Source organism: Epinephelus fuscoguttatus, linkage group LG10, assembly GCF_011397635.1.
Source record: "Epinephelus fuscoguttatus linkage group LG10, E.fuscoguttatus.final_Chr_v1".
Lineage (NCBI taxonomy): Eukaryota > Metazoa > Chordata > Actinopteri > Perciformes > Serranidae > Epinephelus > Epinephelus fuscoguttatus.
The window spans coordinates 35937934-36066323 of NC_064761.1; the positions used below are offsets into that span (position 1 = coordinate 35937934).

General features: G+C 41.2%; 6 protein-coding genes across 13 annotated transcripts; 4 read left to right on the forward strand and 2 right to left on the reverse strand.

The window, feature by feature from the left end:
* The first annotated feature begins 10508 nt into the window (after window positions 1–10508).
* brdt (bromodomain, testis-specific) lies at window positions 10509–26808 on the forward strand. 4 transcript variants are annotated; one of them, XM_049588792.1, is made up of 20 exons: window positions 10509–10963; window positions 14483–14753; window positions 14966–15103; window positions 15443–15581; window positions 15844–15968; window positions 16350–16691; window positions 16780–16908; window positions 18124–18321; window positions 18422–18600; window positions 18704–18993; window positions 19087–19200; window positions 19302–19457; window positions 21807–21862; window positions 21961–22141; window positions 22880–22950; window positions 24152–24227; window positions 24312–24412; window positions 24690–24883; window positions 25703–25922; window positions 26016–26808. In XM_049588792.1, the coding sequence occupies exons 2-20, from the start codon at window positions 14562–14564 to the stop codon at window positions 26079–26081; spliced, it is 2967 nt and encodes a 988-aa protein (XP_049444749.1). In that variant the 5' UTR covers window positions 10509–10963; window positions 14483–14561; the 3' UTR covers window positions 26082–26808. The 4 variants fall into 4 exon arrangements, with proteins under 4 accessions (XP_049444749.1, XP_049444748.1, XP_049444751.1 ...); XM_049588791.1 differs by having other exon boundaries at window positions 10509–10949; XM_049588794.1 differs by having other exon boundaries at window positions 10561–10594.
* A 1890-nt stretch (window positions 26809–28698) lies between these two features.
* On the forward strand, window positions 28699–46191 carry ephx4 (epoxide hydrolase 4). Its single transcript, XM_049587792.1, has 7 exons — window positions 28699–29391; window positions 31740–31825; window positions 33425–33582; window positions 37399–37527; window positions 37889–37992; window positions 40310–40458; window positions 45313–46191. Exons 1-7 carry the CDS (start codon window positions 29149–29151, stop codon window positions 45551–45553), a joined length of 1110 nt encoding a protein of 369 aa, XP_049443749.1. The 5' UTR covers window positions 28699–29148; the 3' UTR covers window positions 45554–46191.
* Window positions 46192–48249: 2058 nt separating this feature from the next.
* btbd8 (BTB domain containing 8) lies at window positions 48250–85633 on the forward strand. 3 transcript variants are annotated; one of them, XM_049587566.1, is made up of 19 exons: window positions 48250–48382; window positions 50242–50360; window positions 54375–54554; window positions 57517–57641; window positions 57970–58084; window positions 63306–63395; window positions 64108–64188; window positions 64274–64370; window positions 64795–64886; window positions 68508–68610; window positions 69104–69286; window positions 70147–70317; window positions 72395–72524; window positions 73815–73876; window positions 75305–75848; window positions 77499–77586; window positions 79063–79187; window positions 79266–81188; window positions 84574–85633. In XM_049587566.1, exons 2-19 carry the CDS (start codon window positions 50257–50259, stop codon window positions 85071–85073), a joined length of 4713 nt encoding a protein of 1570 aa, XP_049443523.1. In that variant the 5' UTR covers window positions 48250–48382; window positions 50242–50256; the 3' UTR covers window positions 85074–85633. The 3 variants fall into 3 exon arrangements, with proteins under 3 accessions (XP_049443523.1, XP_049443525.1, XP_049443524.1); XM_049587568.1 differs by having other exon boundaries at window positions 64798–64886; XM_049587567.1 differs by having other exon boundaries at window positions 48251–48286.
* Window positions 85634–86690: 1057 nt separating this feature from the next.
* LOC125896142 (protein SPO16 homolog) lies at window positions 86691–89037 on the forward strand. Its single transcript, XM_049588507.1, has 5 exons — window positions 86691–86866; window positions 87097–87190; window positions 88165–88336; window positions 88471–88549; window positions 88669–89037. Exons 1-5 carry the CDS (start codon window positions 86801–86803, stop codon window positions 88774–88776), a joined length of 519 nt encoding a protein of 172 aa, XP_049444464.1. The 5' UTR covers window positions 86691–86800; the 3' UTR covers window positions 88777–89037.
* Window positions 89038–89053: 16 nt separating this feature from the next.
* On the reverse strand, window positions 89054–98757 carry LOC125896135 (glomulin-like). Its single transcript, XM_049588497.1, has 18 exons — window positions 98540–98757; window positions 97163–97288; window positions 96321–96431; window positions 96124–96232; window positions 94521–94770; window positions 94147–94237; window positions 93873–94039; window positions 93721–93774; window positions 93605–93635; window positions 93423–93512; window positions 93252–93293; window positions 93066–93139; window positions 91112–91196; window positions 90880–90989; window positions 89631–89694; window positions 89416–89551; window positions 89234–89328; window positions 89054–89149 (listed from the first exon to the last, which is right to left on the reverse strand). The coding sequence occupies exons 1-18, from the start codon at window positions 98582–98584 to the stop codon at window positions 89054–89056; spliced, it is 1776 nt and encodes a 591-aa protein (XP_049444454.1). The 5' UTR covers window positions 98585–98757.
* A 22229-nt stretch (window positions 98758–120986) lies between these two features.
* gfi1ab (growth factor independent 1A transcription repressor b) lies at window positions 120987–126383 on the reverse strand. 3 transcript variants are annotated; one of them, XM_049588501.1, is made up of 7 exons: window positions 126333–126383; window positions 123696–124619; window positions 122946–123161; window positions 122057–122439; window positions 121648–121785; window positions 121345–121510; window positions 120987–121165 (listed from the first exon to the last, which is right to left on the reverse strand). In XM_049588501.1, the coding sequence occupies exons 2-7, from the start codon at window positions 123805–123807 to the stop codon at window positions 120987–120989; spliced, it is 1194 nt and encodes a 397-aa protein (XP_049444458.1). In that variant the 5' UTR covers window positions 123808–124619; window positions 126333–126383. The 3 variants fall into 3 exon arrangements, with proteins under 3 accessions (XP_049444458.1, XP_049444457.1, XP_049444459.1); XM_049588500.1 differs by lacking the exon at window positions 126333–126383 and adding an exon at window positions 124717–126323; XM_049588502.1 differs by lacking the exon at window positions 126333–126383 and adding an exon at window positions 126246–126264.
* Window positions 126384–128390: the final 2007 nt, after the last annotated feature.

The window sequence follows — 128390 nt, forward strand, 5'->3', positions numbered from 1 at the left end:
GTGACGAGGTCAGGGTGAGAATGTGTTGGTAAAATAAGAAAGGTCAGTAAGTAAAGCACAATCAACCAATCTGAAAGACATGTTTCTACAGTATATAGTTATGGATTATGTCATTTGTCTATTTTACTGTTAAAGAGGAACACCACCTAAATTAAGAATTTAAATATTCTATTTCCATGGCCTGGGAAGTTCAATCAATATTTGTGAACACGAGTGACTCTCTCAAAGCTAGAAACCAGAGAAGTGAGTCTCAAACTTGTGATGTTATAGGGTAGTGGTTTTCAAACTTTGTTTTTTTTAAATGAAATGAAATGAAATGAAAAGGGCCAGTTGATTTTTGCAATAAATTTGAGGAACACTGACATATAGTCGTCTGGAGCTGCTCCATAGACAATGAATGGGAGCCTGTTTTTATGGACCCACAGAATGTTTGTTTTCTTTTTTTATACCCAAATGAGCTTTATTCCATTGTGGTGTTCTCAGATTAAAAACAGCAAATGTATCCATGTACTCATAACACTCCCCTGGGTGCTCTCAGTGTCATCGAGAACGTCTTTCCCAATTCATTGTCAATGGAGCAGTCTCAGACTTCATACAGTATGACATCACAAATTTGAGTTGTAGCTCTCTAGCTTTTTGGATTTGGGAGAGGGTTGTTCATGTCTGTGAACATTTTTGGACTGTGTGACTGTATGAATTTTCAAAAATGGGCGTAGTTCCCCTTTAAAGTAATGTTTGGCTTCGGAGACAGGAAAGCACTTGCCTGGATTATATTACATTCTCTGGCAGAAGGTTTCGCTCAAAACAACTCACAATAAATTCATTTATTCTCCACAATAAGTTCACTCCACCTCCTTTGTGATAAATAAGTGCTATGCATTTCCTTTTCTGCATTATTGTTTCTGATTTTAGGTGATGAGGAGTTGAGAGAGATTAGCACATGTAATCACAACATGAGGCTTCTCCCATATTTACATTTTGGGTGTCTTCTAATATTACGATGTAAGATACCCTTCACAGCTCTCACAAGTCATTTTTGTCACACACTTTAACGTCACCACCCCACAACCCCAATCACAAGCACTAAACTGCATGCAGACTGATTCCTGTGTGTGAAATCTCTTGTACCCTCCTGAACAAACACTGCGTGGCTTCGCTGTGACATCAGACTTCCACTGAAAAGAAGATGCCGCGTGACTGGGTACAACATAAATGTCAGCTTAGTGATTTACCACTAATGAGATGGCACCTGTGACAAGAAGGAAGGAAACTTTTGTTGTGAAAAACACACACACACACACACAAACACAAAAACACACTGATGTGCCGCTTTTGAGAGCTGACAAGGAAACGCTCAAAGGGATCAAATTATTTTACATCTCATACATATGCATGGCTCCGTTAAAGTGTTCCACTTTGTTTATTTACACTGTGTTAGGGCTGTGAATGCAGCTGAGAGGAAGGGGGATAGAAAGCGTAACAGTGCATCAAAGATACGCAAAATCTGAGGCGTCTTCACATTCCATTAATGTAAGAGGAGTTCTTGAGTTTGTATTGACCCAGTTGATTGCACGAGCTGTCATGTCCAACAATGCTCTGTCAGAGGTATCATGCTGCACGCAGTGCAAATGCCAACTGCACATAACAAATGATCTCAGTATCTGGCTGGGTTGTATTGCAGCTCGCAAAGATGCTGCATTTTTAGACAATTTAGGCTTATATAAGTAAGCGTTTGACATCTCATAATGAATGTAAACTTAGAAACTGTAATGTAGTTCCATAAAGACAGCAGCACATTCAGTTATCCTGTATTCGCAGGGTCATTTTATTTGTATAGGACCTTTCAAATGCAGAGCAAGTATTTTACATAGGGCAAAGAAATGCATTAAAACCACACACAAGCCACAATAAAGAGGAGAATAAAATAAAAATAGAATCACATGTTATAATACAACGTTAGAGCATTAAAGGGCTCATTAAAAACAGTCAAAGTGTTTTAGAGTGATAAAACAGTAGAAAGTAAGTTAATATTATTAAACCCAATCACCAGAAAATACGTGATGAGACAATGGGCCCCTGGGTGCAGATATGCAAAGGGCCCCACCACCTCTCCTTTGCAGTGATTTTGCGTCTCTTTGTGGTTGTTTTCTGCATTTTTTATGCGATTTTTTTCCCCCTTTTTTTTTTTTTTGCTGTATTGTGTGTCTTTGTTGTCTCTGTATATCTCCTTGTGGGTATTTGTGTCTCTCTGCAGTCGTTTGGGTCTCTGACATAATTTAGTGTCTTACTGAGGTAATTTTATGTTGCTTTGGGTTAAGTTTGTATCTTTTTTGGCTACTTTGTGCCACTTTATAGTCATTTTGTGTCTCCATGTGATTGTTTTATGTCTCTTTGCTGTCATTTTGTCTCTATGTGGTTATTTTGTGTCTCTTTGCAGTATCTTTGTGGTCATTTTTTGTGTCTCTTTGAGGTATTTTGAGTTGATTTGGGTCCTTTTTTACTGTTCGTGTGTCTTTGTGGTGTTTATATGTCTTTCTGTAATCGTTTGGGTCTCTCTGACGTAATTTAGTGTCTTACTGAGGTAATTTTATACCTGTTTTGGTTGCTTTGTGCTGCTAAGCATCAGTTTGTCTCCCTGTGATTGTTTTATGTCTCTTTGTCATCATTTGTGTCTCTTTGTGGTTGTTGTGCCCATTTTTGTTGTTATTTTGCATTTCTTTGTAGTTTCTGTGCATCTCTCTGTGGTCATTTTTGTCGCCTTGTGGTTGTTTTGTGTCTCTTTGAGGTATGATGTGTGTTTTTGCAGTTTTGTGTGTCTTTGTAGTTATTCTGGGTCTCCTTGAGGTTATTTTGTGTATTACTAGGGTAATTGTATGTCTCTTTCAAGTAATTTTGTCTTTTTTGTGTCATTTTGTGTCTTCTTGTGATTGTTTGCATCTCTTTCATGTTTTTTGTGTCTCCCCATGGTCATTTTGAGCTTCTTCCTTCCATGGTAATTTGAGTGACATTTTGCATGTGAAGGCCAGGGTGGGTGGGTGGGGCTAACACTGGACCCCTGGGCCTGTGCCCGGTCAGCCAGTTCAGTAAACCATCCATGCATTACGAACCACAGATACATTAAATTTGCTATTATTAAATTTGTTGTGCGTTGAAACTTCACATTTACATTTTAATGCTGAGGTTAACGTGGTTAGGTTTAGGTAAAAGATCATCTTTGGTTGATTTGGAGTTTTCGTGGCATGATCTCTGCTAGAAAGCAACAATGTCTCACTGGAAAAACAGCAACAGGATGCTACAAAACACCCATGTTTAGTGCCTAAAAAGCCACTAGAAACCCAGTAATGAATTGCTGAAATGAATGAAAACACCAGTTTTTGTTGTTGTTGTTGGTCTTGAACAATGATCTGCAGTGGTCATGACATGCCATCCACCATCCCTTCCACCTCCCAATGAAGTCAGTTTATACGACGTCACTTTAGAAACGTTGATATGATACATAGAAATGTGCATAATAAAGTATAAAGTAACAGTAGACAAAAAAAAAATAGAAAAAAAATCATGAATAGAATAACTTGTCATCACTGTGAGAATCCCCTGTTCTTTGTCTCTGTTCCAGCATCATCTTAGGGACTCTCTAAATATTTGATTTGGGCAGGGACTGTTATTGGACTGCTGCTGACTCAAGTTACAGGGGAATTATCAGATGGCCAGAGCAAAGAGGGATCTGCTGCCTCATGCTTTCTCAATCACACAACTGCCACAAAAAAAGGCAAATCCAGAGTTAAAACTGTACTCCAGCTGGCTCATGGTACAACACTACGACTCTGAATGGACCAGGACAGTTCCTCACATGTGCTCACTTTGATTTAAAATACCTATCAGTAGCAGGAAAGATGAGATGATTTTGGTTGTTGCAAGTTTTTTCTTCATGTAATAGTGGATTTTATGCCCTAAATCAAAGCAGGAACACATCTGAATTCTATTCAAATGTGGACTGTCCTTTTAATTCATTTAAAAACCAAACCACATGCTACTAGACCACTCCAAACATCTTTAGTTATTTGAACAGACTCCCCATCTTTTACCAACAACATATGGGGCACATTAAGAGTAAACTTAGTGGAGAGAAAGCCAGTTAATAACAGATCCCTATCTGTGTAAAGCATGCTAGCCCTGTCTTTTACAGCTTTTCATTTATATAAAGTCAGTTTTGAATATAGGATTTTCATATGCTTTACCACCTGCTCACTATATAGTATATACTTAGCAAAGTGGGTGAAATGTACCACGTTTTGACTTTTGAGTGTCTTCATGTTACTGTTTAATTCAGCATATTAAACTTAGAATAAACTGAATAATACAACTGGAAAAAAAATCCACGCAACACTTTTTGCTTCCAAAGACTTTTGTATGCACTCAATAGATACATTTCTCTTAAATCTTGGTCACAAATGAGTTAAAAGTTTGGTTATAGTTTGATTACACAACACAATGCCACAGATGTTGCAAGGTTTGAAGGAGCGTGCCATTATCATGCTGACTGCAGGACAGTCCACCAGGGCTGTCGCCCGTCAACTGAATGTTCATTTCACTACCATAAGCCATCTCTACTGTCGTTTCCCTGAATTTGGCAGTACATCCAACCATACATTACAACCACACAAGTAGGTTACGATGACAAACTGCTGTCAGGTAAAAACCCTGGTGAGGACAACAAGCAGGCAGATGACTGTTTGTGCAGAAATTCTTTAGTTGTGCAAATAATTTAACCCTTTGTGGTCAAGGGTATAATTGGCCATTTTCGACTACTTTCAATTGTACCTTTAAATTCCACCTTAAAAACTGTTTGCCTTGCCTTGTTTGGTGTCATTTTTTTCAGCACAACCTCACCTGTGTGACTTTACAGTTATTTTTTTATTTTGACACACTGTATTAACACATTAGACCTATAATCATACAAAAAAAGACCACCAATCGGAAAGGGGGTGTCATGTTTTGTTTTTTGCTTGCAAGCACTTTCTGCTTGCGAGCACTTTCGTTACCGTTTGTTCCTGCACCAAACGCGCATCAAACATGACGACAATATTCAGGAAAAGGCATGGTGTAAAGTGTTTATCGTAAGTCTGGTTTTACTTGGCCTATCAACACAATTTAAAAGAGGTATGTAGTTTGATGTTCGCACTTTCGACACAAGTTGAGGCGGAGGCTCAGTGAGGCTGCATCTACTTGCTACATCATCTTAAATCGGTTATGTGATTTGGACACACCGGCGGACTCCAGAGGGTAAATGCATCAGTTGTTCAGATGGCTGGCTTCAGACAATCTTGCAGGTGAAGATGGTGGATATGGAGGTCCACAGCTGGTGTGGTTACACATGGTCTGTGGTTGTGAGGCTGTTTGGATCTACTGCCAAATTCAGGGAAATGACATTGGAGACAGCATATGGTAGTGAGATGAACATTCAGTTCACTGGCAGCAGTTCTGGTGGACATTTCTGCAGTCAGCATGCCTGTGGCACGCTCCCTCAAAACTCTCGGCATCTGTGGCATTATGATGTGTGATCAAACTGCACATTTTAGAGTGGCCTTTTATCATGACCAGCCCAAGGAACACCTGTGCAGTAATGATGCTGTTTAATCAGCATGTTGATATGCCACACCTGTCAGGTAGATGGATTATCTTGGAAAAGGAGAAGTGCTCAGTAACATGGGTTTTAACTCATTTGTGACCAAGATTTGAGAGAAATATATCGATTGAGTGTATAAATAAGTCTTAGATCTTTAACTTAAACCTGTGAAAAATGGGAGCAAAAACAGAGGTGATGCTTTTGCCTTTTTGTTCAGTGTACAACTGTGAGACATTTGTCCTGAACAAGCAACATGCCATGTAATTATTTGGTAAACATGTGGATTCTGTTGCCCTCTTACGGATGATGTAGTCCAAGGTTATACCCAGACAGTGAGCCCCAATGAGCACAGTTCTTATCAGATAATCTTCACCGAGGGATTCAGACAGTCTACATTTTGTTAACAGGTGTAAGAGGGTAGAGTCAGGGGCAGTTGAGGGCATTAGGTAAAATGGGACGAATATGGTTATACATCTTAGGCCCTTATTAGCAGTCAGTCACCAAACATATTATTGCATTGTTACTAAAGATGTCTTAAATGTTTACATGAAACAATTATTTTAATCGGTCTGAGATAACTAGGAGGGATAGAGCAGTATCCATGTAATGTCAGCCGCAATAGTTCAGAATTAGCCATCATTAGCCTCTTTTACACTGCCTCTTCAAGGTGGAAATTTCGTGCCATTATGACACCTCACCGTTCTGTATAAAAGGTACAATCGCGCAATGGGAGAATAGAGTTGTCTACGCCGACAGCAGAGGTACTAACAGCGCCAAAATGATGTCTATATGAAAGAGACAGCTAGCAGGACAGGACCATGGGCAGGATGGGTGGACATTTTGACGGCGTGTTATGCGTGCGGCCCACCACCTGGAGAGAGGTGGTATCAGTTAGCAGCTAACTCAAAGAAGAAGAGCTGCCAAAAATGTCTGCAGACTGGGAAAACAATGAAGTCCAGGAGCTCCTTACCCTCCAAACAGAGGACAAGATTGTCCAACTTATAACAGGATGATAAATGATTGTTATTGCCATTTTTATTTATAAAGCACTGACCGTCACATGTTATGTATCACACTAGAGGCTGATGCTGTTGTGTTACACATAACCCCACACGCATGTTCATTGTCAATAATTCGTCACCCAATAAAACAGGGAGCAGGAGAACAGGAACAGCGTGGCAGAATTATCTTTTTTAATGAATAGTTAGGTCACTTTAATGATTTAACGACTTAACAAATGAACCAATACATGGATTTAACCATTTAAAAAGCAAACATGACTGTCCCATTTTACCTGAACATGTCATCGGAGTGAATTAGGGACTCTTGATGTGTTCATTTTTTACTTGGCAACATATTTTCTTTATAAAAACTTAGCAGAGATCTGTAATAAGCTCTGAAAGTAACACTCAGTGTAGTCTCCTGAATTTTGGGTGGTTTTCTTGGTAATCTACCAAAAAGTGTCCCGAATTATTTAACTTCACCCGAGCATTAGTAGCAGTGGTGGATGAAGTATTGGAAAGCCACACTTGAGTAATATTACAAATATCTTATCAGAGGTTGACTTTGGTTGAAGTTAAAGACACATACTACAATGTTAACTGAGTCAAACTAACTGGTATTTACTGTACTTACCCTTCAATTTACTGTACCTACATTACACTTGAAGAAAAAATAGGTCTTTTTCACAACTTGAAGGCTTTAAAGAACAAAACCCAGTGTTTTCCTGCCTTCCATTCGTTCGTCTGTCCGTCCTCCTCCCTCCTTCCCTCCTCCCTTCCATCCCTATTTTGTAGTGAGTAACGAAGACACTTAGGGGAAATGTATTGGACTAAGAGTATACATTTTATCTAGGTCTTGTAGTATAAAAAGGGAAAGATGACAGAAATATAAAAACTCAAGTATAGTACAGGTAGTTCCAAAAAATACTTAAGTACCAGAACATAACATTAAACCACTGATAAGTAGCAGCAGTGTTAGAAGAAGTGTGATCCTGAGCTGAAGTCAGCAAAACCACGTTATAAAAATCTGTCATTGCAAGCTGTTGACTGCAAAATGCCTTTAAATATCACACCTAAGTAAAAGTACTTGTTATGCAAGAACATATTGCTGGATGAATAAGTACTGACGTGTTATCACATAAGCAAGCAGTAGCTGTTAAAGGTGTAGTCAGTTATAGCTACTTCATTTCCTGTTGGGTTGCTTAGGCCACCAAATGCATCAGACTTTGAAAGGTCACTGCAGGCTTTGTACGTGCAGTCTTGATATGAAGATTAACTTTTAAATTAAGGTGACGTAAACTGTAGTTATAGAGGTTTAAAGTAAGATAAAATTGAAATACTCAAGTACAATAATACCAGTATCAGTAGTAAAGCATTTCTTGTTTCCCTCACTTGGTTTGAGAAGTTTATATCTTTTCGTTCAAAAACAAATACCTGTTGTTCCTCCTCACATTAGAAACATCGGGGGGCAGAGCCGTTTCCTTTATGACCTCCTCCCTTCTGAACAAGCTTCCTGTCATTGTCAGGAGAACAGACACTGAGTCAGTATTTATGGTCAGAACTCATTTAGGAAATCTGACAATCTGACTAACCACCCATTCCTGTCACTTTCTCAATCTCCTTTCACTTTGTCTTTTATTTATTGTGCTCGTCATAATGGCCTTATCTACTTTCATTTATCTCTACTGCCCTCCACCCCGAGTATGACATGGAAAATGAAGTGCTTCGCCACAATATGACACTAAATGTGGGGCTATCACTGACTGAATTATATACAGCTTACAAATCTTCATGCTATAAAATTGGTGACATGCTTTCCCCTGAATATGCAGAGATATGAAGTTGGTCCTTGGATATGACAGACAGACTAAACCCTTTATGATAGTCTACACCGCTTCCTGTGCTTGCTTTCGGGAGTGAAATAACACAATGTCACGTCACGATGAGATCTGTCTTGTTTATAAAACTGCAGAAAATGCCACATTTGGGAATCAAAAACACAAACCACAACAAGATTCCACAAGCCTCTGCCATCAGACGTCTTCTGCAGGATAGCAGTGGGCCCACAGTTTTGCCCATGGCGCCATCTTGTGGACAAAAAGTGCAAACGATCAAGAGGGTAATATTAATGAGAACACAATATTGGATGTTTCAAAAGTGCAATGTCTTCACAATGTTTTTGTTTTTACAGTAAACAGTATGGAGCAGTCATGTCCTACTGATGGAAATATTAATTCTTGATATTTAAAGCTGAAACTTGCTTTGGTGTCACTGCTTCAAAAAGTAATGATGTATCATTGTTAACACTATTTTTTTTTTGTGTATATTTGGTATAAGTTGGAAAAATGACCAAAATAAATCACTTCTACTACAACATAAAGCAACTAATTTTGAATCTAAATTCTAAAACGTGTTGAACGGTGAAGGGACAGCGCTGCACTGACGTTAAGATGACAACTATCAGTCTAAATGTGTTGCAATTACATTTTCCACGTTTAATTTATGGTAGGGCTACAAGGTCCAAGAAACTGAATATTAAATTGGGATTGAAATTACTTTTCTTGTGGAATTTATCAATGGAGAATTTGGGGAAACAGTGTGTCTTTTCAATACAGCATATTTTTTTTAGTTTACCAATTCTTACATAGAGTATAGATTAATGCATGTAGTACATTTAGTCCACTGTTCACACCATTATGTTTTCCTCATGTTGTATTCCATCATAAGCACAATAAAAGTCCTTAATTTGTACAGATACTAACACTTAGGCTGAGTTTTTCACAATTTATTCTGAATTTCCATCTTACAGGAAGTAAACTCATGCCTAGTTCAAGTTACCTCAGTAAAATCCACACGTCTCACTCATTTTAATGATCACAACTCTTCATCCCATAGGCTACAATAAAAAGTATTCTTCAGACTTCTGTGATTCTACATGTTGGTCATATTTATAAATTCTATTGTTTCAAATTTCCCAGTTTGAAAGTCCTGGAAAACATCTGCTATAAAGGAGGTGATGCGCAAGTTGTTGTCAGAATCTTTTTTCTTTCTTTTTTTTTTTGCTTAGTACATTTTCACATTGACTTGGTATTGTGGTGTGTAGACAGCAAACATAAATGTAGACATAGATGGATAACTGAACGGGTCTACCGGGCAAAGGCTCAGGGGCCCACAGTGTCAGTGAGGGCAACTGGCCTAAAGAAGGTGGAGGATTTTAAGTACTTAGGGTCAACAGTCCAGAGCAACGGAGAGTGTGGAAAAGAAGTGAAGAAACATGTGCAAGCAGGTTGGAACAGGTGGAGAAAAGTGTCAGGTGTGACAGAGGAGTACCAGGAAGATTAAAAGGAAAGGTGTACAAGACAGTGGCACTGAAGAAAGACAGGAGGCAGAGCTGGAGGAAGCAGAGATGAAGATGTTGAGGGTCTCTTTGGGAGCGGCGAGGATGATTAAGATCAGGATTGAGTACATCAGAGGGACAGCTCATGTTAGATGTTTTGTTGCTTAAAAATTATTTTTGGTCAAAAATGGCTCTTTTGATAATTGAGGTTGCTGACCACTGTTTGGGGATGTGCAAACATTCACAGTGGCCTATTAAGAATAAAAAGAACGTGCAATGCAAAGAGATGGTGGCTAAAAAGGATATGCATTAATGCAACACATATATACAGGTGTTAAAGGGTTAATGTGGCGTGTTATTTTCTATAAACTGCAAAAGGGAAACATGATAGTGTCATATCACATAAACAATATAGTAATTCTGGTAGAGAGGGGTTTGTAGCTTTTGTTTTCATTGTAACTGAGATTTCCGCTTCTGGGTCAGCACGTGAACTCACCGCTCCGCCCAGCCTCCAGTTTTCCGCTCCTGCCGCTGCACACACACACAGAGCTCCGCCGCTAGCAGTCACACAGACACTGAGTGCTAGTACGGAGAGACGCAAACTACACTAGTGACATTATTTACAGCAGGGTTGGTGTCTTTGCACCGATCGGTCTGTATTCTCATCAATCGATTACCCTCCGGGATCCTTCCGTGACACCGAGTTGCCATTTTGTTTGGAACAACTCAACCACAAATGTCTAAGTAACGTTAAACCCAGGCAGCTACACATTTGCAGGACACACAGTGGGTTGTGTTTTTTTGCATGAAAGAAAATGTTTCGAGCAACTTTTCTTGTGCAGAAAATCAAAGTGCAACACGTGTAGTTCGAGTTGTGGCCAATCAGTTCTGGAGCCTTGTGCACAGGGGTATAAATTTGAGGCAGTTGCCGTAGAGACGTCTGCCGCTGAAGGGTTGAACGCAAGAGCCCGTGATATCTCGTAAGGTAACGTTAGCACGGTAATGCTCACTGAATGCCTTATTTTAAAAATGCAAACTCACGTCATGGTAGCTTGTGGGACTCGACCGATGGGTGACACATTTGCAAGAAGTGTTACAAGTTGGCAAGGAGCCCGTTATGCTAACATCTTAACGGCTAACGCTAGCTAGACGTTAGCTATTAGCTACGCGGGGCTAGCTATGCTAACGTTAGCTGTACGTCTTTATTCGGGGAAAACGCACTCGGTAAGCTGTAACGTTACCGCCCGTGCTACGGTAGATAAAGCAAAAATAATACAACTGTTGACAAGGTTAAAGAACCTACTTATTGTGGTACCGGCTGTCAGTTAGCTAGCAAGCAGGGTAAAGCATCCGAAGTCGCCTGTTAGCATTCCTTCAGAGACGTTTAGCAGGTTTTATTTCAAATGTTAGCTAGCTAACGTAAATGCGTAGGTCACCGTTGTGTCGTTTAAAGAATTCGCCGGACGAAATTGATTTTACAGAATTTTTTAAAGCGAAATATTAGCTACATTGCCCCCTCGTTTGTCATGTGGACATGCTCTCAGCTAATGTAAGTTGTTTAACTAACCGGTGGGCGTGGTGGTGGCTTCACGTGTTGGCCAGAGATGTCAACAGCCGCAGCATGCAGACATGCTTTGACACAGTCATACTCACGTTCAAACTGATTTTGACATTGTATCACCCCGAATTGCCCGTGAAATACTTGTGAATGCCGTAAATATTATTCTAATGTACATTTTTCTTTTAAATGTATTTGATAGTGACGATGCAATTTAACATAAGGTTAGTCCCAATACAGGGTGTGGGGCAGATGGGTTGCACAGTTTATAGCTTTTGCTAATGTTCCGCTCTTGTCCCAAGGCCTACAATTTTATTGCAATTCTACAGTTTTAAACATCATAAAACCATAATACACTTAAACATGAAAGCCACAATAAAAATACAAATACCACTATCCACATACTACAATACACACACCACAGTACACCAACACACTCACACTAATACCCCTCAGATGTTCAAGTGCAGTTGGCTGAGAGTGGGTACAGCTCTGGTTTGCTTTCAGCCAGCACTTGACCTTTGTGGTGAGGGTTTCTAATTATGTAATCGGTTTGATTGCAGTGGGTAACATGTTCCAGAGCTGACGAAAAAGCTGATTGTCCAAATTTAGATTTACGATACCGTACTTTACAATTCATCAAATCATTCATAATGCTCACACTTGTCTTTGAATAAATCTGTAAGGAGGCTCTGGAGCTAGACTGTCGATACAATTGAAAACTAATTTCAGGAAACAAGATGTGTGTTATGAGCTTATTATACCAGACAATCATACAGTGCAACTTGTCACTTCACCTCAAAACCTTGTCTTTAAATGCTCTTGTATAGTTAATAATTTAATTCTGCTCTACACTAGTTGCAGTTACCTCTGATTTTGTTTTTTGTTTTTTTACTTTATGTATCTGTGCTTGCTGCTGCAACACCTGAGATTCCCTGCTAGTGATCAATAAAGGCTTATCTCATCTTAGATTCAGCCATGCTTGCAACACCTTACACATCTCACTGTAAGATGAATTTAATAATTAGCGAGAAGTTTAAGCTGTAGCCTACTGGTAACACAAATGAACATTTTTTGAGGCAGGTAAAGTGATGCTTCACTTTCAGAATCAGAATCAGAAATACTTTATTGATTCCTGAGTGAATGATGATCTGTTACAGTTATGCTGATGTAAACAATAAACTATTATAAGATGTAAGAATAAAAGTATGTAAATATAAAGCAATAAAATAGAAATTAAATTTACGTTAAAATACAATAAAATGTGCCTTGTGCTTTAGATATCAAAATTAACATTTTAAAAATAAAATATATACCAAAAGAGATGACCTTCATCAATTAGGCTGATCTTTTATTTTATTGTTTTGTTTTATTTTTGAGGCTGCTGAACCTTGACAGCATATTTTTTGCAATCACACCATCTTGGTGTGGTTGAAACAGTTGGTGTGTTGATTCTTCAACTGGAGGTAGAGTCGAACGCTTTATTTACTTAGTTGCATTATGTTACTTTTGAATATTGGATCGTAAGAGTTAAACAGTACTTAAAGGGTAATTTATTTGATCTGGATCCACCTTTGGATAGCTGTTTCTGTCAGACAACAAACAACCTTTTGCATGTCATGCATCGATAGTAGGATGGTGTTACACCTTAAATTTGTTTTAATTTTGTAAGTTCAGCAACATATAATTATTTTCATTATTATTTTAATTAACTGAATTATTATTATTATTATTATCATTATTATTATTATTATTATTATTATTATCATTATTACGTCTATACTCCTTATAATTGTTGTGTCAGCCAATGATTCAGCTGTAGTATGTCCAAAAACATGACTATGCTTTACCAGCATAATGATTTCCTGTGTGAAATGACTATGAATGTGGATTAGCATTTGACCTTCAATCAAGCAATTAAATAAGTATGACATGGCAGACTGTAAAGGAGGTCATTATTTAGTTGCTAGTTGCATCGGTCATATGGTATTGAAATTCACTTTGTGCCTACATATGCACCCAACAAAAGCGCAAAAATGTGCTTGACTTCACGAAAAATATTGTGTTAAAGTATTGTAATTTATCCTTTTAAAACGAAAAAATAAAATGGAAATAAGTAAACAGAACTTGCAATGTGAATTGATATGAGATGGGGTTTGAAATGAAAATAAGTGGTATGTTTGACAAAAAAAAAAACAATTTAAAAACACTCGTGGTCAGTGTGGCATGGAATATTTGTTAATACTTTAGTGCTTTACCATCTAAAATATTCAGTATGCCCGTTAGAATCATGGGTCTTTCATGGTCTTTTTTTTTTTTTTTTTCTGGGCTAAAATGCGGAATGGAAAAGTTTGTGAGAGATGCTGCAGGTGGCAGTATTACCATGTTTAGCAGGCAAGATGCTCCTGAGCATCCACTGCACTCCTATGTACGTGTTGCTGTCCATTTGACTGATATTTTTAGATTTTTCATAGGAAGCAGTTAAACTCACAGACATAGTGAAGGCATATCCCGTAACTAAAACAAAAACCTCATTTCATCAGACATTTTTTAAGACAGCTGGGCACTGTGGTTTTTAGCAAACTTTACATTTAACTTTACATTACATTAAATACTGCATTTTTGGTGGGACTATTTTCTGCTGTGGATTGATACACATTTGACGCTGCAGAAACAACACATGTTATTAGCATGTATTAATGGTTAATAAATGATTTTTGTTTTTATATGGGATTAAGTAAATTAAAACCATTAGCTGCTACTAGCTAACATATGGATGATGAGCTCAACTGTTGGTGGTCAGGTTGTATTATGGGTAATGTAGGCCCCAGGTTTAAGGATGTCAGATGTAAGGCATAAAGACGGAAGACTTTAACTGAATTACTTTTTGTTTTCATAATGTTATCCCCAATTTACTTCTTCACTGAAGCACTGGAAACTGCTCTTTACTCCTTGTTCAGGAAAACGTGTGATGAACACTAAGTCACAGCAAAGCCTACTACAGACTGCTCCCCCCTTCATGGCCTGTTGGACTACACAATGTCTGATGTGAAAGTCTGTCCCACTGTGAGTGGAAACCCCCCTCCGCCGGAGGTCATAAATCCCAAGAACCCTGGACGTGTAACCAATCAGCTACAGTACCTGGAGAAGGTGGTGATCAAAGCTTTACTGAGGCATAACTTTTCGTGGCCCTTTCGCCAGCCAGTTGATGCAGTGGCGCTGCATCTCCCAGTAAGTCATACAGTAGTTTTTGTAGCATCACAGCACAACTCTAACGTGTGTTGCTTTTTTCTCACTCTCATTGTAACAATCGTATTTCAGTGTTTGAACCTCAAATTAGGGGCAGTCAGCAGGCTTTGTCTTGGTGGATAACTTCCATTAGACTGTGATGTGGGAGGGAAAGATTTTGGTGTATTCATGCCAATGTGTTTGTTGTCTTTCAGGATTATTACACCATTATTACAAAGCCTATGGATCTGAGCACTATCAAGAAGCGTCTTCAGAACAACTACTACTGGAAAGCACTTGAATGCATAGAAGACTTCAACACCATGTTCACCAACTGCTACGTGTACAATCGGGTAAGAGGACACTATTTGTAACCCACCAACATGTACATACTGCAAAGGGCATTTCAAACTGCACACCCAGAGATAGCTGACATAGAGAAAATTAGTTGTGAGGAGGTTTTGTAGGGCAGAAGTAGGTCTGTGAACTAACATATCGTTCACAAACCCTTCTTGCTGTTCTGTCATACTGTAATGCAAATGAGGTAGCTACTCTTACCCACCCAAAAAGATGTTTTGTTGGGTCACCACAGAGCTTAAGATCAATTTAAAACATTTCTGTGGTTACCATAAGAGTACATGCTACATTGAATGCTTTTATTTAATTCTAATGTATACATTTTTTTTCCACAGCCTGGAGATGACATTGTTTTTATGGCACAGACCCTGGAGAAGCTTTTTTTGCAAAAAGTGTCCCAAATGCCGAAGGAAGAGTGGGAAGTCACGGCAATCACTGCGAAGGAACCAGTGAAAGGGAAAAAGATGAATGCAGGTATCTCACACAGCATCAGTCTCTTAAGATGTGGGCCAGTTTTACTTTTTAAAAATCTTGGGCTACTCTGTGTAATTGGATTTTTCATGATTTAATGATGGCTGCAGGTGTATTTGACAATGTCCCAGACACCTCCAAATATTGCCATGTTAGAACTTTGCAATGCAGCGATGGCACAAAAGAAGTGTGCTGCCTAATTTTACCAATTTTAAAATGGTATCTGATTCTTGTGCATGTACTCACTTGACCTCATGTCATGCAGGTGCAATACATCAGAGATCCCTTGTGTCAGAAGTTGTTCTCCAGCAGACTGTGACAGTTATTCCACCAGATGTGCCTCAATTCATCCCACCCATCCAGCTCTCTGCACAAATTGATGCAGTAACGGTAAGGTGCACTTACACAGTTGAAATACTGACTTTAAATATTGAAATTGACCGTAAGGGTTTGAGACGTTGCAGGAAAGAGGTTGTTTGGCTCGTTATTTCAGTTATTTCAGTAAGAAAAGAAACCAGAATATGCAGTTGAGAAAATCTAGTTCATAAATAACTTTTTCCCCCCAATTTTTACAAGGTAAAATCAATGATTGAGTCCAATGCACCAGTAGTAGCTCGTTCTGTGGTTTGCATGTCAGTCCTTTGATGTGTGCAATAAATGCTTTATCGTGTTAGACAGAATTTCTCATTTGCATGAAATTAGCAAATTGTGCATTCTTTGTCCCACTGCTTTATCCAACTTAGTAACTGTAACCTTGTTCTAAATATTCAGATTAAAAAAGCTTTCAAGAGGAAAGCAGACCCCACGACCTCCACCACCTCCCTTGTCACCAGTCACGAGGTGTCTGCTTGTGGGGATCATGCAGCACCTTGTACATTATTCTCCAGAAGAAGGCCGATCAAAGCTCCAAAGAAAGACTTGCCTGCCGTAGAGAGCAAGAAGGTCAGACTGTCCGAGCAGCTCCGATACTGTAACGATATCCTGAAGGAGATGCTCTCCAAGAGACACTACCCATACGCATGGCCCTTTTACACCCCCGTTGATGCTGTGGCTTTGGGCTTGCACGACTACCATGACATCATCAAGCAGCCGATGGACCTGAGCACCATCAGGGTAAGATGAATATGATGATGAAAATTATTACACAACATTATTTTGAATATAAGTCAGATGAGTTTTCCATAATGTTTCGTCTCCTCAGAAAAAAATGGATCAACGGGAGTATGCAAATGCAAAGGAATTTGCTGCTGATGTCCGACTGATGTTCTCCAACTGTTACAAATACAATCCACCATCGCATGAGGTTGTCTACATGGCGAGACAGCTGCAGGTATAGATTTTATTTTATTTTTTCCAATCAGTATGGCAATACTAAAAGGTACCAAATGGAGTTTTATTATAAACAAAGCTAGTTTTATAGTTAGTGTGTTTCTGAATATATGCATCATAGAGCTTCTGCTGACACAATTTTTGGGAGAATTTGAAACCTACATTGTGTACGTTCACCTGAGCTCGCTGGCATGCTTTGCCTTTGTTGACACAGGACTCCCTAAAAGTGTTTTTTCTTTTTTTTTCTTTTTTTTAAATCTGCCTCACACTGAGTGTTATGTGCCAGATGCGCATTCTTGTCGGCTACACTTTTTGGATAAGCTAGCAAATTTTTTGATCATCAATTTACAATGACACACTTAGGTTTTTGCTCTTTGGACTGCTGGCATGGTTGCAACTAGACTTGCCTGCCAATTTTCAGATGACTTTTACATGACTCCTGATAAATTCTCAAACTGATCATCATAATGCCATACTGAGAAATATGTCCAGCTAAATGGTGCTGAAACATATTGACATTTAGATTGATTAAATTATGTCCAACAACAAATTTTGGGGGGTGAGTCTGTATTCTAATATTAATTTAGCATCATACATCAATAGACGCCCAAACAGGCTTACAAGGCAGAACAAAACTGGGGCACATACCTAACATGATTGCTCCGTAGCACAACTAGTGGTCAAAAACTCCACATGGTATCATAAGTTATGTTTGTTACCTACTTTATGTGATGTTTTTAATTGTGCTCTTTTGTGTTTTAGCATTGTATCTGTTGAGACACAGTGGTGGCAGGAAGGTTTGAACAGCCTTTTATATCCCCAGAATAAACAAAACGCAGAGGTGTTAATGATGTCGAGGTGTAAATGCTGAGAGGTTGTAAATGCTGTTGACAAGCAACAGTAGCACTTTATAGGTGTGGTGCACTTGTTAAATGTTGCTAAAATAGTGACATTTTTTGTAGGGGAATGTGTCCCTATTCTCTTTGGCAACGTAGACATGCTGTAAATATAGATATCATTAACTGTCACTGTTTATTTGTTTGATTGTTGGCAACACTGTGCAATATGGATTGGTTCCAGTGTTGCATGCCATATTACAGCTGGCATACGTGAACACAAACGGTAACAATACACAAAGGATCAGAAATGGAGTAGGCTTTAGATAATTAATACTGGCAAATGGCAAAAAAAACAAAACAGTTTTTTCTATCAACAGGAAGTTTTTGAGGCCCGATATCTGAAAGTTCCCCAAGAAGCAGAGGGTTGTTCCATACCTTATCATCGAGCTGACAAGGGACAAGGAGACGGAGTTGGAAGTGTGTCAACTTCAGAAAGTTCTGAAACCGAGAGCTCCATAGAGGCGGAGAGTCCATCAGAGGAGGTGGCCGTGCAGCTGGCCAATCTAGAGGAGCGGGTGGGTGTATTCATTCCGGTTACAGTGCAAATGGCTTTTGAGCAGTTATTCGCTTCAGTGCATTTTAACCTAATTGGCTCATTAATGGCTGGCTTTGCAGTTGAAAGCTGTCAGCGACCAGCTGAAGAGACTTGCCCAAGAGCCCCTGCTGAAACCGAAGAAGAAAGACAAGTTGAAAAAGGAAAAGAGAGCCAAAGAGAAGGACATCGCTCGACTAAAACACAAGTCATCAAAGTACAAATCTATTGTAGAAAAAGCCAACCACAAGATCTCTACTTTGTAAGTAAGCTCCACTTAATATGGTTTATATGTCATACTAATGTTAAACTGAGTATTCCCCATGTGCAAACGTTAACATTAGATGTTTCATTTGTACGTCTAGGCATGGCAACAGACACAATATTCATGGGGTACCTTTGAAATGCAAGGACGAGGTCTCATCAGCACCGGTGAGCTACGAGGAGAAAAGGCAGTTGAAAATAGACATCAACAAGCTGCCTGGTGACAAACTGGGCAAGTTGGTGAAGATCATTCATGCCAGGGAGTCCTGTCTGCGAAAATCATCTCTCGAGGATATTGAGGTTGACTTTGAAATACTCAAGCCTTCCACACTGAGAGCCCTGCAGAGGTTTGTTGCAGCATGTCTGAGAAAATGCAACAAGAAAACTAGCCGTAAGTACAGCTCGGTCCTGCTGCTTTGCTTAATCTTCCTGTCAGCAAATGCACCTTTTAAAAATGTAGGGTTATTATTTCTTCTGTCCTCAGAAAAAAAGCAGGTGAAGCCCACAGAAAGACCGCCGCCTGGAAAACTAAAGGATGTCAGGACACCTCAGGTTGCCGCTAAAGAGCAGCACTCAATTAAGAAAAAAAAGCAATCAGGTAAAATCTGAATTTGATTAGCAATGTAATTGTCACAGTTGGGCTTCCACTCGTGAGGCATTAAATGTAAAAATGACACTTTACCTCTCTTTTGTGAACAGCTAAACCCGTGGCGGCTCCTGACCTCGGCTGCCCTTCACGCCTCAGTGACAGCAGCAGCAGCAGCAGCAGCAGCTCTTCGTCCAGCTCTGAAAGCAGCTCCAGCAGCAGCAGCAGCAGTCATTCTAGCACTTCTGATAGCAGTGACTCTGAATCAGGTTAGCTGCTCTCCCGTTTAGCATTATACCCTCACCTGCCTTTGGTTCACCATTCTCCACTCTCCTTCCTTAAAATGAGAAAAAAGCTGTGGGTTATTTATTCACCTGGGTGCCTTACCTCTACCTTTCAAAGCTGTCTCTTGGTTGCACACCAAATATTAAATTGTTTTATATTTTTGCACATTCATCAGGTGTTTGGTCTTTGTTTATTTTACACTAGTCTTGTGTCAGTGCTAGAGAAGGATTTGGAATCATCGATTATCTTTCTGCTATAGCGGGGGAAAAACACACTGGCTTGTTTTTGTTTCTTTAAACCAATCACAGTCATCTTGGGCTGCACTCACCAGGATGCAGCAATGTTGCTCTTGCAAGATAGTGTCAGGGGTGAACTTGTTTTGGTGGAACATTTGCATGTGGGGGAGCTGAGCACTGTCATTAAAATTTCTCTGCAAAAGAAAACGCCACAAAAATATTAACAGTCACATGATTCAACTTTAAGTTGTAGAAAAGAAAAACATGATCTGATGATCGTAACCCTAGAGGTGAAGCCTGACTGTACTTCAGCTCGGGAGGAGCTCAACAGACCAGTTGAAACCACAGATGGCTCTATGTGGCTCGAGCAGAACATTATTACAATGATATCAGAGAAGCTTTAGTAATGTGGAATAGATTGGAACGTCCATGAAATTAGTGTTTAGTGTGTAAGTTGTAAGCTTGGAGGTTGTTGTTGTTTGGAAATGGTAACAGGCATATAGCGGAAGGGAGGGAGAATGCTGGCTGAAATCAGCAGCCCAGTGGCAGGCTTATAGTCTCAGTCTACATCTGGTGAGTCAGACTTAAAGGATAACTTAGGTATTTTTCAACCTGGGCCCTATTTCCCCATGTGTATGTGTGCGTATGATTCATAGGTACAACTCGTTTGTAAATTAGTTTAGCATTGAGGGAGGCGGATGCAGCCGCGAGGTAGATATGGGGGCAAATGCGTCCCGTATAAGTTTGCGCATTAAAAATGCTTTTTTCGCCACTGACCGGTTCAGATCACCAGTGCTATCTCTGTAAATAGCATACTAAGCATTTCCCTTACCCCTCACTTCCTGTGTGCTGTGTGTGATGTCATCTTGCGAGAGCTTTGCTTGTTGCCGGAAGAAAACAGAGGAGCCATGCTGAGCGCCGCACAGAGTGGCGCTGGTTGTCCCGGAGTACAGTTGAGAGTTTTACTGCATCTGTATCATGGCTGCATATTTACCCGATTTCGAGAATGAAGATGAGCCCTTTTATTACGATGGCCGCCCGTACTTATTTGAGCCCGAGGAGAGCAGACGAGGATAGAGAGAGGGCCAACGAGCAGACGAGGGTGAAGCAGCGGCTGCACGAACGTGAATCTCTGAGGACTGGTGGTGCTCCTGTGGTTGCTGTGACTCCATGCCCACAGAGGAAGAATGTCTGTGTTGCAGCGAGTGGGACCTGTTGCCCAATATTCATGGTCTCGATGTGTCCTGGGATGACACAGAAACTACCAAACGCTGTGTAACTACGTTAGAGGACTTCCCCCCTCTGATCAACAGGGCAGTGCTGGATACCTTTTTTCATGTGCCCAAAATAAATTGGAGGAGGCGGCCAAAACCACAGGGACCAAATGGTCAACTATCCATCAAGTAAGTATAACTAATATGTCTTGATGCATGCAATACTGATACCTAGAATTGTTGTTTTCTTCCGGCAACAAGCAAAGCTCTCGCGAGATGACGTCACACACAGCACACAGGAAGTGAAGGGTAAGGGAAACGCTTAGTATGCTATTTACAGAGATAGTACTGGTGATCTGAACCAGTCAGTGGCGAAAAAAGCACTTTTAATGCGCAAACTTATAGGGGACGCATTTGCCCCCATATCTACCTCGCGGCTGCCGGCTGCATCCGCCTCCCTCAATACTGAACCAATTTCAAAATGAGTTGTACCTATGAATCACACACACACATATACATGGGGAAATAGGGCCCAGGTTGAAAAATACTGAAGTTATCCTTTAATTGCACACACAACTTTTAATACTCTGTCCACATGAAACAGGTGCACATGTCATGTTCCCAGTTGCTGGCTGAGTTCTAGTTGCTGCAGATGCTAACTGGGGGTTTGTCTCCGGAACTGCTGCCTACGCTCCTCCCGGCGAGGTGGTCTGTAGTAGCGGACAGCGAGGCATAGGACATAATGTGACTCAAGGCTCTAGCTACATGAATATCAACTTGAATAAGCTGCAGATGTGAGCTTTTGGCTTCAGTTAGCAGAAAGCTGAGCTATTATGACTCCTCACTCTGTAGACTGTGAATTATTAATGTGCATGTCTTTCAGTGCCAAAAACAAAGAAGCCAAAAACTAAAGACTCTTGCCAAAAGGTGAAGAAGAAGGTAAATACATTCAGTATTTGCTCAATGAACTCAAGAGATTCATGATAAGATAATCATGCTGGTTACAATCAAAAGTAAAAATGTCCCTTGTTCTTAAGTCAAAGGTGACTCGCGCTGCCTGTGGCAAGCAGAAAACGGAGACAAAAGATCTGACGAAAGCCTCGGTCAAGACTTGTCAGCCTCCTCTTGCTGTGCAGTCGTCGGCAGCAGAAACCAAAGGCCCCCCAGCACACCGTAGTGAAGACCAGACCTGTGATGGGCTGACTCTATCACCACCAGGTACTGCTCACATTTGTCCTCTTGTCACTACACTAAGGCAGAATCGAAGTTTGGCAGGAAATGCATGTTAAATTTACAGGATGATTTTAAAATAGTGATTTTCATTAAGACAATGGAAGTGTGTAAGCCTTGGGCTCAGAAAAACTGGGTCACCTTTTGCTTCAACTTGATATCACTTCAAATGAATATACGTTTTTGTCTTTCTGATGCTGAGGTGAGACTGTTTACGTTAACCCCATATTTGTTTTTCTTAGTTCTGCATTATCCTCTCGTTTCTTTCCCAGCCTTTTGTGCCAGAGCAGCATTAATACCTCCCAAAAACCCCGTACTCACCCTCACTCACACTCTCAGATCAGCTTTGTCAGCTCTTTTAACAAATACCTCATTGAGATTCCTTATTCCTCCCTCACTGATGCAGCTCCACATCAAGTAAACCTCTTCCAGCGCCTGTGCAGCCCAGGCAGCCTGTTCCCCTTTAATTGCCCCATATGCTCAGTGTCCTTCAGAAACAAAAGTTCAGGAAGTGAAAACTGGCTCACTTGCACTCTGTTCTAATGAAGCTGAACAGGAAGGGACCAGTCAATTACTGCCCCTATTTCACTCCATCTCATGCTGCTTCTTCCTGCCCTCACTTGATTTTACTGTGCACTAGCTCATGCTGTACATTTTTATAAGCGCACAGTAGCTCCTTTCTTTTCACATGGCTCTGATCAATATCTGTCCTTTATTGTTTGGCAGATTTGTCTGCGCTTTTATCCCCCATGGCCTCTCCAGGAGTGTTGCTGGACTGGGCTGCCACCAGATTTGAGGTACTTCTACTGAAACACTTGGACTGTACCTTTTTTAAATAGTCTGAGTGGGCGGAAGTTCGCTGCAGAGATCAGCCTCTCATTGGGCGGAACGAGCCACCCGCTGAAGTCCCGCCCTACCACCTCCAGTTGTGTAGCGGTTTTCAACACGTTCTTTACTAACTTTTGCGGTGTTTGATCTTGCGGGGATGTAGCCATTTTTCTGCCATGGTTCGCGTCCTGTAGGCGATATTTTTGTGGGCGTATTACACCAAAACCTGTTTCCCCCCGACAATATTTTTGCAAGCGCACCGTTGCTGTGGCACCGGCCAGAACGATTGTGATTGGTTGAAAGAAGTACAAGCAGCTGGGGCGTTTTTTTCTCCAATCTTAAAGTGAGAGTCAGCCCAGCCAGACCTTTCTTTTCTTGAGAAAGGTCTGGTGAGCGAGACTACTTTTTAAATGACCTGCATATAAATGAGATCAAACGACGCATGTTTATTTAGTGGAAAAGGCTCTATGTGTAACCCCTTTTACAGTGTGAATACCCTTAAAATCAACACATCACAGCAGCTGTTGAGCTCTTGTCATATCATATCATACACATGGCCCAGTTGCATTTACAGAGCACTCTGAAGGGGCCGCATCCACCAAAGTGTTTTTCTCCCAGCTGGAAATGCCAGGCACTCCTCAGGAAACGGCGAGCTGGGAGCGTTTGAGAGCACTTTGGAAGTGCAGCTTTTTTAGCTGAGATGCTTTGTTTGTGTTTGGTTGCTATGTTTCCAAATATCCTCAGATAGACACTTCAACACAAGGTAGAGTACTTGCTTTGGGTGACGGGAAATTAACCTCCGTTGTTGTTCATCAGCACTTGTACATGTAAGATGTGACGGTTGTCTTTGTGGTATTTGTCCCTCCTCTGCTGTGATTTAACGGCTGAAGTGACAGTGATGGGCACGGTGTTTTTACCTTAAGTTAGACATTATCACATTCTCAGCGCTCCAGGAAAAAAAGGCCAAACTGGCAGCACTAGGCGCAGAATTCACACCCAGTGCCTTATCACGCTGCTGCCGTTAGGGTTAGCGGAGTGTACACGCGGCGCTCTCATTGCAGAGTATTAAAAAAATACGACAGCCCAGAAAAATGTCTAAAAATATATCTACAAATGACATGAAGAAGGACATGAAGATTTTAAATGTTAAAACTAAATGTCAACTTTCAGCCAGGCCCTGTGCTGTCCCCTTTGAGAGACAGTCCACTGCAGTCCAAAGATGAGACCACGTCCAGTAAGTCGCTAGGTGAGCGCCTACTTTTACGTCAGCATTTATTTTGAAATAACTAATACTTAAGCAGAACACTTATTTTGAAAGTAATTCTGCCAGATTCCGGGTACCCTGAGGATCTTCCCGACAGTCAGCCAACTAATGTGCCTTACACTAATGAAGCAAGTAAATCTGCTGAAGAGGAAAAACATCCCAAAAAGGTTAGCATTGTTTAACTGAGTTTATAATTACAAACAAGTGTTGACATCATTTTTCTGGAATGTTGAATGATTTTGGTGATCAGGATGTCGAGGGAGGGTTGCACCAATGAGGATTAATTACAGCAGATGGACACAGTTGATAAGACAATGTTTTTCTGTCCTTTTTATTGGAGAGAAATCAGTTAACGCAGCTTTAAAGATGATCCTAGTTGGTGCCACCAATTCCCACCGCACTGGAAATGGATTATAAGTAAACATGGTGATTTATCTTGTATAGGACATCGTTCTAAAAAATGCTGATTCTTGGGCCAAACTGGTGAGACAGTCAGTCACTGCAACTGCAATCAAGTCCTCAAAGGAGAGTTTTCAGCAGTTTCGTAAGGCCGCCATAGAAAAGGAAGAGCGTGAAAAAGCACTGAAGAAAAAACAGATGGAGGACAACAAGGAGAAGGAGGCTTCTGAAAAGAGCAGGTATTCAGCAAATACATCAGATTTACTTCTGAATTTAATTTCTTTATTGAAAAGTGGGTCCATAATGTATTATTTATGAGGGTTTTAAATCATTTTCTTTATGTATTTAAATCCAAACATTCAAATTTTGGTTTAAGTACATATATTTTAGTGTCAAAATCCTATTTTCCCAAGACCTTACTAAAACAACTCCCACCCGACCAGACATAGGTTTCTGCATGTTGATGTTGCTTCATATAAAACCCCCCTAATGTGCCTCTTCGTGACTGAACCAAGCCTTCTTTGGCTTTTGTGTTAATTGTGTTAATGCTGCATTCAGACTAAGCGTGACACAGCAACAGACTACAATTTCTTTTCAAGAATGCCGCGTTAGTTCACATCCAAAAGTCACGTAGTAACCAAACAAGGCAGCAGGAGACAAGCGACTTTCATGGTTTGGAAGGTTTACTGTAGGATCTACTGTAGGTCATACACTGATTATGGATTGAAAACCTGAAACAATCCCATTTCAAAAAATTTGAACAAATCCTTTTGGTTATTATTATTATTATTATCAGCAACCTAACCTATGTCACTGCTTTTTGCCCACAGCTGAGTGGGTGTATCCATTTGAAAAACCAGGACAGGTGGAGTCGAGCTTAAAAATGCTGCCCTTAGACAAGGTTTAAAAGATGCCACTACATTTTTCAGCATAATTTAGACTATCCAAATCCCAGTTTTTTGAAAAAGTGCCTATAAACCAAAGGAGCATTTCTCTGTTAAAGCCTGGTGGATGATTTTAAGAATTAATTTTAGTTAATACAGTCATTTTCCTTCTAGCTTACCGGCCACATGTAAAGCAGAAACAAATTCACAACCTATGAAGGAGGATCCTGATTCACCTGACTGTACAGAAGCTGTCCTCGACGTGCCTAAAGACATTGAGACACATAAGCCAAAGTCTCCCACAGAAACCCAACCTCTAACCACGCAGTCCTCAGTCGATAGGCAAAGAGAGATGGCCCGCAAGAAGGAGCAAGAACGTCGCAGGCGAGAGGCTGTGAGTACCCTCATCCATGCTTTAGGGCTAATTTGTTTTTTGTAGTAAAATGAGGTTTAAACAACCAATCTGTGGTTTGTTTTCTCTTTACAGATGTCTGGCATTGACATGACTATGCAGCGGGACATAATGACCACATTTGAGCTGAACCTGGACTGAACAGAAACTGGGATTTACTTGGAAAAAAAAGTACTTCTGTGTTGTTTGTGTGAATAACTGGAGCTCTTGGTTCTTTCTCGGGCACAAAAGACAACTTCACCAACCTCATGTATGTTCTTGAGATTAGAAAATAAATGTTAATTGAGGGGGAAAAAACAGTCAGTAAAAAATAAACGGGTGTTGCCCTTCATTTGTATCTGAAATGGATGGTAAATGTTTGCACTGACGCACTGTTGAATTTGAGATGATTGGGGTGACACACTGTCAAAAATTGGAACCTGAAACAAATACTGTGTGCGTCTTTTTCTGTTCTTTTCACATTTGGATGACTCCTATAGCTGACAGTTATGTACGACAAGCTAATGAATGTATCCATACACTGTAAATGCCACCATGTCTTGTTTGCTGAAATGTGCAGTGTTGTTCAGGTCTGCTGTTACGTTATCTTATTGATAAACCAGCATGTTTCAGGTGATCCTGACTCAAAAATATACTAAATGTAGGCAAAGCACTGGTTTATATGTTGATGTTGCACACACACACACACACACACACACACACACACACACACACACACACACACGACTTCTTCTTTTGTTTTTCATTTTTTTTATTAGATATCATTCTGTACTGCACATGCACTGCACTTTGTTGTTTATACAGTTCTGGCTGTTCCAAAGTTGCTTTTGGAGACTATCAACATGTTCTGTATGTTACAGTTTGTATATGCTGAATAAATAAGCATTTATTTCCTCTTCTTTCTTTCTTTCTTTTTTTTTCTCAGAATAATAAAGCTATTTTCACTAAGTGATCTGCATCACTTTATGAGGCACGAGGCCAGCAACATATATGGATGGAATGATGGATATTAAAAAAAATAAAGAAAGGGGGCACCAGCATGCAGAAAGTTTTGTAGCCTGTAGGGCAGCATACATGGCACTGCATCCTGTCTTCTCCATTAAGGCCACCATAAAGGGCATTTCATTTTGTTTTCTCCACTGGAGGGGCACCCCAGAGGGCTCTTTATCATGTCTTTTCCATTTAGAGCCACCCCAGAGGGCACACTTTGTCATGTTTCATCTACCATAAGGCCACTACAGATGCGGTATCCAAGGGCACTTTAGCTTATTTTCTAACATGGGTATATATAGGAACACGAGAAGCTCGAGAATCCCAAGGGCTGACAGAGGAGCTGGAAAAGATGTGGGGAGTAAAGGTAACAGTGGTGATCCGAGCAGGGCTGTGAGAGTGGCTCGAACAGATTCCAGGTACAACATCTGAGGTCTCTGTCCAGAAGAGTGCAGTCCAAGGCACAGCTAAGATACTGCGCAGAACCCTCCAACTCCCAGGCCTGAGGAGGACCTGACCTTGAGGAAGACACACCACCACCACCACCACCGCCCATGGAGGGGTGGTGAAGTGATTAACATTGATCATCTTGTTACATCTCATTACAGTGCAAGTTCCTGCTGGGAAACCTTGGGTCCCGGCATTCACGTGGATGCCAGTTGACAAACACCGTACACCTAAACACTATTGCAGACCAAGTATCCCCCTCATGGCAACGGCACTCCCTGATGGCAGTGGCCCCCTTAGCAGGAGACTGCACCATGCCACACTGCAGGAACTGCTCAGGAACGTGACAAAGAGCTCAAGGTGCCAGCCTGGCCTTCAAATTCCCCTCATCCCAATCCGATCAATCATTCATAGGACGTGCAGGTACCCCAGAGATCCTGTGTCTATGCCTCGGCAACTCAGAGCTGAGTCTGATCCACAGTGGCGCTTGTGACCTGTTGAGGCCTCTGGGACCTCTAGGGGTGTCCTGTGGTGTCTGGCACCAGACCGTCAGCAGTGTATCCTTTGAATCCTGTGGGTTGCAAGGTAGGGTAGCGGCACATCCCACAGATGCTCAATCGTAATGGGATTTTTGATTTTTGTTACGTCCCTCAGGCCATTTCTAAACAGCCTGGTTGGTTTGGTGATAGCGTTTTCGGTGCTGACTTGGTCAAACAAAAAGGATTTTACCTTATTTTACCTACAAAAAGGTCTATCTCTGTTTGGATCCTTTCCATAATGTTGTCAGACATTTAGAATAATAGTCTGAGCCTGTCAGTAGCAAAAAAAAAGCACTTTTAATGGACATAAATTGACTTTGCGAACATGCCCCACCGGCTGCTGTTGATCAATACTGGACCAATTTAAAACATCTTTGTTCCTGTTGGTCACTTAGACACAAAAACACAGAAAAATAGGGTCCAGGTTGAAAAAACACTGAGGTTTCCCTTTAATTTAACCAGACTGAATTATTTAGGCTTATTAGTTATTAATGAATTCAGTTTGTGCTTCATTTGGTCAGCTCCTGGGCTCCATATGTCAGCTCTGAACTCAGATCCTAATCCGTTACATATCCAGCCACGTGAGGGATTAGGCTAATCTGAAATTGGTTAACAGTCTTTATTATGTGTGGCTGTTATCTTGTGCCTGATAAAGGCGCACCTGTGACCGCATTACAGCTGATTAACATATTAATGCGCTGCCCAAAACAGCACCAGCCATACCTGCTTATTAAGTCGTGTTGCAGCATATTGTCCAAGAGCTGGTTGGTGAGAGGATTGATAATATAACAGGAATATTTCAGTGGACTAATGAGCACGTGCATGCTGCCTTCTAAATACAGTGTTGTTGCCATAACAGCGGCGTGCAGCCTCCGGTGCTTTGCAGTGATTTTCAGCCTTTCTCCCTGCGCCTCTCAGCTGTGCTCAAATCGCTGTAAAGGAGCCGCATCGAGTGGCTCGTTGCTTGATTTCGGACTTGCCTTGTATAGTCAACAACACCGTCTCCTGCTAAACAACCGCTGCTGTCACACGCAAGCGTGAAATCTGACGTGATGCTCTTGCCACCGTCCCATTCAACCGTTTGTTGGGATCCTCCCTTCAGACAGTCGTGCGTATGCGCTGGTAACGACACAACGGCATTGTCGGAGCTGTGTTTAAACCGAAACGAGCGATTGACAGAGAGAGATCAATAGGTAACTTGATCCGGATTGATTTCCTGCGGCAATGTAAAGATGGCGAGAGTGCTCCACAACTTGCTGATATTTCTAATCAGACTTGCGCTGAAAATCAGAGTTTTGGGGTACTGGTCATTGATATACGGTTATTGTGCTCTTTGCACCATCGTAGCCCTGCTGAAACTTTGGTGGAGCATCATCTTAAGGCCGACAACAACCTTCCAATGGGTGATTCGTGAAACTCCCCCGGCTTGTCTGAATGACACGTCCTTGGGAACCCACTGTTATGTTAGGATCAAGGTAAGGCACACATGCACTTGGACATGGAAGGTGTCTGAAAGCCCATTGTGTGTGTGTGTGTGTGTGTGTGTGTGTGTGTGTATGCTTCTTTTGCATGCTAAAAAATGTTGACATGTAAAATGCTCCAACACCTTCACTTGTCGTGTCGCGTCGTGCACAAACACAAACAGGCCTGATCTTTGAGCGGATCATGAGGCGTCTGTTTATTGTGGAGACGTCTCTTTTTCTCGGTGGGATCGCGGTTTGCAGGCGCTGCGCTCAGGTGGTGCTGAAAGGACAGCTCCTCCGCCTCACGTCTCTCTGTGCCGGCCTCCAACAACCTATCTGCTCAACATTATGTAATTAAATACAGAGGCATGTCTGTCATGAAAAAAACCTTCCCAAACCATGCAGGAATCACTCACATCGTTTATGTAGGTGAGGAAAGTAAAGATGCTGCAACATTAACATTTAAAGTAAAGGCTAAAGTGAAAGTACAGGAGTGCTGTAAGAAAAAAATACTGCATATGATATTATTGGACTGATTATTGATGCATTTTCATGTAAGATGTATTTTAATTAATGCTATAGCTAGTCCAGGGTGAGCTTATTTTAATTGCTGTGTACTCTGTTGGACAGTTATCCCAGTGGTTCCCAACTGGTCCAGTCACAGGGTCCAGATTTCTCCTTAGTCATTAGTTCAAGTAGGTGTCCATTATTCACTCACTTTACAGCACTTCAAAATAAAAGCTATATGCCAGAAATTCACTGTACTTAAAATAAAGTGTGTTGTTTTTTTTTTACAAACTTGAGGCACTTGCGGCCCATTTAGAAAAGACCCACGACCCACTTTTGGACCGCGACCCACTGGTTTAACCCCTTTAACAGCTAATCATGTGCAAAAAATCTTAAAGCAGGGATACTTGCTTTGTCTGGGGGCCCCTTTTGCAAAACAACAAGAGGTCAGGGGCCCTGCACATGTGCGCAGGGGCGCTTCTAGGATTTTAGGACATCAGGGGTCCAGCCCAGACCTGTCAGGGGGGTCCAGGGAATCTTTTCCCAGCACTTTTTTTTTTTTTTTATAAACAAGCTCTATTTTAATGCTTTGTTATGCACTCTTGCACCTTACGCAGCTTTCAAAATGCTTCGCAGCAGGGGAAGCAGTTTTGAACGTGCACAGATCTTGCTCTGCTGTGCACACTTCCTTGTGTTGAACTTGACTTTGATCAGTCAGTCAGATGGAAGGGGGCGGGCATCATGGAAGCAGAAAGAAGACAAGATGGAGCTGATAAAGTTGGTGTCAGAATACCTGGAGATGTAGAACATAGCGCTAGCAAGTTATAAGGCCAGTGATAACATTTCCACCAAACTTCAGATGACTGGTAAACTGTCCAAGTATGTAGAAATCTATGCAGTTATTTACACAGCACCATCTATGCCACAAACCAGTGGGTGGTGTCACAGTGGCTATGTCCATTATTTTCACAGTCTATGGGCGCTATCTAGCTTGCGCTTCCAATACTCACCGAAATACCTGCCCATCATCACAGCCCTAGACCGTAGTGACAGCATTCAAAGGCGCTTTGTTTTTTTGGGAATGCACCTACAGGTAGGCAGTTGTCAGTGTGGTTGCCAATTCCTGCCAATAGATGCCCCTAGAGCCTCCACACTGGACCTTTAAACAATTCAAATAAACTGGTGGTGCAGCCGCTCTCAGAGCACAGGCCCATAAATTAACATATACAGCTGAGTCTGTATGCTTTATGATATTACCACACCCTCAACCTTAATAAATTTACAGTATGAGTCAGACGTGTCGTTAATCCACTTAGAGAATGTTTATTTTAATCCTCTCAGAGTAACCCCAGAATAAGCACATTTTCCAGCCCAGTCGCAATAAAAAATGTTGCATTGTGCGTTGCTGCAGACCACTGATGTGTTACATTTGTATATTATTTTTCAGCAGATACACTGACATGTCGAGTTCAAGTTCAAGAAGTGGATAGATTTAGGATGAGTTTCGTGGGGTTTTTTGTGTGTAAAGATTATATCAGACACACGTTATCCTTCAAAGTGGGGTATTTTAAATGTGTCAGCAACCATTTTTTGAAAGGGGTCTTTACTGGAACTCTGCAGCAACGTTCACAGGAGTGACTCGTCCAATATGGACAGTATTACAAGGTTGTGATTCACTGTTGTGTGTTCAGTCAGAAGTAAATAAGTTATTCCTGTATTGCTTTCCTCATAATTAAATTATTACCCACTTGTTTCCATGCAGCTGGTAATCATTTAAAACGTTGTGTTGTTTCCGCTAAGTGACTTTGGATAAGACCGTCTGCATGATGTTTTTGTGTCTTCTTCCCCCTCAGGAGTCCGGCCTTAGGTTTCACTATGTTGCCGCTGGGGAGAGAGGAAAGCCGCTCATGCTGTTTTTACACGGCTTCCCTGAGTTCTGGTAAGTCTGAAGAAATCACGATGGTGGGTGAGTTGTGGTTGCGGCAACAGTCGCAGCTCCTCTTCACTACAGCAGCAGACTGAGATTCTGTTTGCTCAGTCGCTTGGTGTTTGTTACATCGGTCACCTCTCTGAAATTTCCCCTGACTATGAGAAGACCCTGGCTCTAATGTTTCAGCTGCACTGGTAAATCTCTGCAGAGACAAATCCACACCATGCAGTGGAGAGTCCTCATTCACAGACATGATTTGCCATCGGGGGAAAAGGGTCCAAAGCATTTAAGATCTCTTCCTCCTGATATGGAATGAAAAACGGTGTTGAGCGTGGCTCCTGGATTGGGGCCAAAGAGGTTGTCAAGAGCTGTAAGCCTGGTCCATATCTCTAACATACTATCTAAGCTGCTGACAGGACAGGGATTAATTAACGGAAGAGGGGAGCTCTTTCTGCTTCACTTCCCGCATTCTTCGCGGGAATGATGAACTGTGCTGAGAGTGACATGGTTGCAAAGAACACTTAACACGTTCTGAAAATGTGCTAATTCCTGCTCAGAAATGAGAAAGAGGAGAGTGCCTGTGTGTGTCAGAGGGAGGGTGGAGGGGTCCGAGGGGCTTACTTTGCTTTAAACCTCATCTATATTCAAAGATCTGAGAGTTCAGTGTCGGGATCTTACACTGACTCATCAAAATCACAGTCAGAGCTCTGCATCTTGCTTTCCCTGGTTCGATGGAGGAGGAGGAGGAGGAGGTGGAGAAGGAGGTGGAGGGGGAGGAGGCGGAGGAGGAGGGGGATTTCAGTCCTGATGAGGAGCCTTTACAGCAGACAAGATCTTCAATTAGGAAGTCATCCCAGTCCACATGATCAGTGGGTGGATTAGAATCTAAAACAGCTTCTATTATACTGAAGTGACCTTCACTCAGCTGGAAAACAAGCTGAGTGCTAGCTTTAAAAAAGTTTGTAAAGTTAGTTTGTAACTATCTCACCAATTTTGCACATCGAGTTCAGTTTAATCATCATGCGAAACACAACTCAGCCTGAGAAAACAGCTGTATAGATAATGCACTGTGTGGCTCTGAAGGGAGATTTCTAAAGTCTGAAAAGTACTGCTAATGATGTCATCAGGCAGCCCAGTCTCCAGGAGAAAATGTTGGCATTGTACATTTTTGCAAAACTGAAGTTTTTTTGTTGCCAAACATAACCACACGTTAACGTAGCATTGTTGAAATGGTGAAATTTCAACATATCTGCTTAAGTATCCAAGGTTTGCAGCAATGTACAATGCCAACATTTATTCTGGGGACTGGGTTGTATCAGAGTTATCTGCAGACACTACTGAATTCCATTATGGGGAATGTAGGAACCAGTGTTTCGGGACTAAAACTCAAGATATCTGCACTGCTGCCACATGGCTTTTGACCTTTTTTTTCCCAACTAGTTTCTTGCAGGTTCCCCAACTCTATGATACTGTGCCATATTAAATTGCTGTAGTACCCCTTTAAAAGGGTACGCTGCTGTGGAAGAAACAAACTGTCTCTTTGAGTTTGCAAAATATTTAAAGAAATGAAGGACATAAGTCATCTTTGCATCTGTTTGTGTGCCTCAGGTTCTCCTGGCGTTACCAGCTGCGCGAGTTCAAGAGCGAATTCCGTGTGGTGGCCATCGACATGCGGGGCTACGGGGAGTCCGACCTGCCACTGTCCACTGAAAGTTATCGCTTCGACTACCTGGTCACCGACGTCAAGGACATTGTGGAGTACTTAGGTGAGGGAACGCAGGGGAACAGTGTGGTGTGTAATCTTCAATGAACTCAAAGCAGTGCACACTGTTGTGACAGTGTCTTGAGTCAAAAATAAACTTGTTTATCAGTCTTAAGCTGTGGACAGCCCTCAGGCCTGCAGCATGGCATGACAAATGTCCTGTGACTCATTCTGACTGAACATGGGATGTTGTGCAGATACAGAGCCCACAGACTGCATGCTAACACTAGCAGGAAGCCAGCCTGAGGCTGTCTGAACACACCAGCATCCCCTAATGATTATCCGGCCAGGGTGACTTTTTTTGCTCTTTTACTGGCCAGTGTGTGACAGTTTTTAATTTTTCATTTAGCCCTGCAACATACTGTACAAGATAACCTGCCTGAGCATTGAAATGTTAGTTTCTAATTTCTCTGACAGAACAGTAGATCGTGTCTTGAGGCTCTATCTTTGTTTTCTCCTTCACACCTGCCACCTCATATCCAAGTGTGTCACAGCTACTGTTGTAGTGTTAATTACTAGGGGTGGGCGATACCACAAAATTTGATTTCGATCTGATACCAAGTAATACACAGCTGGAAATGCCGATATATCGAAACTGATGCTATACTTTTTATCATTAAAAGTGACTCATATACTTTCATGTAGGAGAAAGCAGTGTGTCAGGATTTATGAGGTGAATTATCAAACAGCTATTGATGACCAGTTGAGTTCCAAAAGTTGAACTCAGTTTACCTCAGGACGCAGCCGTCACGCCCTGAAAATTAGGTGCTCAGGAGTGTGTGCGCACCGCAATAGCATCACTCTCCTTTCCTTTTAGCTCTGTTTTTGGTCTCCACCAGCTCCTGTTTACGGCTAAATGCTCCTCTGTGTTCACCAGCCAGCTGCTGGCTTTGTCTTTCTCCCGTTTGTTAGTGGACCATCTTCATGCTGCATCTGAAAACACAGCTGAGTTTGTTGAAAACCTGAATCGATGAGCTGAACGATGCTAAAATGCTCTCTAGAGCCCAGGAGTGACCTTTCTCTGTGGGCTCATCACCACAAGTAACACCTGTTATTACATTACACACAGTCATTAGGTCAATTGTTACCAAAAAAATGCAGCTTTAAATGGTCCCACAACTGGTCCATGTCCAGCCCAAAGGAACCATCATGTCTGTAAATACACTCAAGCAGTTTTTGAACACATTCCTTATTAAATATTTACATTCTCTGGGAGTGTGCTTTTGGAAGAGGTCTAGTTAATGTTTTGCAGCTCCTTTGATCGTTCTAGCTGTCATAGTTAATTTCTTAATAGGCTTTCAGGAGCTAAGTACTCAATAATGCATATTGCTGTGCAAAGATTCACTCAATGTGGCTGGCTTGCATTGATCACATGATAACTGCTGTACTCTGATCTGTGACTGGACCACAGAGCTTTTTTCGCACCAGCAGTTAAAGCCCACATAGGCCACATTATAAACAATATTCACAGTCAGCTAATGGTGCTACACCAATCTGAGATTTGGCCTTTAGTGACACTGACCTTTCCATTGATAAAAGCTGGAACAGCCATGGCCTTTTTTCAAAATAAATGCTGGCATTGTACATTTCTGCAAACCCCAGATACATAACATTTGTACATGATTATGTAGTGGATATGTTGGAACATTATGTTTCATCAGTGCTGTGGTTAACATGTATAGGATTACACACAAAATCCACTCGGTTATGGGTAGGAAAAGATTACGTAGTGATGCCACTTTTCATGGCACAGGAAATGCAGCAATGGCTCAGTAAAAAAAACAAAGCAGTTCTCATGGCACTATCCCCGCTAGAAAAGCAGCGTCAGGTCACTAAAAGCCATCCATGTTTGGAGCCTAAAAAGCTGCTTGTAAAACAGTGACGGGTCACTATAAAGTACCCTGAATTGGTGCCTGAAAAGCTGCAGGAAAAACAGTGATGGCTCACTAAAAACCACCCATGGTTGGTGCCTAAAAGGCCTTTTGTAAAACAGCAACTGGTCACTAAAAGAGACCCCAAATTTGTGCATTAAAAGCTGAGGTAAAAACTGTGATCAGTCACTAATAACCAGCCATGTTTCGTGCCTGAAAAGCTGCTTGTAAAACTGCAGGAAAAAAAGTGATGCATCACTAAAATCCACCCATGTTCGGTGCCTAAAAAGCTGCTTGTAAGACAGCAATCGGTTGCTAAAAAAACACCCCAAACTGGTGCCTGAAAAGCTACAGAAAAACAGTGGCAGGTCACTAAAAACCAGCCATGTTTGGTGCCTGAAAAGCTGCTTATGAAACAGCAACAAGTTGCTAAAAAACACCCTAAATTGGTGCCTGAAAAGTTGCTGGAAAAAAGCGATAGGTTGCTGAAAACCATGAATGTTTGGTACCTAAATAGCCACTTTTAAAACAGCAAAGGGTTCCTAAAAAACACCCTCACTTTGTGTCTGAAAAGCTGCAGGAAAAACAGTGATAGCTCACTAAAAACCATCCATGTTTGGTGCCTAAAAAGCCGCTTGTGAAACAGAAACCAGCTGCTGAAAAAACACCCTAAATAGGTGCTTGAAAAGTTGCAGGAAAATAGAGATAGGTTGCTGAAAACCATTAATGTTTGGTACCTAAATAGTCACTTTTAAAACAGCAAAGGATCGCTAAAAACACCCACGTTTAGTGCCTGAAAAGCTGCTGGAAAAACAGTGACATCTCACTAAAAACCACCCATGGTTGGTGCCTAAAAAGATGCTTGTAAAACAGCAACCAGTTGCTGAAAAAACACCCTAAATTGGTGCCTGAAAAGCTACAGGAAAAACAGTGATGATCACTAAAAACCACCCATGGTTGATCCCTAAATAGTTGCATTTATAACTGCAAAGGGTCACTAAAAAACCCATGGCTGGTGCCTAAAAAGCTGCTTGTAAGACAGCAATCGGTTGCTAATAAACACCCTAAATTGCTGCCTGAAAAATTGCAGGAAAATAGCGATAGGTTGCTGAAAACCACAAATGTTTGGTACCTAAATAGCCACTTTTAAAACAGCAAAGGTTCACTAAAAAGCACCCATGTTTGGTTCCTGAAAAGCTGCAGGAAAAACAGTGATGGGACACTAAAAACCACCATGGTTGGTCCCTAAAAACTTGCTTTTAAAACAACAAAGGGTTGCTAAAAAAACACCCACATTTGGTTCCTGAAAAGCTGCAGGAAAAACAGTGATAGCTCACTAAAAAACATCCGTTTGGTGCCTAAAAAGCCGCTTGAAAAACAGCTAGGGTCACCAAAACACAACCAGTTTTGTTGTTTGTTGGTCTTGAACAATGGTCTGCAGCTTGGCAGGCTTCTGCTCCAGCTTCTAGGTGTCATCCAGTCACGTTGTCACTTCAGAAACGTTAAAGTAATACATATGAAAGCTACAAATGCAACATATTTGTGGTTTGCAGAAATGTACAATGCCAACATTTTCTCCTGGCGACTGCCTGAATGTTAATATGAGGCTAGCTGCTGTGATGAATACCAGTGGGTGTTGATGGTGCGAGCAAAGGTAAGGGGATTTGTTCGAAGGGAACTGTAATGTGATCAGAATCCTTCAAACGAATGCCCTGACCTTGATCTGAATTTGGCTGTATGTCATGAAATACATCCATTTGATGGGTGTAAATGTCCTCTGAGGGATGCAGCCAGCAATAAAGAAGTGAGAACAGTATTGATTTCCTGGCACTGACATGCTTTAATAAACAGGCAGCATGAGCATCCAGCCTCTATTCAAAACAACACAGTGCTGTCTTCTGCTGCAACAACAAAACACTGTCTCATGTCCACTTGTTTTTTTTTTCAAGGATACAACAGATGTTGCCTTGTTGGCCACGACTGGGGTGGGACCATAGCGTGGCTGTTCGCCATTCACTACCCTGAGATGGTGACGAAACTCATCGTCCTAAACAGCCCCCATCCTTCTGTGTTCACAGGTATGATTTCACTATGTGCAGACGACTGGCTCTCCACGTATATTTCTTTATGTAATGACAGAAAACCAATTTTCTTCATACTAATTAGAGAGACTCTGGTTTGGCCCTTGGATTATTAGCATAATTATTATTATCATTAATTAGGAAGTATTATTACTTCAATTCCTCTTCTGCCTTAAGGGAAAGATGATGAGAAGCTAATTACAGGAGGCTAATGTGAAGCTGGAACAGCTGGTTTAACTGGTGCAAACATAGAGGCAAAGTCATTGAGAGTCATCACGTCCACGACCCCGCAGCGCGTGCAAACTTGGCCTTTAATTACTATCGAACAACTGAACTTGTCTCCTCTCCTCTCCTCCAGATTACGCTCTGCGTCACCCGAGCCAGCTGCTGAAGTCCAGCCATTTCTTCTTCTTCCAGCTGCCCCGCTTCCCGGAGCTCATGCTCTCCATCAATGATTTCAAGGTGGTCTGTTGTGTGTGGGCATAAGCGGTTTCAAGGTCAAGGTTGTGTGTGCTTGCGTCTCTGTGTGTGGGTCGTATGCATGTGTGTTCATGTGCATTGGTGTGTGTTGCATGTTGTTACAGTGTCAGGCTATTTTTAGGGTTTGCATCAGTGTGACTAAAACCTCCTGCTGTGAGAGAGGCTGTAGTAAACAAAGGGATCAAACTATAGCTTATTACCAAATCATCAAAGGGCATTTTGTCGCAAATGAGGCATTAACCTTTTTTTTATTTTTGTATATATTAAAATGTGGTTTTCAAAATCAATAATATTCATGATGTTGAAACAGGCAGGTTTACTTACAGTTTTAATGCAGAGTTTACAATTTAATGGGCAATATGCTAATTTTCTTTCGTGTTGAGGGTCAGGTGAGAATATTGATACCACTGTCATGTCTGTCATGCACAACAAAATGCAAGCTCCTTTACGCTACGTGTAAATAATCCAAAACAAGTACTACTGAGGAGGAGCTGAAGAGTCTTGCAGCTGCTCTGTAGTGCGGTGGTACAGCAGTAGATACTTGTGTATTGCTTGCCAGACGTCAGCAGGGTGAGGAGGTTGTTGCTGGGTGGGTTATTGTCTTTGAATATTCCTTGGGCTCTGTGCAGGCACCCCACCTCACCGATCTCACTGTTGCTTGGTGGATGATGTTCTGGGCAGAATTATTCGCCTGCTGCAGAGCCCTCCTGTCCTGGGTACTTTCTGTTGCTCCTCTGGAGAGGTTACCAAGAACTTGGCATGGAAATTTCTTTAAGAAATACAGCTGTTTCTGTTGTTTCAGATGCAAGATGACCCTAACAGGTTCTCTGTGGTGCTGATTCCACTGAACCTGAAACTATTTATTTGCTCCACCTCAGCACCACTGATGTAGACACTGGTGTGAGTCTTTGCCTCCTTTTTTCTAAAATCAAGGATCAGCTACTTGGTTTTGCTGACATTGAACAGTAGGTTGTTCCTTGTGCACCACTCTCCTGATACTAAATCTCATCATTATTTGTTCTCTTGTATGTATTGCGCAGTGTCTTCTGTGCTGTATTTGCTGCTGCTGTTGTTTTGATATCTACACACCCAGGGACAACGGATGCAATCTTGCCACCAGCTAACTCTGGTGCAGTTACTTTTAATTGTGCGCTGTCACTGCAAAAACAAACAATTATATAAATAAAATAATCTGGTCGATGGTGCTGGTGTCGTCTACAAACTTCACAACAGAGTTCTCTCCAAGTCAGGGGTTGCAGCTGTGGGTGTAAAGTGAGAACGGGAGAGGGCTGAGCACACAGCCCTGGGGGGCCCCAGTGTTCAAAACTACAGTTGGGCAGCTGTGGCCACCAATTTGAACTAACTGGGGTTTGTTTGTGAGGAAGTCCAATATCCAGCTAAAATAAGCTTAACTAAGCTAAGCTAAGCCAACTGGCTCCTGGCAATAGTTTCATATTTATAGTTTAATAATTGAGCAAATAAACATATTTCCCGAAATGTTCAGCTTTAATTTCCCCAAAGAGCTGCACACGTCATTCAGAGCATAGATTCAGAGTCTGAGCTGAGATTGCCTGCACATGGCTCTCAACATGGAGGTGGCTGAGCCAGTGGCTAGAAGCTAACAATGCTAACAGCACTAATAGCACAGACAGTGCTAACAATGGCAACAGTGCTGACAGAGCTAATGATATTAACCTGATGGGGAGGGTGGCCGTTTCGCTTAGGCTGTGTGATGATGCTTACTGTTTTCAGCAGTAACTGCCATATGAGCACAGTGCAGAGTGGCGGCGATTAGCTAGCCAATACGATGCACACGCAGGGACTCACATGCAATAACATGCACACGTGGCTGGACCATCTACCACAACAAAGAACATAACGGCTCAGAGACTGCCATTACTACACTACAAAGCAAATTGTGATTTGCTGTTATGTTAATGCTTTGAATGTTTTATACAGAACCTTTAACTCTAAGTAACTTACAATTTGAGTTTTCAGAATTGTTAACTTGATGAAGGTCTAGCTATTGAAATGTCACAATGCATTTCTTTTGCAAGTTAGACAGAGTGCGGGAGTTTGTCTGCAAATGGAGTTTTCAAAAGTAAAAGCACAGAATGTCACGTTGTCTAGCCAGCAGTAAGTCAGGGTGCCAGAGCTGTGACTGAAGGTCATGAGAGCTGAAGTACCTTTACTGACTCACAGCACAGTGACCACAGACATCCTTGTGTAAATGTTTCCTACAGCAAATTGTACCAGACACATAAATTCACCCCAGTGTCTGCTTCTGTCTCTGCCGCAGGCTCTGAAGGCCTTGTTCACCAGCCGCAACACGGGGATTGGAAGGAAAGGCCGATGGCTCACTGCAGAGGACCTGGAGGCCTATCTGTATGCACTCTCACAGCCGGGAGCTCTGACTGGAGCGCTCAACTATTACAGAAATGTTTTCAGGTGGGGAGCAGTTCACTGACCAAAAGATGGATTGTGTCAAAGATTTTTCTGAAGTTTTGTAAAGATTTAGAAATAGCAGCAGTGGAAGAAGTACGTGTCAGCAAGGGCATGTTCAGTCTGAATGAGGTACGCCCTGTTTCTGTAGATAGATAGATAGATAGATAGATAGATAGATAGATAGATAGATAGATACTCTATTGTCATTGCATATTAAAACACAATGAAATTTGGTTGGCAGCAGTCCACTCAGTTTAGTGGCATGAATAAATCAGTGATCATATTTCGTAACACTTTCCAGTTTGAACATGTTTCCTCAAAACGGTGTGAAACAATGTGCAACTGGCTTTGAGATATATTTTCTCTCGTTTGGTGGGTGAGTTAGAGGTGTACGGAAACATGTATGAACCGATCTTTACTTGACATGACATTAAAAACCTTACAGATAACACTAAGTTACACTTTTTGTGCTCGAACACAACAGGCTCTTCCTGGCACTCCTCTATCTGACACTGAGTCACCTCTCGTGAAATTTTAGAACGAGACTTCTCCTTGAGCAAGTAGTGAAAGGTAAAACTGCTTTCATACCCCCATGCACTATGCCCTGACAGCCGCCTACCCCAAAAGTTAAAGTGGCTGCTACCACCACAGTCCGCAGCTGTGATGCCAGGCAGGTGAACAATGGCAGAAGTGCAAGCTAGCTTTTAGTTTACCAATCATGTGAAGTTAGGTAGAAATGTTATTCCGGGCCCAGTTTTTTTTCTGAATGTCCTTATAGCTACATCACTGGCGCCATAAATCCAGGTACTCAGACACCAATATATTCAGCTCCTTCATCTTGTCTTCTTTCTAATTCCGTGATGCCCGCGATTTGATGGGCTAAAACCAGGCAGCAAGCATCACAAGTTCAATACGGTGACCTCAGTGCAGCAGAGCAAAATCTGTGTGCGTGCTCATGGGCGGCAACCGCTTTATACCCTAACCACCTTGCTCGAAACCGCTTCCCCTCTGTTGCCTTCCCCTCGTTGAAATGACTAGAGGTGGCAAATTACTGCACGGCGGTGTGAAAGCCCCTTTCGTTTCTCTGTAGGGTCCTTCCTGTTGTGTTGTCAGATACTTACAGCAACAATCTGAGGCTGACGATGGCCAAAGCAAACACTTTTGTTGACATAAATCAATGGTGCACCGTTTACCTGCCAAAAATGGAAAAACAACATGCACATCTTACCCAGTTTAGGGTTGGGTGCTGGACCAAAAAACGCAAAAACAAGTAAAGTCTGCACACCAAAATAGCTCCAGTGAAGTATAATTTATTTAAAGCATGACGTCATGAAACATCATGCTTTAAATAAATTACACTTGACTGGAGCTATTTTGGTGTGCGAACTTTTCTTGTTTTTGCATGGTTTACCTGCACCTTGTTTCGCCACTGCAGCTGCAGTGCTCTTTGTGACCAGTTTCAAAAATTGTTGTTCCCATTAGTTACTTACACACAAAAACATGGGGAACTAGGGTCCAGATGGAATACCGCAGTTTCCCTTTAAGTTAGAAAATACTCTATTGTACTGTTCTGCTCTTGAGTGTGTGACCAGGCAGAACATGTTTCTTTTATATTTCATGGGATTCAGATTAAATTGTAAGACTAGAATAGAATAGAATAGAATAGTATAATCATTTAAAAACATAGCATCAGCGAAATACTGAGATGTCTATACCCTTAATTCTTAATAGTGTGTATTGCCCCTCTTAAGCATTAATGATGGCTCGTAGTCTTTGCAGAAGTTGTGTACAATGCCCTTTATTCTCAAAGGTGGTAAAGCTACCCAGTTTCCTTGGCAAAAAGCCTCCAGGCCCTGTAAATTCTTGGGTTGTCGTGCATGAACTGCACGTTTGAGATCTTCCCAAAGTAGCTCAATGCTACTGAGGTCAGGAGAATCATCCAGAACCTTCAGTTATTGTTGTTGTAGCCACTGTATCATTGTCATGTTGGAAGGTCCAAGTGCGTCCCATGTGCAGCTTCCAGAATGAAGAATACAAATTGTCCTCTAGTATTTTGTGATAACAAGCTTCATTCATTCTGCTATCAATTTTGACTGAATTCCCTGGGACACTGTAGGCACAGGGAACCAAAAACATCAGTGACCCACCTCCATGCGTCACAGTGGGGATGGTGTACTTTTCGTCATAGGCCTCGTTGACTCCAAACATAGCATTTATGGGTGTGACCAAGAAGTTTGACATATTAAAAGTGGCCTGCATGATCAGGTGTATAAATTTATGAGCACAACTGTAAGAAAAATCCTGCATTGAAAGTGTCTTTAGTGACTTAAGTCAAAGTAATTAAGAAGTAAAAGTAAAAGTGCTCATAATGGAGAGAAACGTCCCCTGTTAGTAATATTATGTATATTTATAATGGAATTATGATCACTGATACATTTATGTGTAGGTACCATTTTTACTGTTATAGTTGGAGCTAATTTTAATTTTTACATACTGCTGTGTAGTTTAATCTATAGCAGTGAATCATATCTGACCTGCGTTAGTGACAGGAGCAGGTATGCTGTTGCCATAGGAAACCATTTCACTGTTACTGCAGCTCTTACTTTGTAGTCAGTATCAGAGTTTGATCACGGTTGGTTATTCTATACTGTGATCACACAGCCACGTATAAGTCTAAATGATGTGTAGTTCTCAAAAACTTTATGTTATATATTGCGTGTTGTGCAAATGGAGAGCTTATATAATGTTCTTATTCAATGCAAATTTAGCAGCACCATCTACTGTCAGAGCTCTGAAGGACAGGAAGCTGAATCTCTCCCTCAAGGCCACAGTGCTGTCAAATATTTACCTTCACATACACCTTTATTCTGACACGTGAGACGGACAAGCAGAGCGATAGGCACAAATCAGATCAAAGAAAATATCAGTGCATGTATTTTTGACATGTGAGCTGTACATGCATGGCTGAGCGCGCCATCTGCTCCCTTCTCAAGCAATGAGTTCTCTCAGAATAGCTTTTATATGCTTACGTAAAAGAAATATCACTGACCCATGCCCAATTAGTCTCTCCACAAGCGCATACTGTACCTAAGCACCAGGGACACAAATACATAAACACACAGAAACATCCATCCACCCATCTTTTTATATTTATATCTCCACTCATCCTGTCTAGAGTGGTGGTGCATGGCTGCAGCCGGCTCTGGAACATTTTGGGTGAGACAGAAAGTAACATGAAATTCATTGTTCTTTATTTACTTTTTCTCCATTTCTGTTTTTGTTTGTTTTTCTTTTTAAGGTGAGGTCCGTGTGGCCTCATGGCCTCTTCTGACATTTTTTTTTTACTATTCATATTTTTATTGCAGTTATATGTGTGTGCAAAAATAAATAAAAACAAAGTAAATACAATAAAATGAAATGAAATAAGATAGAATAAATAAAGATAAATTAAAATAAATTAAAATAAATTAAAATAGTTATAAAAAATAATAATGTATTTTACCCATTTAAATGGGAGTTCTGAATATAAAATTTCAGAAAGGAGGCCTTTTTAATGAATCTATCTAGAGCCATGTTTGGTTTGTCCATTTTGGGCTACTGTAGAAACAGGCAGGCTCCTTGGATGGGGGCCCATTCATTATGAAGATATGAAAACACAACACTTCTTTGTTTCAGGTGATTGAACAATGATGAAAACATAATTGTGAATGCTGTATTCCATTTCTGCCAATAGATACCGCTAAATTGCACACACTGCACTTTTAGAGGGACAGTTGACCTCAAAATCACAAGTGCATATTTTCCTCCTGTCAGTTGTGTTATCAGTTTAGATTGTTTGGGTCATCAGTGTAGGAAGTTTTTTTTGTTTTTTTTTTTGGTGACAGCGCAATTGCTGTATAACTTGTCCATTTTACATGTGCATCATTTTGCCCAATGGAAGGAGCCGTGTTTTTATTGGCTGACAAAACATTCTCACTCCGACCTCGTCACATATCTCCACTTGGTCATGGACTTACTGTGTCTACAAATGACGTGCAAGGTAGACTGGTTGTCTGTTGTTGATGCTCCGGTACACTGTGTCAAGTTCAGCCTGTTACATACACCTTGTCTTTTCAAAATACACTTCTGTTTTCACAGGAAATGTACAGTTTGCATACAGTCTCTTTCAAAATAAACGTACATTGGTACAACATTTTAAAAATAACAGGGTTTGGCTTTACATTCAAACAGGAAGCAAACACCAGCCTCCAGGTTAAAAGTCCTGTCCCGACTTTTCACCCCCTTAACTTACATTGTTCTCCAACCAGGTTTCCCCTTGACGTCATCAGGTGCCGTTACACACTGACAGTGCCTGGCTGCGCATCATGCAAACATGAGAGGATAGTTTTTTGTCAGTGTCTGACGCGGCAGTATCTGCCCCAGCACCGGGTTGGCTGACAGTGGTATCTCCAGCTGCGACGACACACTGGTTGGCATGAGTGTGGCTGTAATATCTGTGCACTGGACCTTTTGATCTTCTAGCATAAGTAATCTCAGCAGTAGTCAGCTGGAGCTGGAGACGCATGATAGACAGAGGTGTGAATGGCAGTGTGTCTCAGCTGTCCACTTGTGTTTGGATCAAGGATATATATGCTAACATCAGGGGCAAACAGGCCCAGAGTGAGAGAAGGTAGACATCTCTACAGCCGATACCTCCAACAACTGGCACTTTAAACTAAAACTATGTAGACTGATAAATAGCACTACAGGTAGAAGAAATATGTGCTTTTGATTTCGGGGTGAACTGTCCCTTTAAAGTACATTTTCCCCTTAAAATCTTTCATACATTATCTTTTTTTTTTTCCTCTGTCTCCTTAGCTCCCTCCCTCTGAGCCACAACCACGTCAGGTCTCCAGTGCTGCTGCTGTGGGGTGAGCGGGATGCCTTCCTGGAGCAGGAAATGGCCGAAGCCTGCCGCCTCTACATCCGGAACCATTTCCGTCTCAACATCATCTCTGGAGCCAGTCACTGGCTGCAGCAGGACCAGCCTGACATTGTGAACACCCTCATATGGACCTTTCTCAAGGAGGGAGAGGGACGCAAAAGCTACAGGAACTAAACCCACAGCGGGGGCCTCCTCCGTCCCCTCCACTGTCCCCCTCTCGCTTGCCACACCTGGAAGCCTGGAATATGCCTGTGATACCAAGCAACATAGTGATAATGCAATCATTCTTTAAATCTTTCACATTTCAACTATTTTTTAAAGAAGTCAGTGGTAAAGGAAAGAATCAAAGCACACTTCACCTGGAGAGGACACTGAGCAGAACGTGTGATACATATTCAAGATGTTTTTGCACATGACATCCGCCTTAAAGTTTGTCAGTTACAGCATTACAAATGTGTGGCAAAAATCTCCTCGTGACTTGTATTGTGTGGTGCCTTTTAACTATGGAGTTGTCGCGGTGTAAAGCTGTCCTGAGAGACTGGGATGTGGCGTCGTCTGCTTGTGTGTTTCACCAGGTCGCTCCACTCTTCTTTGGGCACAGTCCTTTGGGGAGCCATGACTCTCCCAACTCCCTTTATCAGGTAGTGCTGTCTAAAGGAGGTTTCTTTTTTTTGTATTTTTTCCTCAGAGATACTTGCTCAAACGTAGAGAATGTTGTTATTTTGATCTTCCTGTATAGAAATGTCAGTGATGGTTGACTATTGTACTATTTTGTATCTATTCCTACACACTGCATTTTGAAGATTCACTGAGCCAAGTCTACACCATTTGATTTTATAAATAAATTGAGTGTCAATCTGTTGGACTACACTTCTCTTTATCATTCCTGACCTGTTTTAAGACAATGATAACAACAGTGTTGGAAGCTGTGCACTGTCTCCGAACAGTCACTTCAAGCTTTCACGCAGGAGAGATGAAAAACACCAGAAATAGCAATGATGTTCTGTTAAATATAGCACAGAGCCACAGAGTGACACAGCAGTTGACGTTGGTTATTTTTGGTCTCCTCTGTAGAAGAAACATTTTGATGTTTTTTATTTTAGAGTCATATTTATAACTTTCCAACAAGGGTTATATGCCAACAGAAATGTAGATGTGGAATTACACTGATGTGTGTTTTCATCAGTCTTACATAAACAGGTTTTAGTGCTGTGCCAGCACACACACACACACACACACACACACACACTGCAAAGCTATTTAGAGAAGACATCATTCAGGCAATGCACGAGTGTGTCTGTTTGAAACCAGCAAAAACTGATTATTTATACATCTTTAACAAAGTCTTTATTAGCCATTAAAACCCATTAGTTTCAGTTTAACCCCTTTAAATTATGCATTATCATAAAGTTGTGCCACTATTGCACCAAATCACTCTGCCGTGGATCTCACTACCCTGCAGGATTTGACAGCTTCTGTGTTTCTGCTTCTGTAATGCTGATCCAAACAGTTACAGTCCCGTTTGCACTGACATCATAGGTTAGGAGTAATGGTGTAGGAGAGGACGATGACATCAACGCCAGTTCGTGGCAAGCCATTTGCTGCCTTCAGGTACAGTCGGAAATATGATGAGTTTCACATATTTTGGTTGGTATTTGTTATGACTCTTAAAAAAATTGATAAAAAGAAAGTCAGAATTAGAACAAGGTTTATTACCGAGTAGGTTTTCACTACATTCACTTAAAAAAATGATCTGTTTTAAAATAAAAAAAGCTGCACATTTGTGCAGAGTGTGTGACAAATAGAATAGAATATTACAAAGATTGATACAAGGATGATTATAATTGTTAGCTATTTTTGATAAAGTCTTTATTTTGATTTGTCCAAAATAGAGGAATGAGACTGAAACATAATTTTATGTAACACTGTGTAAATTAACAGATGGTAAATGGTGCCTTTCTAGTCTTCTGACCACTCAAAGTGCTTTTACACAACCCGCCACATTCATCCATTCACATAGAACAGCCACTGGGAGCAATTTTGGGTTCAGTATCTTGCCCAAGGATTCTTTGACATGAAAAGTAGAGGAACCGGGGACCACTCAGTGGACACCTTGCTCTACCTCTGAGCCACAAATGCCACAGATTAAGCTTTTTAGTTGTCTATTCTCAGTGTAGCTTTCACACAACAATAGAATGATTAAAATAAAAGGCACCTTTGAGCAGTGCACACACTTTTTATACATTCTTTGGACCATATTTTGCAAGTTTATGCACACAGCTACCACTTCTAAAAAATTGCACAGCTCTTTAATTTATACAGCTTTGTCATTTATAGTCAGCACATTATACATATTTATATATTCTTTTTAGATATTCAAATACTTGTGTCAACATTGCAGCACATTGCACATATTTTTTTTTTATATATTTTTACATGCCTTGTACTCGTATTTACTTCTTATTTCTGCTTCTTAGGATGCTTTTATAGTATTTTTTCATATTTTTATTGTAATTTTCTTCTATTAAATGTCCCCTGATTATTTATATATGTACATATATTTATAATAATTATATAATACACTTATATTCATTTATTGAATTGTTTATTTTATCTTTTTAATTTATATCCTATTTTCGTATTTATTTATTTTATCATCTAATTTATTTTTGTTGTGGTTCATGTCATTTTTTAATTAATGTAATTTATTATCGAAGTTTGTTAGAATTTCGAGATCAGGCGCAGCACCTGAAAGCATCACTTGAGAGGGCACGGCGCCTTCCTTGTTCGCAATGCGCATGTCCCGCTGCTTCCGGGCTGTGACGACATGTCCACTCCTTCTCCGTTAGGCTAACCGTGTCATAGTGGGGCGGCGAACAGCGTGCAGCGGTGATGTCAACAACATCGGTCAGTGGGTCAGCCCGTTAACGAAGATAGTGTAATTATGCCCGGTACCGAACCTCACACTAACAGACAGTTAACGGCTGCGGTTCTTTTCTCCAGGTTTGTTTTCATCGCCGGTTATTAACGGTTCAAGGTTCATTCAGAGAACTAACTAGTAACGGTCGCCAGCGTTAGCTAGCGTTAGCATGCTAGCCACGAGAGGAAAATGAGAGTAATGTTATTTAGCTTGTAGCTAAAACTGTGTCCGACAGAGACACAGCAAATACACGCGTAAACATAGATATGTGTGTGTGAGTATACCTGAGTGTGTTTTATTTTAGGATACGTTAAACTTCTATTAAAATAGAGATAAACTGGTTCTTCTTGGTGGCAGTATCAGTAGTGTTTTCCCCTGGAGGCTAAAGGAAGCCGGGTTTCTATCATTGAAGCTGTTTTAATTATAACATTATGGTTAAATATTTTTTGGTCACATAAGAGTGACTGGATTTGAGTCGTGCCCGTGTCTTCCCGTTTTAATTGATTTACATCATACTGGTAAGCAGCGCCTCCCCGGGTTACAATGGTGGTAAATGTGAGTGAGTGTGTGGTGAAAGGTGGTGGTTGCTGATTTAATCATGTCACCTCACCCAGGGGAGTCAGGTGAAGCTAGCAACATGGCAGTCAAGAATATTAAAGCATAAAAACGGAATCAGATGTGGCTAACTGTATCTATAATGTGATGGTACAAGCTGGTAGATTTAGGGACTGTTCTTTACTTATCAGAGGGAGGTGGCTGTGGTGTGACTTTTTTTTTTTTTTACCCTCCCTAAAGCTACAAATATTTTTCCTTGAACCTCCATGAGTGCCTGCTGGAAAATGCATGACCCTCTCTCCACCATAAATTAGTTACTAGATATTAAAATTTACCCTTTGATGTTTGAAAATTAAAAATTTAGGATGACGTCCTGGAGTTGAGAAACGTTTTTTCACTTGTCCTGCATGCTGGTTAGTTTGTGTTTGAACAGTTTATTTTTGGCCAAATTTTAAATAAAATGTAGAATAAAATGATTTTGATGAAATATAATTATTTTAATCTCAGATTTGTGTGTTTTTTTTAATTCTGAGGTAAGCATTTGTCACATATGATGTGTCCCAGGACTGTTGGGAATTTGAAAATACAGTGATAATTTCTGTCATACTGTTTTTGGCTGTGATAAATGAGAATGTGGATATAAGCAGCTGAAATGAGATGACATCCGGAGCGAGCTTGGAGTAGAGCCACTGCTCCTTGGTGTCAAAGAGGTCAGTCGAGGTGGTTCAGGCACCTCCTGTTAGAGGTGTTCCGGGCACGTCCCACTGGTAGGAGGCCCAAGGGCAGACACAGAACACACTGGAGGGATTACATATCTCATCTGGCGTGGGAACGCCTTGGGGTCCCCCAGGAGGACCTGGAAAGCATTGCTGGGGAGAGGGATGTCTGAGGTGCTTTACTTGGCCTGCTGCTTCTGCGACCTGGCCCTAGATAAGCGGATGAAAATGGGTGGATGGATGGATAGATGGCCCTATGCTGCATGTCATCTTCTCTTTCTCCTCCTTTCACGCCAAAGCTGTCCTTTTGAATAAAGGCACATCCAAAACCAACAAATTCTGCATTAAAAATAATAAAAAATACAACCTGTAAAATGCGTGCACCCCTCCCCGAACATAAAAAACAAAAGTCCTTTTCCAGTGCCTAAAAAAATAGTTGACATGCCTACCCTTTTTAGCACTTAAGCACTGTACTTAAGCACTATGTAACTGTAGGTGTACTGTCTGTAAAGCGGTACAAGCATATTTATCACATTTTGTTCCTTTTGCAGTTTTATAGACGACCTGTCTGATTTATTTTGCGTCCTCAAAATGATCAAACAACACACCACTGGGTTTTATCTAGCCCTCCTCTTCTCGAGGCTGAGCTCTCTGTCTTGTCTCTGTCTTAGGAAACCTAATGAGCCATGATCACCACGGAGGCTGCGAGGGAGTTCCAGGCCAAAGAGCGCAAATACAAAGAGCAGCTGAGGAGATGTTTATCATCTGCTTTATCTGCAGACCTTAACAGGTAAGGCATGTGACTGCGTGCACTGAACTTCAGAGGCCGGGGTTAAACGTTCAGGGTTCCTGCAGAAGATCCTTTAAAGGTCTTTAAAGGCATCAAATTTATTAATCTAAAACAAAGGCCTGAAATGGTGTTAAGATGTTTTAAATCAATCTTTCAAAAGTCTTAAAAATGCTAAGACATGGGAAGCAGGTTTTTGGGAAGTTCACGTTCAACAAAAAATTGCCTATTTAACCAAGATTTTTACGGCAGGGCTGAAACCAGTTCGTGGCAGTGCATATGAGACTTGGTGTATTTTACGCAAAAAGTTTTTGAAACTCAGGATGGGGATCAAGGCAGTGGAATCCCACATGCAGAGTGAGAAACGCGAAGTCGCCAAGCATTGCCAACTTGCCAGCAAACGGCAGGTATTACCAAGTTGTTTTCTGCCCTTGTCTCGGCTATTCCCACATTTGGGAAAACATTTTTCTAACCCTACCCTGTGAATAACAAAGACCTGTGTCTTAAAGTTTTCCCTTTGAGGTCAAAGATATACAGGGCTGTCAAAGACTTTGTGATCTCTGTGTGCAGCTTCTTTTAAAGGCACGTGAATGGTCTGTCATCATCCAGTCAGTAACACTGAACCAGTATAAAGAACCCTTTGGTAGATCTAGTTTATCAGGATTGTTGCTGTCATCTCACCAAAACACACACACACACAGTCCTCCAGCAGTCGTTCATAGCACAAGTGTGAAAATTGCCCAGACCTGCAAATACTTGGGAACCGTGTTTGATGACAGATTGAGATTTGGTAAAAATACAGATGTCTCTGTGAAAAAGGCTCAGCAGCATCTCTACTGCCCACATAAACCAGACTAGATCAGTAGTAGCATCTAGCAGTGAAGATTGCAGATTTCAACCAGCTAACAAACAAACCAAGTGATTTAAACCGGTAAAAACACTGAATAAAGCAGTTGCATGACACGTCAGTGTTTCTGTGACACTGTTGGGCAAGTTACAGATGACCCGCTTGCCCAGCACCTGAAAATGATAACGTCATATGCGCTCACTGTATTTCTCATCTAGATGTTTAGGATGTTTTTATCATGAGCTAAATTATTTGCAGAGGTCTCCTTCACTCCAAAACAAACAGAGTGACTGTTTCACATTACATATCATTGTCTCTTTGATGTTGTTTGGCATGTTGGAGACAGGCCACTAGCCCAGCACTTGATAACGTAAGGATGCACTCACACTGGCGCTATTTGGTCCGCTTGAAATGAACCATGGTCTGCTTCCATGGATAGTGCGGTTTGTTTGGAGTGGTGTGAATGCTCATTTGAACTCTGGTGCGGACCAAATGAGCAAACCCTGATCCGCTTGAAAACCAGGGTCTCAGTTCACTTGCAAGTTAAACCTGGTGCGGTTCGCTTACAGTGGGAAATGCAAATGGACTATCCGGCGAACCAAAGAGAGGAAGTGAACCCAGCCAGCTGAAGGGGATGGATTTATGTTTTCAGTCCTGGCCAATGGAATTATCTGCAGACGTCTGTTACTCTCCAAAACAAATGGACCTGGTGATTTAAACTGGTAAAAACACTGAGTAAAGCAGTTTGACGTTAAAAAAAACAGTGTTTTTCTGACAATTTTGCCATGGAGTGGCTGCTAACTAGGGTGGCCAACGCAATAATACGAATTGCCCTATCTAGAGCCAGCGTTTTGTTTGTCCGTTTTCGGGCTTCTGTTGAAGCCTGAGCTTCTGTTAAATCCTACACACTGGACCTTTAAGTTGCCTCCATCAGAATTACATTTAAGTAAATTAAATTAAGTTTACTTACTTGTCACAAAGAGTAGTACTCAGCTTTTCTATTGTGGATCTGGAGGAGCTTTCCAGAGTTTGAAAATATCGAGGGTGTCATCTGGGTTTATCGCAGTCTTTACCTGACACATAAAATTCTTAAAAGCAAACCTACATTAGAAACTGGAGCTGTGGGTTTTGAAAAACTATTTTTATAGTGTCCAGTGTTTCAAGAGCATGAGCTTTTGTTTGTCCGCTGGCTTCTGTTGAAGCCTGAGCTTCTGTTAAATCCTACACACTGGACCTTTAAGTTGCCTCCATCAGAGTTACATTTAAGTAAATTAAATTAAGTTTACTTACTTGTCACAAAGAGTAGTACTCAGTTTTTCTATTGTGGATCTGGAGGAGCTTTCCAGAGTTTGAAAATATCGAGGGTGTCATCTGGGTTTATCGCAGTCTTTACCTGACACATAAAATTCTTAAAAGCAAACCTACATTAGAAACTGGAGCTGTGGGTTTTGAAAAACTATTTTTATAGTTGACCAGGAAGTCAGTCTCTATGACCCAAGGCATTTTGGGCAATCAGATCACATGCAAACAGTGATTAATGCAAGTGTTAACTATCACCACGACACACTGTGATCCAATTACTTAAACTACATGCCAACATGGTCTGAGACTTATTGGACACATATCTTTTGTAGTGTAAAGGACGCCCAAAACTTGCAAAAATCAAATCAAATTTCAACAGTTGGAATATCTTGTACGTGTATATTAGTTCTTAAAACATGTTTGGTATTTTAGCTGGCCCACACATATCTGTGTGCAAGGCTCTTTGACCTGCTAGGGTAAGGGTCTAGCTGCAGAGCTCCAGGCTCAGGCCCATGTCCTCCTTCAAACCCTTTGTGGTCCCGAGCTTGGAGAAGGAAGTGAATTTTGTACGTCAGGTTATGATAGCATGAGTTAATTAGTTTCAATCAGCCACAGGACCTCCACCATTGACACCAAGGTAAACAATACAACCTTAATATTTCAACATAACTAACTTACAAAGTCAGGTGGCGTAATGTGAAGCAGCAAATAACTTTCGAATTAACCCCATGAGTTTGCTAACATTAGCTAGCTATGCTAATGTTCTCAACCTCGCAGTCAGAATTCTATAGTTGTCAACTACAGTTGGCCGGATAACTGTGGAGAAAATGAAACCTATGACTCTCACTCACTTTGGACTCATTTCGTAGTGAATTAAAAAGTGTAAATTAACCCAGATTGGGATCCACTGGGACTCCCCCGAGGACCCTGGGGGTCCCCGGATCCCTGGTTGAGAACCTCTAGTGTACAGTAACATAAGCTTACATCAGCATCACATAAGGTTAGTACATAAGCTATTTGCTGCCTAATGTTACCTTACCATACCTAACATCATGAGTTTCAGTTATATCAATATATTAAGGTTGTATTGTTTACCCTGGTGTTAGTGGTGGAGGTCATGTGGTATCTATGTTAACCCTTTGTGTTCTGTAGCCTATAATACATCATCATTAATGATTAGCATAACAAAAGCTCAACAAACAATCCAGTGAAACTAAATGTGATCAGTGAACTCATGAAAGGCCCTGTATGCTACTTATAAAGTGGCATGGACGTGATACAGTGTATAAAATATACGCTGAGTTGGCTGCTTTATTTATTACTGATCCTGCCTGGAGATGGGTCCCAGTGTCCCTGAGCCTGGAGCCCTGCAGGGGGACACTATGTCCTTCCAGTGAAAGTGATGCAGGCAGTAACAAAATCTGAAGTTCAGCTGGATCACTAAACAGAGTCCTTTGTGCACTAGTGCTTCACCAGTTTGGGCACTTTTCATCAGAGTTACGGACATAGTACCATCACGTGAACTCATACCGCCCTATTGGTCTTTAGTGGACTGATTTCTGGGTCACCCAGATCAGTCGTTGAGGCGGGACGAGAGATAATGATGGGGGAGAAGAAATGGACTTGCTGCCTCAGGACTGTGCTCATGGAAAAATAGGCCATCAGATTAATCTTTGAACCTCAGAGATGTTAGAGGTTGGTTTTGGTTTATTGTCTTTTCTCTATGTTGGCTTTTAAATGTACGTTTAATTCGCCAACTTTGCTCCAACCTTAGTTTGTTTTGTATTGTTTTTCTCTTGTCTGGTTATTATTAATTCACACTGATGGCATATATGTGCATTGTTTTCTTTAAAAATCTATTTTTCAAGGTTGCTGCAGGAGGAACTGGAGGCAGATGTTTCCCTCTATGCTGGCTCAGGCTCGCTCCAGGCACACAGAGCCATACTGTTGGCCAGAGCTCCTCATGTCCTTCAAGGACAGACGCACAAAGATCCTGCCATCATTCATCTGTCTGGCTACGAGCTGTCCGGGTTAAAAGATTTCCTCAGGTAGGCAGCGGATTCAAGTGATTCCTATTTTGCTCATTGCAGCTTATATTTGTTGTTTATTTTTCCATGTTGGGGGATTTACACAACCTCTATTTGCCCCTGTAGAAGAAAGCTTTACTGGCTTTCTGAAGCCTTAACTCATGCATCTGCTTTCTTGTAGTGGATGTTAGGAGACAACATGGTGTTACAGTTTCACAGACTATCAGACAGAGGGCGCCTAGCACACCATCTTTCATCTGCAGGATTTGCTGGTGTTTGCATGTTTGTTGCAGGGAGCAATGCATCTGCTGCAGCTATTAAACAATACATGGCACATCACATTTTCATGTCAGTGTTGAGACACAAATCCAAAAATGTATATAAGTGTTTTTAATAATCTCGAAGTTTTAAGTGTAGCAGTTCTCATTAAGGCTTTGCAGTTTGGGCTCTTAGAGATCCACTGATCTTCGTTTGCTTCATTGGCAGTTTATAATTAGGGCTAGAAGAAAGAGTCGTCCTTATTAAGTTACACCACCGTGGAGACTAAAAGTTACTTTGAAGCTTTTTTTTACATATGGGCACTGCTGCTTTGCTGAGTTCAGGTATCCAGGTGAAATAGATTTTTTTGCTAGTTATGGGGATCCTATTAAAAATGAATTCATGCTGAATTTGTTACCACCGAGTGACACTGCTGGTGGGAGGCTGCCGTGTCTTAAGCAATCCACTTACGCCCTGGAAAAGTGTCTACATGTTACGATTGATAGATTTATTGTGGAAAAAAAATCAACAGATTGAAATAAACTTTAGTCACAGCCCCAATGAGGTGCTCAGCATTTCAGGAAGACAAGAAAGCTGGTTGTAAGCACATCAAACACACCCCGCACTGGTCAGTAGAACAGGTCAACAGCCTCAAATATCTTGGACTATTAACTCAGTTTTAACACGTCACTGACATTTGTAAATGATCCCAGCAAAGACTCCATGTCATACGCAAACTCAGAGCACTGTCTGTTGGCCTCTTCACCTCCTGTTGTTGCTTTACCAAAGCCTGATTAAACCCATCCTGCTATACCGTTCCCCCTGCTTCTTCACTAGTTAACCATCTCCAACAAAAACACACTGAACAGCATCACACACACTACCTCCAAAAACCAGCCATCAGATGTCTATCACTTACCAAAGCAAATAACCTTGATCACCCCCTCAATGAACACCTCACACTACTCCCATCTGGGTGGATATACAGAAGACTTAAATAGGGCGCTATCATTTCTAGGGCTGTACCGGATCAACAGCGGGACGTCCAGGGTGATAGCAGCATTCACGTAATGTAGCAAACAAGCTAACTGCACTAATGACGGGTCAGAAATGTGCAACAACATTTTTTGCACCATCATAGGCCAGACTTTGTGGTAATTAGTTGCTGTAAGCTGTAAATTCACCAATTCTCAGCAGAAGAGTGAAGTTAATATTGTCTCAGAGCCTGCCTAGGCTGACTTCAGCAAACACTGACTAGGCTGACTTCAGCAAAAAAAACAAAAACAAAAAACGACTGCTTGATTTGAAGCAATCTCAGTCAGCTGACGGGTCTGCGACTGATGATTCGAATATCCGACTTTCTGGGGACAGCCTAAATGATTTCCACGTTGCAGAAAACATGGAAGCAATTGCAGAATTTGACAGTAAATTGGAATCTGCAGTAAAACACAGAATACTGTGGAATTAGCCAAAATGTGATCACAGTTTATAAAAGTCAAGGTTTTTCATACCATCATCAGTTTCACAGTGCTTCAGCCAAAGGGCCAGAAAAACCTATGCTCCTGATTATTTTGTTGTCATTTACGAGCACATTGCTTCTGTCCTCAGCACAGAATACAGTGGGGTCAGTGTCTTCACACACACCGCAGCCAGTAGTAAGTTACATCTGGGCAGTAAATACTGTCAGCCAGCTGACTGAGCTCATCTGCTCTTAAACCTCAGCTGTGGAGATTTGAGTGACAGCCAGTGTTAACTTGTCTGCGGTCTTTTTCTTGGTCAGCCAAGCTGGATCAAATCCTGTCTGCCGGTGCTTCTGCGGTGGTCGAGAGGCAGCGTCTGATGTTGCAGCTAGTGTCACTCGAGTCTCCAATACCTCCTATAAATGCATTGAAATAGCCCAGGATACACACATGACTACACCTACTTCTCAAAATAAGGTGTTAAAAGGGTAAAAATGCATGTATGAAAATAAGATTAATTTATATTATATTTATACAGTATATTTATATTCACAGGAAATATGAAGTCAACGGTGTCTGAAAAGGAGTAGGTAGAAGTAAAACTTATGTCCCTACCCCTTTCTTACATTTCTTCTTAACTCATATATTATTTCAACAAATTCCCAAACGTATTTATAACTTATATAAATTAATGCCCAGTCTGTTTACCCCACGGTTCAATAAATAAGTAATAAATCCAGTTTATTTACAGTCCAAGTACCACCCAGTGTTACAAAATAAATATGCACTACCCTAACACAACCTTTCCTCGTCTATATACCTGCCAAAAGCACTTTCTTTGATAAAGAATAATGCAGAAATTTAGAAAAATTAAAGCAGAAAACATAGAATTTGAGAAGAAATAAAATGGAATATGGAAAAAATTTCTCTCAATGAACAATCTCCCTCGTTGACACTGTTGTGAGCTGTGATGAATGAGTACATACACAAAGATTTTGAGCACTGTGTATATCAGTGTGTATGTGTGCTGGCTTTGTAAACAAATATCCCTCTGGGACTGTTAATTTTTTATTTAAATCTAAGTAACATTATAAGGTTTCCAGTGACTATAAAATGCTTCACTGAGGAGAAACAGAATATTCTGTGCAGTTCAGCTTGTGGCTGGCGTTCTGTATCTTTGAAGTCACAGTGCATCAGATGAGATTGTAATTTAAATAAGTGTGAACGGCCTAGTTTTAATTAACCTTTAGAGTTTCCCCCTGCAGGCGAGTGTACACAGCAGACCAGAGCATGCGCACGGCTGAAATGATCCCAGACGTTGAAGGCTCAGCGCCAGAAAGTACTCCGTCTGCTCCCGACCCGGCAGACCTTCATAGTTCCACTGACTCAGGTAAACAGATGAACACGTTTTTCCAAGGAGGGTTTATTCCAGGTTATGTTGCTGCTCAGCTGCCCCCCCTCCCTCCTCTTTTTTCACATCTTGTTATCTCAGCCATAATCCACTTAAGACCTAATCTCATTTGGATCCCTGTTATTGTTACTGCTAATTGCAGCGAGGCCATGCTACAGATACCTTTTAAGTTTTGTTTTTTTTTCAATATTTGGAATATTTTTAGTTGAACACTTTAATCATAGCTACCTCTGCTATTTCAAATACTGGTGTTATGTGTCTCACACTCACAGCCTTTCCCTCATTATCCCTCTCAACTTCACTCCAGATGCTGCTCTCGAGCCAGCCTCGGGCCTCGGAGCTGACTTGCTGGATCTGTACCAGAGGGGGGAGCAGTGTGACATCACCATCCAAGTAGCAGAGCAGGTCTTCTCCTGCCACAGGTAGAGCCTCTCGCCATCTTATTCAAACAGCTGGAATCCAAAAGCACAGGCAGTTTTTTGTTTTATTCAAGTGGCAACCTCCAGGGCTAAAACACAAAGCCAGAAACTGCAGTTCCTCTAATGACCACTTGAGGCTGGCTCCCAAAAGTGAATCAATCCCCATAGACCCCCATGTTAAAATGCTCAAACTTTATAGCAGAAATAAACATGTTTACCACCTGGTACAAGTCGGATACTGTCGAAACCCCTGCACCTCCAAGTCCATACAATTCAGTACATTTATACTTCGAAGTTCATATTTTTCCAACCATCCCCTCTGGCATTTTTCCTAATAGTTCCTAACTATGGATGTTCCTGGCGACTATTTTCCCTGTCGACTAAACAAAAACTTTGAGACTAGTCAACGAATCTAAAAAAGGGAAAACACTCAGAAAACAGTGAACATTTAACACAGTTTATTGTTAAGTATTTTAAACATTGTCCCAATAAATGTTGTGTGCATTAAGAGCCCTTTGAAGCCTTTAATCACGATCTTCAACAACCATGTTGGATTTTAAATGCTGCTGAAGTACGAGACACTTTGTGCCTTGCGGTATGAATGTGAACATGACGGCAACGCAGTCAGAAGTTAACCACTAAAATAACATCTAAAATAAATAAACTGCCTGTTTTTTTGATGTTTTTAGATGGGGTTGTATGAGGTACTTATCTATAGTCAGTGCATTACCTACAGTTAGACGGTGGTTGACACGCCCCCAGTTTGGAGAAGCAGGTGGGAGTAATGCCACATAAGCTAAGCAATGTGGCATAAACACGTTTTGCTGCTGCTCCCGTCCATAGCAGTACACTGTTAAGCTTGCCTGCCTGCTTCTCTAAACTGAGGGTGTGCCGACTATGAATAAGTACCTCGTACAAACCCGCTTAAAAAATCTGAACTGTCCCTTTAAGAATTCCGTCATAGCTGCCATCTATGGCGAGAGCATGTTCAATTCAATATATCACAGTCACATTTACCAGATGTGAAACACCACAGAGGTCGCACATCTGCTGTTGACTCGTACCACTGTGGGGCAGCGGTGGGTGGTCATTCACTGATGCAGAGGTAGTAGTAGCCGCTGGTAACCATGGAGACAGGTTTCTCCCAGCTCATGCTCAAGGGAGCAGCCAGCCAGTGATAGCTTGTCAGAGAGAGGAAGCTGGGCTATTTTTCGGTTGCTCTGCAGCAGTGATCTCTGTAGCAGCACCGTGTTAGCTGCTGCAGCTCCCACCCAGAGGCTGAACGAGGGCTTCTCCAACCTGACGCCCTTACTTCCCTCTGCACTATGAATATATTAAAGTCTATTGAGATACATCATCCCTTTTACAACAGAGACATTTATGTTCTTTATATGTGGCACAATGACAAAGGACCTTAGAGGCATAAAGCAGAGACCTTGACTATTTCTAACAGAAACAAACAAAGCATGTTTTGAATGTGGGTTTGAATGTGTGATGGTAGTGTTCACACATTTTTATGAATGGTCCCTGCCCACAAACAGAGCAGAACAGGCAGCCTGTTACAGCAGTTTAGGGGAGTTGCTGGCAATCAAATTACACAAGCTTGCACCTCCATGAACAAGTTACACTGTTCTGGCTGTAACTCAAGATGACAGGTTTGTTCAGTTAATAGCATTTGGTAAATCTGACTTCAGACACTTGTGCGAGTAAACTGCACAGAAAAAAAAAGCTAGAATAATATGAGAATGTTCTGACATAAGGCCCACTGCCTCTTTTAATTGCTCCCCAGAAAGTTTATCAAGAATGACTGTTAAGATGGACAGATACATGTGAATCTGTCTCCATGTCTTCAGTTAGGTCCATCCAGTTAGTAATCCAACATCTGAAATTAAACATAGAGATGAATGATTCACTCAAAGTTTGATGCACGCACATACAGAAAGTCACCATAATCCAGGATGGATGAAAATGCAGTCAAAATTTTCCTGCTGCTCCGAAGGGAAATCATTTCTGATAATGAAAATAGAAACCTCATGTGGGTTTTTGGAAGACTCCCCTCTTTCCAAGGTTGTCGCTCACAACTTTGACTAGTCATTTTACTCAGAAAGGAATAGGTTGGCTGAACATCATAGGGTGCAGACTGAGCTTGGCAATGAATTGAATATGATATAAATACATTTATTATCAGAAATCGAATCTAAGAGCGAGATCAGATATGTCAAGCATCCCCCCCGACCCGCAGTGCATAACAAATGATTAAGACGATCTTTCTAATAGCACTGATAGTGATCCCCAGACGATATTCTTCTCTACTGATATCAAGTTCTTCGTCTAAAGATAAGATCACATTATGTGAGTTTTTCATTATTGCCTCGGGCTGATTCACCATGTTGTTATTCATCTATAAATGGCTTCTCAGTTTAATTTCTGGGAAGTATATCACTCTACCATGATATATATTTATAGCACGTATCATAATGTAAAAATACTGTGATAAAGGATTTTATACGTAGGAAACTCCCTGTAAGAAAACACGCACACTTGAAGTCTGATTAAAGATTTATGTTCCCCTTCAATTATAGATGCACAGACTTATTTGCCATATCACCAGAAATTCCCTGTTTACCGCCATCAGCCTGTCGGCAAATAAGACCAATGGCAGTGGCCGATGTTTATCTGTTGTGTCACATCAGTTTTGCTCAGGCTAATTGTTGTGTTGGTTATTTTTGGTCAGACTCAGACAACAGTAACTGCTGATTCAGAAAAGAAACCACTGGCTGGACTGACTCTGACGTGACTCAAGAGGGAAACAGTGCCTTATGCATATGTGATTTGTTTTCAAGTTCTCTGTCAGTGAGCAGCTGATCAGCTCTGTGTCTCACATGTTGGATAAGAAGAGAAATAGACTGAGCTGCAACAAGGCAGATATGCTTATCTATGTGAAGAAAAATATATATAAATATGCATCTTATTAAGAAGTAGGTGTCGTTGGTGATAACTGTGGCCAGAGGCATTATGTTTTTGGGAAGTACTTGCATCCGTCCCGTTCTTGTGAATGTAATATCTTAAGAACACCTTGAGGATTTTTTTTCAAATTTGGGACAAATGTCCTCTTGGATTCAACGATTAACTGATTAGAATTTGGTGGTCAAAGGTCAAGGTCACTGTGACCTCACAAAACATGTTTTTGTTTTTGTTTTTGTTTTTGTGCAAAAAATGGAAGAATTCTTTACTAATTATTACAAATTTTCACGGAAATGTCTAATGATGAAGCTATCACAATTTATATCCAAAGAGTCAAAAGTCAACTTCACCGTGACATCGTAATGTTCTGCAAAAGCACTTTTCTGCACATTATTCAGCGTCATATCTCAGGAACAGAAGGGGAGACATGAAGACAGAATTGGTGACTCTAATCTTGGGTGTCCACCTGGAAACTGTGTCGATTGTATAGATCGTCCATGTTGCCGGGGGGAAGATGTGTGTGAAGCATCTGTGTTTTCAGAGACGTGAATGTAAACTGTAAGTGATAAACTGGTGTGCAGACGCACACAACTGCAATAATTTTTTTCTGGCTAAGGCTGTGCAATTAATCGTCTGGTGATCGCGATTACGATTTTGAGGTCAAACGATTTCAAAATTAATGAAATCGAGGGTAAACGATTTTTGCCTGGAGATGTTATTTTGTCTTCTACGGAAGCCACGCATGCGCAATACCGCCCCTCCTCTCCTCTCCTCTCCTCTCCTAACTCCACAAGCCAGTCAAGTAGGTGACTACAAATAATGCGAGGGGCAGGTGATCGCAGAAGATTTCAAAAACAGTGTGCCGAAAATGGCAGAGGGAGAGCGAGAGAGGTTGGTCTGTGTATGTGTGTGCATCGGGGCCGAACTCCGCCATGCGCGATACAAAGAGCAGAGAATTGTAAATGTGTGACCATGTAGACAGAAATGACATGCCGTCGTGTAAACAATATAAGTCATCACATGCGCTGCATAATCATTTGCATAATCGTGATTTCAATTTTGACCAAAATAATCGTTATTGTGATTTTTTTTTCATAATCAAGCAGCCCTAATTCTGGTTTTCTTTTTATTATAAATATTCGGAAGAGGAGGCGCGCTGAATGATTAATAAAGCAGAATCTCTGCTTCCAGTTCAAGGGTGAAAGAGAGGCGTCCAATCCCCAGTGTAAGGCAGGGCAGAGGGAAACCGCGTCACAAAGTTGATACTACAGGCTTATTGTGACTGACTTTCAACTCACTGAAGTATATTCAAAGATAAAGCTGGCATTATAATGTATTTTATACATAAAAATATCAATATATTCCACTAAAACAAAACAAATACTTTTCTTTTTGTTACTTTCAGTGTGTGGCCTAAAGCCAGATGGTTCCTACTGAACCCTTAAATCTTTATTTGAACAGGGGGAAATAGTACATTTGTCAAAAAATATTATCAGCTGCAGGTTAAAACACATTTGGCATGCTGCTCAGTATTTCTGGCAGCAAGTTAGTGGATGTGTGATTGACTCAAAATAAACTACAGTGTTGTATTTATTTTTTGCGACCAGTTTTTATTGGTATTTAAACGTGACTATAAAGGGGCTACAAATAAAGTAACCACCCCTGAACCCCTCTCTTTGGTCCCCTCCCACCCTGGACCTTATGGACATGTAAAACAGTTATATTAAGAATTGTATTATTGTAATTGCTTGCCTCCAGTGTGAAATATTTTCTGTTTTTGCTTGGTGCGTGTTGCCAGTCCAGTGTACCATGCTTGATAAGTCCATGAAGCCATGTTTTATTTATGTCACCCCATGCGTCTGTGAAGCTCATTGATGTTTGTTTAAAAGTTTTTGGACAACAGCGGAGCTCTTTGGCACAGAAGAAGAACATCAGACACACATAATACTCATTAGAGGGATCAGTTTATTGTTGGTTTTGGTCTTTTTTGGGATTTTGAATATCACCAGTCCTTTATTAGAGCTAATTAAGTACTATAAACACTTCAGAGGAGGTGTATTTCCATATCTGTGACAGTACAGTCTTCAGAGGCCAGGGAGAATAAAAACACTGTCTCCAGAGACTGTTTCTACTTCTTTTGTCCTCCTGCTTGTCACTTCAAAGTCACTTAAGCACACATAAGCCCGCCAGATGACGTGTGAAATATTAAAATGCTGTGTGTGTCTCTGACATGCAACTGCCTGCTTTATTGGGTTTCTAGGGCAATCCTGTGTGCACGGTCGCAGTACTTCCGAGCTATGCTGAGTGGGAGCTGGATGGAGAGCTCCAGACAGTGCATCACTCTGCAAGGGTAAGACTGGTGCATCAGCATCATCATCGTCATCATCTTGCAGCAGGTCACATGGATCAATAACGCACCACTCCTGCTCTAACAATGCTAACATTTCATTCCTGAGCAGTACAGCTGATTTACTGCGTCTGCTGCGTTAATTATTCAGGTTTCTGTACAGTGTGGAGTTTCACTCGCAATGCCATATTTTACACAAACACACACACAGCCCGCGGAATCTCAAATGGCTTGCTTGGATTTCTACCAAGTAAGGCTGCAGCGTTTCCTCTCTGAGGCACATGAATGTCTTCTCATCCACTGTCTGCTGAGGAGTCCCCCACCACCCCCAGCCCTTCACCACCACCCGCAGATCCTTTTCAGAGCGGGTAAAGGCAAATGAAGCCCATGTTTTCCTCCAGGGAGATGTGACACTCGCCTCAGCATTACTGATCTGAGGGTAACAGGGGAAGACACGGCTGTCAGAATGTAGAGCTGCTGCGTTGACGTGCAGGGGGGAAACCTGTGAAGTGGCCCTCGGGCTGCAGTCACGTGGATTGAGTGGTGCATGATATATGGATTTTGTCTACAGCATTCTCAGTTGTGTTTGCAGTATAGACACAAACAAATACATCTACACTGTGTGCCTGGATTCACGGAGATAATATTAGGTTGTGCTTGGAGACAATTCTGTATGTTATGGCTTGTAAACAGATTCTTTTGTTAACCGTTCCAGCTTAGGGCCAGATGAGATGGAGATCCTGCTCCAGTTCATGTATGGGGCCATTCTGGATCTGCCACCTGGAGCCAGTGCAAGGTACTATATGTGAACAGACTGACCAAAATTAGAGGACAGGCTCTGAAAGCAAATTGACATGTATTTGATGTCTCCTGTTCCACAGTCAGGTGGTGCTGGCAGCAGACATGTTGGGTTTAGAGGGGCTGAAAGACGTGGTGGAGATGGTTCTGACCCGAGACTACTGTCGCTTCTTCCCAAAGGTCAGCCATACATAAGGAAAACTAGTAAATACTTTCATTTTTCAACATAGGGTGCTTGCTTGCACTTTGAATGCAATCAAATATTACAGGTTGTTAATTATAGTGCAGATTTTTCTACTAATAATTTCATGTTCGTATTTAGGGCATGTCATATCTTCAGTGCAGTGATCCCTCGTAGTCCTAAACAGCAGTGATATAGCAGTATGTGTAGCGTCACAGCTGAAAACACCAAGAACAAATCCCGTCTTTATTCCTTTGGCTTTACACTTGTTGATTTTGTACGGTGCCTGCATGCTCAGTGTCAATAATGAAGTCGTTTCACTTATCTGAACACCTTTTGAGTTTGTGCCAGTCTGTGTCTCAGAGCATCACAAATCACTGTGTGAGTATAAATGCCCCCTTTTCTTTTTTCCTTCTGTTTTAGCAGCCGATTGATGGGGTTCAAAGAACAGTTCTCGAGTGTCTGTCCCTCACACACGCCTTAGGCCTTCAAAACCTCCACATGCTGTGTAAGAGGTGAGTGTTTCTTTTCTATAAACGTGTTACAGCTTCGTAATATAAACTACATTATGTACATAAACATTCGGAAAAGTGATGACATTTGTATTGACTAGTGCAGTGCCTGTGCAAAAAGTGCCTGTTTGGAAATTAACCCTATGGGCCCGAACGACACATAGTGCGTCCAAATTCACACCTGTTCTTCTCTATGGATTTTCTCCATGGCCGTTCGTCATAGCGAGAAGCCACGTGAAAACGTTGGACTACCGACAAGACCAAGCACTTGTCGGTAGTCCAATGTTTTCACAAAAAAAAAACAAAAAAACGAAGTTACACTAAAATTATGTATGACAGAGCTTTCATACAGCTTTGCACACACATTACTCTTGGATGGATTACTCGCGAATGCAGGCTCGCACAGGAATGCCGTGCATATCACATGAAAGCGCAGGAGCAGAGCTTTCCAGTGATACCGCACACATCATTGTGCTGTCATCCCATCATGGTATAAATACAGACCAGTTGTCTACAAAATAAAAACCTGACAAATTTCTTTACAACCCATTATACAGATCTTGTTGTCAGTCACTTCATATAGTGAGGAATATCATATCTTACCATGTCTTAGGCTTGCGTGTGTTTCTCTCTGTCTATCCACATTTGTAGTCCGGCTTTCAAGATGCAAATATCTCCATATTGTCCAGTTGACACTTCATCAAACTTTGTATGACAAGACCAGGCACTTCACCTTTGCTCACCCAGACAACTGTAGCCTAATGCATGCTGACAGGGCCGTAGTCACCATATACATTGAGGGGACACGCCCTCCCACCCCCACCCCTAACTGAAACTGAAAAACAACATCAAAAAAACTGCAAACAAAGTGGCAAATATTATCTTGGAGGACGTCATTGCACTTGGTTGACTATTTTTCTATTATCTTAGATGTAAATATTGCATGTTTCTTTCAGATAAAACACATTTTTGACTTGTGAATGAGTCAGTGGAATTTCTTGCAATAATGAAAAAATACTGGCAATCATGTCCGCCTGGCCATCATGGTTCTTATATTGCCAGATTCCAGATAGTCTCCCCTCTTTATATATGGCAGAATATGTCAACTTCCAACTTGCTATGGTGAGATACATGTAAAAATGTAAGAATTTAGTAACACAGATTTGTTTTTTTTTAATTGATATAAAAATTATAAAATACAGGCACTTGGAAGGACATGAAACGATGGCAAATCTGGATAGCCCAGATTGTCCTGAAAAAAAGTGTCCTTAAAAAGATATAGCATGTGTAGCCTTTATAATGTCTGTGATATGAGCTTTAAAGTAAAGGCAGTAAAAATACCCCAAAAAAGGCCTAGGGCTCATAGGGTTAAATAACACAATGTCTTTTGACCAAATACCACAATGGTGATATTGGATTGATAATGTAGGGTTGACTACTGGTGCTTTAACAAATCATTTGCACAGTGAGATTTCTGATCATCAATAGTGTGGATATAATGACTAAGTGGGTAAAGGCATAATAGAACAGCTGGAACAGCCTGGTAAGTTAAGAAAATTACATCACATTACTGTCATGCAGCCTTTAAAACCAGGACGAGACACAACCTACAACTTTACAATATTTAGTCTCATATCAAGATATAGATGTAATGCCTAGCTCTGGCCATTGGTATTGCTGCTTGCAGCTTCAGAGGGGCCACTCATCCAAACAACTTCACGCTCGACACTAGCCAAGTGCCGTGAAATAGCTGCATACCCTAGCAGCGCGAGAGCATATGTGTCATTTGCCAACAGCTAGCTATTTGGGACCAAGCTAATTTCTGAAACAAAAGGGTGCATTCTGAGAGTTACATAGCTGACGCTTGAATTGTTTGAGTTTGCTGAAATGTAACATATCCAGTCTCTCTTGCGTCATCTGCTCTTGAATGTACTGCTCTGGCCAATTTGACATAGTGGCGAAACTGTGTAACTACAACTTCCTGTTCCACTATGACTTTTTCCCAAAGACTTAAATTGGGAAAGAGATGCCTGTAAATCAGTGGATACATTTTTTGAGGGTCACAACCTGAAATGACTTGTTTCACCATTAGAGTATGACCCATTTGGGGTGATAACATTTCAAAAGTCTAGAAGATTAAATCAGTTTATATCCATTTAAGTCAGCAGAGGGCTAAACAGAAAGTTAGCCACTCAGCTGGCAGAAGTCTCTAGTGTGCCTGCTCTATGGGCCCAGTGATGCGAAAGAACTTGGTAATTTTACATGGGACCTCACCTCCAACTTTGTATCCAGTTCTCTTTTCATCTATGTCTGTAGCGAGCGACAGAGAGTGGGCTGTACCCAACATGCTGTCCAGCGGTGTAACAGTTAACAGGGTTCCCCTCTCAAAACACGACACAGTGTGTGCTTCTGGCAGTAGTAACGCACTACTAATAAATATATCCCATAGATCTCAAGAGCTTGCACTTGACGCTGCACATCCTTCATTTCTCAGAGATACACCCGCCAAGTGTGAAGTCGATGGGATGAACAGCTGTCAAGGAAATTAAAGAACATGCAGACAGAGACTCTTTCATTTTAGTTAGATGGTCTCCAAATTAGAATTTTCGTCAAACTTGACCTTAAAAGTTGCTTGTGTAATGTAATTTGGAGAAAAAAGTGCCACCACACATTCCAACCTGTCACCATTCTTGCCACTGCAAGTTACATCAGCATCTTGTTGCTAGGTAACCAACATGTGGGCTGATGCTTCAGTGTTATTAAGTAGCCTAGGGTTGTGGTTAGTTGTGTAACGCAGTTTGCTTTAATGTGGTCCAATGCACCACTCCGTCGATTGAAATGTAAAAGATCTTCCAGATCCTTTAAATGAACTATTCTTGAGGCGCCATAGGAAAAAGTTTAATCTACTTATTAAAAAAAGATGTACTTAAATGAAGTGACTCACTCTTCAAGGTTGAGGCGTTTTAAAAGATTTAGTAACAGACACCAGTATATTTCACTGCATCGAGAGGCTTGCCTGTACCCTGTCACGTCTTTATATTTCAGGTTGCTGCACAGCTTTTATCACTTTCCTTCCTATTCACGTGTGTGTGCACAAAGTCACAGTATTTCACTTTGGAGTTCTCCTGTAGCTGATTCCTCTGCATGCTTCGCACACTGCAGTGAGCAAGCAAGAAGTGTGTGAATGTAGGTCAGGAGGATAGGATGTGGCTGAGGCTGTGAGCTGGTTCTGATTTGAAGGTGTGTGTGTGTGTGTGTGTGTGTGTGTGTGTGTGTGTGTGTGTGTGTGTGTGCGCGCGCACGCGCCATGTTGTCTCTGCTGAGTCTGATGAGTCACGCGAGTATGACGGTGAATCGAGCTGCGTTGCTCTGTGCAGCAGTGCGTTACTGACCTTCTCATCCTCACTCACTCTGCTGTTCCCTCAAGCAAAGCTCAGCCGACCGCTGCTTCGAGCCTCAGAGCCTCAGAGCTGAGACTCCTCAGGCTTACGCTGCAGAATCGTAGACAAGAGTTTGTCTGACTGATTAGAGGGGAAATGGTCAAATTACCCATAAACTGAACTGTTCTGCTATTATGACCCAAAAGCAAGTTAGATACAGATACAATACAATGTGTATTTTCAGGTGGGTTGCTGATCATTATGTGAAGACCTGGTGTGAGAGAAACTTTTCCCTCTTGTCCCCTGAGCTTCACGCCGCTTGTCTAACGGCTGTAACTGAAACCATGGTAAGTTCCTCCCTCCCACAGTCATCAGCTGTACTGTATTCATGTAATTGCACAAATATCATCATCCCGTTCTCCAGTGTTTTTCCACAGGAAGGAAATCCAAACGTAACTTAATCAAAGATGACCTTTATTAAATTCTCAGTTATTAAAGACAGACTAATTGAGGAATATGATGTGGATGCAGACAGATGGTGAGTGATCCAGCCTTGTAATTGATAATTGAATCTTGAGTCTGTCTTTCATCACTATCAAAGAGGTGGAGTGCATTATGTGAGCACAGCAAGACAAATGTACTGTTGTTCACTCTTGGCAAGTATTGAGATTCAGAGCCGGCCAAGAACCGTTACACAATCCTGGGACTCCCTCCATTGATCGATAGGTCCTGGGCAGGGATAACAGACTGCTTTTATATAGAACTGTGTTCATTCCACTTTATTTTGTCTTTTCACCTCGAGAGAAAGAGTCTCTTTAGCTGATAGATGTTTCCATTCAGACTGTGCAGAACGCTGTAACAATGCTCTGTGGCACCGAGCAGCTGATTGGCAGCCTCCCAGAAGTCAAGTGGGCCCAACAGGTGAGGAGTCTTGCCACAGAGCTGCAGGAGGCGAGCCTGCACGTCATTGTCCAGCATCTCCCTAAAGTTGTCCACACTCAGGCCTTCCGGGACCTTCGCAGGGTAAGGGGCTGGTGTAGCCATGCTAATGCATGACCTTTGCACAGATTCAGCTTAGGTGTCTATGGTTTTCTGATGGGTGAATTTACCGAAGGATTGCACGCTGTTTATGGACGCTAAACCTGCACCAATCAGACCAAAAGACACCGTGTAACTCTTAAAGCACCTGCAGTTGGTGAAATGGACCCCTGTCTGCGCTGCTAAGCAAATAGCGCTGGGGTGCTCCTGTGCTATTTGCATGTAAATGAGGTAATATGCATTCATTTGGTTCAAAATTGGACCCTTTCCATGCAATTTTCCATCCAGTTCACAAAGAACAGTGCTAACAGACACAGTTACAGTAAAATTTTTTAATGTCTTCATGGTATTGGTGATAAATGAAACCCATTAAAACCCCCCAGACTTTCCACTAATCATGACAGCAGTGATTGTAACCAGATGATATCATCGTCATGCCACGCGTTATTGTGAGCGTATATTTTGAACGAGACTATCTCTTTTTGATTTAACACAGAGCAAAATTAATCACAGATACAGTTTCTTTCAATAACGGTGGCCACCATCTCATTCTTGTGACTGTGATATCGCAACAACACCTTGAGGGAATTTCTTCAAATTTGGCACAAACATCCTCCCTGAGTCAGGGATGAACTGATTAGAATTTAGTGGTCAAAGCATCCATGGTTTCACAGACAGGTTTGCGGAGTCTCACAACTGCGAGATACTCATATATACTAGTTGTCTGTATTCTTAGTGCAAAGGCAAGATTTATACTATGGCATATGAAAAATTGTGAAGTGTGAAGTGCAGTTCATGGTGTTGGTGTGAATTTGCCCTTCCGTGTCCGTGTCATGCTGTTACAGAGGGAAGAGTTTACCCGTGAGCCCACGTTGTTGAAGAAGCTGTGTTCAGCCATCAGAGAAGGTGTGACTGTGGACAACTGCTGTGATCTTTTCGCTGCTGTGTACTGTCTGTGTGGAGAGGACGCAGAAGAGGACTCTCTCCTGGAGCGGGGAGGGCAAAAACAAGAGGAGGTAAATGATGCAGATTCTTTGTCTTTGTCTTTTCAAAGAACAGACATCATACTGTGACCGTTAGCTTGTGCTCACACCTGCAGTCTTTCATTTAGTCCTGATCATTGACCTCAGTTGGAACGATGCCATTTGGTCTGCGTCTAAGCAAACTGGCTGCAAAATCACAAAATCAAAATCAACCAACAAATCAGTGTCCACTTGCTAGCTGTTGCCAGAACTTTCAACTGCTGCTCCTGATCTTCCTCAGTGGATGAAATTTGGACTGACTAACTCCAACTATCTAACCTCAGTCAGAGATCAGAGCATTGGGTCAGCAGTGGTGGGTTTCCCAAAGAAAATAACTTCTGACTATTTAACTCCTGCAGAGAAGACTTTGACATGCAGTTGAAACCTCTGTAGAAAAGCTAGTAAGTGGACCTTGAGCTATGTATGCGAGCAAGTTGTTTTGCAGTGTCACAACCCCCACAGAATGACTTGTTTTGTTGTCAGAATTTGATAAATTCGGTCCGATCTCGTTTTGAAAGTCTATAAGAACAAGACAAGTTGATTATTTTACCCCCATTCAAGTTGTCATTGAAGGATGTCCAATCCTATGTGTTTTGAGTCTCTTTATTCTAAGTTATTCTTGCAGTTACTATCTCCAGTAGCAAAAATGGCAGACGTTGGAACAACCGAAGTAACTGTGGAAAACAAAATGTTGTTGTTGGTATTTGGCTCTGAGGAAAACAGGAAGCGATCTGGTTGTCTTTGCAACAGCAGCGCTAACAATAATACCACTTGGAAATGCTATGTCATCTTTTTTAACTCTATACAGACTAGTATTATTTAATAGCAAAGGGAACCAAACTTCAGGTGTGAACATAGCTTTACTTTTTTGTCAGAAATATTTGCTCTCTGTCTTTCCTTTCCTTGAAAACCCTTTCTAACAACCATTGTATGCTGTCATATTCTGTATCATCCTATGCTTCACTTCATTCTGGATGCAGGGTAGCATACAGCTGCGGGAGAGCAAACTTCACATTTACTTGGCATTTCAGAGCAAAGCATAGGCCTTGGGGTAAATATGTGTTTAGGGTTGGTCTGAATGGGTCAGCATGTGTCGTCCAACGTGGCTTTGTGGGAAGCGAGATGTGACATGGGGGTGATGCTGCTTGGCTTTGGTATGAAAAGGTAGACAAGAGTTACTATAACATATATTAGTCAGTCATCACATGGTGGTGACCTCTTGGACTTTCAGTCATTACAGGCTTCTTCCCAAAGACCAAAGACAGGCAGGTTAAGTGGTGACTCAAAATTGCCCGTAGGTGTTATTGTGAGTATGAATGGTTGTCTGTCTCTATGTGTCAGCCCTGTGATAGTCTGGCGACCTGTCCAAGGTGTACCCTGCCTCTCACCCAGTGTCAGCTGGGATAGGCTACAGAAATGACTGTAATGAATGTTGACTGTGTTGTGATCACAAGTTGATGCATCAACAAGTATTGAAATGTTGGCATTTCAAGTATAACATTTGAACCTTGCAGTTAAAGTCCCCAGCAAACTGTAAGCTCTGTTCATGTTTGTTGAAGAGAATTTTAAATCATACAAACAGATTACAGCCAGCAGCTTGTGAGATGACTTCCAGGGAAAGTGACCTGGCTGCACGAGTTAAAGCGCATAACCCCTGTAAATACCGTACAGTATGGCAGAATGGATTAGGCCGAGGGAGACTGTGACGTGTGCCAGTGGCCTTCACTAATCTGGCTGTGCTATCTGTTGGCGAGGGGTGTGTGGTCAGTGCAGCGGAGGAGGTAGAGATGGCTCCGCCCCACCTTCCAGCCCTGTTTTTATAATCAGGCGTGGAAACAGGAGTATGGGCAGCGGCCGCTGACATCACCGATTTCGCTCAAGGGAGCTCAAGTAGATTCTGCAACGGAGACAGAGGGGGAGGGAGGGACAGAGAAAGGGAGGGAGGGAGGAGGGAGGGGTATTTGTTGCCATGGTGAAAGGTTCGTCAAGCAGCTGCTGATTCGCTTGTGCTGTAGCGCACCCCTTTCCATTCTTCTCCCCTCTCTCTCCCTCTCTCCTCTGTTACCGCCAGCCATTCAGGCAAGAGATTTGTACGCTGCGTGCTCGGCTGTGGACCTTTCTGCTTCAGACCTTTTACGCGGTCCGCCACACGCAGGGATGGGAGACCCTGTCCTCCAAACACAGAGAGAGAATACTGGCAGGTAAGGAAGGAAATCCTTGTTCCCTCTTTCTAGTCCCACACAGGATATTCATGCTGCAGTTGTGTGGATGTGTTTTTTTTCCCTCCCTAACCCAGCCTAGTGCTGAGGCAGTGGCTCTGCATCATTAGAGATGAACCAAAGCCCTTGGAGCATATGCTGTTGGCTGATTTAACACTTTCCTCCTACACAGCTACGTGTCCACTACTAACCCATTTATTGTGTAGCCAGTGCTGTTCTTACACATTTCTGCTGTATGTGAGCACCTTTTTTTAACAGTCCTGTGCAGTTGAGTGCATGCTAACATGGTAAATGCACCAGACGCGCCATGCTTGATTTAAAGGGTGGGAATGAAAGGCTGGATTCCTGTCTTTAAGGATCTGCACATGATTACAAGCCTCCACAATTGCAAATAATATGCTGTTTCCCCACTGTTGAGCGAGTAATGTGTTGAAATGCATTGCATGAATAATTTATGTGGCTGGTATCAGTGTGTGCCCATTACTGGTACATTTCTTGCAGTCTTGAAATTGGATTCTGGGTCTCACATGCAAACACAACAAATGTTCTTCACTGAACAGAGTAGAGCTGCTACGATTAGCCGATTTATTGATAGGCAGAAAATAAATTGGCAACTATTTTGATAGTAATAATAATTGTTTTAGTAACGTTTTAAGTAGAAAGGCCAGGCGTTTGCAGGTTTCATGCTTCTTAAATGTGAGAATTTGATGCTTTTCTCTGTCATACATGATAATAAACTGATTAACTTTGGATTTTTGGACTGATGGTCAGATAACACGTATCATTTGAAGATGTCACCTTGGACGTCACAGGGCATGTTTCACTGTTATCTGACGTTTTATTAACAAAACAATTGATCGAGACAACAACAGGCAGATGAATAGATGTTAGTTGCAGCCCTATAATTGATAAAACTTCACCTCATTTGCTTTTGATTAAACAAGATAAATCATTAGGTTCTGTAACTGCTCTTGTATAAGGTATAGAAATGGTCGTGCTATATATGGAAAAGTCTTTGTTAGACATGCCTGATGGATCGAACCATTGATTCAGTGTTTGTTTCCTAATGGTCAGAGGGTAAACAGAGGGTGTGGGAATGAGAATTTGTGAATGAAAATTATGGCTCCTCTCACTCGCATAAAGAAGGACCGAGGCAGCGTCTTGAAAATCGTTGCAGCCCTTTTCATCTGTGTTATTCTTGGATTTTTTGTGTTTTGCAGGCAAAATACTGACTGGCTAATTGATGATCTTCCTTTTATGCTGTTTTGACAGATGCTATTGATAAAGGGGACAACCGGAGACTTGGTAAAAAGCCTGTATTCACTAGCTCACAGGTAATATCATCATAATCAACCATGCATTAACATTCGTTCTCTTATTTAAAGTTTTATTTTTGTTTCAGAAACAAAACCTCATTGAAGCATTTGTAAATCACATCTCTGACTTTAGCTGATGTTGTGAACTTATGAGGCTTTTTATAGCTCAGAGAAATCCATGTGAGTTTGTATAATCCCTGACAGTGATTACAGTGTGTGGCCATCAGATGCCATATGTCATAAATGCCCCACCCTGACCGTATAAAATGAGCAGCAGGGCCTCTCTAAACGGATGTATGGTGAAGATAAGCCCGGCTGAGGTGATCCAGAGAGGGATTGCCAAGATGTTAGGCATGAGTGGTTGAGAGCTCCAGCAGACCTCTCGGGAAGTAGTTTGATGCAGTCAAAACAAGGACTGTGCCTGTCTTCAGGCTTTTTTTGTGCTGATTCTCTGAACCGGCAAGACACAGTTCACTGCTGTGATTGTTCCACTGACACTAAACGGCACTTATGAGTTTCCAGTTTGTTTAGTTCATTTGCAGAAGTTTACAAAATAACACACTTAAAAACTAGAAAAAATGAGGACCCATTTCTTTCTATTAACTTATGCAAAAAAAACCTTCAAAGTTAGAAATCAACTGTTCCTCTGTCCACTGTCGGAGGCCATGTCCATGTTAATATGTTTTAATTTTAAAATGCATAACTATTGCTACGTTTGCACCAAGCGTCCACACTTCTCTGGCGGTTTGAAATCCCAGAATCTCTAAAACTGTGACAGTTGAAATGCTGCTGACCCTGTTTTAGTTTGAAAACTCCGGGGTTGCATTTTAGTCTCGACGAGTGGAAACAGAGACTTCTGAAAATGATGACACAGACGCCCACGTTCACTTCCTAATTGAGTCTTATCAGCTGTGGCTTGTCAAGCAAAGACATATATATATATTCATTCATTCATTCATCTTCTAACCGCTTCATCCTCTTGAGGGTTGCAGGGGGGCTGGAGCCTATCCCAGCTGACATCGGGCGAGAGGCAGGGTTCACCCTTGACAGGTCGCCAGACTATCGCAGGGCTGACACATAGAGACAGACAACCATTCACGCTCACATTCACACCTACGGACAATTTAGAGTTATCAGTTAATCTAGTCCCCAATCTGCATGTCTTTGGACTGTGGGAGGAAGCCGGAGTGCCCGGAGAGAACCCACGCTGACACGGGGAGAACTTGCAACCCTTTTAAAATAAAAACATGTTAGTGTGGACTTGGCTTTATTAGCACAGACTGTAGAGATCTCAGAGGACTGTGTAGATTTTCATGTGATGTTAGTCAGCGTTTTTTCTAGGAGTTTGCTCCAGTTGCTTGTGGTAATCTGCACTAGTATTATTTAATTTCATGTGACTGCACTTTGGTTATTTGCTAATGAATCCATTGTTTTTTTCCTCTGCAGTCAAGGGCTGTAAAATGCCCTTCATCTGCCCCTGAGAGTCCTCCTGTGCACAGGACCCAGCGGGTGTCTGAAAACACAGCTTCCTCCTACCGTAGCGCTGCATCAGCCATGAAGTCTGATGGACTGGGGACAGCTAACAAACCAGGAGACGGTCACTCATCCAAAGCAAAGAATGTGAAGAAGCCAGGAGACCGGAGTGTAACAGCAAAAGCAAAAACGGCATCAGCTGGCACACCAGTTGTCAATGGCACAGGAGCTGCAGGGGCCAGGCGGGATGTAGCCAGCGCCAACGGCCCCAGAAGCTCTCATGGAGCTAGAGAGCAAGAGAAGAAGCCAAACCCAGGTGCACGGCCTAAAACATCTCCGCCGAGCTGCACGTCTGCGAGCCAGACGGGGGTAATGAAGGCTCAGAAGAGCTCAACAGGAAAGGCTGACAGCACTGTTGGCACCGCCCAGGCTCAGCCCAGCGCTACATCCACATCGGGCAGCGCCTCGCCAGAGAATGGTGCCAGCAGCCCTCGCAATGACACCCACTCTGTTCCAGGTTTACTCTCTTTATCGACTTTTTTACATTTCATCATTGTGACTGACACCAATTACATCGTAGGGCATCACTGTAGCCAAGCTGAAGTGTCGGGGAGTCAGCTCCAGGCATAGTGCTGTAGCTGAGGTATGAAAGGACCTGCAGACTAATTAGTATGATGAATGTTGTTTCATGGCCAGGAGGGATTTTTGGAAGACAAGGGCAGTGTCATGTATGAATATTGATTTATCAGGAAACAAAGCACATCAACTGTCCTCGGCAGCCTGCTGGTATCAGTGTACAAACTCTCAGCAGAACAGCAGAGGTCAAAGCCTATGCAGCTGTCACACAGGGGGTGTGACTGATCACTTTGAGCTCTTGTTGGGAAGATGGAGGTGGGGTAATCCCGACTGATATTAGAACAGATTCTCACTGCGTGGTTTAGTTTGACTTGAATTCTGATTCCCTCAATACGGGCAGGATTCTTGTGCCATGTTCACACTGGACATGGAAATGCCCCGATATGTCAGTTGTTGTGCGAGTAGTCTGGAGCAGTCGCCTGGCTGTTCACACCAGAAACACATTTCGTGCCGGTCTGTGAGTGCTTCTGCTCCTCTGCTCTGTTTTTTATCACACGTAGGGCTCCGTCTCTGTCTGCTTGTGTGAGTGTGTGTCTATCTCACTCTCTGTTTCGACACAGCCGACAAATATGTGGAATAATTAAGCATGGGATGCATATTCTGTAATTTATTAGAATTAAGACAATCTTTGTCATATAAAACATACTTTTATAATGTTCGTATCACATTATCAGTGTGTTTTCTGGCCAGATTCACTCGTGGCTTGTGGAAAAAATAGCCCGGACACTGAAACTATCAGTGCAGAGTAAGAGATGGTGGTGCGTAGGGCTACGGAGCGTCCTGTGTGAACAGCCCAATTGGGTGCCGAAAGGAAGCGGGCAGTGCTCCGTGGAAAATTGTGTGGTGTGCTTTGTAGAACTTCCGCGTCCACTGTGAACAAGCCCTAGCTGATCATGATCACGAACCCACGTGAAACTGTTGTGACATCATCCTCAACATGACACATACACAGTGTATTCTCTTGCTGGATCCTTTCATCAGCAACCAAACAGATAACGTGTGTATTTTGTCAGTTGTTCTCTGTGAAGTTTTGGAAGCTGCCTTTTTTAAAAGATCTGGGTCAAGTGATTAAAAACATTGTGATCGCTAACGGCGGTAGCTTGGTTGTTTAAAATGGCGGGTTTGTGCAGGATGTCCCGTGTCGCTCTAGTGATTAACTCCACCTTGTAGTATCTTACTTGGAAACTCGACTGAGGTGGTACCAAAAAAAGATCCAGGTACTATCCAAAACGTTTGCCCAGGGAAAACCAAAAATAGAACGGTTTCAAGCGAGTGGAGTCAAGCTGTGTTGTACTGTGCAGTGGAAATCCAGCATAGTTTTCATGGCTAAACTGGGCCTCAGCACAGCATATGTCCCTGTACCCCACCCTGAAAGTGGCTTACTATACATCTGCGATGTGAGCTCACACAATAACAGCACATATTACTCTAACCTACATGTATCCCACTATGTATTTGCTTTATCCTTGTGTAAACTGTGTGCCCTGACAAATGTCTGTTCTGTGCATGTGACTCATTTTCTGTGTTTTAGGTGCAAAGCCCAAACACCAGGCTAAGGCGGTGACCAAATCCCCATTGACAAAACCTCCTCAGAAATCAGATGCAACAAAGATCAGCAGGTGAGTTTCTTCGTTCTCATCACTTCTTGCGCATTCAGTGAATTGCAAGTGATGTCCTTGTCAACGTTCCCTTGAATATTCCTGTCGGGTGGAGCCATTCTGCTGCATTTTGAAAAATGTAACCCAAGTGAAGTTTTGGGTGATCGTCTTCAAGAGTTTAAGGAGCAAGTCAGCAATCCAGTGCGTATTTTGGTTGTTAATAACTTCCCTGACACAAGCCCAAATAATTTAAGAGCATTGTATAGTTACGTATAGATAATACTTGGACAATAAATCACCCACAGGAGACTGAAAATGTGGCCTACAAGAACATCTAGGATGGTTAAGGTGACTTGAACTTGACTTGCACCTTTCAAAATACAGAATATATATCAGAAGGGCAAAAACATTTTAGTAACCCAAAGAGAGCTCATGAGAATCCAATCCATCCTTTTAACATGACCAGGCCAAGATGCAATATGAGCTCAGTGCCGATATGCCCAGCTCCATTAGCTTTAGGCATTCAGGGCCAAGGAGGCAAAACATACACACCTTAGACCGCATCTTCAGTGATGTAAATGTAGGGCAATTAAGATGAGTGTGGCAGCACAGCATCACTGGCTTGTTTTTTTAGGCCACATGTGGCTGTCAGGAGGTTAAAAGCAGCTGTGTAGCGTTTCCTGACAAGCCTCTTATCTGTCCTTCAAAGACGTTAAAAATATCCGTTTTACAATCTGCATCATCCAAACTCCATCTGTCGTGGGAGCACATCAATATTTAACAGTCTCCCTGGAAAGCAACCATGTAAGTGAGCCAATAAATAGCTGCTAGCCTAACAAAACACATCTCAGCTGAATCTCTGGAAAGCCTTCTTTTGTAAAGAAGCAGATGGTTCAGTTAACAGATTATATATATATATATATGTATATGTATATGCATAGTATCAAAATTTAATTTTTCAGGATTTGTATTAGCTCTTGGCTGTGTACATGAAGATGCTCTGGGAGAACAGGTAACATTGAACTACCCTCTAACCTAAATATAGGTAGCCAGACCAATCGTTTGTATGTCAGGTATTAAATAAACTATCATCATAATCTAAGGTTGATCCTGCACTGGATAAATTCAAGATGTCAGGTAATAAAAAAAAATCCATCAACTTTGGGCACACAGCATATCTCAAACTGTAAGAAAACGTGCTCTCTGTTCTCTTGTTCCTCTGGTATATTTTGTTAAAAACCAGGGTAGAACATCCTTCTCAAGGACACAAGTAACAACTTGAAATTCTTTGATAATCAGCTCATGTCTCAGAGGCTTGTCCTTGACAAAATGGGAGAAGAAACTTTGCTGCCCCCCGCTGGTGCTAAATATTAATTCATGATTTACGTTCCCTGCAACACTCTCCCAGAGGTATTAATTATTGGGGATATTGTGGTGAAAGCATCTGTGGTCACTTTGTTGTTTCATGGTGTCTCCTGTGTGTTTCGTCAACCACAGTCCTACCAATAAGTCAAGTGTGAGAGACAGTGGCAAAAGCAAGTCTGGTGCAGCAGAGAAAGTATCTACTGGAGGTGCAGCAGCGAGAGCAGACACCAAGGGAAGAGGCACACCAGAACACCATGGTGAGATGTTCAGCGTCTGCAAACGTCTGTCAGTATACGGAGGCAGTGTATTAACGTTTTGTTCTGTCTTTGCTTTAGCCTCAAAGCCTGGATCCTCTATGAAGAAGCCAGCTTCCCCCAGGAAAGAAGACAGCAAGGATGGGTCGAAATCCTCAGCACCAGACAAAGCAGCCAGTGAAGCTCCTAAAAAGAAGATCACAAAGCCCGTTCCGGGGACTGGAGCCTCGGCTAAATCCAGTGCTAAACCACCAAAAGCCTCTTCTGCCCCCGCCAAGCAATCTTGCGTAGGAGCTGCCAAGTCTGGACCAAAGCCCAAAAGTACTACTGAATTATCTGCGGAGAGAGCTTCTCCAAAATCGGGAGGAGCTTCCAAAACCTCAGCAGCCTCCAAGAAATCAGGAACTAAAGGAAAAGAGGTAGCGAATGGTAAAAATACAGACAGTAAAACTGAAGTTGCTCCAACTGAAAGCACTGGTGATGTTGAAGTTTGTAAAGATAGTACAGAGGTAGCGCTCTCTGACCAGCCTGCAGCACAACCACCAAGTCAGGGCGAAGGGGATTCACACAGCCTTCAGGTAGAATCGAGCCCGAAGAAGAGTCTCCAGACGACTGAAGTACAGTCAGAAAACACTAACAGTGCACCAGCAGCTAACAGCATCCCCCTTGTCAAAGCTGCCAATGCAGACACTCGCAAAGAGACTGAAGGGAGTAAAGTGAAACAGTCTCAGAGCAATGTCATCCCTGCTCACATCAGTGGAGGGCAGGTTCAGGAGGTCAGCTCCCCAAATTCTCCAAAAGACACCGAACACCCCATAGACACCCCCTGCAGCATGGGAAGCACTGACACTCCCATAGAAGACTCTTGGAGCGGTATTCACCATCAGGTCAGCCCGGAGTCCGAGACTGGCAGCACACACACCACTTCCTCTGATGACATCAAGCCCCGCTCGGAGGACTATGACGCGGGAGGCTCGCAAGATGACGACTGCTCCAACGACAGAGGCGTTTCCAAGTGCGGCACCATGCGCTGCCACGACTTCTTGGGCCGCAGCAGCAGCGACACAAGCACCCCAGAGGAGTTGAAGATGTACGAAAGCGGCGCAGGGTTGAGAGTGGAGGTGCGGCTGCGTGGGCGAGACGCTGAGACCACCAGCGAGGAGGAGGGAGTTAGGCAGCGTCCTCGTTCCTGGTTGCACAGAGACGAGATCCCTGTGGAGGAGGAGCACTCAGAGGTGGAGGCCACTGTGACTGTAAAAAGCGTCCCCGACCACCAGCTCTTCTCCTCTGAGGAGGAAGAGGAAGACGAAGATGAAGAGGCAACGGAAGATGAGAGGTCTGAAGTTGAGGTGATTCCAGGTCAGGCTTCAGTGCCGCCAACTGAGCCCTCGCCACACTTTCAGGGGATCGTCAATCTTGCTTTTGATGACGACGGTGTGGACCAGGAGAACGACCAGCCCGACTACCAGTCGAGTTCCAACTTCCGTCGCTCAGTGTTGCTCTCTGTTGACGAGTGTGAGGAGCTGGGTTCAGAAGAGGGCGGCATCCAAACTCCACCTCAGCAGCCTGACGACGCTGTGACTCCTTGTGATGTTTTCGAGTCTGACTCTGCAGCTCCTCAGTCCAATTGTGCCCCTTCAGGTGACCAACAGAACCATCTACCATGCCATCAGGAAAGCGCAGACACAAAGCACGATGAGGAACAGGAAGAAAAATCCTCCATCTTCCTCACAGAGATCAAGGAGCCCATGCCAGAGGAGAGTAATCACATCCAGGCCGATGGCGTGAAGTCCAGTGGTCCTCTCCTGGATGCTGACACTAGAGACCTCCCTCCCCAGGAGCGCCCGTGCCACCTGGATCTGCGGCACACTGAACAATACAACGGAGCGCCGCGCAAAAATCACCCCAATCCCTCTGAAAGCAAGAAAGCTGATTTACATCTAGACTTAAATGAGCCTCAGCTGACAGGGGACTCTCCTGTACATGCTGCACAATCTCCAGCAGGTAATGTATGATCTACGGACCCTTCCTAGACCCCAAAGCCATCTCTTACCCCCAAACTCCATCAGTGAAGGTATAGCTTGTCCCTGCAAGATTCATTCTCCTCTGCTCTGGTTCCTAGACCTTACCTACATCCAACATAAACCTATCCCTCTTTCAGAAAAAAGGATATAGTGCAGTAACTAATTAAAAATACAAGTTCAAATTCAAATGAAATCATCATATTTTCATAGCTGAAGCTTCCTCTCATTTTAACCCATCGATTGTGTAGCTGTTGTAAATTTGAATTTGCAACATCCATATCCTTTTAAAGATGGCGATTGGTCTCATCATAACAAATAACCTAAAGTGTACATTTAAAACAACTGAACTACCTTTAGTCAGAGGCGTTTAGGCCACGGTAACTCAGTTTACACAAAAAAAAAAAAAGGGGAAAGCAGTGTACATTTCACTAAGACTGATCATAGAATTGTATTTGTCAAAAAGAAATCTGCCTTGTGACAAGGCCTGTGACATAGATATACCAATGCACTTTTATGTACATAAAAATAAGATTTTTTGATTATTTTTGTCATTTCTTTTATGCAGTGGAACAGTCTTTGGCCCTTTTAAGCCATAGATAATTTGACATAGTTAGAGGTGCTTTACATATAATTTTAACATCAATATATCATCGCCAAATTAAATGTGGTTCGTCCGTATAATTACTTTAACAGTGACCATCGTTGAGATCACTTTATGTCTCATAGTGTTGTGATGAAGCTTGTGTTTCTTGAAATTCAGACAAAATTTTCAGCCCTGTTGCAAGAAGAAAATATGTTACATTTGTATGTTTTATATCATATCAACATTTTTAAAGTATGTAGTATGTGGGCAAACTGCAGACTAAAGTTCAAGACCAACAAACAAAACCCGTAGCTGTGTTTCCACAGGGAATGTGTCACAGAAAGCAGTTGTTTTTTACTTAGACGTCACTGTGTTTCAGGCTGTAATAGTGGCACGATAAGTGGTTGTTTTAACAGAGACATCACTGTATTTCCAGCAGCTTTTTAGGCACCACACAAGTTTTTTTTGAGGGACCTCTGGCTGTGTTTTTCTGGCCAGGATAGTGTCATGAAAAGCGGTTGTTTTTTACAGAGACATTGCTGCATTTCCAGCCAGAATAGTGGCAGGAAAATCTTTTTTTTTTTTATAGAGACATCACTCGTTTCCTGCCGGGATAATGCCACCAAAAGAGGTTGTACTTTAGCTTAAGTTATCACTGCATCTTCAGCAGCTTTTTAGGCATTAAACATGGCTTTTTTAAGCGATCCATAGCTGTGTTTCCACCAAGAATAGTGTCATTAAAAGCGGTTATTTTTTAATAAGACATAGCTGCGTTTCTGGCTGGCATTACAGAGACATTGCTGCATTTCCTGCCAGCATAATGCCATACAAGTGGTTGTTTTTGACCGACGTATCGCTGCATTTCCAGCTGGGGTAGTGCTACAAAAAGCGGTCTTTATTTACACGCACAGTGCTGTTTTCAGCCTGAATATTGCCACAAAAAGCGGTTGTATTTTACAAAGACAACACTGCATTTCTGGCTGGGATAGTGCCACAAAATGTGGCTGCTTTTACCAACTCATCGCTGGGTTTTCAGCTGGAATAGTGTGTCGAAAAATGGTTGTTTTTTACCGAGTCATTGCAGCATTTCCAGTGTGGATTGTGCTACCACCACTTGGTATTTCAAGCCAAAACATGATATTTCCCTTACCATAACCAAGTGGTTTTTGTGCCTAAACAAAATCACACATTAAAATTAAGTTAAAAATAAAGTTTCAACGTATCCGGCACCTAATGTACAAATGTAAGGAACCTGTGGTTTGCAGAAACATACAGCGCCAACATTATTCTAGCAACTGGGTTTTCCATAAACCCCATTGCTCAGAAAATGTTGCTACAACTGTTGCTTTTCCTTTTGCTTTATTTTAAAGGATAAATCTGTTTGGCTTTTCATTCATTAAACCATATCGAAAAACAAACATGGTAAGAAACACAAGCTGGACCTTGTGTCAGTTGTCAGGTGGCGTCACTTGATGCTGCTCGACCTCTCAGCGATGGTCCTTTAGTTTACGGTAATTATATCAACATGTCAAAATAAATGTTAAAAGATGTGTTGATGTTAAAATGTATATGTAGCACCTTTTTAAATTTGTGTTCAGGTAAATTACAAGCTAGTGATTTCTTTGAGATTTCTGTTACCTGACATCAAGGTAAAATACATGGTACAACACAGATGACACTAAACTGCCACTGCTTCTCAGAAAAGTGTGTTATACTGGGGAACTTTTCCCTTGCATCTCCTTGCTGTTTAGTTTTATTTCTACTGGAGAATGTACTTGTTCCTGAGTTTTTTTTGTTTGTTGTTATTTTTGCACTGCACACATGCATGCTGTTTAAGTTATTTTGTCATTCCCCTCTTTCATTTTTGTTTATTTTTTCCATTATCCATCACCTTTTGTCATACCCAGTAGACTTATGTCTAGATGCATAGACATCCACTCTTAAAGAGAACCGTGTTTTGTTGTCTACAAGCTTTTGTTCAGTAGGTTTGTGTAGTGTCAGTAGCCTCCTCTGTAAAGTGTGTGATGTGTCTCTAGAGCAGCTTTCATAGTCCTGCCATGTCTCTCTTTTTTCACTGTCATATTCAGAAAAAGAAATCCTGCTGCACCATTACTGAGGGTCTATCCCCATGCAGACGTGTAAATTATTTTGTTTTCAATATCAAACAGTGATCAGTTACTTCATCTTTTGCCTTTTTTGAAATTGTTAAAAATAGAAAAACACAAAGAATGTCAAAAGAAACATGGTGGTGTGCCATCGTTTGTGCTACTAAGTAAAAGCACTGTTGCTTGCATTTTTTAGGTTTCTGTGACAGTATGTCAGTCTGTTCATTAGGTCTGCCCGCTCAAAGACCTGCACGTAAATCTCGAAACATATCACTGTTACTTGCTGACAAAATGCAACGTTCACTGGTGCTGGCAATGCATGGCTTACTTTGTTTGAACAGGTGGATAAAGAGATGCATTCCTCTGTGCACATTTGCCTTTAAGGCAACTGTATACCCTTGATATCCATATTTGAAGTGATTGGTGAATTTCAAACTGGTGAATTTAAAATTGGCATCGCCATTTAACCAATCATAACATCACTGCTTTCACACTGCTGTCCTCACCTAACTTCACTATGGAATATCTTTTAAGGGACACAGTTGCATTAAGGGTAAACATTCAGTAATCAGTGTTTTATTGTAGTAGGCAGCGACTAGTCTCTGAAATGAAAAAGAAAAAGAACTGTGGAGGAATGAATCCGTTTGTCATTTTGCAGTATTGTCAATTGTTTTTAGGGGACAATGGTTGTGACAGATTGGATCAAACCTGCAAACATGACCGCCGGCCATCCAAAGCCCTCTCTCCCATTTACGAGATGGATGTGGGAGAAGCCTTCGAGCACTGCTCGGACAAGGACAAGAATGTAAAACTGAAGGCAGAGGAAGAAAAGCAGAGAGAGGACGATGACAAAAGCAATGAGTTTGCAGAGCGGGACTGGAGCCTGCTCAGGCAGCTCCTCTCGGACCACGAGTCCAATCTGGGCGTCATAAACCCCGTGCCTGAGGAGCTCAACTTGGCCCAGTATCTCATCAAGCAAACACTGTCGCTGTCACGTGACTGCCTGGACTCGCAGGCCTTCCTGTCCCCAGAGAAGGAGACCTTCAAACGCTGGGCGGAGCTCATCTCGCCCATGGAGGACTCCTCCACCAGCATCACAGTAACCAGCTTCTCCCCAGAAGACGCTGCATCTCCACAGGGGGAGTGGACCATCGTGGAACTGGAAACACATCACTGACTGCACAGAGGAGAGCCTGCCGGACAGTTGACACCTTCTCTGGGAACTTTGAACGTATTTACATCAACTTTGTCTTAATTTATTATAATTTATAACCATATTCTGTCCTGACGTGTCTCTTTTTCTGGACTCTGCAAAAACTCTGGACTTTGCAGCAGCTTATTTGCATTCCTCATGATGCCCTCAGTGGACTGTTTCCTGACACAAGTGGGCTGTTATGCATGCTGATATTTTTGTATGTCTGACTGTTTAATTGATGTTGCTTCGAAGCTCTAGAAAAGAATAGAGTAAGAGAAAAATCATTTCTTTCTCATGGCAGTCTTCTGATAATATGGTGGACTGACGTTTCTTAAAGAAAAAACAATATCAGCCGACTGGCTTGCATTTAGTGTCATATTGGAAATAAAGGTTTGTGTTTCTTGAAAAAATGAAACGTGGTCCTCACTGTCAAGTCATAGAGGAGTTGTCAGACATTCTGCACTGATATAGGTTTCATTTCAACATGGACCTTTTTCACAGCAGACACTTTGACATGTCATAGTAGCCCATCAATTTATGCTGTAAATGTCTGCAATTTTGTCAAAATAAAAGTCCCCTGCTACTTTTGCATAGACAGATACACATTTTAAATACTGAGAAAGACATGTCCCCTGCATCCCCCCCCACAATCTACATCTATGAAAGAAAGATCTGTATTTTAGTCCGTCACAGTTTCATTTAATCTGTCAACACAACAGTGAGGAGAAATTGCTGCATGTATTTATTGAGAATGGGATGTCTGCATGACTGAGTCAGTGGCCTTCACAGGGTGTTGCGTGTGTATTGTAATGCCTATTCTGAACTGCTTAAATTTTGCCTCCGACAAATACCTCCTATATTATAATAATAAGAAAATTCAATACATAAAACTAATACTGAAACTAATGAAAACTAAAGTACAACTAAATATTTAAAAATGTTAGAAATAAACTGAAACTGAAGGGCATTGAACAAAATTGAAAACAAAAATTAAAAACATATTGACCCTTTGTTATTTAAATATAAATAAATAAAAATGAAATAAAACTAGTACTTTAAGTATTAAAACTAAACTAACTAAACTAAAACCAATATTTTTAAACAACAAAATTTAAACTGAAACGAGCAAACCCAATCTGGAACACTAAATTGAAACTAGAACAAAAATAAAAAACAAAATAATAAAAAAAGAAACTATAATTACTCCATAACATAATAACTATGAATGAACTCGGTCTGTTTAAAAAATAAATAAATGAATAAAATAACAATTACAGCAATAACGTATTTGTTCATGCCAGTAAAGCTATTTGAACTGAATAGGTAGGTAGACAGATAGATACATATTTAATATTTTTATTTGTATTTAATTACTTATTTTTATTATTTTTTTATTTCATCTTAATTGAAATTTTTACGACATACTTTGGCAAAAACATATTTGTTCGTGCTAATAAAGCTATTTGAATTGAATTATTTGATAGATAGATAGATAGATAGATAGATAGATAGATAGATAGATAGACATTGTTGGATTAAACCGCAGCGACCTCTAGTGGATTTCTAACAAAACAGGCGCTCGTGCTACGTACACAGGTGTCTCGTGCGAATGATGCAGCGCGAGCTCAGAGCCAAATACAGTTTGTTGAGTTTGACGCTGTCATTATCAGAACTGCGCCATTAATTTCCCTTCCAGTGAGCACTTGGTGATGGAAACACACAAAGAAACGACTCCTCAGTGGAAAACAACGGTTATAGTCAGCACCTCTCTCCAGGTACGTTACAGGGCTAACGTCTCAAACACTCTGTTCGATCCAATAAGTAACGTGAACAATGTTTGCTAGCTACCTGACGTTAGCTAGCTTAACGCACAACCACCATAAACACAACGTCAGTACAGGTAATGACAGCTGGTGAAATGTTAACGTTACTCATTCAGCGTTTTCTGGCTTTTATCTGAATTTAGAATCCACGTTAGTAAAATGATCTGTATTCGTTTTACCAGAGCCATGACACGGGCAGGATGCTAAGCGCGCAGCAGCACCGAATCAGGTTCTCAGACAGTGTTGAGTCCGGAGCCTTCATTTTCCCTCTGTCAGGTAAACCTGCTGTAGATCACTCATGGTGAGACTATAAGGCAAGGGGCCCCTGGGCACAGGCGTTTAAGGGGCCCCCAGCACACCTATGTAGGACACCCAGTCTGGAGGAGACACAAAACTGCGTCGTTTATGGTTATCTTGTATATCCTAGTGGTTGTTTGATGTGTCTTGTGGTCGTTTTGTGTGTCTTTGCATGTCTTGTAGTCATTTCGTGTGTCTTTGTGGTTGTTTTGTGTGTCTTGTAGTCATTTTGTGTGTTTGTGGTCGTTAGGTGTGTCCTTGTGTGTCTTGTAGTTGTTTGGTGTGTCTTTGTTGTTGTTTTTGTGTGTCTTGTAGTCATTTTGTGTGTTTGTGGTCATTAGGTGTGTCCTTGTGTGTCTTGTAGTTTGGTGTGTCTTTGTGGTTGTTTTGTGTGTCCTGTAGTCATTTGGTGTGTCTTGTAGTGTGTCTTGTAGTCATTTGGTGTATCTTTGTGGTCGTTTAGTGTGTTCTTGTGTGTCTTGTAGTTGTTTTGTCTGTCTTTGTGGTTGTTTTGTGTGTCTTGTAGTCATTTGGTGTGTCCTTGTTAGTCGTTTTATGTCTCTTTGTGGTGGTTTTATGTTTCTGTGTGTTTCATTTGTCTTTGTGGTTGTTTTGAGTCTCCTGCTGTCTGTGTTGTTGTTATGTCTCTTTCTAGTTTCTTTTTCTCTTTCAATGTACTTACAATAAAGTGTGTTTTTTACAGACCCCACAAGTGAGTCACTTGTGGTCTATTAAGGGTGAACCCCTGACCCACCAGCTGGGAACCACTGCCCTATAGAACCCTCTCCAATACACTTGCCTCACATGATTAAACCCAGTATATAACATACAGTAATACTTCGATAGGCTGCCCTTGCATCCTTCTCAAAACTTAGATGGTACATATTCTTTATGATCCGTTTGAGCTGTAATTTGCATTTTTAATTTAAGATATTTATTAATTACTTGCCTAGGTACGGCATTTCTGTTGGTTGACCCTCAAGACCTCCTGGAGAATTTTGAGGAACCTGGACTCATTGAGAGGATCAAGACTTTTGTGCAAGTACACCGGAACAGCTTTCTACTTCTGTACGCCCCCTTTAATGGGAAAAAGGAGTTGGAAATCTTGTCAGTGATTCAGCACAGGTAGATAAATGGCTGTGCTGTGTCTTTACAAATACGCTTCCTCCAGTTGTCACCCTTGTTTTGCTTGATGTACAGAAACATTACATAGTCATAGTGATTCTTAGATTTATAATATTTGTCTTTTTCTCTTTCAGATTCTTTGGCAGCAATCTCAGGATCCTGCCTGTGCGAAACAATGCTGAGATTGTCAAAGGAATGTTGACAATCGCCAAGGTAAAGATAGCAGCAGCAGGCAGTGCACACAAGTTACTTGGGAACTCTGGATAACAAATTAGGCATGCTGTTGTTAGTTGGTGACACTCTGAAGTAAGCCAAGGCTCATTTATCTGCAGGCCACCAGTAAGCCCCATGTGGACAGTATCCGTGACCGGATGTCTCTGGCTCGGGCTCACATCATTGAAAGCAGTCCTGTGTGGGAGATGCTAAGAGACATTCTTTAAAGCTAAGCATATGATCCAGCATTTATTCCACACACTTAACACTTGTGTTGTTTTATTTGATGCTAACCAGTACAAGCTTTACTTGGAAAATATACAAAAGCAGGTTTAAAAGATGTGTTTCAATATGTTAGCACAGTTTAATCTATTTTTTATATTCTTACAAAAACTTTGGTGTAGAAAAAAGAATTCAACAAGTGTTTTTTGTAACAGCAAATATATTAAAACACCATTTCTGAAAATAGCCCAGCAGTCTGAAGTGACACTTGAGCACCTCGATTTAGTTTAGGATCTTCAGCTTTTCCTCTGCGATCTCTTCGATGCGGACTATAAGACTCTCCATCAGGTCAAATGTCACCAAAGCACTCTGCAACACCTGCAAGGCATGAGAATAGTCAGTGTGCTGGTTCTACAAAGGCCAGAATTAAAATATAAATTATAGGAGAGAACGTTTCCGTACCTGGTTCTGGACCTCTGGGGACATATTGGACACTTTCTCATGTTTCACTGTTATGCTTTTGACTAATCTGGTGGATCTGGCAGCATCTCTGGCTTCTGAGGAGGGAAATAGAGATAGTTCCACCATTTGTGCAAGGTTACTCCAAAGTCATTTTGTTACACAGATTAGAAGATAAAGCCTACCTCTTGCTTTTAGCTTTTGATCCTCCCTCAGTGCCTTCAGTTCAGCCGAATGATATCCTCTTGATATGCTGATACACACACGCAGCATTTTTAGGTATTCGTCTTTGATCCTGCACAGCTCTTCCCACACAGCTGTCTGTAGGTAGGAGGAGTAGATCATCAGCTCTCTGCATTAACCAGGCTGGCAGTGAAAGTACTGAATTAGGCTGACTTACATTGCTCCTCAGTTCTTTGTCTCTGATGACGAGGTAGCGTAGAAGATTCAGACTCTCCATTATCCTGGATGAACAAAGACAGGGCATTGCTTCATGGCTCAGTCTGGATGAAGTGTCCCAGCTGTCACAATGTCAGACCTTTGTCTTTAAGTCTCAGTAAGTGAAATCGCTAGAAAGTCGAGATTGTTTTGCAAATGGTAAAAGTAGCCACGGAGGTCTGTAACTTAAAGTGTAGGTCCATTATTTTTTATTTATTTCTTATGAGGTTTTAATGCCATTCTGTTTCTCCTCAGCAGTGTTCCTTATGTATTCAAATCTGAACAATCAAGTGGTTGAAGTACTTGTTTTAGCGTCTTTGTCACTAAGCCAAGTCTTCTTTAAGAGTTGTGTGTTATCAGTCTTCCAAATTAGCTATATTCCTCCGACCCCGTAACTGGCACGAAAGCTGTTGATGCCAAGTTTGAATCCGAAAGTAATACAATAACACAAACAAACTAATTAAGTGAGGCAGTGGCAGACCAGCAACTCCCATGTTCTGTGAGTTAAAATTACTGTTTCTGTCAAAGGAGTCTGGCGGTTTTAAAGACAGCAATATAACTGCCTCAGTTCTTTCCACCTTTCCAAACTGGGAACATTTGGACTGCCATTTCCTCAAAGTAATACACTGACAATGGATAAGAACCTCAGAGAACCCCATTTCAAATAATCTGAACTAACCTTTCAATTACCATAATTATCAGCACTCTAACTTATATAGCTGCTTGTCGTTAATGGCTGAGTGGGTGTTTCCATTAGAAAAACCCACAAAGGAACGCAGATGGAGTTGACCTTTAAGTAATGCTGAAATGGATAGTGCCACATACGTTTCTACATCCAAATCTACATTAATTTAGCTCCATATGACATGAAATGTAGCCTTTATCTTAGCTGTACATTTGATTTTCCATATCTCTAACATAGGACGAAGCATATTGGAGATGCATATTTAGAGCTGGCATCATTTTCATGTATGTGGTTTGTGATTTGACTAAATAAAGATACTTATGTGTAGGATTTGAAGAACGTCTGACTTTGGTGGCTGTCCTCAATTTGTGTCTCAGGTAGCCAGAAGGCCTCCAAAATTTGCGGCATTCTTTGGAAAATGGTAACTCTATGTTTTCTGTAGTTAATGGATTATGCCTGGTGTAGACTTAAAAGTAACAAATGTGCAGGCATGTGTGAATGTTAAGCTGTTGTACATGTTCCTTACCTGTCCATATTGTTAAGTAAATCAGTCTCGGCACCTTGCGGCAAACAGAAAACCAGTCCCAGCAACGAGAGAAACTCCTTCCCCAGGAACCATTTATTGGCATTACCTGGCTGGAGGAGCAAATGAAGATTGAACACCTCCAAATAAAATCATCAAATACAAAGGCAGGGTCTTCTTAATTCTTACAGAATATAGCCATGTGACATTTGTAAGCCCAAGTCTTTCACCTCACCTCCATAGAAAATTCAACTTGACTCCTGATGTTCTTCACTATGTAACTCTCTACTCCCGCATGGTTGCTGGTTTTTAACATGCACCTGCAACGGAAAATATGTGTTTCCTTAATAGTTTTCAAATCAGTGTAAGATAAGATGTAGGTACAGAAAAAGAACACAGCAAATAAAGATAGAATATAAATTAGAAATGTACATATAGGTAAATCTGTCAAATTATGTTAAAACATGCCCAACAGTTTAACACTGGAGCATAATCAAGGGTAACTTCAGTGTATTTCAGCTTGGACCCTATTTTACAGTTTTTTTGTTTTTAAGTGACTAATTGTAACAACAGTTATTAAAATTTGTCCAGTAGTAAGCGAGACCACTGCAGTAGCAGTATCGAAACAGGCTGCAGTGTCACAACTCGGGGCATTTACATCCACTGAAAGTGCTTGATTTTGTCACTGACAAATCAAATTGGTATTCTAAGTGTCCAACAACATTATGGACTTATCTCTACAGAGACTATTGAAATAAACAGTGATTTTATCATCATAAAACACACTTCATTCAAAGTCGACAGATGCGAAATGAAACTCTTGAAAGCTGTCTTGATTTGTCTCTGCACTGTTCCAGCAGTCACCAACTGTGGTTTGGTTGAAATAAACCAATAATGCACCCAGTTAGAGGTGATAATATGCTGGCTCTCAACACTAAAATGACTGAAACAAAAAGGATCTTACTCTAACAGAAAGATCTATTTCTGTAGGAATCCCTTCCGTACTGATTTCGGACACTTACAACAACAATCCGAGCCCGTCAGTGGCAAAAACAAGCACTTGTAGTAGATGTTAATTGATGGTGCTCAATATCCTCAGAGATTGCAGCCTATTTTATAGGTGCTGACTGCAGCTGTCTCACTCAGTACTAGACCAGTTTAAAAAACTGTTGTTCCCATTAAGCCCTATTCAGACGGGATTAGTTTAACGTGGAGACATGGGGTAAAGTAATTATTACCAGGGATTTTAGTCCTGTCCGAACGCGCCATGTAATGTCAGTAAAAATTACGGTGACTTTTACCTTCTGTAAAACGGTCTGGAGAAAATACCTCGGGTAATATTAATCCTGTGCGAACACAATCCTCTGTAAAAATGTATGTAAATATTTTGTCGCGTCCTGTTTACAACCATTTTTCCGTGTTTACAACTAGTTTTCCGCGTTTTTTTGATGATGGAGGCACTTGAAGAAGCATTCAGTGTTGACGACAGTCGTGATTGTGGACATTCTTCTAATGATCTCATAGCCCTACATGGGAGACGAATCAAAAAGGTCGAGAAGAAAGCACTTTTCAGAGCCACGAGACTTCTGGTTGTGTTAGGTAGGCCTAATATAAATACATATTGCTAATCGTTGTGTACACACGATCCTGATCATGGGCAATATTTCACATTGGGCTAATCATTAATTATTATTACCGTAAACGTAACACATACAGGAAGCAACATAGCACGCACATGCCGACAGGGAGGTGATGCGACACAGCTACCACTCCCATCTCTGGTAGAATTATGGAGATTTCTTGTCCCGTGCAAATAAGACATTTATATCACAGACATCCTGTGGTAAACTGACATTAGTCCACATCCATATGTAAAACTAATCCTGTCCAAATAGTACTTTAGTCACTTTGACAGAGGAACATGGGAAAATAGGGTCCAGGTTGGAAAAAGTCACCCTTTAAATGTGATGTATTGCTGAAAAGTTGGAAAATAGGTTGTATCATGATAAAAAAAAACAGCTGCAGTATAAACTAGGAAGAATGTATTAAAAATACAATATAAAACAGATACCAAAAAGTATTCTGTATAAGTTTGATAACCTATAAAGATCAAAATATAGTAGATTTTAAATGTGAAGTGGAACATGTAGTCTTATTCATATGCATGAATGTTAGGTTTGGTCTCTCACCTGAAGAACTTGTGCTTTGCTTCGAGATCTAATTTATTGATGAAGAGCTGGAGAACTTGTAGTCCAGATTCTCTCTGGGGGAGCAGTGATCATACCAAAAAAAAAAAAGAAAAAACTCAACGAGTTGTTGTGTTTCACAGATGTAGAGTACATCCCTCTCATCAAGCATAATTGCCCTCTACTCACCAAATGCTGCATTGGGCAGTCAGTAAGAAGTTGCCGCAGGTTCTGTGAATTCAAGCACACCACAAGCCACAGATAGGTCAAAATTACTCATAAAGTTTATGAATTCGTACCATCTCCACCTGTACATCAGTGTGCCAGCTGGCCCACATTGCATTGGTGTGCTTGTCTTACCTGTGGTACACTGTAGAAGCTCTTCAGTTCCTGTAGACTCACTGGAAGGCTGTTGTCCTGCACGCTCTCCAGGCTTTTTGAATACAGCGCCTGAGTGAAAATACACAATGAAGCCCAAGTAAGCCCTCAGTTTTCTGCTTTCATTCATCTCTAAAACTTTCTGCACATTGATGTGGCCTTACCAGTCCTTTGAGCAAATGTGATTCCTTTTTGCTGTTAAAGAAACAAGAATACACGATGAAATCAGTCATTTTGAAACAGGAATTTATATTCAGTTCATATTGTACTGACAGCATACATGCTGAGGAGTTGATTGATGTATTCCATGTTGCACTGAAGAACAAATACAGGACTGGAACAGAAAGAAACAGTGTCATGTAAATAGTTTGTCACAGGACAACAAAATGAATATCAGTCTGACCACATTTATGGCTTTTTTTAGTATTTCACCTGAATACTGCCGGAAAGCTGTCGATGGTAATAAGCTGGACAAACAGTAGATAAGCCAGACAAGCTCTAGACTCTTTTGACTGACTGTCGTCCATCTGGGGGCTTTTCTTTAGAGGGCTGAAGAACAGGAGCTCTGACAGAGACTCTTGGATTGCAGGTAGTGTGGCCTGTAGTGATGCACAGTGAAAATAAGTGCCAAAATCCTGTTGAAACACGACCTACTGTTCAGTTGCTTTCTGCCCTTTGATAGAAAATAGGAAAAACTCGCTTATACCATTATCTCTGTTGCAAAGAGCCACAGTGACGATTTTCTGTTTCGGTTCAGTTCAGCCTCGAGCAGAGGGTCCCTCAAACTCCTCATGCAGCTGCAGATAATCATAACCATAGCCTTTTCTAATTATTTTGTCATTGACACTTCTGCTGTAACATTAATATTTTAACTTCATATGAAAAGTGGTCAAGTTCGTTTAGCTTTTCCTTACTATAACTGGAAGAAAAAATAAAAAAATAAACTAAAACATTGCTAAAAATGAACAACGATTGACACATAGATAGAAAAACTACAAACAAATGAAATTTCTCCAATAATAATTTAATAGCATCCCATTACTCTGCCTTTAACCCCAAAAAACAGAGGTAAAAACCTACAACTTGAGCAGCTCAATCCTTAGCTCCTCATTCTCAGAGGTGGCAACATAGCTTCCATTTTTCCTCTTCACCTCCTCGACGAATGGCTTCGTAAACGCAGCCAAGGCATTGCAACAGCGACACAGACCGTGCTCATCAGCCTCCGCCTGCCGATGGGTGTAAGGCACAGGCAGGCGAGTCAGCTGCTTCTGCAGGGCGGCCAGAACCAAACCCACACTTTCTGCCTTTCTGTCATCCAGCTGAAGCAACACTTTACAAAACACAAGGCTGTTGTTAGCGTCAGTGTGCAGCAGGGGGAGCCAACCCCCATATTTTAAACAACTGTGTTCTCTTGATTGGCAGTAAACTGTCAATGAACACATATAGATGTTTAATAAGCTTATACTCAGTTGCCAGTTTATTAGGTACACTCCTCCCCTCATGAATGTCGTAATGTTTAGTTTTTGTTGAAAGGTATTGATTCAACTGAATGGTCATGTTGGAAGCTGCAGTTTGTGCTGCTGGTGAGTTGTATTGCATTATACTGACAGGTGTGTCTATTATTTTGTTCACCACATTTAACTACCAGAAACACATCTCCTCTACCTAATAAACTGGCAACTGACTACTACAACTACAGTGCATCCATTGAGCTGCATGATTAATAATGTTCCTAGATATATTTGTTGCAGAAATAAATTAGTAAATCACTTGATAAATAGAGTAATATGACATTATTTTCCCCCAAAAAATGGAAGAATTTGTCAGTCAATCAACTGGGGAAAAGTTGCCCTTCGAAGAAAACATTGCTGTCAGTTGACCAAACTTTGAATGACCAAGAAATGCAAAAAGAATTGTATAAATAAAATGATAAGTTTTAGGAACATGATAGGTGGTAAATGCAAGAAAAATAAATACAATTATAGATAAAATAATAATAATAATAATGATAATAATAATAATAATGATGATGATGATGATGATGATAAATAATACATTTTAAATTAGATAAAAAAAAGAATGTAAAATAAATGAACAATTAAAATAGGAAAGTACACCAATAGGGGATTAATACGGTAAATAAATAAAGACGCAAATTAAAACATAATCAATTTATGTTACATTTCATCAATGCTTACATTTATTTTTAATACTATTTTTGGGACATGTATTGGCATATACATTTTTTTCATTGAGTCATTTATTTTTGATTTTGGCAGCTAGTATCAAGGAATATAAATATATGTGTGTGTGTGTGTGTGTGTGTATATATATATATATATATATATATATATATATTTTATTTATTTATTTTTTTAAAGCAGTATTAGCAGTGAGGTTTATAAGCACTTGCAGTATGCGTTATAAGTTGCTATAGGCCCTCGTACATGTCTTTATGTCTCTCTGTCTTCAGAAATTACGAGTGTGATAGTTTTTGCATGATGGTCCTTTACATATCATAGAGATTATGAGCAAATGTAATATTTCACTTTGTAAAGTATTTAAATTGTTGGTATAATACACAGTATTGACATACTCTTTTCATGCATTATTCAAGAGTTTCAGGTGTCATAGAAAGCGCGACTATGAGTAAGTAATAGCATTGAATCAAGAGCTCTGTCACCTGTTTGAAGATGTGGAACAAGGGCTAAAATGGTCTCAGAAATGGTGCCTGGATCAATGTCTTCAACAAGTGCCAGCAAGCTATGCAGGAGTTCATCTGGTCTACATGTCTAGACGACAGAACAGACATTAAACATTATGTACCTGATGTATAGAAAGGATCATGTCACATTGTATAGGTGAATTTTTGGTATGTACCTTGGTCAGATGTGTGATGGCAGCCTGGCAGTGATCGAGACTCTTCTCTTTTTGAACCACTTCATTTACAAGAGGTGCAATGAGCACACAGCCCATAGACTTCACAATCCCCTAAGTACAAAAGAGTAAACAATAAAAGTCTCCGCACGTTACAAGAGCAGAATTTATTGATTTGAAATGTACCAACAGAACACTATATTTATTTCTGACTTTACATTTTGAGAGTCTCCGATGCTTTTCTGAAAAGAAAAGTTAGAACCACATACACACACGATGGGTTGTGCAGTTTACTGGTTGTGCTCTGGCTTTTAAAAGTATCTCCCCCAATGTCCAAGGTTTATTCTCTACGTTCAAAGCCAGGGATTTCTCATTTGATAATCAATCATTCGAACCTCTTGAGATTGCTTTGGCCTCAAAAAGAAGGTGGTGTATGAAATGACGCATACTTCTAAAAGTACGTTGCACACGACTACGTGAAGCGTGGAGAGATGGGACAACCAAGGGCACTTAGAGGAGTGCCATATTGAAGAGGGTTATCAGTGGAGCGAGAAATCTGACTGAATATCTGCCTGTTTCCTCCCCACACCTTCGGGTCAAGAGGCACAGAGTGGTGGCTGCATTTTAATGTTTAGCATAGTTTGGTAGTGGGGAAGTGGCTGCTGCTGTTCGCTTCGGTAGATACAGTATGTGGCTGTTGTTGCTCAGGAGGCTGCAGTGTGACTGTGTATGTGCTTTAAGTGCTGTATGACAGATTAACACTGTCACTGTCACTTCATATGTGTAAGGTGTGAGCTCTATGAGTCGAGGTGGAGAATAGAGCAGATCTGGCAGAGGAGAAATACCTGGTTTTTCTCGTCGTGAAGGAATTTCAGTAGTCGAGCGCTGTCACCCTGGGTGAGACAGGCAGATCCCAAATTCTTGAACTGCTGGTAGTCCTCGGGCTTCAATTTGTCCTCTGGAGTATTTCGCTAAATATGAGATGGAGGCAGGACACCTGTTATTTATCACGCAGATTTTCATTCTGAGCATAAACCATATGAAACAAAATTTGAAAGCTGGGGTAGAAAGTGTTTTGGGCATCATTGGGTAAAAACTCCATAATAAACTTGGAGCATATTGTAGGTCTGAGAAAAAAACTTCTGCATGCTGTCTTAGCTTGTCTTTTTTAGGCTTTAGAAAATCTAGCCCCTGATGGGAGACTTTGGCCAATCACTGGTCATTTCAGAAAGATTGCGCACCCACTGGCTGTTCTACAAATGCAGATGCATGTGCGTGTCCCTTCAGATGGTGAAAGTCTGATTCAGTTCAAACTAAAAATGATCTAAAAGAGACTCTGACATTGAACTTAATGAAACCATCAACTGAATGAAAGAAAATGTCATCGCCACTGTTATGTCACCAATTAGTTTGTGGACTCCTGTTTTAAAGCCTCGATATGCCTTCACCATTTTGGATTTTTGGAGTCAGAAGTAAACATATTTGGACAACAGGGTGGAGCTGTGGCGGAGTGAGGGATGGATTTGACTTAGAGCCCAAGATGATGTCACTCACAGTGGCCACACCCTTAATATGACATGGGGTTTATGGGGATTGACTGGCTTCCGGAGGCAAATTTGCAGTTCCTAGGATACTGAAAGAAAATTTGCCTTCTGGAGCCAGCCTCAAGTTGCCATTTGAGAAACTACAGTTTTTGGCACTTTGCCGTTGGCTTTGTTGCTCAGACCCTGGGGTTGACGCTTAAATAAAACACGTATCGGTATCAACAAAGTGTTTCAGAGATGGAGAGACTATTGCTAATAGCTTAGCCTTCTACTAACCGAAGCCAAAGGCTTGTGACTGCAGCTAATTCAAGTTCATGTTTATGTAGCTAGCAAGAGACTCAATCACAATGTGTTCTCTGAAAGATCTTTACAGGCCCTCAAGTTTGCAAGGAAAACAGCACGGTATCTCTTATAGCATTGCCACCTTAGAACGGCAAACGATTGAAATGAATGACAAGTACTCGTGCAGGTCACCATTTAAAGTACTTGTACAGTTTTTTTTTTATACGTATACCAGTTCTTGTTGAGTGTGACACCATCAACTCATTTATCGAAATGGGTGATGGATTTCTTAGAAGTGCACCCTTCAAAAGTTCCCCTCACGTGAAGTTCACACTCTGAGGTATCATTATGACAGGTGATAAATTGCACTACAGTGGTAGAATATTGTTTACTTACCCATCTCTGGATCATGTCATTCACCTGATCTTCGTTCATCATCATCAGTGTTTCCCCACCACACGCAGGCAATCCTATTATCAGTATGTCTTTCTTCTCAACGCTCCACAACAGACGCTGTGGCAGCTGTAAGAACTAGTGTCAACGGCAGTATCAAAATGACCAAATGTGAAGCTCTCGGTGTCCCGAGGGAGAGAGACAGATTCGGTCTGTATGGAACCCCAACATAAACCTCTTATCTCCCTTTGTGCTTGACATGTAATAGGATTAAACCAGAGCGCTTCTGTGTGGTCACAGAAAAACGTGGAAGTGTCTGGAAGGATCCAGTCCAATAGTGCTTTCAGTTCTGTAGAATAAATAGCGCAGAGGTGGTCACGCTTTGGAAACACCCCAAATATATTGCACCAGGGACCCGTCTCTAAATAGTTGAGTAATCCATTGAAAGTGCACTAAATGTGTTTGTATCTAGCACGCTCTGCTACCCACTAACACATCCACTCACCGAAATATGTGACTGATTTCCTGCGCTGTAGGTGGGGATATGCCACTTATTTTACTGGGGTATTTAAATTCTGTTACTGTGACGGATTACATGTAGCCAGGATCACGTAATGAGATGACAAATAATAAGTATTTATAATCAACCCGGATAACATTTGAAATGTGTAATTGGATTATAATTACATTATTAAGGTTTACTTGATTATATTTTTGATTACGTCTTTAAAATATGGCCATTTCAAAATTATTAAACTTTTTTTCCACGATAACAAGTGCTCGATTAATTCGTGAAAAGTGCATCTGACATCCAGGGTTTCTCAGGCAAGTGCTCCAGTTTGTACAGTAATTAATAAGGGTAATTTTATTTGACCAACTGTAAATACTGAATATGCAAAATGCATTTTATTTGCATTGAAAATATTCTAAGATGTTTAAAGAGAAAAAGAATATTTGTGGAACTCAAATTTTTGTGGCTGCGTCACTTTTTATTTAGTATAGGGAGTAATATTTCAATGCTTGATCTTGAACTAATCCAAAGTTATTCGGATAAGATAACTTTTTTGGTGATTCAATAGAGTATATTAGTAATTGCAATTGAAATCTGGGGAAAGGTCAACAATAATGTGTCGTATGGCTTGAAGTGGTCGGGTTAAAACGACTGCCATGTTCCTCTGAATTTGATTTTATGAGAGATAATGATTTATTTAGGCTCTGTAACATAAGCAGCTCTGCTCTGACCTTCACTGTGATTTGTGAGTATATGTAAGGCAAATAAATCCACCTGTGACGCATGCTGACTCCCCTTTATAATTAAATGGAAGAGACTGTTGTACAGAGAAGCACAAGGATTAAGAGTGCCTTTCCATGATTGTCTAATGACAACATATTGCTCCTCTGTGTAAACACAAAGGCTTCAAAGGCTCGGATCATCTTTTCCCTCCCAGCGTTCGGGTGTGTGTGCGTAATATAATAGAAGTACAATCACTGACTTCCTGCTCCAGTCAAACAGACTCAGTAAGGGAGCAGCTCAAGTCCTGATTTTAGATGAATAGGGAGAGAAGCGTGTTTGAACGGTCGGATTTAGCCAACATCTGCTGCATCAGGTTTGCTCTCTGTATTGCTGTGTGATGAAAGCCTTACACAAAAGCCACAAAGCAAACACAGCACACACTGCTTCTCACTCCATGTTTGCCCCTGATTTTGTCATTCTTAATTACTGGCTGATGAGGTTTTGCTTTGACAGTGGATCCTGTATGGAGGAAATACCAAAGTAAATAGGATCAGTATGTGTTTATGATATTATTTATGTCTGCTTGTAATTTCACTTGCTTTATACACGGCAGATTATCTGATACATCAAATTAGACAAGTTATTTTGTAATTGTGTTGATGAAATTAAAATACAAGTTACTTTCATTTCATTAGATTTTGCTCATTGAATTTACTGAGCAGATGAAGACCTTTTAGAGCCCAGAAAAAAGCTAGTAAGTAGGCTTTGACTTAAAAAAAAGAAGAAAAAAGCAAACTAATCTGTTAATCGTTTTGAGTATTTTTTTTTTTTTTTTTTTAAAGAAAAAAAGCCGAAATTCTTTGATTTCAGCTTCTTCAATATGCAAATATTTTCAGGTTTCTTTGCTCTGTTATGACAGTAAAATAAATATGTTTGAGTCATGGACAAATCAAGACATTTAAGAATGTCATCTATGGATTTGGGAAACACTGAGTGACATTTTTTCACCATTTTCTGACATTTCATAGACCCAACAACTAATTAGTTATTCAAGAAAATAATGGACAGATTATTTGACAATATAAATTTAAAAAAAAAAAAGGCAAAAATGTATTGTATTTTATCATTATCAGAATCATTTTCATTGAAATCTAACTCCTGCTGCTCTTGTAGTGGTGGTTACAAAATACTGAAAACAAGCCAGAAAAAGTGACAGTTCAGCTTTACATTAAAATCACTGTGTCATCTTAGCAAAGGTATTGGCTCCCTGATAGGCTTATTTTTATTTTTCAGTACAAGGAATCCAAGTGCCTGAATGAATGAGTAAAAGCAATGACCAATGTCCAACTCAGGAGGGCACTGTTTGTCAGGAGGGCCTGGGAATCTGTGGGTTCATCATCTAATGGACACACAGACAGTAGAAAAGGAAGTGTTAAGATTTTATGCTTCAGTAAAAGTTGGCACACCACTATGTAAAGATACTTCATAATAAGTAAAAGTCTTGCACTCAAGATTTTACTTCAGTACAAGAACTATTTGCACATGTAGGGGTAAAAGTTCAGACCCACCTAGCGACAACTGCAAAAAATAAAATATTACATGGCCATAAATAAATAGTGTGTGAAAATGAGATCCTATTCCATGGCCACGATTTTCTCAATGCATGGGAACGAGATAATTGAAGTTCCAGATGTGGTTGTCAGTTTTGGACTTTAAACAGAGCTCTGGTCACATCTTTAAAGACAGCCCACATCCCAGAAAACAAAAACATGAGTGACATCAAAGTTAGAATGAATTTACAATACATATATATTTTTTGCAATGTCTTACATCTATGATGTTTGGGTTGCTGCTCATCAAGCATTCAGTCATGTGTCAAGAAAAACAATCTATGCAGTCATGAGGGCAGATCCCATATGGTTAAGATAAGATAAGACACAACATTATTTATCTAGAGGGAAATTGCTGTGCAGCAGTTGCAACACAAAGATAGAGGAGTGCAGATACAAAGCATGCATTATACAAGGACTGAAGCAAAGTAGGAAAGGCAACGTACAGCAAATATTAATCTAAATATAAACTACATAACAGTAAGGTGCAAAATATAAAAACTTGCTCACAGTAAGGATCAAAATAAAAATAGAATATAAAAACCTAGCTTTTTTTTGTAAGAATCTACAGTAAGAGTAAAATACTGCCTACATTCAGTCGTCTGAAATGACCCATGGGTGAGGTGTTGGGGTCCAGAACATAGACTGTATATAAAGATGGACCAACTGTATAGAAGTGAAGCTAAAATATCCTGGATATGGCCGCTGCCATCTTGATTTGGTGACGTCACTTGGAGCCAGAAGGCGTTTCTCAATACCAAGTACACCAAGTTCGGATTTGCACATTTGGGAGTTCGGACTTGGCAAGTTCGACTCAGGAATACAAACTCCCAAGGACGGCTGCCAATCCCACTGGTCTGTGAGACATGCATTCTGGGATAACTGGCTGCCAAAAGTCCACACAAGTCACCTCCTGATGCATCCCCGATGGAGTGGGCAGAGCAAGTTCACATCCGGGCATTTGGACTGTACTTGGCTGGATGCGGACTTTGAATTGGAACAGTACTCGGGCTGCGACTGATGACGTTTCACAAGTCCGCAAGAACACAAGTACAGGCAAGAACACATATTGAGAAACGCCTAGAGTCTGCACAGTAGTGATCTCCACGGTGTCAAATTTCCCGCCCATACACCTGTCTGCCCAATCGTGAGCAGTGCCACTGAATGTGAGCCCACTGATTGGCTCACACAGTTGTTAGTTGTGTTGTGAAGTCCCTGTTTAACACAACAAACACTTAAACAAACAGCAACACAACAGTGGCTAATGGCATACATACAGCGAGACTGTTAATCTATATTGCTACCTGTATGATTGTGTCAGGAGATGAAATGTTCCAGTGTGAAATCTGACTCACTATCTGCTGCTTTACACCTGTAATTCATCTTAAGAGTAGCAGGTAAATTTATTTGGAGGCTCTGGCTGAAGTATCGATTTCCATGAATGAATATCCTGAGCAATCTTCAGGGCAGGTGAAGATACTGTATGACAGTCTGTAGGCATGTGGGGAGCGGTCGGCAGTGTTCAGAGGCATACGTGTATCTCAGGTCACTGATATCACATTTCCATTTATATTTAATTTGCTGGACGACAACAACACAGTGTAACAAGGTGTGTGGAGGACAGTCTTGCATTAGTTCCAGCTCGAGTAGATGAAGTAAGGGTCATAGTTTAAATTGTTTTTAATGTACGTCTCTCTAATGAAATTTGAAGGTAGAGGTTTATCTTCAGGTTTATTACGTGGTGACGTCCTTATAGAACACATGATACATTCGTTTGTTCTTTGATTGAAAGAAAAAGCAGGAATGAACAAGGCTGACTGTATCATTTCAGTCGTGCAGCAGATAGTGCAGTATTTATTTATGGAGCAGTCTAGTATACAAACAAGCAGCAATCCTATGAGAGCGAGATAAAGCCTCTCCATTTTCCCCTTTCCATCCCATATTTCCTTGGTGACCTCTTAGAGAGCAAGAGGTTCTAAGTGAACTATTTATCCAGCCGGCTTCCCCCCGAGGCCTCTGCAGACTGCTGCAAGCTCTCCTGTCTGCCCAAAAACCTCCCCAGGCCCCGCTGTGCTTGTCAAGAAAAACTGCCATGTTTAGGGCCTCTCCCTCGGGTCCTGCTTCAGCTTCACTGCTGCTTTCTGAGCCGGGCATGAATTTGATTTCAAGATATTTTTTTATATGGTCCAGATTTGCTTTGTGATTGCTGCTTTACGATTTGCTCTAAAGGATCTTGAATGGATTTGAATGTTCAGTTCAGCCAAATAACACAGAATACATATTTACCCCAGGTGTTATGTAGCCACAAAGAGCTTTCTATTAAATGCTAAAAACCCATACACTTATGGCTAAAGTAGCTATAAATGGATGTAACTGGTAAATTACAAGTCAAAAACATAAAACTATAGTTGCGTGCAGTACTCGAGTGATTTCCATAACCGGCCTTGGTATTGTCTGTTTCGTGTAAGTCTTTCTTTCTTTATATTCTCATGTTGATACTTTAAGTTATAGTATGATCTATTGATAAGAAAACTATACATTGTCTACATATCCTACATGCTGTATGATGTGTTTCCATGAATGATTTGGTACTTTTAGTGTACCTTCCTCTTCGCTCAAGCAGAAAATGTGAATTTGTTGCTAAGCAAATATGTGATTGCCATACTACGCGCAATGCTAATCCCCTTAAATGAGTTCACCTGTGTTTTTGTTAGTTAAGTGGCCTCTGTTCTGCACATAGTTATGACACTGAAGATAATGTAAGATAACTCTCTTCACTCAACTCTGACTTAATTACATTCATACAGAATTTCTCCCATATATAATAATAATTGCAAAACCTCCGCAGATAAAACTGAATCTGTGTGGCTAGATACCACAGCAGTAAGTGGAAAGTCTGTGTCCTAGTGACATGGATGTGTTTACATCAGGCATTTGTCTTCTTTTTCTTTTTTTCTCACTGATGGTGCGAGTCTGGAAGTGTCTTAGAGGTAGAATATCTTAATATCTTCAGGGGGAAAGAGATACCCCAGTGAACTGAGAGCTAATGGAGATGGGGGTCTCACAAGGGAAAATCTTGACCTTGGCCCCTTTTTGTAAAAGCTTTGCCCCTGTAGCAAACAATTGCAGGGAGGGGCTGTGCGGGTGCAGTCTGAGTGTGTGAGCGTGTTTAGTGAACATTTTGTTTGTGTTCTGGGAAAGGCTGTAGTGGTAATGTAGTGCAGTCTTTTTCACATCTTTCAACATGGCTTAAAGCTGCTTTATGTACCAGTGTGCTGTGAGGTGAAAGCTCCCAAGGTGAGACAAAGGCCCAGGCCGGACGCCTTAGTCTGTCCTGAGCTGCAGCATCTGTCTGGCATTGAGCACCGCTGGGGTTAACTGCAGCAACAAATCCATATTGCCTGGACCATGCAGACTTCACCGCCGCCTGCTCAGCCTTTTGTAAATCGGCATTTTGATGACAATTCCCAGTGTCGAGTTGTTCCCAATCAATACACACAAAGCGGACGCCTTAATAGACACAGATAACTACTGCTTGCCTGCTGTATCTCTGTGCTGTGGAGACTGACACCCTGTCTGACTCTGATCAATAAGCAGCGCGTGGTGCGGCACACAAGCTCAGCCCTGCCCACTCTGCTATCACACACGGGGCTTGGTTTCCCCCGGCAGCGGGGTAAAACTGCCCAGCAACTCCCCAAGGTGGATGAATCGGAGATGTTACATGTGAACTGGCTGTCAAAACGATTTTGTCATCCCCCCTTCTCTCCGGTGTTTAAAGATGCTGACACACTGTGTTTGGGGTACCAATGTCTTGTTTGGACGTGATGGAAGCTTTTAGCCTTTTTTTAAAAACTCCCTTTATCCGTTTAAGTGTTCACTCAAGTGTTAGAACTTCTATTTCACCTGCCACAGATGTCTCCTGGCACATTCTGCCCCCTCACAGTTTCCTTTCAGGTCATCTGATCTGGACCCTTCTTTGAATTTACAGACTTTACAACTTCATGTGGAATCTTTTCTTTCACTACTAGTTATGAATGTCTTTGAGACACTATATTATTTATTTGTCTTTCATTTTAAACCTACCGTAATTTCAATTTTGGTAAATATCCTAAAAATTGACCTGACGTTTACAAGCACACCCATTCATATCAACACACAAATTTGAATTCTGGGGTGAAATATTTTTTTTAAAGGATTAGTTTATATGAAATAAATCTTTTTAAAATATTTTGACCTGCTTTCATTTTTAACGTCTAAGCTTATCAGTGCCTGTGTCAGAAAATACTCTTGTACCAGATAAAAAATCACAATTTCATTGCTATAATCATCTTTGTTTCTTTAATTAACATTTTGGCCCTTTGAAGATGTGTCCCAGATTTTTGTCAACTCCGTTAGACTTCTATAAAAACATAATTTGATCAGGAATAATAAAAAAAAAGTTAGCTATGTCACTCCTGTCCTTAGACTTTTGTCTCACTGGTTTCCAAAAAGGCGCGAATGCTGGTCAGATTTCTTTTTAATGATAAATTAATTAAATAATATTGCTATGGAGTATGTCTCAACCATAACACGTCAACTCTCAATCGAAACCAATAAGAATTATGGTTTAAAAAATAAGTATTTTAATAAGCATTGAGAGAACTCTTAGCAACTTTGAAAAATAAAATGACTGCCGTGAAATCAGTAAATAATATATAAATGTATAACTCTGTAAAACGTCAGCTCCATCAGATCTTACCTCTGACATTTATTAGATATGCTATGTAAGAAAACAGTAAATCAGTGGGAGGTTTGCCCATCACAAGTTTGATCTTTTAAAATATATTTTCCCAGGCTAATTGAAGAATGAAAATAAAAAAAATCCCCAAAAATAAGGTTTTATCCCAATTCTCAAGAATTGTTCATCTTTTTTTGATGCAACTGATTAAACGTTTCCTTATTTTTATTTTCAGTTGATGTTAGGTGAATGTTATTGGTGGACAGACAGTTCTGAGTAAAGATAAAACACTGAGTAAAGAGGCCAGATCAGATTCAGCTTGGGGTCATTAATGTTTCAGAGGATGCCAGAGGGAGAATGGGAGAGTCACTGCACTGCCGGGATCCATTTCCTTTGACTATGGCTTTGTCATTTTGGATCAATCCCACCGAATGCAGACGTATTGTAAAGCTGCTTGGTCTAATGGAGTGATTGGCAACGTACTGGCACGTGATAAAAAGATTTAGAGATACTGGGTTAACATTATGCTTTAAAGATATGTGGGCTATAGTGTGTTTAATTAATGGGAAAAAATGAGGTAATCAACTAAAAGTGTTGATAAAAACACTTTTTCTCCTGCAGGATTTTCCAGCAAAGACAACATATTAATCTAGTATTTATTCCCCCCTTCCTCGCTTCATCTTCCTCAGCCGTGGCCCAGTGTAGACCTCTGGGGCTGTGGAAGTACTTACCATCCTACTCCTCTATGCTGTGATCCCCACAATGTCATTACTCTGCTTTGATCCTGCTGCAGTCTGACACATGACCACACAGACCCCTGAATGGGCATTAGCGCAGGCTTCAGCAAACCCAACATCTGTGCCTCCCAGCACCGCCACTGCTCAAATCATTCATTAAATCAGAACACAAAAAGTAACTTTACTTGAATGCCTCAGCATAAATATTTGATCATGGCTGAGAATAAATCTTTGTCATTTTGTACTCCTTCCTCTGGCTGCGGGGCTCCTCTTATAGATCTTCCTCGCCTCGCTCTCTCTTTGCTATTTGGATACAGGCACATGCTTGGCTTGGTCATTTGTGAAATGGATCTTATGAATTTTTTAGGAAGATTCATAGCTGCAATCAGGCCTGGTTAAGGGGATAACTGTATCACAAAGTAACATGCCATGCTGCCATGCTCACTCACAAATCATATGCTGTTTGCAAAGATAATATAGGCCGCAATGTTTATTTGATAGAGGCACTAAATATCCCTCTGTTCTAACACATCTTACTACTTCATTAACATTTTGGCTACACAACAGTAGGTTGTTCTGTACATGATTTGTTTATTTATTTATGCACAGAGTCCCTTTTAAGGTATTCATTCATTTGGAAGTGTTCATATTGTTTTACAACACTGAATCAAAGAAATACCACAAAATTATCATTTTACCATACAACTTCAATTAAAAGCCTAGTCCCAATTAAACGCCCAGTCCCTTTTATTAGCCCGGTGTAGCTACACATTTTGACAAATTAACACCTGTCTCAATTAGACACCTGTTCTGGTTGTCTGGTTGGTTAACTTCTGTGGAAGTTCTTTGTGAAAGTTACTCACCCCACGTTATGTTGAATTTGTGAAAAAAACTTTACAGCATACGACATCCCTCTGTCCTTGGACCCACAGTGGATAAGGAAAAACTCCCCAAAAAACCCTTTACTGTGATAAAAAATTATAGAACAAGCACAAAATTATATTAAAACATCCATTTACGAACTCTTACACAACCTGCGCAGTATGATCCAAGTCTCATTTATCCAGATATACGCTCAGAACGTCCCCAATACATGCATTTTTGGTATAACCTTGTCATTTAAAATGCTTTTAAATAATCTCACACATGGACAAATAGCACGCCAGGGCAAGCGTGTGTTTTTGAACTCTACCGGAAAACTGATCCCCACAAAGTGATCCAAATTCATTACAAATACAAAATACATGTTGGCATAAGTTTTTACACACTCCGAGTCAGTATTCAGTAGATACAGGTTTGGCAGCAATTACAGCCTTAAGTCTGTGTGAATATGTTTCTATCAACTTTATGCATCTGGACACTGGGTTTTTCCTCTTTGCAAAAGTGCTCAACCTTTGTCACTTTGAATGGGGATCAGAAGTGAACGGCCTTTTCAAGTCCAGTCACAAATCATCGATTGAGTTGAGGCCTGGACTCTGAACTGATCCGGCCAACAAGACATCAACATTGCTTTTTTTTTTTTTTTTAAGCCATTCCTGTGTAGTTTTTGAGAACGGGCTGTTCTTGGCAGATTTACAGCTGTCATCCTCTGTCCATTTCTCAGTGATTGATTTAAAGGTCGACTCCATCTGCGTTCTTCAAAATAACTGATTCTAATAACTGATCCTAAAAAAAAAAAAATCAATATCAGTTTACATGTACATGGTCATTTAAACATTTGAGTGGTAGGATAAGAGTAACCAGCACTACTGAGAGCTCCATATTGGGTGTGTAGTAAGTAAGTAGTTTTTCCTGAATTTCACAGTGTATTCAGGGCTTGTTGTCATTTGTTCATTTTCCATATTGTAGATATAGAACCTCACTTCTAGTACTGATACTAAAATGTTACTTTTCTACCTGCCCAAAATCCTTTTTCATGTCATTAAAGAAGACACACTTCTCAGAGGTTTGTTTTCTGAACACAAGCAGTAGTGGTACAAGTACTTCCCTTAAAAAATGCTATCTAAAATCAGCAAAATTATTAATTAAATCAAAACCTCTCTGATGAAAGAATAAGGAAAAAAATGAAAATCTGAGCAGGATTTTTTTGTTTTGTTTTGTTTAAATACTAAGTGCTATGGTTGGTAATCTGTCAGAAAATGGTGAAAAACGTTTGATTACTGTTTCCTTAAAGTCCAAGATGACATCCTCAAGTGTCTTGTTTTGTCGGAAATCCAAAGATATTCAGTTTACTGTCATAGAGGAGTAAGAAAACTAGAAAATACCCAAACGGATTATCTTATTAGTTTGCAGTTAGTTGAGTAGTTTGCTGCTCTACAGTGACACACAGTTATATGCTCACATTAACTGTATAGCATGCAAAGATTTGTGCATAGATCTCACTGCTTTTTATTCCACGCATCAAATTCCCAGCGATGAAAAACCTTTTATGAGCAAACAAGAATATCAACTGCTCACTAAAAGGTTACAAAGCTCTCTTCCTTGTCACTGAAGATTCCCTTTTCATGTGTTTTCTTTCCCCTGAAGAGAAGAGAATCTTTTGTTATCGAGCCTTTTAGCAAGAGTGGATCCTTTTAATGTCACCTTCAGGATTCATATGTTATTAGACATCGCTTCAGATAAAAGATGAAACCAGGCCAGCAAGGCGAGAGCGCGGTTTAGGAGCAGAGGCAGTAAAAGGATTGAACACAGGTTCTTTTTGTTCAGCTACAGAATATAAAATGATATGTGTAAAACCTCCCAGAGAGCAGGAGGGAGTGACACAGACACAAGTTCTGACTGAGTGTCTGCAAAGCAGTCTCTTCGTTCCTGAGTGGCAGCTCACATCCAAATTGTCTAGTGATATGTAATGCTTAATGAACCAGATAAACATGTCTTTAAATGAGCGGACAGCCTTACCAACCCCCCCTCTTTCATCAAACTGGTGGGTCCCCATCCCAGCCAGCCCCCACACACACCACCACCCGTCCCCCATGGACTCATGCTGTTCAGGGCCCCAGACCATCAGAACAGAGCCTGGCTAATGGAAAGCTTTCAAGGCAGCCAGAGAAAAATGTCGGCTCTCATTTGGCCTTCACCATTTTCTGATGTCACTGGTCTGTGTGTGTGTGTGTGTGTGTGTGTGTGTGTGTGTGTGTGTGTGTGTGTGTGTGTGTGTGGTCATAGAATCACACACACGCACACCTTGGGACATGCCATTATAAACAGGCCTGAAAACTGAAAACATCAACAGTGTCCATCCCCTCCACACACAGACTCACATCTGCATTAGCCTACATGTATGTGTCATTTGGGCTGAGAACATTATTATTATTATTGATGATGATGGTTATTATCATTATTATAAGCAATAGTAGTTATTATGATCAACTTAAGTTTTTAAGCGCTTTTCTAAACAACAATTACCTACAACATAGAGTCTAAACAAACAAATACAAAACAAAAATACAAAATAGAAATATAATTTCAAAGACAATGGGGGATGGAATCGGTAAAATCAAAGGAAGCTGTATGAAAAAGCTGTGATTTGAGAAGCAATTTAAGAGAGTATATAGAGTGGTAAGTTGCCTGGACGTGTGATGCTTTACAAGTCCTAGGGGTCCCACAGTCATGGAAAAACTGGAAAAGTCATCGAAATTCTAAATCTCATTGTACAGACCTGGAAAAGTCATTCGTAAAAATTCTTGAAATTTTTGGATAAGGATCGTTGTGGTTTCGTTACGTTAGAATTAGCTGCTTATATCTACAAAGGAAGCAGGTCCTTGTCCACGGGGATCGCCATGTTTCACAGCCATGTTTCTATAGTAGCCCAGAACAGACAAAACAAACAATGGTTTAGACAGTGCCATTTACGTTTTCACAGCCCAGTCTCATTCCAAAGTTTGTCGCATACCAGGGCTTTGGCAGTGACTTCCAGCATCAGACACTGACGACAAAAGGCGTCCTTTCACATCTGCATGACAAGCAGCCTGTCGCCGTTGTTGTGTAACTGTACGTTCAAACCAGAAGCTTCCAAAGAGGCAAAGTCTCACGCGGACGCCCAAGAAGCACGACTGTCAAAAATATTTGTGCAGCTTTGGTTGCTCTAGTCGCTCATCACGTGAATCATTGAACGTTCGATCGTGCTTGTCAATTTGAAGGAGCCACAAAGCGCACTAATGGCTTGAAAGCAGCGTAGTTGCTGCTTGCGGTTGTCCAGTCAAAAAGCTCATAGTTGGCCTACAGAAAGTTATGTTTGGTCAATGAGAACAGAAAACAGAAATAGAACACCTCATAGTTAAACAATAAAGCCTACAATTCTCTCCTCTGTTACTAACATTACACACTTTAAAACTCACCAGACCAACCAACTACCTCCGCGATGCAGCCCCAAGCCTCATTCTTTTTATTTTGGTCTCTGCAACCGAACAGCGACACATTATAAAGGACTAAGTGGGCACGAACGCAAGTAATAAACTTCTCGATATTGTGTGCTGTAGGAACCAAAGTTCTATGGCTTGTTCTCTGGGACCCGCTTCATCGAAGCACGTCAGCATTCCGACTGGTTGTCGCCGAACCGCAGCAGAGCTCGTTACCATAAAGTTAAACTAGTTTTTATTCTCCTCTGGACCGCTCCGGTTGCTTTGGTTGCCCAAGACAAGCGGCTGACGACCAGGTCCCCCAAGTCGCCGGGCTGTCATTGAAAATTAATAACTTCCATTGTTTTGGAAGCTCTGGTTGCTGTTGGTTTGAACGTACAGTAATGGGGGCTTAAGTCCGAGCAGGGTGGCTGAGAGGGATGGTGGATGCGTCCAATAACCACTGACTTTCACCCAGGAGGCCTGTGTTCGCTTCCTGTATGATTGTAAAGCCATACCCTGTTTTTCTTTCTAAAGCCAACCACATGCGACAACAGGTTGTTTCCCCTCATGCTTGAAAGCCAATGCCAGACTGAAATAAATGCTTTTAAAGTTTTTTTTTTTTAAATATGTATTGACTATGCCTGTAGTTAAAGCAAATAAGAACATAACCAACTATTAGACATTTAAAACGATTTTTTTTTTTAAATTTTCACATGACATTTGGAGTTTAGTACACTGTGCAGTTTGGTTAATGTACATATATGTTGTCAGAGGTCATGGGAGTTTTATCATAGATCCTTGAAAATTAATGGAAAGGTTCTGAAATTTTGTCAGTGCAAATATGCTAAAAACCCTGAAGTTCACATCACACTTTTAAATTCCTTATTTTCCTTCTATAATTTGGCAGCCAGGGCAGAGAAGCTGAAACAGGTGTAATAAGCCCGTCTCTTAGCTCTACTTAAAAGCCCGAGGTCTGTACAGTATGTAGGCTGTCGAAGGCTTTCTGATTAAGGCAGGTGATAATTCTGTTGCAAAACTCAAGATAAAAATTTGACGATGTGTATGAGTGTTTCTGTGTCCTCAAAACTAAGTGTAGATTGACATCTTTGCCTTGTTGCTCATTTGATAAAAACATGACTGAACTAGTTTAGAAACTTGGTGATGATAAAGTTTAGCCTGGGATCACATGTTGTACCACATTTTGTAGCTATAGTGCCTGATCAGATGTGGTGAGGGTTAATAAGAATGTCTGTCTTGTCCTGCCAGGGCAGTCAGCAGAATAAATGTTGGCATTATACGTTTCTGGAAACCACGGATATGTTACATTAGTACTTTGAGTTTCTCATTAGGAGGAGGAGATGCTGGAAGGCGTTGCACCTCGGCATGTTGTTTGTGGACTCCCTTTTTGAAGCCTCGAGTTCAGCATTACGGTCATCACCAGCCAGAGGTGACCATATTTAGGGCGAGATGCTGGCACTGTGAAGGAGTGAGGGGTGGATCTGAGGTCACTATGAGCAGACAGCCTGTCACTCAAAGCAGCCCACCCTTAATTATGCGTAACTTTAAACCTTGATAAAATGTTATGGGGAAAGTTATACAAGATTTCACCCCCTCTACAGCTGTCATTAAGAGGGAAATTAGCTGCAGAGACCAAAACCATTTTTGTATGAATTTTAACGTGGAGTTCTTTGAGGATTGACCCACTTCTGGAGCCAGCTTCAATTGGCCATTCAAAGAACTGCAGTTTTTTGGCACTTTTGTCTGAGCTTCATACTTTCAGCCCTTGAGATTCCCACTTGTTTGAGACCGACAAAAGTGGGTATTTTTTAACAGTTTGACCAGTTTAGGACATGTCCAGCCATGTTTGTAGCGACCAAAGCGAGTATTTCAAGCTTAAACACACATTAACCACAAGTTTGTCACAAGACAAAATTAAAAATTTAAATGTAAAGAAATGTTAACTTTCAACATATCCATCACATGTAACACATACAAATGTAACTTATCTATGATTTGCAGAAATGTACTCCGACAGCATTTATTCTGGCGACTGTATTGGTCTTGTCCAAATTTAACTGGAGAAAAATGGTTGTTAGCCAGTTTTTGATTGCAGCGAAACAGTTCTGTAATGAGTGCCACATATCAAGCTCAGTGAAGGGGACAGCTACATCTGCATGAAAATTAAATCAGCCATCTCAGCTTGTGGTATTACCAAGAGGGAGTAAACTATCCACAGATGTTTCTTCCTCTCTGAAACAAACAGGTGAATGAAACGGTGAAAACACTGAACAAAGCAGTTTCACATTACAAATCAGTGTTTATCCTGCGCCGTTCGACACCTTACAGACAGGCTGCTACCCAAGCACCTGCTAATGGGTGCCCACCTTTATTCTCTTGTAACTTAATGTGTGTTCACCTGTATTCTCCTCTATACATTCAGGAGGTTTTTACTGAGAGCCAGATTATCCACAGAGGTCTCTTTCTCTCCATAACAATCAGTGAAAACAGTTGAGTAGTTTCACCTTTTTTTGACTCCACTCATTGCGGAGAGGCTGCTACCTGTGGTGGCTGATATATAGTTAACATGGCAGTCTCCATAGATGAGGACCCACTCCCTATGTAGATATAAAAGACACATTCAAAGGGGGAAAAAAAAGCACAATGATTTTTATTTTCAGGTGATTATACACAAGAAAACAACTTATGTTGTATTCCATTTCTTCCAATATATCCCCCCAATTCCGACACACTGGACTTTTAATCACCTCTCTGAACCGCTTATCCTGTTCACATTCACGGAGGGATTGTACATGGTGTTGTACAGTTCTGCAAACCATAGCTATGCTACATATGCAGGGGTACAGGGGTGTGGTTTCTCATTATTTGACCTGTTCATTCACTGGCATAGCGGCTCTTAGACAAAAAGGGGGAGTTTTTGGCTCTGATATATTCTGTTGACCGTAATCACACATGTAATATTTCGTGTCAAAGTTCATTTATTTGTCTCCTTGGGAGAAATTTGGTTTAGAGACAGGGTACTGCTGCATAAACAACAAGAAACATACAAACAAAAATACGTAAAAGACAGTCAAACATTCAACATTAAAAATATACTGGTAACCAGATAGGGACCAATGTGCAAAAAGATATTTGCTCATCTGAGCTGTGCAATTTGCCATGCCTGCTAGATGAAATTAAAGTGCTGGTACATATTAAAGTGCTGGTACATATTTAAAGCAGCTATGCGGAACTCTCCGTTTTCGTTGATTATAGTGCCCCTTTTGGTTGAAGCGGTATGACACCCACAGCCTGGTGTCATAAAATCTCGACTGCAACCGGCAGTTACCGCATGCATTTGTTTTGGAGAGTGAGAGGAAAATTATAAATGTTCTGGTGTAGCTCTGAATTTCTTATCAACTGAGGACACCTGCCTGCTGTATATTTGTGTTCATGGTCACAGTCACAGATAATTTTGTGGCATTTGTTGTAACGTTACTAGACAAAAGCGGTTCACATCAGCTAACGTTACATTTAGCTTGCTCATAACTTCCATGTCGTCATATATTGAAGTGAAACAACGTCTAACAAGTTGTGGTATATTCTCTAAATAAAAACAGAAATTACATACCTGTCGATTAGGAAAAGGGCCGACCTGGGATCAGTTTTAAAACCTTTCAAATCTCACAGCTCTCTCCACTTGGTGAATGCCCGACCGAGGTTTACATGCGTTTGGGCTCAAGCCCTATCACTGTCCCGTTTAGCCTTCTTCGGTTCTTCTGTTCTTTTTCTTTTAGATGGTTCTTCTTCTTTATCCGCCATAAAATCGAAAGTACAACCAAGTCCTTATAGACACATCTGGTAAAACTGTTATGTGTTCAGCAATGCCTGTTGCGTACCACTCACTCGAAGAACACTCTCTGTAAACATGGCTCTTCTCTCAATATATTGGCGGATTGCAAACAACTTCCAGGTGCATACCACCACCTACTGTACAAGAGTGTGCAATGTGTCCAAAATCATTCACTACTCCCTACTACATGTTATTTAGCCTGTTTCTTAAATCCTACTCGTAAACACGGCTCCTTCTTCTTCTGTGGTTTAATGGCTGTGGGCCGCTGCAGGCGTGCAGACCACCTCCAGGTGCCATATTCTGGTTTGCTGACTTCCGCTGTGTCCGACCCGACCGAGGCTACGCTAAATAGCCATATAGAGAAAGGCTTTTTTGTCCCTGTTGGGTTCAAATAAATATGCGGATCTTCAAGGGGGGGGTGATACAAACTAGGGACAGTTTTATAAATGGTAAAAAGTTCCGCACAGTTGCTTTAAAGTGCTGGTTCACTTCAAGGTGCTAGTACACATAAAGGTGCTAATACACCATACACAAAAAATAGTACACATTAAGGTGCTAATACACCGTATACAGTACACAATACCTCCTTACATTTGCTCATTAATGAGCTTGACTGACAACTGTCATCTTGTTTTGCTTTAGTTATCTCAGTTGTTTTTTTTCCATAAACACCATAAAACACATCTCTGGACTTCAGTATGGATTTCCAGCCTACTCAGCCTCTTAGCAGCTTATTTCATTGATAGTAGTCGCTACACTTGCTAAATCAAAACTTTGTTGGTGTTGAACAGTGGTCTGCAGCTTGGCAGGAATCTCGCCAAGGTGTCAGGGCATCCACCACCTCCTCCACCTCCTAATGACAAAGTCAGCTCACTCACCAAGTCGCTTTTAAAAGACGATTCATATGAAGCAAGTGCAACATATTTGTGGTTTGCAGAAACACCCAATCCCAACATTATCTTCTGGCGACTGTGCTGAGACAGGCTGCTGCAACATCACAAGATACTAAACTAAGTCACTTAAGCCCATTTTTAAAATAAAATGCTTCTTGTTGTGAAAAATCTCTAAAACAATACAAAAGTCATGAGCAAACATGCCACCCTGTAAAAGTCCACAGGGCGTGTGGAAGCGGTCCGGGGGAAGTGTGGTGTAGCAGTGGCTGGCACTTCAGGAGGAAGCTTGTCAGCTCTCCCCAGCCTGTCAGCTGCCTCGCTGATGTCTCTTGTTATTATTTTCCTCTCATTCTGCTGCCTTTTCTTTGCAGAGTCATGAATAATTTGTGTCTACGCCTTGTTGCTTGATGACAGCTGTGCAGTTGGTTTGCAGTCTGTTTTTCAGATCAGGTGAATAATGAATAAGCCTCTGCAACAAAAGAGCTATGTCCTATATGTGCCCTGCCTCCCTTCATCTGTCCCAGCTCTTAGTTGGCGTGTGAGCCACTGGGGAGTGGACAGGTGAGCAGTAAAGTCTCTCTGATGCAGAAAGTTTTCTGTCTATACAGAGTATCTGAAAACTGTTTTCTTGTATATCTCTTTATCTTCCAGTAAGTTCTTAGAATCATTTCCTGTATCTGAGCCTATTAATCAGTGCTTTTTCTCCGGAAGCTTCGTGTTAGAAATCCTGTTATCTCTCTCAGGGTATCTCTCTTTGTAACTCGTCAGACCTGTGCGAAATCTGCTGATCAGAGCGTGACAGCAAATACCACATTATTATTACAATATACACAAGAGGTCTGTTCACCCTCAGGGGAACAATCACACTTACTCTCTCTTCATGGTGTCTTCCTTATCTGCTCTGATGAAAGAACATACACATCTAACCGTTTACCAGATGCTTCTGATTCTAGATGTTTACTCTTCTTGAATGTGTGGGTGTGATCTTGATCTTTTTTTTTTTTTATCTGTGAGGTATTGCATGTTATGTTTTGATCAGATTCTCTCCTTTAGTGCGTCAATTTGAGTTTCACTGTTTATAAATCAGATGGGGTGTGGTTTCAAAAGCTGTTGTAGCATCTTCCGTGCAAATTTTGAGTCTCATTTCAAGAGTTTTGTTTCTTTCGGGGAAAAAACTCATTTGTAAAACTCTTTCTGTCAGACAGTAAAACCCATCATATATAGATATGCTGTTTAAATCCAGACTGTGAATTCATTCTTCTTGTTTAAACAGTAGAAGATGCAAAAAGAAAATCAAAATCAAACAGCAGAGTGTGTCTCTAAAATCTCTCCTTTATTATTCATGTTTAATTTTACATCAATTATGAATCACCCAAAACCACGAAACCCAGACGCTGAACTTTCTAATTGCACAACTATGTCTGTCAAGAGCAGTTAATCCACTCATACCTCTGGGTGGATGCATGTGTGGTCGTGTGCACAGATGTGTTTGTTTTTTGCACTTATGGGCCGAGATGCAGGCCTAGATTTGAGCCTCAGACTGCAATGCTCTGATTACTCGCCCACTCGAATCGATTGAGCCGTTTTCTATTCATATTTGATATGCCTCGGGGCAGTGGGGTAATGCTTTAAAAAAATCCACCCGTGCCCTTGGAGGAAATCTGGTCAGCCTAATGGCTCGTTTGAAGGTTTTTGCTTGAAGAGCTTCTCTCTGTGATTGCGCTTGAGGAGCGTCTCTCAGAGGGAGTCATACAGTACCTTCTGAAACATCACAAATGATTCGGTTTCTGAATAAACTGCTGTTGAGTTGCTTCAAAGAGTTATTAGAGGAGTTTGATGTTGATGTCTGATGTCACACCTAAAGTTACCCACTTGCCAGTTACCTCAAAGAGTCGTGGTCAGGCTGATGGCTTGAGTCTGCCTTACCTGCAATGCTATATCTCAATCTAGTTTTTTTGGTATGAGTTGCCAATTGGGGGAGATATCAGCTGTGTTTGTCGATGTCTGCCTTCTCTTTGATATAATGGAACTAGATAGCATTTAAATACATTTGAAAAACTCCACAGCAATATGTCTTTTCAGAAATCATGCCCGGTTACTTAAGATAATTGCAGCAGGGAGCGTGCATCTACTCATAGACAAGAGACTGGTGCTCATGACAGCACGAGACGTAGACGTTGATGGAGTTCTCCTTGGCCAAGCTGTAACATTAGCTACCTCAGCGCTGCTAGGTGAGCTAGCAGCAGATGCCAACCTGTTCTAATTCTGAAGTTTTCAAATACTGCCGCTTGGTCAAAGATTTTCGCAAAAGACATCCTTCCGCAGAGCTATGATACGTCACCAGTATATGGACAGCGTCAGTTTGAAACACTGCTAGAAAACAGCAAGGAGCTGGAAATTCCCCACCGGGCAGGCAGGAGGGAGGGTAGGTTCGGCAAACACCTGACTTTCCCCCTGAAGCTCTGTGTTCACTTTCCGTGGCTAGGTTTTATTTCCTAAACCTTGCCACATGCTTTTGTTGCACAAGGAAATAAACGTAAATATGAGGTGTTTTACCAGTGTAGCATACAACAGGCGTAAATTGACCCGCCGTCCCAGACCATCAAGAATAGATGCACCCAGGATACCAATGTGGACGTCAAAAGTCCACTGAACAAGCGGCGATATGTGACAGGTTGTTGTAGATGCACTCTTCCTTCTGCACAGTGATACAGTTGGTGGGTGTGGCCCAGTAGAGAGAAAATAGTTCCTACATGAAACTGCTCACAACAAGGTCTGCGGTTTATCTTGAGTAACCGGGTCATGGTTTTCAGAAAGACACATTGCTGTTGAGTTTTTCAAATGATGTTTTTTGGCGCTTTGAGCACCACAAGCTGAGTGCCATCTGGTTCCATTATATTAGAGAGAAGGCAGACACCTCTACATTTGATAACATCAACACTCTGCAACACACACCAAAACAATCCAGATTGATAAATAACACCACAGACAAGAAGAAAATATGTATTTTTGAGTGAACTGCACTGGTAAATTCAGCATCATTCTAACTAGAGGATATTTGCCTGTGACCAGAACTCAGTGTGCCCTTTTCAGACAGCAAACATTTGTCTTAGTGATTTATCTGTTATACACTTGATCATTTCCTTTATAGCCTGCACATTTCCTGTAAAGTGAGTCACTCTATTTTTAAACTGCACTGTTAACATTAATGTCATGTTGTCGCACATGAAGTGTGTTTTTATTTAACAGATAATAAAGAATGTGGCTCACTCTGTGCTCCACAAGGTGCACAGCTCCATTAAGTCTCGCTTTAAATGAGCTTGCCTTTTTTTCCCCTCCTGTTCTCCTTCAGTCTGTTCATCTTGGGGTTTAAAATATTCAGTATTTTCGCAGGCCTGGATGTTGTACGATTTGGGGGGAAGTGAGGCATAGAAAATCCTTGTGAGTCAGTGATTTCAATCAATGTTGAAGGAAGGCGACTGATTGTTCCTCTTTTTTTTATGTCTCTTTTGCCTTGTTAAAGATGAGAGAGTGAAATAATCAAATGGTGACCATGTGACAGTTAAAGCATTAGTGCAAAACAAGATGGAGGCTATAAAAATAATGGTATCTTCGGGTGAAATGCTTTTCTGAAGTTGATTAATTTGTTTCAGATGTATGATGATGACTAAATTAAAGTTATTCCTATCCCCTAACTCAATGTCAATGTCCCTTTAAAACCACTTTAATTTGTTGCAAATTAACTTCACTGTCGTTTCTTACAGGGATTTGTTGATTTCAAACTGATGTCCTGCTTATACAGAATCCTGATAAACTATCTCAAACCCCATCCCTCAGAGGATCACAGCTGCTGCCTTGTCAACCAGCTTCCTACCAAAACTCGTTTCCCCCCCTTTTTCTTATTTCTAAAAAACAGTCATGAGGGTAAATAGCATCTGGTTAACGGTCAAATCTGCTCTGACTGTTTGGGGTTCAAACACATGTGGTCAAAACAAACAGGAGCCGCGGTTGCCTCTGGGCAATCACAATCACAGCAGCAACACGGTTAAACGTCATGGCCCCTTTTTTTGTCGGGCAATAGCTTTAATTCACCTCAACACTTAAAGTGGAAGGTTGGAATAAAATAAAGATAAATTACTGCCAAAGCGAAATTGATGCTATAGCCTAAATCATATGGTTATTATATAAAATAGCGCATTATAAATGACACATTTTTGAATTTAGACTCATTTTATTCTGCCTTTGGAGATTTTTTTTTCATTTGTAGAAGTTTTACCACTTTTATAATTTTTTTTTTTTTTAAAACAATAAAGGCGTTTTAAATTCCAAAAAACAACAACTAGAAAATAAAAATAGCCTGGAAAACAAATTATATTTATTTGTAAACGGCAAAAAAAAAAACCTGTTCATTCTGAAAATAAAATGTGCAAAATGTAAAATCAGCAGATCACAGCTCCGTGAGTAAGGCAGTAACCCTCCTGTTTATTAAATCACACAGTTTGAGGAGGCTGTTTTGCCAGCATGTCTCCACACTGACAACAAAAAAAGCCTCGGCTCTTTGGAGAAGCGCAGATTTTCATCTCTGTTGGCTTTATTGTCGATCCGGTTCTTAAACTCTGAGTACAAACATTTTGAGCTTAATGCCCACTGAATCTGATTCATGACACATGTACTTGGATCACACTTCATCATATCTGCATGTCTCACAGTTAACAGCTTATCTCTGGTGTTCTGGACCCAATCTGCAGTAGGATGGAAGAATTAGTGTTGTTGTCTTCACTCTGCAAAATAAGTCGTTTTTTAAGTCTTATTCTTGAGACTATAGGTTTTCTATATTAAAATAAATAAATAATCTGCCTATCGGCTGACATAATTACATATATTTCCAATTTTAAATTTTTTCAGAGCTAAATGTGGATCAAATTGTGATCCAAGAAATGTCCTCAAGCAGAGCGACTGGAAAAACATGTCCTCGGTCTTTGCGTCAGGTGTCCGCGGTCGTTTCAAGACCAATGATTTAAAGACTCAAGTCAGATTACATGACACGATGTGTGCAGTCAGTGTTCGCCTCATTTCAGTCCGTGCTGCGTCTCTTTGTGTCTCCTCAGATCCACTTTCCTCTGGAAACCTTTGCCGCACAGGTCGCAGCCGAAAGGTTTGTATCCGGTGTGTTTCCTGCTGTGTGTGATGAGGTTGGAGCTCTGGCTGAAGGCTTTACCACACACCTGGCATTTGTGTGGCTTCTCACCTACAAATAAAACAAATTTAGAGAACATATAAGTTATGGTTAGGGTTATTTTATTGAATATTAGCTAAATATCGTGGACATCTGGAAGATTTTTGACTTTTACGCACGGATTTTAAGTATAATACAAATGTAATTTCGGCCAGATATTTTGCAATATAATCCGCCCTTTCTCGACTTACCTGTGTGGATAAAAGTGTGTTTCTTCATGTCCGACTTCTGGTGGAACCTCTTCCCGCAGTACTGGCAGGGGTACGGCCGAGTGTCGGAGTGGATGAGCAGATGCGTAGACAGAGTCGACGACCTCTTGAAACTTTTACCGCATATTTTGCAGTCGAAACTTCTTTCCTGGAACGTGAGCAGAGGCTGCTTTAAGTCATGATTTCAAGTTAGCACACCAACCTGACGTTAACAATAACAACATGCAGGCCCGGAGAAGGTGCGAAATGCAGGATGCGGTTTAAAGGCGTGTGAAGTTACAACACCTGAGAGTGCACGGCTTTGTGTTGCTCCAGGCTGACTGCGTGTCCGAAGGTTTTGCCGCAGATATCACATGCAAATGGCCTCGTGCCACTGTGCGATCTGCGGACGTGGACTTCCAAACCGTGCGGAGTAGAAAACACCTGCAGGAGAGAGAAAATTTCGTCATGGAAGCGTCGGGAAAAATATCTTTATCCAAAAATAGAAATATGTTTTGTTAATTTAATAACTAGGTCCAGTTGGGAAATCTCCTAAAGATAACCCTGTTTTACAGAGGTCAGAGGTCAGCCAGTGTGTGCTGTCCTAAAGTCAAATTAACCACTTAGATTATTTGCTTTACAGGCAGCAACCTGTTTTTATTTTAGATGCGATCTTGGGCAGTTACAGAGTATGCACATCCACCTCCATCCTCACCTTACTGCACTTGATACACTTGTAAGCGCCATTGAGGATCAGACTGGAGCACAGCAGGTCAGACTGGGCTTTCACACTCTGGCTTTTTCCATGCAGGCCTCCGTCAGGAAACAGCAGAGCAGCAGCGTGCCTCCTGTAGTCACCATACGCCTCCTCGCCCAGAGCACGCTCTGCGTACAGGGCTGGGTGGCTGCTCCGGTCCCCGTAGAAGGCCAGCGCCGCCGGGCTCCTGTCCACCTCCATGCCGGGGTGGAGGCTCGGCGGCACCAGCGGCCTCAGCCCAGGCCCTGGCCCCGGGTAGCTGCTCCAGGCATATGGCCGGAAGGGGACGGTGAAGGGCTGCGTCTCATCCACCAGAGGAGACAGGGATTTCTCAGAATCAACTGGAGAGGGGAGCAGAGGCCAGATGAAATTTTAATGATTGAAGCGGGCGATTGCAGGACCCCACAGGACCCGACGGGGCTCAAGGAGTCATGCAATGTTCTTTTAGAGAATTCCCAGATGATGATGGGGAAACCAGAAATAATAGATCTAAGAGGTCAGAGTGCACACTAGAATAATCAATGAATATGGGGAAAATTGTCTTATAAAGTTGACGGCCCAACACACTTTTATATACACATCAACAATTAAAGTCATAGCTTAAAACTGACCAGATTAGTTATCGTATGATATACAATGTGGCATCATCTAAAAGATCCATAAAATGTGATCATTTTAATCCACTAAACAGATCTTGTGTTTTCAGAAAAGTGCGAAAAATTAGACAAAATTAGACAAAATCCAAAAATAAAATTATATTCCTTCCCACAGAGACTTAAAATGTGTCTGCGGTGTAAACAGTAATGCATCCTAAGTGATGTGTCTTTGTTGTTGTGTGTGTAGCTACCCGGGGATGCAGAGGGGGACGGAGGCCTCCATAAGTCCTCGTAGTCTGGGGAGCGACCGCACAGACTGTCGGCGCAGCTCAGCGGGGACTTCGGGGAGAAATCAGCAGCGTCGGCCAGGTGGGAGTCCGGTGAGAGACCGTACCTGTCCACCGACATGTCGGTATCATCTTGGAGCTTATCTGAGTCTGAGAGGACGCACGGGGGACACTCAGCATCTAAACGGAAGGGAAGTAAGGAGGTTTTAATGTTTTTAAACGTGCAGCACAACTATTATCTCCTGCACAATTAGGTCTATTATTGGAGATGTAAAAACTACCAATACTAAATTTAAAAAATGTTTGGCATGTGTATTGCTGTTAGGGAACTACAGAAGAATTATTTTAGTAATAATCTATTTTGTAATATAATAAAAAACAATAGTGACGCAATATCTAATAAAAAACATCACTAATAAATATGTAAAAAAAATATTTAGATAAATTGAATTCTACTTTGATTTTTGTTTCAGCATTTCCTGAAAATAATTTTAAAATAATTTTTCCCATAAACCAAAGCTTTGCAGTCATTTAAACTGCAAAATCATGATAGCCTACTTTTTAAATATGCCTTGAACCAAAATAATTATCCTGTAACATCTGCAATAATTGCGGTCAAAATGTGTTTTACAAAAACGGTGAGAAATGGGATAAAAAAATATAACATTTAAAGACACATTTAACGCAGTAAAGAATATTTTTAAACGGACTCACCTGAGCATATGTGCGCCAGTATAGTGTCCAGCCTGCTGTAGTCATCCTCCAGACTCCGGGGCTGGTGGTAACTGTGCGCCCTCTTACTCTTCACCATGAAGGAGCGAGGCATCTCTGATCTGAGAGCGGACAAATCAGTGAGAGTATTCCAGCTGCGGAGAGAGGAGTCCTCAGGTGGACGCTGCTGCTCCGTCTCTTCTCCACTGGTGGCGAGGTGCGAGTCCGAGTGCTTTAAGAGATTTCAACCTGACCACGGAGCATGCGCACAGCGTCCGTCCCGTCTGCCAGGTGTTGCGCGGACAGGTGTCACTGCATAGACTCCTCCGCTCCGTGCGCTGCAAAGAATATCCGCCTGCGGTGTTTTTGTCAACACATAGTTAAGGGGTTACAGGTATCAGGAGAGAAGTCTGCAGCGGGGGCGACGTCGTTTCACCTCAATACAGATTCACTCATCTCAGGACTTGACTTGACAACACATGACGGAGTGACTCGCCTTTGCCCTGCTTTTGTTTCGAGAAACAGCCGTGGAGTTATCAGCAGTTGTTTTTTACAGACAAGAAGTGACTTTTTGAAGCCGGACTTTTTTGCAGCATTGAACTCTCCGCCTGCAGCTGGTGGTCCCCCCCACCCCTCGGATCAGACTGCAGCTCGTGTCTCCAGAGGAGCTCCTGGCAATCAGGAGGAGTGATACAGGCCTTATCAGCGCCTTACTCAATCTGACAGAGGGAGAGGAAACACGGAGGTGCACCCCAGGGTGCCTGCTGCTGAGAGCATGCGTTTAGTACGTAGTGGTAAAATAAAGGGGCGCGGGAAACTCTGAACCTACAGGGTCCTCTTCTGCGTAATATAGATCATAATCACTTAAAAATACATACAGTTATTGTGCATCCCTGCAGGTTTATCAGGAGTGTGTTTGACCTTTTCCTGAAAGACAGTAGAATAAGGTATTAGAAGCATATGCAATAATTTTCAGTAATTAAGTATAAAGCTTCACATTAAATGCACATGATTGTTTTTAAACCTCGGCCTGTAGGATATGACAAACTGGCGGAGTTCCGTCGCGGTCTGGTGGTCAGTTAGGCCGTTTAGGCTGTCATTATGTGACAGACACTCGCCGTGCTAACGCCTGCGGTGGCAATTTCACATTACCCTGAGCATAGTGCTTAAAAGGAAGAAGTAACAGACAGTTTGTGTTTTTTGTTTGACCAAGACGCAGATTGTAGCGCGTCATTACGCACCGGACAAAGGATAGATTCGTGCGTCCTGGTGCTTTGTATCCACTGCAGGTGCATTAGTAAATCCCAAAATGCAGAGGGAGAGATTGAGTAGCACAATGGAAATCATTAATATTTGATGTTACTGGCACTGTCTGTGAACATCAGTCTATTTTTGTGCTTCCCGGCAATAACTTTTTGTGTCAAAAATAGGATGACATTATAGATCGCCCTGTTTTACGCACTGTATGAGTACAGCATCCTCTGCACCCACATGTCTTTATCAATAAATCAGCTCAAGTCAAATCGTCCATTCTCCACTGAAACACACTTTTGGAGACCCAGATCGGTTTCATCCAGGACTCATCAGATTTAACACGATGACACAATCTGGCTCTGTGACAGCTGCAGACCGCACTCAACACATTTTCAGTCAGAGCAGCGCTTTTCGGCTTCAGGCGAAGCAGCCTATCAGTAAATGAAGGGCAGGAAATCAAAGCGCCACATGCCCTGGCTCGATTAGACACCACACGGCCGTGGCATCCGGACACACTGCTGGTGAAGATATGAAGCCCGAACCGATAAAAGCAGAAGCAGGCCAGTGCTGCTGCCCGGAGAGAGCCGATAGGCCGACACAGAGTACTTTCGTAACGCTGCGTAAAAACTGCCAACTGTGGCATCCTGTCATGTAAATACAGAGTGAAATACAACAAACCGAATGCGAATGATAATGATGATAATAATAAAACTGCAACAATAATAATTTGAAGATGTTAATGCCTGTTGTTATGCGAAAACAGGTTTTTTTAACTTCATTATATATTAAATTATTTTCCTTATTGTTTCTGCGTAATGCACCCAAATATTGCCCCCTTTCTATTGAAATTCAACCTTAAAAACGCCTATTCATATGAAAACACCAGATGATTCATGCCCCCCCTCCCACACTGCACCACTGTCTGATTCAAACGCATTCTTATTATGGTGACCGTTTCAGGATGCACGGTGCAATTTGGACAAATAAGGTTAGTAAAAATATATATTTAAAAGGCTGTAGTAGTAACACCCATGTACTTGGCTATTATGTTAAAACAAATGGGATTTTGTCCCAAATTAGGTTGCTAATTGTAAATCCAAAATCACAATCTAAAATAGTTTTATGTGGAAACATCATCAGACACGTGTCTATCTTCGGTAGATACAAACATGAGTTCTCTTACAGTGATTAGGTTTTAAAACCAGCCAGATTTGAATAACTGCCCTCCACTGCGCCGTGAAGTGCACGTTCAAAATATCAAGCATTATCAATCACTGCGATACAAAATAAATAAATTACACTGAGCTCATGACATCACAGCCAGACTGCACTAATGACGAATAAAAAATCTCTTTATCTCCATCAGCATTTGGCAATAACACAAACCTGGTTAATGTTTCAGAGTGCCCCGAAGAAAGATGCTCTTTTAGAATGTGGTTTTCTGCTTGAAATGATTGGTAGTTGAGGCTCAGCTCTGAAAACCGCGAGAAATCACTTCCTGAAAGCCGTCAATCTAAGTAAGAATCTTCTTCACGGAGGAAGACAGCGTGAAGACACACAACACCCCCCCATGTGCTCACAGTCATTAGTGAACACACTTCAGCCTGCTGCCTAGAAACTTTATTTATACAAGCCCAAAGTGATTCAAATTACAAAAACGAAACAATAGCCTACAATTTTGAAAGCCTAAAAATGACAACAAATTAAGCCAAAAATTAATAAATAAAATTCAGTAAAATAAAATAAACACCATGGATAAAAATAATGTTAAAGTGACATTCTTTTGAATCAGTACCTCTACAGTCCCCAGGATACCACATGCATTAATATGCTTTAAAAGTATCTGTATAATAAATTATATTATTACACCAAGTGTCCTGCACTTGGTCCTCACTGAACATACATCATGTAAACCCCTAATAAAAATAGATCACTGAAAATGGATTTTAGCCCGTCCCCACTCCCTGACATTAGACCTCACCAAATGATCAGAATCCTTCTGAGATCTCACTGTATTATTATTGCCATGTTTCCAATTTAAACATAAAATACATTCCTATTACCCTGACAAATCCCTGCCACTAAAAATCTGGGACATAACACAAGTCACATGATCAACAGACAATAGCATCACCTGCATCTCCTGAAGGCCATGGGATGACCAAATGCAAGTTTTCTCACTTTCTTATTTTTTTTAATCCTAATGTAAGTATGACTTAAGAATGTAATCTCAACATACATTACCACTACCTAGAATATTTATTAGTTTGTTTTTTGTTTTGTTTTTCCAAAATAGTTTTGGTAAACAACCTAATGGTGCTAAGTGTTTTCAGGTTATTACCATTAATGTCATGTGGCTACACAATCAACTCACTCCTTCTTCTCACTCCTGTAGTCATAGTTGCTTGGTCAGTGGCCCTACATGTCAAAATATGACCTGCTAGGCACCCCTCCAGACAGGGGCGTAAATAAAGACAATGCAAGCTGTGCAATTGCACTGGGGCCCCTGGGATGGAGGGGCCTGTAGAGAGAGTGGGCCCTCGCATGTGATTCAGATTGTCACCGTGGAAATACCTGTGTTCAAAGAGAAATTATAAAAAAAAGAGTATTAATGATTAAAAAAAAGTGCCATTTGCTATATATGTCCTCAAAACGGCAAACCTTTTAAATAGTAGCTATCTAAAACAAAATTATATACTTTATGTAAGCTGTAAAATCTATAAATATTCTATAAAAATGATTGAATTAAATAATTAATTTCTTACTTTCTTTGATATTTTTGTCAGATATGCACTTATGATTGCTCTGTAGCATGTTTGTTGATGTTGTCCAGAGTCAAGTTTTAGCACGATAGCGTGCACTAGGGCCCATCGTAACTTCCTCACGCCGCTACCTCCAGTTGGACACCCGGAGACGTTACATGCATTGTCTTTCCAAAATAAACTTCCGCTATGTCTTACCATTTCTTTTAGAATAAACTTACTACGGAGGTAAGGAGGAAAAAACAACTTTGTTTTTAGGTTTACTTCCTCAAGTTTAGGCAACAAAAGCATGTGGTTAGGTCTGGGAAAATAATTATGTTTTGGCTTAAACACACGGGACATGAACAGCACTGTCTTAGTTGACAGTCTGGAGTTGGTTTGACCCATCTACCACCCCTGTGGACTTTCTCGCTCTATGCATTAGTTGCCCTGAGCATCACAAAATGGCGCTGCTACTGCCGCTAAGTGTGCTTATGCGCAATGGTGTGTGACACAAGAGGGCCCCTGAATAAGCATTGGTATTTGACAAGTTAGGAGTGAGACCTGGTTGATAAAATGGCCTGAGATTGACCAATAAACATTTTCAGTAGTTGATGTGTGTTATTAGATCCAGTGCTGAAAAAAGATTTTAAAAAGTTAAGTTTAATTTGAAAAAGTTACTGCAAACCAAAGATTAAAACTT

Excerpts from the sequence above, each read along its gene's own strand:
- LOC125896142 (XM_049588507.1), top strand. The coding sequence starts at position 86,801 with ATGGAAACACACAAAGAAACGACTCCTCAGTGGAAAACAACGGTTATA. Across the intron at positions 88,337-88,470 it reads TTGTCAGTGATTCAGCACAG|ATTCTTTGGCAGCAATCTCA; the intron begins GTAGATAAATGG and ends TTTCTCTTTCAG. Across the intron at positions 88,550-88,668 it reads GAATGTTGACAATCGCCAAG|GCCACCAGTAAGCCCCATGT; the intron begins GTAAAGATAGCA and ends ATTTATCTGCAG.
- btbd8 (XM_049587566.1), top strand. The coding sequence starts at position 50,257 with ATGATCACCACGGAGGCTGCGAGGGAGTTCCAGGCCAAAGAGCGCAAA. Across the intron at positions 50,361-54,374 it reads TTATCTGCAGACCTTAACAG|GTTGCTGCAGGAGGAACTGG; the intron begins GTAAGGCATGTG and ends CTATTTTTCAAG. Across the intron at positions 75,849-77,498 it reads TGACACCCACTCTGTTCCAG|GTGCAAAGCCCAAACACCAG; the intron begins GTTTACTCTCTT and ends TCTGTGTTTTAG.
- LOC125896135 (XM_049588497.1), bottom strand. The coding sequence starts at position 98,584 with ATGATGATGAACGAAGATCAGGTGAATGACATGATCCAGAGATGG. Across the intron at positions 96,233-96,320 it reads CCATCACACATCTGACCAAG|ACATGTAGACCAGATGAACT; the intron begins GTACATACCAAA and ends TCTGTCGTCTAG. Across the intron at positions 89,329-89,415 it reads TCAAAAGCTAAAAGCAAGAG|AAGCCAGAGATGCTGCCAGA; the intron begins GTAGGCTTTATC and ends TTCCCTCCTCAG.
- brdt (XM_049588792.1), top strand. The coding sequence starts at position 14,562 with ATGTCTGATGTGAAAGTCTGTCCCACTGTGAGTGGAAACCCCCCTCCG. Across the intron at positions 18,601-18,703 it reads AACCACAAGATCTCTACTTT|GCATGGCAACAGACACAATA; the intron begins GTAAGTAAGCTC and ends TTGTACGTCTAG. Across the intron at positions 24,884-25,702 it reads GAGGCTTCTGAAAAGAGCAG|CTTACCGGCCACATGTAAAG; the intron begins GTATTCAGCAAA and ends TTTTCCTTCTAG.
- gfi1ab (XM_049588501.1), bottom strand. The coding sequence starts at position 123,807 with ATGCCTCGCTCCTTCATGGTGAAGAGTAAGAGGGCGCACAGTTACCAC. Across the intron at positions 123,162-123,695 it reads ACTGGCGCACATATGCTCAG|ATGCTGAGTGTCCCCCGTGC; the intron begins GTGAGTCCGTTT and ends CCTTCCGTTTAG. Across the intron at positions 121,786-122,056 it reads AGTGTATCAAGTGCAGTAAG|GTGTTTTCTACTCCGCACGG; the intron begins GTGAGGATGGAG and ends TCTCTCCTGCAG.
- ephx4 (XM_049587792.1), top strand. The coding sequence starts at position 29,149 with ATGGCGAGAGTGCTCCACAACTTGCTGATATTTCTAATCAGACTTGCG. Across the intron at positions 33,583-37,398 it reads GGACATTGTGGAGTACTTAG|GATACAACAGATGTTGCCTT; the intron begins GTGAGGGAACGC and ends TTTTTTTTCAAG. Across the intron at positions 40,459-45,312 it reads TATTACAGAAATGTTTTCAG|CTCCCTCCCTCTGAGCCACA; the intron begins GTGGGGAGCAGT and ends CTGTCTCCTTAG.